Below are 134860 nucleotides of genomic sequence, written 5' to 3'. Positions count from 1 at the left end.
GCATTTTCGTTTTGCAAAGAAATTGAGAATGTTTATACATTTTTAATTCATTTACTCTTTTGAGTATTAAGGAATCTTTCTTGTTGGAGCTTTACCATGCTGAGTAGATGAGTTGTGAATTATTTAAAATTCTCTTATCTTAATTTTCTCGGCACCTGTATGACTTATAAATTGTAAAAGTCTCAGGAGGTGTAACCAAAGAAAGTATTCCACCTGTTGTCAATCTGGTGGTACGGAGGCGATATTTATTGTCGTTTTCTGCGCTGATTCGATTGATAACTTAGTTTGTTTTCCGGTAGATGGCCCTAGTTCATCCGTGACATTTCTTTCTTTGCAATTCGGGAAGGCCCTAAGCTATGGTAAATGGTTAAAGCGGAGAGAAGAGGATATGGGTTTACTGATGAGGGGAAAAAGATCTCCGAAACCGGTATAGACTCTTCCTGCACTCTCCGCTTTAACCAGAGTATTATGCAGCTGCTGCATTTTCGTTTTGCAAAGAAATTGAGAATGTTTATACATTTTTAATTAATTTACTCTTTTGAGTATTAAGGAATCTTTCTTGTTGGAGCTTCACCATGCTGAGTAGATGAGTTGTGAATTATTTAAAATTCTCTCATCTTAATTTTCTCGGCACCTGCATGACTTATAAATTGTAAAAGTCTCAGGAGGTGTAACCAAAGAAAGTATTCCACCTGTTGTCAATCTGGTGGTACGGAGGCGATATTTATTGTCGTTTTCTGCGCTGCTTCGATTGATAACTTAGTCTGTTATTTTTAATTATTAACAATTAGCGCTATAGTCCAGGATGTATCGTCGCCCCCGTTAGTGAAATTATTCCGACTCGATTTTTTACACAAACTTACTCAAAAAGAAGTCCTTATAACATATCCACAGGGTGCCGGGCTGTGTCTTGGTCAAAAAATTGTCTAAACAATTTTTTTAAACAAATTCACAAAAATAATTTTTTCACTTCGAACAAATTTTTTTTAGATAATTTGGGATATTCTAAGCAAAACAGGCCTCTTGTGTTTTTTAGTAGATAAACAATTTTATCTACTCTCTCATATTATGAATAAGTTTTTAGTTTGTGAAAACTGTCATTATAGATAGCAGTGCGTGAATGATTTAAAGTATGAAGTAACAATGTATTTTAAATGGGATTTACTTTTTCTCACTGTTTTTTGGCACACTTTCATATAATCAAATATCCTTAACTTTCGCGTTTGCATGGTGATGACATGTGAGCAATAAATTACAACAAAAGTTTTGACAGTTTTGTGGTTCAAAAGAAGTTAGAATTTTTAAATGTCAAAGTTCTAAAAATTGTAGAATAGAAATGAATTCCAGTGACGAAGAGTTACTTTTTTTTATTTGTTTATCGTAGATAAAATATTGTATGAAACTGTGCGTGAGGTACTTTTTGCGAACTTACGCGATGTATAAGGGTGCGTTCGTAAAAAGCATACTTCACGAACTGTTTCATAAATAACTATTTCGACCACGGCACCGCCCGGCACCCTGTGGATGTGTTATAAGGACCAAGGACCTCTTTTTGAGAAAGTTTGTGCAAAAAAATCTAATCGAAATAGTTTCTCTAACGGGGGAGACGATACAGTTGGACTATAGCGCTAATTGTTAATAATTAAAAATAGCAGCTTTGTAATAAAATAATGACAAAAATCTCTTTAGGACCTTGAAGAAGGGGTTTGAAACTTGATTTAGTCACTTCTTGAACTTTATAATAATAATTTTTAATCGAGTTATTAAACCTAGAAAATGGCGATTTTCGCATTTTTCAAATTTTTAATCGCATATAACTCGACAACAATCAATTTTAGAAAAAAATGACAAGTGACCTTTTTTGTTCAGAATGACCCAAATTATCTAAACAATTATTGGTCGAAATGAAAAAATTTTTATGAATTTGTTTAAAAAAAATTGTTTCAACAATTTTTCGACCACGGCACCGCCCGGCACCCTGTGGATATGTTATAAGGACCTCTTTTTAAGTAAGTTTGTGTAAAAAATCGAATCGGAATAATTTCGATAATTTCGACGATCCAGCGCGGTCTATATTAAAAACAATTATTCCACGTGTGGCCGCCTAACGAGAAGGTTGTCTTATCATTCTAGAGCTCATTAACGTTTTTTCTCTACAGTAAGTGAAAAGTTGTTTGTGTAAACAAGTAGGTATGCGCTTTTTCAATATATTTGATACTTGAAAGAAACACATCAATAGGCCAGCCCTTGCGCCCAGTTTTTATTAAATACTAGCTGACCCAGCGAACTCGTACCACCTTAGAAATATACAAAATTTACTAAAGTTCACATGCTCTGTAGTTCCAAAAATTGCGCTTTGTTTATCGGCATGGCAAAAGCCAAGAGCACGGGACATTGTAGATACCTGAAATCAAATGTCAAATCTGTTGGAATCATCGGAATACGCGGAATAAAGACATCCTCTCCTTTGTATTTCTCCTTGGTGATTGTGGCCCAGCAAATTAATAATAAATTTACTTGAGAGTTACATTGAAAAGGTAAAATAACAATTAATCGTCACTACTAATTTCGATACATAAAAAACTATATTGTTGTTTACTAAGTAAGAAGTGACACTGTTAGACGCCTGGTAGGATGACTGGTCTTCCAACTGATAATTATTACTGGTCAGTTATCGAACTCGGTTAGATATGGATCTGGCTATTAACAAATAAGAGTAGGTCATAAATGGGCAAAAATTCAGTGGTGAATGTATTTTTTAATTATTCTTGTTCTTTTAACATCATAACCCTGGATTGATCTCTGCCTGTATAGTTATGTCCTTCTCCATTGTCGTACATTCATAGTTTTCAGGTCGTCTTCAACGTCAAATATCCATGTGGTTCTAGGCCTTCACTTATTTTGTTTTCATGTCTACCTCTATTGTAATATTTTCGTTATTGTTTTTGTATCTTCTTGTCTCGAGACATATGCTAGCCATAACAGTCTTTCACTTCTCACAAATTTTACAATATCATACCCTCCATTGAATCCATTAATTTCGTCGACTCTCGATACTCGCGGAGGTGGCATCGGCGTTCATGCACAACAACTTTGACTAAGATCATCATACGATCAAATGCATAGTTTGCGAGTCTATAAGGTACATACATACATACATACATACAAACATTCATTTTTATTTATATAGAAGAGGTAATATTTAGATGGCTATAAAAAAAATAACGGTTGGTGATAGAAAAGTGAAAATTTAGGGATGAATGTATATTTTGGTTCTACATCATATGAAATTAAAAAAGAACAGTTTGTACAAAAAAATAAAAAATAATTATGGGGGGGCAAGCCCCCTTTTTAGTTATGTTGGTCGTACCAACTCAGAAACCATCCCGGGTCCATGTACAACAACTTTGATTAACATCATCATACGATCAAATGCATAGTTTGCGAGTCTATAAGGTACATACATACATACAAACATTCATTTTTATTTATATATATTTCGGCATCCAGAATAATTAAATATCTCTACAACCTACTGCTCCAAGCTTCGCAGCTGTTACCAAATCAAACACTAGAAAACCTACACCACCACCAACATCATATCCAAGCAGAACTCGAGCGATTGTATTAAATGCTCTTCCGGACACAGCTCTCTTCGATTACATTAAAGCGATCGGTGAAATAGTAACACCAAAGCGTATTACCTATGCTTCTCGTATATCTAACCAACGCGTTTGCATCTTTCTTGCATCTACTTCTGATGTCGATAACCTTCTCAATAACAATCCTACAGTTTCCATTAAAAATGAAATCGTTCACATCCGCGGACTTATTTCCCCATCTAAAAGGTTGTTAATATCTAACGTATGTCCATCGATTCCAAATCAACTTATCGAGCATACATTAAAAAACGAACTTGGTCTTTAACTAGCCTCACCTGTATCTCAGATTCGTTCTGGCTCACCCGACGTTAATAATTATTCTCACATATTAAGTTTTCGACGGTCCTTTTACGTAATACCAGATAAAGAAAACTTCGAAATACAAACCTCCGTATTAATACATTTTGAAAACACTTACTTCCGAATCTTTGTTACATCAGACAAACTCGAATGTTTTCTTTGCCAACAAGCTGGACACACGTTTGAAACCTACCAAAGCCCACCAGATACCACCACCCACCCCCAATTCGCCCAAGTACCTAATGAATCCACCAATAATAGCCCTACTGCACCTTCCAGAAACTGTTCAACTTCTGTCCCAAATTCTCCTTCCGACAATTTATCTAACATCAGATCATTACCTTTATACCAATCTCAACCTATGTCAGACCCACAAGTCCCAACCTAAAAAAACATCGAAAACAAAAGATACAAAACTATTAGCCGCTATCAGCCTATCTGCCCGTCTAATCATAGAAAATCTTACAGGAGCAAACCCATCATCTTTTTTACTTAACTCGCAACAACTAATAATTGCTTTTCTGGAAAATTATTTCGACAGTCCCGACCCCTTAGCGGAAGCATACCAATTTACCACGAATATTAACGCCCTCTTTGAAGACCTTAAACAAATCTACCGTAATATCTCAGATCGGTCACTTAAAAAGCGTATAACTCGCCTACAAAAGAAAATTAAGACTACAATGAATCCCAGCGATGTTATTGACACTGTTAGTCTTTCATCTGTTAGCTCTAACCACAGTGTTCCCACCTTAGACAAAACCGACCTGGCCTAATTTATAATTTTTACATTCACTATCTATAATTCAATGGAATTGCGACGGATTTTATCCGCGCTTAGAACGTCTGCAGCTACTTATGTCTCTCCACAACCCCACCTTCATTTGTTTACAGGAAATTAACTTCATGTCAACTAAACTCCATACAGTGGCGTAACAAACTCCGCCGGGGCCCCCCCGCACAATTGGAAATGGAGCCCTCTTTAAAAAGTTACTAAATATACGTATAACAAAAACGTATATGTAATAGAATAGTAAATTACCGTGAAATACGGAGATTCCGTGTAATTTTCAGTGTCACCACCGAAGTGATCAAGTCAATACTTTTTAAATTATTTGCGAGTTATAAATATCTCAAAAAGAATTTGATCTAAAAAATATTCTTAGCAAAATGTAGCTTATAAAAAAGTGGTGTCTATCGACCCAGTAACAACAAATTTGTGACTTATGAAAAATTCTTCTTATTCTTCAAATTTCAATTCGAATATTTCAACGTGAAATAACCAAAAAATGAAGCACTTTTCGGGAAAAATTCATTGAAACTTTTTTAGAAACACTTTATCTTTATTTTTTATAAAAGTTTCTAGCATCAAAACTAAGCGAGTTACACTCAAAATAAAGTTAACCCCTTTTTTTGGTAAAAAATCGTGAAAGTTTCTCACTATTTAGCACCCCAAATTAAACTAAACATTACCGCTTTACAAATTACTTAACTCTTTTTATATGATCTGTAAGTTTCACTGGTCCAAAGACCTTATTTTTGAACGAGTCACTAATCACGAGTGTATGCAAATTTTGAACAGCCATACCTTAAACAATTTTTGCGTTAATAACAAAGTAAAACCATAATATTTATAAAAGCAAAACCTACATTTCTTAACTATTTGAGATTTTTTGTATCACTAATACTTTCCTACTAAAAAACCATTTTTTTTCAAAAATAAAAACTTTGAACCGGTCAAACTTACAGATCATATAAACAATACATACAGTCGGAAAAATGAAAGAATACCCATGAACGATCACATCATTCACTTATTTTGTATTTGCTGTCTTTTTATATAAATAACAAACGTAAATGGTAAAGCGCTAACTATTAATTTTATTTGAAGTGCTAAACAGGGGGAAATTTACACGATTTTTTTTAACAAAAAAAGTGGGCCAACTTTATTTTGGGCTTAACTCGATTAGTTTTGATCCTAGATACTTTTATAAAAAATAAAGCTTTTTTAAACATTTAAAAAATTTTATTGAGTTTTCCCCGAAAAGTGCTTTGTTTTGGTTATTTTACGTTGAAATATTAGATTTGGAATTGGACGAATAAGAACAATTTTTCATGAGCTTTAATTTTTGCTTTAACTGTGTCGATTGACTTCATGAATATACCATTTTTTTTGGTTTTTATTAGCTACATTTTTGCTAAAAATATGTTTTTGATAATATTTTATTCGATACAAATTTTTGAGTTATTTGCGAATCACCGCCTAAAAACGTGTTTTTTTGATTGAAAAATAAACAATTTCGCTCGCAATAACTCAAAAAATATTCAACAAAAGTTGTAGTCCACAGTACACCGTCCTTTTTGGAATATGATTAGAAAAGTCTTAAAAATGGCTTCGTTTGAGCGAGTCTATAACTTTCTGAAAAATTTTAGAGTGCAGGTTGGACGCGTTTCGACATCCCGCTTCATTAACATATTTACGTTGTGGGACTAACGAAACGCGGCTGTAAATTTGTCGGACAAGAGATCGACAATCTTTAATAATTGACCCCCTCCGTGGCTCAGTGGTAAGAGCGCCTGCCTTTGGATCGAAAAAATCCGAAAGGTTGTGGGTTCGAATCTCACCAGTGTCAGATATTTTTTATTTATTATAAATTAATAAATGAATAGTTTCTGTCCTTGTGGGATCGGTACTCACCGGAGGGACCGCAGACGTTCGGATACAATTAGCGTCTCTTTGCAAAGACAATGACGTCGACTTTGCAAAGTAACAAGACACTTACTCAACACACACACTACACATGACACTATTAGGTACCTAACTGTTCAAAATTACCGTACCTACCATGCCAATGGCCATTAGTTGTCGAGGCATTAGCTAAATAAATAAATAAAAATCTTTAATAATTAAATATGTATAAGTAATACTTTAACTGAAAATTGAGAGTTTTGTAATAACAAAACTACCGCACTAGTGTGATATTTTGCGGATATCGGACTTTAAGATTTTGTGATTACAAAACCCTTAATTTTCAATTTAAAGTACTTATATTTAAATAATAAAGATTGTCGATATCTTGTCCGACAAATTTACAGCCGCGTTTCGTAGTCCGACAACGTAAATATGTTAATGTCACAGGACGCGGAAACGCGTCCCACATGCACTCTGAAATTATTCAGAAAGTGGTAAACTCACTCAAACGAAGCAGTTAAAACCATTTTTAAGACTTTTGTAATCATCTTCCGAAACGGACGATGTAGTGGACTATTGTTTATAATTAGTCAATTTAACCGTTTCCGAACTTATTTTAAACATATGTTTTTCACTCCCCCAAGTGGAGGGTAAGTAGAACCAAAATCCAAATTGTCAAGCAAATCCGTCGTAAAACGGTCATTTACTGGGCTATCAGTGTATATGACAACTTACATTTTCCATATTTATTGGTATAGAATAAAAAAGAACAAAAATTAATAAATGATTACAATATTTCATAGTATTATTGATGAGAGGAACAACTTTCTTCGTGTACTACTATCAGCGAATATATCTACAATTTTATTAATACATATCTATCTGATGGACAACTTAATTTTCAATACTATGTACACTGTTTAAAAAACATTTTTGCAATTCTCAAATCTTTCAATGATCACGTACAAAGCAGTATAGTTTATTGCCGTTACCATAAAAATTCGTGAGATCAAAAAAGATTAAGTTTATAGATATGAGATGATTCACTTGCCGAACATGCCTATTTAGAAATTTACGTTCTTAAATTTAAACACACAAAGTAAAATAATATACCAATAACAGATTTTTACATAATATATCAGACGACAAGATGGGGCCCCAGATAGATTGCCCCCCCCCCCCCGCAAGCGTCATGCTGCGGGGGCCTCTGTTACGCCCCTGACTCCATACACTAAAAGATTTTGAAGCGTATCATTACATCAGATCTGTCTGCTCCAGAGCTGGTGGAGGTGCATCCATATTTGCATCTAAAGACTATTACTCCTCCCTCTGACTACCGTCTCGAAGCTATCGCTATTACAACATACTGCCCTAACAAACTTACCATATGCTCTATATACATCCCTCCTGACTACACTCTAAAAGAAGAAGAACTCCCTGACTTAGTTTACCAACTCCCCCAACCCTTTATAATTGTAGGAGACTTCAACGCCCACAACACTATGTGGGGCTCCTCGCGTACATTTGGACGTGTTAAAGTTGTTGAAAATATTCTTGACTGCACTAGCTCATTTGCCCTCAATACGGGATCATACACCCAATTTAATATCGCTTCTGGTACTTTTTCTGCCATCGATCTAAGCATATGTGATCCTAAGTCGGCCCCTACTTATCCTGGCAAACAGCGGACGGCCTACACGATAGCAACCATTTCCCTATAATTATTTGCGATAACACTAAAGACCAAGTTTTAGAGAGAAGATATTGGTGCTTCAAGAAGTCTAATTAGCCAGAGTTCTCCAAAAAATCTGAATCCCTTATATGGGAATTGACTAACTCTAATAATATTGACGATTCCATAAAACTATTCTCAGATGCTATAATTACAGCAGCATTAACTCACATTAGCAAAACTACAATTAGCTCCCGATATAAAGTTGTACCTTGGTGGAACTCTCAATGTGAACTCGCAATCCGACAATCTAAGACTGCGCTTAATCAATACCATAAACATAAAAGTCCTGAAAATATCATTAAGTATAAAAACTTAAAGCCAAAGCCAAATACGTTGTCAAGCAGAGCAAAAACAATCCTTGAATAACTATGTGTCGTCTTTGAATGATAATGTAAATCGCTCTTAAATGTGGAAAAAAATTCGACAAGTCCAGGGACAAAAAACTAACACCAAAATTACCCATTTAATCTTTAACAGCACTTCTTCTAGCAACAGCCATATTATATGCAGCATCCTGGCTGATAAATTTGAGGAAAAATTTCAAAACAAACTCAAACCCATTATTTCATCCTCTACTCAAGAGCCGATCTCCTACAATCTCACCTCAGAGCACTTACAAGATATCGACAATATTATTTCTCCTTTCTTACTGATTGAACTTATATCTGCCTTATCCTTATGCAAAAATACTTCCGACGGCCCTGATGACATCCGTTATATTTTTCTTAAAAACCTACACAACCGCTGCATCACTATCCTGTTAGACTTATATAACTCTATCCGGTCTTCTCAAATATTTCCTACTCAATGGAACACATCCGTAATTATACCTGTTCTAAAACATGGTCGAACACCAACCCTGCCACAGTCCTACGGACCGATTTCTCTCACTTGCATCATTGGCAAATTAATGGAGAATATGATAAAAAGGCGTCTTTTATGGTATATTGAAAAACACCAAATTCTGCCTAAAGAACAATCTGGTTTCCGCCGACACCGTTCTACAAGCGATAACCTCGTCCTCTTTCATACTCACATTGCCGACGCTATTAATAACAATCAAGAGGTGATTGCCTGCATCTTTGACATTGACGCTGCGTTCAATAAAATACCTAGACAGATTGTTCTTGATAAACTATTATTCTACGGTCTTACTGGAAATATTTTTAAATTCATCAAGCACTTTCTTAGCTCTAGATCCTTCAGAGTCTCTGTAAATGGTTGTCTATCATCGCCCCATGTACAAAAAGACGGAGTTCCTCAGGGCTCTGTATTAAGCACCACATTGTTCATTTTGTAGATTAACCTTATATGCCACAGTCTTCCCCACCCTGTCAAATTTACTACATAATATGTAGTAAATTTGACAGCATATTATGCTGATGATCTTGTTATTTATTGCCACGGTGTTGCGACCGCTACTACTTGCAAACTTCTCCAAACATCCGTGGACTTATTACAAAATAGATTAACTGCCCTTGGCCTCTCTCTTTCATCCACAAAATCACAACTCATCAAATTCACCAGAAAAACACTCTCCACTGCCCCTAAAATCTTAGTAAATAATCACCCTCTCCCAGTCGTCGGCCACAGCAAAATTCTAGGACTAATATTCGACTCCCGACTATCTTGGAAACAACATATTCAGGAAACTAAAGCAAAGTGTCTAAAACGTATAAATATTGTCAAAACACTTTCCCACTTGCCCCACCAATGGGGCGCTAGTGAATGTACCCTATTAAAAGTATTTAAGTCTCTTATTCGCTCTAAACTTGATTATGGTAGCTTTATATATATGTCAGCATAAAAAACATCCTTACAAACCCTTAATTCAGTACACTATACTGCTATCCGACTTTGTTTAGCTGCTTTCCGTAGCAGTCCAGCTGATAGTCTCTACCGTGAAGCCAATGAGTCCCCTCTTTTGCTCAGGCGCCAATATCTACTTCTTTCTTATGCTGCCTCTACTTCATCTAACCTTTCTAATCCAGTTCACACACTGCTGACCTTACCCGACATTACAAGTACTCATCCTTAAACCCCACGCATACATACCATCACCCTTATACTTCCAACTTTAATACCACACATACAATTATCCCAAACTAACCCTCTCCCGATCCCACAGAATTCACCTTGGAGCAAAGCTCTTCCTAAATTTAACGTTTCCCTCACAAAGTTTAGTAGGCTGAAATCAGCCGACATTTCATCAGAAAATCCTTTCTAGAAATTCTTAATTTTAAACAATTCAATCGGGTCCTTTACACTGATGCCTCGAAGAGCGAAACGGAGATTGGTTGTGCCGTTACCACTATGAAAGCGCTTGTAATATCATGCCAAATTCCTGCCACTTGCAGCGTTCATACTGGTGAACTGTATGCTATCGACCAAGTCTTTACACTCTACACAGTACCTTAACAACATATTGCCATTTGTACAGACTCCCTCGCATCTGTCCAGTCCATCAATAATTTATTTACTAATCACCCTCTGGTACAAAAAATTCATGACACATACCGTGATCTTATAATCCTCGACATCCATATCACTACTACATGGATTCCCTCTTACATCGGGATAACGTAACGAAATCGCCGATCGCTTTGTCAAAGAAGCTGCTGTATCCAATAGCACACCATATAATATACAAATCGCCAGTGATCTAAAAACAAATATGAAGAAGCTAATACGTAATTACTGGCAGAATCATTGGAACTAATCCAAAACATTTTTATCTAAAATAGACCAGACGACTGAACACTTTGATATCCCTGGTTTACCCAGAAATGAGATGGCCGTTGCTAGACGATTACGTATCGGTCATACCAGACTTACACATGGTCACTTAATGGATTCATCAGCTCAGCCAACCTGCCACTATTGCCAATTCCCACACATCCTTGTGGACTGCCATCATTATGATAAACGACGTCAAGACCTCAGAATGAAGAATGACATCAAAGACATTTTATCTAACCAGAGCCAAGTCAACACAGCGATCCAGTTCCTGAAGCTTGAAAATTTATTAAATAAAATTTAACTATTGTATACCTATATTATAATGTAATGTTATCCATATAAATGTATTTACTGTAAACTGTGTGTGTGTGTGTGTTTGTGTTTTATTGGCAATGGTTTAAGCAACCAACTGGCCAGTCAATGTGTTTTGAATTGTCTCTTTTACAAAATATGCTTAGTGTCTAAATTTAAAACTCTTACTACTACTAAGTTTTTTACTCTGTTTTTTATTATTTTTTTTATTATATTTAACATTTTTTTTATTATTTTTTTAATATATTTTTTATTTATTTTTTTTTTTTTTGTTTTTATTTTTTTTTTTGTATATTTTTTTTACTACGCTAAGACCTAAACCCGATTCAACACCTAGGAGGTTTAGACCTTCTTAGTAACTTTTTATTTTATTATTATTTTTTTATAATTTTTTATCAGACCTTTAATTTTAAACAATTAACATGGTTGTATAAAATTTTATAAACATCTAGATTGTTTGATTGTAAAAGGTATATAAGATTAAAAGGAAATTGTACATTAACTTGAACTAGATTGGTATAGAAATTTGATATTTCAATAAAATGTAAAGGACATTCTAACAGCATATGTTGTAGATCAGCTAGCTCTCCACATAAACATTCATCATTATCTACAAGTCCTATTTATCTTTTGTAGACTGGAGTCAGACAGTGATTGCTTCTTATTCGACAATTAGTTTTGATAAAGCCTCTGTTGGAAACTTGATTAAACCATGTCTTGATGGAAGTGTAGGCTAGATTTTTTTATAATAATTTTCTTTGTCTGAATTATTGTATTGTTCCTGCCATTTCGTTCGTTTGATAGATCTGATAATAGAAATTATGTCTCCCATAGAAAATTGATAGGTTTGCAGCGGACTCTTTCATTGTTGCTTTTTTAGCCAGATCATCTACTATTTCGTTGTTGTTGTTTGTTATACCAATGTGTGCTTTTATCCACCACAGTATTATATTTTTGCCTGATTTCAAAGCTTCACTGTTTATTGCTATGATGTCACTGATGATATAATTTTCTGCAAAATTATGTACATTATATTTCAGTTTCTTTACAATGCTTTGGCAGTCTGTAAATATAACATAATTGCGTTATTTTTGATTACTACATATTTTATATGCTTCTTTGATTACAATGAGTTTAGCTGTGAAAATTATTATTTTATCATGGAAGGACCTTAGACAGACTTAAAACGAAACAGTTATCGTGTTCGGACATATGGCGAGAATGAGTGAAGGTAGAACTGTAAAGAGGGTATGGAAAGCGGTATCTGACAACAAACGACGAAGATGTAGGCCAGCAAGAACGTGGAACGCAAATATTGGAAAGGCTTGCGTAAAAAGAAATATTGGGTGGAGAAAAGCAGAAAGACTAGCTACTGACCGAAAGGCATGGAGACGTCTGATTTCTCCACTTACCTCGACAGCGTAAGGTACAAGAGGACGGCTTAAGTAAGTAAGTATTTCAGTTTCTTTACAATGCTTTGGCAGTCTGTAAATATAACATAATTGAGTTCTTTTTGATTACTACATATTTTATATGCTTCTTTGATTACAATGAGTTCAGCTGTGAAAATTATTATTTTATCAGGTAATCTGTTTATATTTTTTTGTGGGTAATATATAGCATATCCAACTTTTCCTTCCATTTTTGAACCATCCGTATATAATTATTTCTGATAACTCCCGCAGTTGTTTTGTACACACTGAAGGTGGTCTATTTTAGTAAGGAAATCTGTCGCACGAATATTACTTAAATGACAGTTTACTGGAGATAAATAATCTCCATAATTTAATTTTCGAGGCAAGCTTTGTTCTATTTGGTGTATGTCGCCAATGGAACTGGAAACGTTGAGAAAGTTTTCCACAACTAAAAGCAGTTTCTTTTTTTTCCCAGTAATGATAAGTTATATGAGTTGGTTAGATGAACAATTTTATTTAAGAGGAAGCAGTAGCGATCAACAAGTAGCGAAAACGCTTTCCAATATTGCGGCTGTAATTTTAAATATTTTTTCGAGATATTTGCCACACTTATTCGTAATATAATAAAGAATGGCGGTACAGAGCCCAATTTGAAAAATATATTATGTGGAAATTACTATATTAAAACAATACTATATTATTACAATATTAAAAAAACGAGCCTGTACCGCCATTAAGAAGAACAAAAAAATACACTTTCTTCAAATAAACTTTTTTATCCGATGCCTAGATTTTGTGTCATTTTGGAACTACTAAAATTTTTTATTTCATTAGTAGTTCCAAAATGACACAAAATCTAGGCATCCGATAAAAAGTTTATTTGAAAAAAGTATATTGTTTTGTTCTCCTTAATGGCGGTACAGGCTCGTTTTTTTAATATTGTATTTAATTACAGAGTAATTTCCACATAATAATATATTTTTCAAATTGGGCTCTGTACCGCCATTCTTTATTATATTACGAATACGTGTACCAAATATCTCGAAAAAATTACAGCCGCAATCTTGGAACGCGTTTTGGCTACCTGTTGGTCGCTACTGTATCACCTTAATAGCAGTTTATCGTTAACCGCTATTTTAATATAAATTTCTCACTTAGGCATTCCCTGCGCAATGAAAGTGGAGGTTCATTAAGCTCACATTCCATGACCAATATACATAATAGGTGTGCTACGAAGATAACCAGTGCATAACCTAAGTGCTTTATTTTTGATCCTCTCGATTTTTTGGAGTACAGAGTTTGATGCTGAGCCATAAAAAATAGATCCATAGTCTAAGATCGATCTTATCAAATTTCTGTACAGTAATATTGATATGTTTGGTTCAGCTCCCCAGTTACTGACACGTACAGTCTTCATGCTATTCATTGCCTTTTCCGTTCTTCGTAATATGTAATTTGTGTGTTCTTTCCAATTTAATTTGGAGTCTAAGAATAACGCCAAGAAATTTTATTGAAGTTTTATAAGGAATACTATTATTATCAAATTGCAGATGGCTTTGAGAAAAATATCGTTTTCTAGTAAAAGTAACAATGGTTGATTTACTCTCTGAGATTGTTAAGTTACTATCGGTCGCCCATTTTTTTATAATATTCAATGCCGATTTAATTATTTAATATTTACTTTATACTGTACCGTACCTCGTACTAATGGCCAGAGCTGTCACAAGCACGCTAAATTAAATAAATAAATAAAAAAAAAACAATTAAAAATTGAATTAACAAAGGTGCGTCGAAACAACATTTTGAATAATTAGTAGATATCTACAGATTTGTTATATTCCAGTCAAAATAGTGTTACTGTAAAAATAACACCGAGTGGAATTTTTTAACATAATAGTGGAATTTTTACCTCAGCCTTTGTAGACAGAAATGGTACCATAAAAGTTATTTCTGATCTTGTTACTGAACCATCACTACTAGGGCGGTCCGATAACTACTTAGCCTTCAAAAGAAAAACGAAAATTTTGGAAAAGTAGCGATTTATTTCTGAACGTAGTGTCTTTTTAGCTCAATTCACTTGATCTAGCGATGCACCACATTTTTAAACCCGACTGAGATATACTTTTTCTCGAGGTCCGCAAAGTAGGCTTCCGTGGCGGTGACTCTTTATTCGACTTAAATTTCTTCCCGGTGAGTAACTTTTTCAAGTTTGGAAACAAAAAGAAATCGTACAGGCCCAAATCTGGAGAATACGTTGGATGGAACAGCAGTTTGTAGCCCAATTCGACCAATTTGGTCATGGCGACGATTGAAATGTGAGGCGGAGCATTGTCATGGTGGAAGAGTATTTTTTCTTCCTCAATTGGGTCTGTTTTTTCTGATAATTCGGCGTCGAATCGGGCTGATAAAGTAGAGCCCTGTGATCGTTTTACCCTTTTCTAGGAAGTGGGTATAGGTCACACCTTGTGAATCCCAAAAAATGGTGGTCATCGCCTTTTACCGCCGTTACAGTGACGTCCACTGTAACGAGTGTTCCTTGGACTCTGGTGATTACCAGTAGAACCATGTTTTGTAGACGGTTATGAAACAATGAAGAAACTCATTTGGATTACGCTTAAACAGCTTCAGACATTGCTCTGAAGTGGTGTCAGGGTTGCGTTTATTATTCTAAGTTAGAAAATAAGGCATCATTTTATGCCCAAAATTTGATGCAAGATTGGCCAACGAGATTTTTTGAGATGCTTACTGTCTCAGCTATCTCACGCACCTTCAGTCGGCAGTTTACCAATACAAGATCGTGGATTTCTTTCACGTTATCCTCAGTGGTAGCCGTTTTCGGGAAATCGGGTTGTGACTTATCAAAAACTGACGTGACACCATTTTTTGGCGATTTCCATCGAAGGAGAATAGTTACCGTTTACAACATTCAAGAGTTTTTTGATTGCACTGCGGGATTTCCCTTCTAAAAAAATATATATAGTTACCTATCTTTGGCATTTTAGTTTGCTCCAACTTTGCTCCAAAATTAATCGTTTTAAAGTTATAAGCAAAAAAAGTAGAAAAAAATTGATATTTTTAGTAATTTTTAAATATTTTAATTTTTTTATCCATGTTCCGGACATATTTGAACAGTAGCATAAGTCAATTATTGTTATTGAAGTTATCACCTAACTTTTTCTGCAAAAATCCGAATGCCACCTTTCACATCCACCTCAAAACAGATGCGCTCTGGTCTATAAAAAAAATAGTAGGTAATATACAGTGCGTCCATAAAGTTACGCATAAATTTGTTATTTCGTAAACCGGCGACTTTAAGGAAAAATCCCGAAACAGGTCGATTTTTATTTTTAAATTACGATTTTTTGGCATATATATCATACTAGTGACGTCATGTATCTGGGCGTGATGACGTAATCAATGATTTTTTTAAATGGGAACAGGGGTCATTTGATAGCTCATTTGAAAGGGTATATAATTCTCTATCCAATAATATAAACATTAACATAATTATTTATACAGGGTGTTCAAAAAACATTTTTTTAATTAAAATAAGTGAGACAAAAAGAAGAATATATGTAATTTATTTTAATTCAAAATGCATTTTACTACTGTCAGTAAAGAGAAAAAAATTTTATTTGACAAATAAATATTGATTTTCGTTTAAACGAAATGTTCAAACTGTCAAGAGATAGGTGGGTGGCAGCTTTAACATTGAATTACGTTTAAACGAAATGTTCAAACTGTCAAGAGATAGGTGGGTGGCAGCTTTAACATTGAATTTAAGCGAAAAACAATATTTATTTGTCAAATAATCATTTTTTCCTGTTTTCTGACAACAATAAAACGTATTTGAATTAAATAAATTACATACATTCTTCTTTTTGTCTCAATTATTTTAATTAAAAAAATGGTTTTTTGAACACCTTGTATAAATAAATATGTTAATGTTTATATTAGTGAATAGAGAATTGAATACCCTTTCAAATGAGCTATCACATGACCCCTATTCTAATTTAAAAATATCATCGATTACGTCATCATGCCCAGATTGATGACGTCACTAGTATGATATATATATGCCAAAAAATCGTAATTTAAAAATAAAAATCGACCTGTTTCGGGATTTTTCCTTAATATCGCTGGTTTACGAAATAATGAATTTATGCGTTACTTTATGGACGCACTGTATAATAGTAGGTAGTATAATCAGACAGACTAAAAATAAATTTCGAGGTTGATACAGATTTAACTTTACTAATAATATACAAATCAATATTTTTTCTATTGCGAAAATGTTGATCAACTCTTAAATAATAAAATCTAACTTTAGTGACATTTACTATTTTATGGTTGAATTGATATTCGCAATTCAGAGATAAATTAACGAATCACATAATGCAGATTTATGCATTTTGCCAAAAACGAGTCTTAATTTGCGTAAAATATCATAGATAAAGAGAGATTTACATTTTTTAGTAGGTACTGATACAATTAATGGCAACTAAAATTTCCATGACACGCTATACAATAGTTTTTTTTTATTTTAAACAACACCGAGGTGGTGCCTTTGTTATTTACAACTAGTCACAAAATATTAGACTAAAACCAGCAAATTTTCTTTATTGACAATCTTAAAACTGTTTGTTGAGTTCTCCCCAATGGTACTCTTTCGATTTTTTTAGACAGCTTAAACCTAGCACTTAACACGCACATTACTCTACACTAATATTTACAATTTACACTAACTCAAAAGATTTTACACTAACTCGAAAGGTTTAGTTCTCTTGAGTCTTCTCACTGTTCCATGCTGATCCAGGAGCTGAATAGCCTCTATGTTTGCATGGTTATGAAGTCTTTTTTAATGCTTATTTGCGAATATTTTAATAGCATCTGCCACTATTTCCACACCCAGGTCTCTGAGTAGGTCACTACTTCTTATGTACCAGGGAGCATTTACAATATCTCTTAGTACTTTATTCTGAAAACTTTTGATCATTTTGATGTTACTCGAACTGGCACATCCCCAGAGCTGTATGCCATATATCCATACCGGTTTCAGTACTGTTTATATATCATGAGCTATATCACCTGAGTTTTGAAAAAAAATTTATTTTATAGATTTTGGTATGCTCTTTTCGAATTTCTACTTTGCCACCTCGTATTGAAAATCCGCCGCTCACGCCGCCATATTGAAAAAATGGCGCCTAATAACAGTTTTTTGGGAATATCTTCTTTCCGATGCATTTTACGAAAATAACATGTATGTACAAAATTAAACTAAATAAAAATTCCTACAACTTATAGTCCAAGTAATGAAGCTTAAAATAGACATAGACAATTGAAATAAGACAAAACCTCGCAATTTTTATAGAATGGATCGATTTGCTTGAAAATTTGAGAATAAGTAGTGGATAGTCCAAGCAAAGAATACATATCTCCCAAGAACCGACACAAACGGATTATCTATGAACTAAATTTTTATGCGCATGTGCCAGATCGGCCATTTCTCAATTTGTATGAATAGCAAATAATTTTGGTGACATTTGTCTTGTACAGGATCGGCGTTTGTTTTCACAATTGTTTGTTTGGCTTGGCTTGGCGTTAGTATTTTGTTTTTGTATCAGTTTGTAGCCCATAATATTTTGTATAGACTTATTTTCTATATATATTTTCTTATATAGCCTACAACTATTAATTGTTATTTTCCAACATTTATACAATTTAATTCTTTTTGAGATATCTTGATTATGTGAATTAATTATTTTAAGCTTTTTCATGAACTATAAACTATCGTATAAAAAATTAATTTTGTATTTATTGGGATTTCACAAAGAATTTGAATCTAAAATATCATACAAATTCTCTAACCTTTCTTTGACCTCTACTGTACCAAATGCATCTGCAGGAAGAGCACAAAGTCATAGTGTATATGTGTTCATTCCACAAGCCACGTGCTGTGTTTAAAAAGTTGAGAATCCAATACTCACAAAAACTTCCATAAAGTACTTTTATCAGCAAACCTAAATTAAATTTAATAAACTATGTTTCATTAAATTGTTTCTGTAGTTTGTATAAAACTGGGGTATTCCACTGAAAGTGTAATAGATAAAACAGCTGCAGATCATATTTTATTTTTGCATCCCTTCAGTGGTTAAGATTCCCGTGCACTTTTAACCAAGGAAAAATGAAATTCGTTAATGTATTCCGAAAAAATCCTGATTTGAACGAGGTTATTGAGGTATTTAAAAATCCAAACGTTGATACAGAGATCATAGCTAAAACAGAAGAGAACGTTTACTCCTTCTATTATGCGGTTACAGTGATGTGAAAAGTTAGAAAACTATGTCTTTAAACAAATATCGATATCAGTGGCATCTGATATCGATAGCATGGTTCCGCGGAACCAGGGGCCCATGTACAAGAATTCATCTGTACTCATTAGATATCTTTTAAAAACACCCTTTACTTATCTACGCTAATTTCTTTCGGTTATTTAAATGTCATCATAAACAATTCCAACCTTCTTTCGTTACATAAACATTATTGACCTAGATCGTGAGGTGTAAGTATACATACAGCCACTATAAACACTTTTCAGGGTCGACGCTGACTTTGCACTTTTCAATATATTTATACAATCAAAACATATAAGGGAATCCTCATTACACATTCCACATTCGTCATTCTATTATTAGATGTAAGATTATTCACATTAAAAGAGAGTGTCATCTACACTCCGCGGGGACGACGTTACGTAGGTTGTTACCAGCTTGTACTCATGCGAGTATAATAAAACAACTTGAACAGTGACACGACTAGTAATCATTCCACCCCCCGGATAAGGGTTAACCACCCTTACCGGGAGAAGATGGCCCTAGTAATCCTGGACCATCATACCCACTTTAATGCGCTTCTTGCTTCTTTTGTTTCTAATTTGATGGGGTCATTTTGAACTACACAAGTACACACATAGGAAATGTAACTGCTAATAGATTTTAATTTTTGTGTAAGTACTTATAAATAAAAACGAAGAATACCTATTCCTCAAAAAATTTGAAAACAAAAATTATTGAAATACAGGGAACCCTGTTGTAAGGTTCCTTACACGTTTTACCTGCTTTCCAAAGCCCACGTTTCAACATTTGTAAAGACTAACCGACAGGGCCTGCCTACATGTGATAACTCAAACACTTGCATATTAGCAAGATTCATGAATAAGATGTAGGTAAACTACAAAGTTGTAAATGTGTATTGCAAGTTTTATAAGGCCATAAAAATAATCCCAATGCAATAGGCTCGATACTCGTGTTTATTGAACCGTCATCATTCAGCCTGTACTTTTATAGAGGTAGATAATTCTTAAAAACTTAAATTAAATTCTAAATATAGACAATAGTGGTAAGGATAACACGACACTAATATGTAGACACTAATTTATTTTTAAGAAAATCTCGTCGTTTGGTAAAAGATATCAACCCCACCGTTATCCAGGGGTTTTTTTAATATATTTTTAAGCGTTTTATCTCCCTAGCTAGAGGTTTGTATGTAATTATTTAATTTATTTATGAATGTATCATATTATTATGCAATTTAAGAATCTATTTTGTTGATATAAATTTTATTTCATTGTTCATTTTTTTTTTTAAACTGTGTTAGTTTTCCGATATTAATGAGGTTTTTAATCATAAGGTTTTTAATTATGACTGGAATGATGGATGTTTAAAATTTTTTGAGTTTCGTTATTTATAAAAACGGCTGGCGTAAAGTGATTAATCATGTGAGTATGGAAAACGATAGGATAAATATTAATTTAATGTTTTAATAGTCTATTGTTTTTTTTTAAGTTTCTAACATCAAAAGTAAGTAAATTTCGATCAAAATAATATTGGTATCTTTTTTTTTGGTTGGTAAAAAAGTCGTGAAAATCACTTTCTAATTAGCATCCGAAATGATATTACCGCTTCACAAATTACTTTACTTATTGTTTATAAGATATGTAGGATTCGTTGGTTCAAAGTGCCTATTTTTGAAAAGGCTATAGTAAAATGGGCTTAAACGAGTCACTAATCACGAGTGTATGCAAAATTTGAACAGACATATCTTATAACCAATTTTTGTCTTCAGGAAAACAAAAAGTCCAAAATATTCACAATAGCACAATATTCACAAGTTATTTTGAAAAAACAAATTTTTTCACAATTATAATTTTCTTTATTTATTTAAAATTAAATTGTTTTCAAAAATGAGCACTTTGAAGCGGTAAAACTTACAGATCATATAAGCAATAAGTAAGTCAAGTAACTTGTGAAGCGGTAACGATTAATTTCATTTAGGATGCTAATTAGGGGGTGATTTTTACCATTTTTTTTACCAAAAAAAGTGTCCAACTTTATTTTGAGCGTTACATAGTTAATATTGATGCTAGTAACTAAAAAATGAAAAATTGTGATGACTTTTTCTCGAAAATTGATTCGTTTTTAGTTATTTCACGTTGAAATATTCGATTTGGAATTTGACGAATAAGAACCTACATTTCATGACCTAATGGGTTTAAAGACATACACCATAATTTTCACTTTTTTATAAGCTTTATTTTTACTAAGAATATATATTTTTTTCGATAACAAACTTACTTTTGGAGGGTATTTGCGAAAAATCGTATCAAAACGTGTTTTTTTTTTTGAAAAATAAACATATTCACTAACAAATAATTCGAAAAGAATTGACTTAGTAAAAAAACTCTATAGAACTTAAAGGATGCTTAGAATTAGTCAGTTTATACAGTTCCGTATGAACATATGTTTTTCAACCGAGAAGAGGTAAAACATACCTAGGGCAGAAGCGCACATCGGCACAATAGGTATCACTTTTTTTTGTTTGACATGTTAACTATGTGTATGCCAAATTTTACCTCAATCCGAGCAGTTCTTTAAAATGTACAGCAAAAACCGTGAGTAAATGGACTATAAATTAGCTTGAGTTTTTATGATATATTTTATGATATAATATGATGATTTATATTTAATGTTTTGGGCGGGGGCCCGCGTCCCAACTGGAACCAGGGCCCGCTGATCTATCAGTACGCTACTGATCGATATGTATGCTTCACAAAATCTGCATATAAAAGTAAATTTAATATTACGTCGCTACCACCAACAGAAGTAGCCCCACGATAACATTAATTCCGAACCTATCACCAGCTTCCAAGAGTGGTAATGAAAAAAATACAGGAAATACAGTCGAGGGATGGAAAAGAAACAAAAATGGGCTAATTCCTGTTACGATACTCCAACCCCTCGCTCCACAATCATTATTGAAAATTATTTCTTGTAAGTGTAAAAAAGGATGTCAGAAAGCCTGTGGATGCAGAAAAGCTGGATGAAGCTACTTTCCGGCGCTCGTACGCCAAAAACGATTGATTTTATGAACAAAAGTATAAACACATAAATTGTAGGAAATATTTTTTAGTTTAATTTTGTACCTACATGTTTTTTCGTAAAATGCGCCTGAAAGGAGTTATTCCCAAAAAACTGTTATTATACGCCATTTTTTCAATTGGCAGCGCGAGCAGCGGGGTTACGAGGTGCTAAAGTTGAAATTTGAAAAAAGCATACGGAAATCCATAAAATTAACCATTTTCAAAACTTCCGGAAAACTTTCCAGGTAAAATTGCCAAATAAGAGGACTATAAAATGCTAAAAATAAGATTGTACAATACACCATAACGACAGAAGTTAGCAGGAGGGTACAAGTTATTTATACCAAAAAGGAATAGCAGAAAAAAACAGAAACACGTCATATATAATCTAAAGTGATGAAGTCAAGGAAAGCTGGGTAAAAATTAAAGCTAATTTCTTTGACTAAGTTAAGGAAGATATGTACGAAAAAAGATAAATAATAGCAAGTCTCTCCCAAAGCGAAAAACTCCGTGGATCTGTACAAAAATGAGGGAAAATTGTAAGGAAAAGTAAAAATCTTACCTGAAATGCACTTCATATCAAATAAGACGCAACAGGCGTGCGAAGATTACAAGAGAATAAGAAATGAAACACATGCACTTGAGAAGAACTAACAAAGAGCACTGGGAACAAAGGAACTGGAGCAGAATTTTTATGGTTTCAAAAAGAAATATGACGCTTTATACGAGGACAAGAGCAGAGGTGAAGGAATTAATAGACCAGAAACACATCGAAAAGGATGCATGAATTGATCTAAAGAACTTATACAGAGATATAACTTGTCATGTCAGTTCTTTCTAAGGTCAATATTTTAGTAGGTATTTAAAAAACAAATAATTTCACAGTTCATTTGTTTAATGAAAAATTAAGTACCCAGTTTTGGAGTAGTACTTTTTGATACGTTGTTTATTATACATTTCTTAATAAAATTATAAAAAGTTCTATCTTGTTTGATTTTTTCCGTTAGTAAAAACTCCATTGACTGGTGTACTGTACCGGTTGGTGAATCGTCAAATGGGCCATAGGAGAGTCAATGGGAACTTCTAAATTGTTGAATTCCTTCTTCCCTAATTATTTTACATCAAAAGTCATGAGAAATTATTTGTAGAGAACTGAAATCTCTATTAAAAACAAATGTTACATTTGTTTTACGAATTAAACGGGTCTACCCCAAAATCCCGACAGCCAAAATCCCGACAGCCACAATCCCAACAGCCAAAATCCCGACATGCCAGAATCCCGACAGGCCAAAATCCCGACAGGCCAAAATCCCGACAGGCCAGAATCCCGACAGGTGTGATAAGTTTCTTTTAACATATAATTACATTTATTTCTTGTTTTTTATTTTCTGTTTTTTATTATCTGTTTTTTATTTTTTGTTACTAAACAAAAGTATTTACCATTTAATATGAACTAATTTTCTAAATAAAATTTCTAAAATGAGTATATGAATTAAATTATTTTTTTGCCAATATATAGTCCAATAATATATGTACATATAATCAAATCCTGAAATCAAGTTTACTTTCATATAATAGATATTATCATGTCATTTACAACCTTCCATTTCAGTAAGTATAGCTTTTATATTATAAAATGAAGTGTTTAAATAATTTTTTCTTTTAAAATACATAATAATTTACATGTCGGGATTTTGGTCTGTCGGGATTTTGGTCTGTCGGGATTTTGGTCTGTCGGGATTCTGGCGTGTCGGTGTTTTTTGGCCGTCGGGATTTTGGCTGCCGGGATTTTGGCTGTCGGGATTTTGGGCGCCACCTTAATTAAACATACCTATACATTTGCCAGAGTACCTAATATTAGTATTAGTCAAAATCGTGAGAGATTTGACCTCTAAAAATCATACGAACAAGTTGAATGTTACTGGGAATATCAATTTTGGAACCCCAAAAAGATGCAAAAAGTTTGCCAATCCTATCCCCGGGCTTTCCCTAAAATCCTCTCATAAAAATCATGAAAAAATTACAGAAGTCACGCAATTTTCATTTATTTAATAGCTGCATAGAAATTGGATTCATTTGCTTTAAAATACAAAAATTGGATACGAAAGCTGTCCTTTTCACCACTAAAACTCATTTTGATTTTTATCGATAGGACACTCCAATCAAAAGATATCGAATTTTTACCGTCGAGATAATACACATTTACGCACTCAAAATCAATTTTTTAAATAAAGTGTGTATTCTCGACGTTAAAAATTCGATATCTTTTGGTAAGAGTGTCTTATCGACAAAAATCAAACTTCGTTTTAAGAGTAAAGAGTAGCGATCAACAGGTAGCAACAAAATATAGCTTCGGGAGATAGTACCTATCATAAACTTTGGCAACAGTGGTAATCTTTGACATTATCTTAGATTAATATTTTGACAATATCATAGTCGCGCTAAATGAAAGTAATAGAAAACGATTTTATTATTAATAAATAGATATTTATCAAAATAAACCAAAATGGGTGAAAATTTTATGTTAAGATAGGTATTTAGAAAGGTATTTGCATGAAATATCTAATAATAAAACAATAATAAATAATCATTTTTTGTTGTGAAGCGAAACAAATTTCGATTTTCGCATAACTTTGGCACGGTTTTTAATGGACTTTTTCTTGGAAGGTTTCACTTTATTTTTCGTTTGATTTACTTTTTCCATTTTGTTAAACTATTGATAATATTTTTAGAATAAAAAATCCTCCTAAAACTTTATATACTCGTATTAGAATTCGAAATATTTTTACGTAAAATATACTTACCTACCTACATATAACTAAAACTCACAATTAACAACAATCTATTCGTTCAAAGAGGCCAACAACTTATACAACAACAACAAATATATAATAAATTAACTATCAATAAACACTACTTTCCTATGAAACAACAAAAACGAATTCTTAAAATAACACACTACTGCACTGAACAGATATCGATAAAGATGACAGAACAGATTAGAGAAAATCTGACGCAGGTTTGTCAAAATGACAGTGATAATTTCTCTATGTTGCCTAATTAGTTATTTAGTTATAATATGTTCGATTTCTTGTTAGAAATAAAAAATTTTAGTAGTTCCAAGATTACACAAAATCTAGGCATGGGATAAAAAAGTTTATTTGAAGAAAGTTAATTTTTTTTTCTTCTTAATGGCGGTACAGTCTCCTTTTTTCAATATATTATTTAGTTATAGAGTAATTTCCACGTACTAACATATTTCTGAAATAGGGCTCTGTATCGCCATTCTTTATTATATTACGAATATGTGTGCCAAATATCTCGACAAAATTTTCAAAATTAGAGCCGCAATCTTGGAACGCGTTTGTTGCTACCTGTTGATCGCTACTGTAGCCTCTTAAAGGTGAAAAGGACAGCTTTCGTATCCAATTTTTGTATTTTGTCATTTTTTATGATTCTTATGAGGGTTGTGCGGGGAATCCCGGGGGTAGGAGTGGCAAACTTTTTGCATCTTTTTGAAGCTACAAAATTGATATTCTCAGCAACATTTAGCTTGTTCGTATGATTTTTAGAGGTCAAATCTCTCATGATTGGACTAATAATACTCTGGCAAAGGTATTATATTTTTGTAAAATTTTGGAATGTGTTTAATTTGTAGAGCCTAGGTACCTATAATATATTTTTATTATGTTAGTTAAATATATTGCAAATGTTAGTTTTAGTTATACGTATAGACAAGAATAAAAAACCGCCAAACGCCGTAAAAATGAGTGGTGGTGGGGCATACAATAGGGGAAAGGAGGGTAAGATGGAAGGATAGGGCAAGATGGAAATTACCTATAAAATCTGAACTGCGCAATGAAGCGCCCGGATCCACACTCACACAGATGCAGGCGAACCTCTTCCATTTACAAACGACGGCTCAATCAGTTCAGGTCAGCTGATGAGTGTACACGCTTCCTTCTTATTTTCGCAGTTAAATATTACGCAATTATTGAATTTTTGTGATACGATTATTTAAACAAGGTGTATAATATTATTATTATGCATTTATACAAAGTATCTATTAGGTACAGGTTATCTGAATTGATATTTAAATAAGAGAAATAATAAAGCATTTTTAAAATATTGATATTATTATTGGAAAGGGGCATATGGGCAAGATGGAAAATTGCAACTTAGGGCAAGTTGGAAGATAATAATTAGGCAAAAATAAAAGCAAGGAAATAGGAACCTGCGAGAATAAAAGAAAAGGTAAAGGAAAAGGGACAAAAACAGAAAAAGTTAAAAATATTGTACAACATTTAGAACAGTCTTCACAAAATGATGTGTTCTGTGTATGTAGTGAACTTTATGTGGAACCGCCCACAGAGGACTGGGTACAATGTCCTGTATGTAATGGTTGGGCACATGAATTGTGTACCGACACAGAAGATGGCAGTTTTATGTGTGTAAACTGTAAAATGTAGTGCTTTCCTCTACATTCCATCTTGCCCGAACAAGCTTTCCATCCTGCCCTCAGGGTAAGGGCAAGATGGAATTTTTGACATTATTTTTTAACTACTCATAAAAAAAATTCTACTTATTATTAATAATATTTAATGACTGACTTTTGTAACTGTATAAGGTCTCTTTCAAGAATGATTAAAATGAAAGTTTTGTATTACGTTGTTTTATTTTTTTACACATCATAAAGTTAAGCCTTCCATCTTGCCCTCCCCTCCCCTATTTCAGCTAAAAAAGATCTGATATGAATATTACGTGGCGCGAAAATGTATTTTCATTTTGATGCAAAACAAAATTCTAGTTTTATTTTAAAATATTTTTCCATAATGTTTGCTAAATTTGAAGTTAACGCGCCACAAAAGAGTTTCAAAATTCAAACTGTATCAGTTACTCTTTTGTGGCGCGTTTTACTTCAAATTTAGCAAATATTATGGAAAAATCTTTTAAAATAAAACTAGAATTTTGTTTTGCATCAAAATGAAAATACATTTTCGCGCCAGGTTATATTCATATCAGATCTTTTGTAGCTGGAATCTTGTATGCGCCACTCATTTTTACGGCGTTTGGCGGTTTTTTATTCTTGTATCAGGAGTTTTTCAAAGTTATTTATAAATTAAATGTATGAAGGTTAATGCAATGTTTCTGGATTATACGTTAAGCTTTATAAATAGTCGCCTTTGTCGCACTATCTCCCAAATGATCTAGTGTCCATCGAATGTACACTAGATTTTTTTTCTATTCGAAATAGATTGAAAAAAAATATTGGGATGGCCGGTAAATGAACTCGAATTGCCCGTTGCCAGATCAAATTTAGCGTCGTAACCACTACAACTACATAAACCGTTTAGGGAATAATCGTTAATTGGATTATACTTTTGTAGCTTAATAACTTCTAAACGGCTTAACCGATTTTGATGACTAAACATGAGTTTGAAACGTATTGACAAGTAGTATCTGATAAATCTAAGGTCAAGTATTATAACGGAAGCTATTACAGGAATTATTGAGCTTGAAAAACCGTTTTTCCCATAAGAAATAGTTAAGTATTTTCTATGGGAAATAAGCCACAATTTTACTAAAAAATGAATTTATTAACGTTTCGAAGCCCAAATCGGGTTTCGTTGTCAAAATATAAAATACTATTAAAATTAACAAAATTATAAATTAAATGTATGAAGGTTAATGCAATGTTTCTGGATTATACGTTAAGCTTTATAAATAGTCGCCTTTGTCGCATTATCTCCCAAATGATCTAGTGTCCATCGAATGTACACTAGATTTTTTTTCTATTCGAAATAGATTGAAAAAAAAATATTGGGATGGCCGGTAAATGAACTCGAATTGCCCGTTGCCAGATCAAATTTTCCCATAGAAAATACTTAATTATAAAAATGCCACAAGGAAATAGCTTCAGAATTCAGAACAACATAAGAAATAGATTTGATCATACTGATGAAGCCTATAACTTAAAAATTCGAATTTTCCCGGATGTGAGGTATACACCGTTAGATTTGCCTAAAGTCCTTCTACAAACGCTCAGTTATTGGCGCAATTCGTAGATTGAAATTTTGAGTAATTGTCGAAAACCCAAAATTTTCAAAGTTTAGTTTTTCAGTTTTTCGGCTATACTGAGCCGTGTGTGTGTGTTTGATCCTTGCGGCTTAGACACCATTTGAAATCTTAACTCAATACTATTGATTTGGTGTATTTGCGGTTCTCCTTTCTCTTTTTGAACCGAAGATATATACCCCCAAAAAATATGCCGTTTTGTACCTACCAAGTCCTATAGCTGGTTTATGGGTGGTCAAAAGTCACAAACTACATCGGTTCTGAATCGGCCCTGACCCCCTCTTCAAACACAGAAAAAAAATCAGATCGGTTTAACTTTTCCACATACATACTGTTATGATCTGCTTTCTATTACTTTTATTTTAATTGATTATTTATTTAATTAATTATGAATTGACGCAAATCATACATAAACAAATTAATAAAAAATCTCAGGGTGGCTTTTTGTCATAAAAATTAACTAAAATTATCTTAGGTTATACTTATCCTTTCTCGTGGCTTCAGTATCTCTTAGTTGATCCTTATCGGGATAAAATAGGAAAAGGAAATAAATAGAAAAATCATAAATAAGCACATACAAATACCTTTATTATCAAAAGTAATGCTCTGAAAATCTATCAATTAAATCCTGTGAGCATAATTGTCCAAATGAAACTTTTACCATATAATTAATCTAAAGACGAGAACGAAAAACAGACCCTAAATAGGAAGGGCCGTAAAATCCACACCCGTGGACCAAAATGGATGGTTGACATATGAATGGGTGAGTATTTTCCTGAACATTAAGATGGGAGTTGGCCCAATTTTCAATTCAGTCAGATTTAGAAAATCGAAAATTTCGTGTATATATAGTGTCGCGTGTAGGGGAGTGTGGATGTGCGCCACTGGCGAGAACTGCCGTTCTCTGGTAATATAATATATCATATATTCTAGTTGTAATATTATATTTATATATGTAAAAATTGTCTGGCTGGTCCTTACCAAATCCATCAAATTAAATAAAAAAAAATTGTAGAATAAATTTAACATTCGTTTTTAGTAGTAATTTAAATTCTCTACACATAGTTTCTGATGACTTTTGATATAAAATACTTAGGGAAGCAGGAATTCAATAATTTAGAATTTTCCATTGAGTTTCCTGTGGCCCTTTTGACGATTCACCCTCCGGTATAATGAAATCTTGGTTTAAAGTGTTGGCCTATATATGTTCCGTACCAGTGGATAATCCGTCCGCAAGAATTTCCCCAACGGATCGATATTTTCCTTGACAACGGCGCTTTTGTCTAAAAATTCAATATAAACAACTCGAAGTGCCAGTTTAAAGTGCAATGTACAATCACACTTCTTCCGTCTACAACAATTCATGTGTTACAGTTCCACGAAGTCCAATAATTGGGTTGCCCCTGCCAAGTTACGAACAAAATTACAAGTATCTTATTGAAAATCAAGATAGAGCACTGAACATTAATTTGATGGAAACGAAGAAATACTTGGACAAAGAAACAACCAAATCTTTCGTGGAATTTTTTACCAATATTCCCGACTACGACGAAATTCATCATCTTTCAAACAAAGAGTTTTATGAGAAGCTTGAGAATTTGAGAGAAAAGAAAAAGTTGTTCGAAGAAAACCTACACAAAGAAATTAAATTCGACCCTAAAAATTCTGAAGCTATAGAAGAATATAAGAAGCAGAAACTTGGTGCAAACAAAATTAAAGAAAAGAAGAAACCCGCCATCAAACCATCAAACAGAGCTAACAGAATTAAGGAACCATTAAATCCTATATTGACACCAGATATCGATTCAGAATTCTCTGACAGAGAAGAACATAAAGAAAAGAAGAAATCATCACTGAAACCATACTTTAATCATCTAAGTAAGAATTTACGTCCAGCAATAACTCCTGATTTAGATTCTGAGTACTCAGACAAGGATATTCTAAATAAACCTCCTTCGAGAAGATCAGTAAGAATAGAAACTCCCAGTGATAGATTTTCTAATGACGAAACTCCAGAACCCTATTTCAGATCAAAGTCAAGAGCAAACATTTCCTCTAGTTCCCTTAAAAGAAGTGCAAGTCTTACCGGATGGGATGACTGGAGGTCAAAATCTAGAACACAGTTTTCATCACTAGATTTGAAAACCAGGAACAATGGATATTCGGATATTAAATTTAAACCTAGCAGCTCCTATTCTTCCCAAAATTTTAGAAGTGGAAATCTAACTGATTATGAAGACCTGAAATCAAGATCCGGTGGAAATTACTTAAAAAGTACTGGAAATCTTTCTGATTATGAAGATTACAAGCCATTCGATGATTTTAAAAATACTAAGGTAAATTGCTTCTTCTTCTTTTTGTGTAGACATGACTCTGTCTGTTTTTCAATGTAACTCCAGTAAGTTGTCGTTCTATCGTTTTCGTGGTCTTCCCACTGATCGTCTTCCTATTGGGAAACCATTTCTCGTCATCATTACTACTCTATTTGTTGTCATTCGGCTTATGTGGTCATTCCATTCTACTCTTCTGTTTTTTACCCAATTATTAATGTTGTCCACCTTGCATCTTCGACGTATATCTGTACTTCTAGCACTGTCCCATAGAGTCTTACCATCGGTTTTTCCAAAGATTTTCATCTCTGCTGTTTCTAGTATGCTTTTTGTCCTTTCTGTATCAGGTCGTGTTTCTGCCGCGTATGTCATTATTGGTCTGATGATTGTTTTGTAAATTCTGCCTTTCACTTTTCTTCCAATATTTTAACTTCTCCATATTGTTTTATTCAGGCAATCGACTGTTGTGTTTGCTTTATTCACTTGATCTTGCACTTCTGTTTCGAGCATTCCGTAGCTAAATAGTGTGATGCCTAGATATTTTTTAAACTCAACGACTTGTTCTATTATGTGACCCTCCAACTCTAATTTACATCTATTTGCTGTTATAACCATGGATTTGGTCTTTTTTTGGGAAATTAACATGTTAAATTTTCTATCGGTTATATTAAATTGGTCCAGCATACATTGTGAATCATCTTTACTTTGAGATATTACATAGTATTGTCACAGTATAAAGAGGGACAGTAAAAACACTTCCATGTCGGCACTTTTATTTCAAGAAGTAATACCGGCAGTACGCAATTGGTAATTCACCAGTGGTGGATGCGGGGTTTCCCTGTTAAAACCCGTACGTTTCTATGCGACTAGCAATGTGAGAGTGGGGTAAAAGCGACTAGGAACATTGCGCGGTCGCCATGCGCGACTAAAAATTTTACTTCCAAGTTTTCGGAGAGTGGTTCTACTGTCCCTCTTTATACTGTGGTATTGTGTAGTCTGCATAGCAGATTATTTTAAGTTGTTTTTTCCAATTGGCATCCTTTTTAGTTCTTCTTTTATTATTTTATCCATTATCAGGTTGAACAATATAGGACTCAGGGAGTCTCCATGTTTTATCCCATTGCCAGCTTCAATTGTGTCAGTTAGTTCTTCTCCTTCTTTTACTTTTATTGTGTCGTTCTGATAGATATTTTTGATCGTTTTATTAATTCTTATAGGTACCTCCTCTTGACCTTGCCTCCTTATAAATATAGCGTCATTGCATGATCTTCCCGACCTAAAACCTTTTTGTTCTTTTGCAAATGTTATAATTTTATTTAGTTTGTTTGTTATCACTTTGGTTGTTAATTTTAATGTGTTTAATAAATTAATTCCTCTGTATGCTTGATCAAGGATCAAGGATGCTTGATCTCCATTCTTGCAACGGCGTAACCAGGATGGCCCTAAGGGGGGATACAAGGCCCTAAGGGGGGTACAACCACTGGAAGATCTCTAGCGGGTATGGTGTTAAGCGTATAGAGCTCAAAGTACATCCCAATGGGGGTTTATAACCCCCAAAACCCCCCTCTGGTTACGCCTATGCATTTTGTGGTATTCTGTTTTGTTCTATTATTTTTTGGATTAGTTTTAATAGTTGTTTGGTCAGATCTGGTCCTCCATAGGTCTGTTCCAACCAACAGTCAAACTAGTCAGAAATCGTCAGCAAACAGTTGGCCAGTGCGAGAACATAATGCAGTCATAATTGCTATCCCCTCTACTCGTATTGGTCGACCATTCGCTGATAGTTTCTGACTGGTTTGACCGCTAGTTGGAACAAGCCTCATAATTTAGGAGTTCATTCGATATTCTGTCCTCTCCTGGTGACTTTCTATTTTTTTAATTTCCTTAATGCTTCCTTTACCACTTCTAGGTAAATAACGAAGATTTAAGTTCAAAATTAAAAACAAATTATGAAGGCATTAACAACAAATCGAGATATTCCGTTGTCAAAAGTATCGAGAACTGTGATGCGGATGGTTTAAGACCAAAATCGAGAGCAAATGATCTTAAAACTTCAGGTAATCTTACTGATTGGGAGGATTTAAGCATAGAAAACTTAAACTTAAATTCAGTGAGCAATAGTCCGGAACCTTTGCAAACGAGAAGTGCTCCAACTTCTCCAGTGAAATCAAATAATAAAAACGATTGGAGTAATGGAGGAATTACAATTCCAAAACCGTTTCAGATGACTGTCAGGTAATAAAATAATTTAATTTATTATTAAAATGTTTTGTATCACTCTTATCATATAGTAAAACCTGTCAATAACGACCACTACAAATAAAAGAACTATTGGCTGTTATATAAAGGAGGCCGCTATTGTCAGGTTTTTAATCCACAAATACATAAAAGAGATTTGGAACTGGGATAAAATGACTAATTCTAAGCAATTTTTGTTCCATAGAGTTTTTTCACCAAGTCAATACTTTTCGAGTTATTTGCGAGTAAATATGTTCATTTTTGACAAAAAAAAACATGTTTTTGAACAGTTCTTCGCAAATAACTCAAAAAGTAAGTATTTTATAAAAAAAATATTCTTAGCAAAAATATACCTTATAAAAAAGTGAAAAAAATGGTGTTTGTATGAAGTCTGGAGACTCAGTTACGTAGAAGCAGAGTTGTAGCTAATGAAATGTAGGTTCTTATTCGTGAAATTCCAAATAGAATATTTCAACGTGAAATAACCAAAAAATGGAGAACCTTTCGGGGAAAATTAATTTCAACTTTTTTAAAGTGTTTCAAAACAGGTTTATTTTTGTTTTTTAAAAAAATTTCTAACACTGAAAGTCAGTGAGTCACGCTTAAAATATTGTTGGTCTCTTTTATTTTTTGGTAAAGAGAATCGCGAAATCACCCCCTAATTAGCATCTCAAATAAAATTAATCGTTACCGCTTCACAAGTTATTGTTACCGCTTCACTATTGTTATAATCTATAAGTTTCATTGGTTCAATTTTTGTTTTAATTTTGAATAAAATTCCTATTTTTTCAAAATAACTTAAAAATTATTAGTAATACCAAAAATCTTAAAGATTAATTAAATGTACGTTTTGCTTCTCTGAATATTTTGGATTTTTTGTTTTCCTGTTAGATAAAAATTGGTTATGCTTTGGCTGTTCAAAATTTGCATACGCTCGTGGTTAGTGACTCGATTAAGTCATTTTAGATACAGCCTTTTTAAAAATAAGCACTTTAAACTAATGAAACTTACATATCGTATAACGAATACATAAACAAAGTAAGTTCAACATAAGTTCAGAACAACATAAACAAAGTAACTTGTAAAGCGAAAACGATTAATTTTATTTGGGATGCTAATTAGATTAGGGGGTGATTTTCGCGATTATTTCATTTAGGAGATTCTGACCAATAGAAAGCTACGGAAATAAAAATTACAGCGATTATTTTTTGATGATTTTAACTTCCAATCGTATAGTAAGATATTTGATCACGTGTTTAATTCTGTCCAATCAGATTAAAATTATACTGAGAATTATCTACTGTAGAAAATTACCGATAGAATTTTTTTAAATAGATTGTTTCTGTTTAATGGCAACCAGTTTCCTAGTTTTGACAACTGTCACCTTTAAGAAAATATCCATAATATAGGTACGTATTAAAAAATAATCTTACGAATATCACACGACAGTAAGAATAAATAAGAAAATAATGCTTCATTTTTACTCAAATTTGTTGTCATTGGGCAATAGCCACTCGAGCCCTGCGGGCTCTCGTGTCTATTGCCAGACAACAAATTTTCGAAAAACTGTCGCATTATTTTCAATTTATTCTCACTCTCTTGTGATATCATACCCGATAATTTTTGATAATATCCCGTCGTCAAGCATTACGTCAGATGCCCTTCATTACTATAGAAAAATGAACATTCAGTGACATTAATGACAATTAATGTTTTACAACTTGTCACAGAGAACACCAAAAAACAGGTTTAGCAAATATTCAGGTGAAGATATCAATAAAATATTAATTAAAATGATTTAAAAAACAGTTTTATTCATGAAATAATCTCATCGAATTACACTCGATCTCTAAAATTAAAAGTGGTCAAGTGTCACTCGGGAAATAAAAGAGCTCTCCTGAAATTACTACTGATTATTTTTACCAAAAAAATAAAAGGGACCAACAATATTTTGAGCGTAGCTCACTTACTTTTAATGTTAGAAGTTAAAAAAAAAACAAAAACAAACTTTTTTTTAACATTTTAATAAAGTTGTAATGAGTTTTTCCCGAAAAGTGCTTCGTTTTTTTTTGGTTATTTCACGTCGAAATGTTCGATTTGGAATTTGACGAATGAGAACCTACTTTTCATTAGCTACAACTCTGCTTCTGCAGATCATATGTACAGACTTCATATGTACACCATTTTTTTACTTTTTTGTAAACTATATATTTGCTAAGAATATTTTTACGAAAATACCTACTTTTTGAGTTATTTGCGGAAAACCGTCCAAAAACATGTTTTTTTTTGTCAAAAATGAACATATTTACTCGAAAACTATTGACTTACTGAAAAACTCTACAGAACAAAAGTTGCTTAGGATTTGTCATTTTATCCAATTCCTTAGTTATTTTGAATGTATTCCTTTTCACCCCCGAGAAGGGGGTATTTCCAAATTTTTGAAAAATGACGGGAATGTTGAATTCTAAACTTTTCTTATATATTAATAGCCAATTTGAACTACCTATTCCCAAATTTTCATCCTTCTTTTATTATATTTTGGGTCAGATTGTTCTTTGATCGAGCTATTTTGCCCATGCGTCATGATTCATTTTCAAACAAGTTATATCAAAGCATAAAGTGAAACGTAACTATTTATCACTGGAAGCAAATTAATCCAAATTTCGTTACGGACTGTAGGAAAGAGATGGGCAAGAGGTATATAGTCCTCTTAGAATTAGAAATATTCTTTATTGTCATGGAAAATTGTATAATTTTATCGACAAAGCTTATGAAAAGTCACGAAAACAAAACAATAACAATACAATTATTTACTAAAATTCCATATATCGTCATTAATTAAAAAAAAGAATGTGTGTGTACTTTGTACGCACGTAAGAAGTTATACTTCTATTATATAATTTCGACGAAATAAATAATATACTTAACAGTTTCAATACCAAAAATTAACAATATATACCAAAAATTAACCAAAACTTAACAATACCAAAAATATAAAAAAAATGAATATGAATCGTCCGGGATTTGAACCCGCGATCTCTCGATCTCTGGTCCAATGCTATACCAACCGAGCTATCAAGCCCCGTGCTATTGACGTGTCGGATATAATTACACATCACGGTGACAAATAGATCAAAGTGAAGTATAAAAATAGATATTTTATTATCTTACGCCCGAGGGAGACAAATCCAAAGACACAAAAATTATAATAAATAATACATTTACTAAGAACACTAATATATTCTTTTAATAACTTATTTGCGCTGATACATACATAATTTGAAAGACTAGCAACGAACTACATACGGTCTGTCTGCGCATGCGCCAGGGAATTATAAAATTTCACCCTCGATCGTAAAGAAGTATAACTTCAAAAATATATAATAATGAAGTAAACAGAAACAATCAATTGAAAAAGTTTAAACATTTAAATAAATTGCAAATTGCATAGTCTACCTTAAGGCGCATTCTCACGGTTCGATTCTAGTTGATCAACTTTAGTGGATCAACTAAAACCGAATGATAACAGCTGTGAGAACATAATTTTTCCATTTTAATCGGTCAACTTTTGTCGATTCAACAAAAGATTGATCGAGTCAAACTTTAACGTTCTGACATTTTTCAGACGAGTTTCATAGTGTTTGAAGCGTATGAACATTAATTTGTTGGTCGACTTGAATCAATTTTGTCTGCGTAAATTGTTATCGTTTAAATGAGTTTAAAGTGGTCAGAGAGTGTTATGTTCAGATGTTTATATCCTTCTGTATCCTCCATAGCAAGTTTTTTAGCAGAGTTTCTAAAACACAACATTCATTCCTTCTTTTAATCCAATTTCGTATCTAGAAACGACGTTTTTTATGCTCTTTATTCCGTCTTAACATAATTTTCGTGAGTTTCTGAATTAGTAAACTACTAATAGTATTTATACTTTTGCGTATAATTACACTTGGCGCCATTTTATTAAAACTAATTGCTTCAATTTTATTTGAAATTTGTGAAAAAAAACTTTACCGATTTTAGTTGATCCACTAAAGTTGATCAACTAAAATCAAACCGTGAGAATGCGCGTTTAGTATATAATAAGGTTAAAAGTTAGGCTGCTGCATATGACCCCCAAATAGAAATAAAAAAATACTTGTACAAAGGGTACTATAATTTCTTAGTTATTGATTAAGAAATTCTTCTACTGAATAATATTGTCTTTCAGATAGGTAGGCTTTTGTCATTTTACGGAATTTGGAGAAAGATGTTGCAGATTTAAGTTTTAGAGGGACATGGCTTTACAGTTTTTTTGCGGAATATAATATAGATTTCTTTACTAACTCAGAGGACGGGGTCGGTAAATAGACGTCAAAGATAGAATTTCTCGTGAAATAGTCATGATTAGGTCATGTTTCTAAAACAGTTTCTAAAATATATAAAGAAGGAAGAGTTAAAATCCTGTGCTCTTCGAAGTAGCTTCTGCAATGTGTTATTCTTCTGAGACTAAACAGATATCGTATTGCTCTTTTTTGTAATTTGAAATTAACATCGGATTGGGCAACTGTACCAGAACCCCAAAAAGGAAGACCATATCGGCCCTCGTCAAAATGAGGGCATTTTCGGATAATATCAGAGAAGCCGGTTTTAGAAAAACATTATTTCTTAATTGTGGCAGGAGATACTTTTTTAAAAACAGCAGTAATCCAGATGAGTGCATTAGGCATGACTAGATAATAAAGCCTTGTTTTACCTGAATTATACAGGGTGGTTCATCTTATCCGCCTCGGTCTCTGTACGTAAAACGACTTGATATTGAAACAAAATTTCTTCACAGAAATATACAGGGCCATTAACACTATAATCTAAAAATAATGAAAACTATACAGGGTGCTTTAGAAAGGTATATCAAATGCATATATCAAAAATAATAATATTTTTTTCTTATGGAACACCCTACACCTGATGGCATTTTTGAATTGTCCTTAAAAATAAGCTATAATTTTATAAGGGTTCCCTATACCTAAATACATGGTAATTTGACTTATTTCGATTTTTATAAAAATGTAAGGTTTTAGAAAAAAATTAATATCTACGAATCTAAGAATCGGTGACAAATTTTTTCTTAGATCTTAGATTAGATTAGATTGTTCTATTAACAAATTCAAGGTAAAATAATGTACTTATTTTCAATGAAACACCCTGTATTTTATTAGTTTATTGTGTGGAAAATTTACTTAGCTTTCAATCTATATTAGGGTTTCCTATACCTATCTTTGTACCGGGTGTCCCAATAAGAATGGCTCTCGGCCATATCTCAGGAACCGTTTGTAGTACAGCTTTGGGAAAAAAATTTTATAACAAAAGTTGCCTCGAGAAAAGCCTGGAAATTATTTTCGTAATTGTAAGTCCACCGCTAGAGGCCGTAATTGAATATCAAAAATTTAAAAATCAAAATTTTATAAAATTTACATAATGAAAGGGCATTGAAAATCCGATCATCGTATTCTTCGCAAAATTCTGCGAATATTTGATTTCACAAGTGTAACTCTACCTTTGCAAATAAGAGGTGGGGGTGAGTGGGAACCTTGTTATGAAAAATGGTTGTAAGTCCGGATCTGCTTAATCGATTTTTGCAAACTTGGTCTCGTTGAAAACAGATCTTTTTCGTTAATGTAAGAATAATAATTACGAAACAGCCTAGTAAGTAGTATGCCAGCTAGGGGGCGCTATTTTATGTTTTTCAGAAATCTAGTTTTCTTTGGAAAATATTAAATACAAGTACGCACTTTTAACCATGTATTACAAAATTAGACCAAATTATCAACAGAATATCGAAAACCGCATGTCGATACCTTTTTTCTACCTCGAGATATCTTAAGAAACGTATAAATTGTAAACAAACTGATAATGTAACCGGTAAACGAAGTTAAGGAAATCAAAGTGAAAACAGGTAGTGTGCTATGGAAACAAATTAGAGCGGGACACTTGCGGAGTGCCGACAGAAGTGAATATTTCTCATAGATTCAATTATATTCGGTCCGATTTAATTCGATTCCATTTAATTGGATTTAATTTTATTTATTATAATTATGCTTATAATTTAATGTATTTAAAATATACCCAATTTAATACATAATATATATATATATATATATATATATATATATATATATATCCGCATTCTCTATTTCATTTGTTTGTTTATATATATATATATATATATATATATATATATATATATATATATATATATATATATATATGCAGTGATTCTTTGTCTTGTGGGCCAAAATAGACTGCATCCTCAAGAATCACTGCTTGATATTTGAATATACAGTCAAGAATACCATAATCTTATATATATATATATATATATATATATATATATATATATATATATATATATATATATATATTATTTAAGGAGGAGTATATATTTATATTTTATAATATATTTATATATATATATATATATATATATATATATATATATATATATATATATATATATATATATATATATATATATATATATGGTTTGTCAAACGTAGGAAAGAGTTTGAAAATCTAACAATCGCCGAAATTTTTAAACTTTTTGCTACGTTTGACAAACTGTACTAGTGATTTTACCCATTAATTTTAGAATTAACAAACTTTCAAAAGAAGTTTTACTTCAAATTTGATAGTGAATTTAATTATTATTATATAAAATGAATCGGATGTTTAAAAATACAATTTGAGGATAAGTAGGTTGAAAGGAATAATGTAATCAACAAATTTAAAAAAATTCACTTTTGTATAACGGCCTCCCCTTTAATGAGAGTATCTAGAAATAAATGAACTCTTCCATACATTATTTACGATTAAAATTTACACGAAGTATTTACTATACTTCATCAGTAAGTACATTTTTAAATTAAAAAATATCGGTTACATTATTAAGAAAAATAATAATTTAAAGCTTTATGTATCTATATCTTATTAGTCCTAATTTTAACGGGTAAAATCACTAGTATATAATATTATGTATTAAATTAGGTATATATTATATATTTATATTAAATTATAGATATAATATATATTATAAAAATTAAATCTAATCGAATGGAATTTAATTGAATCAAACGAATATAATCGAATCTATAATAAGTATTCAATTCTGTTGGCATTCCGCAAGTGTCACGCTTTAACTTTTTTCCACAGCACACTACTTGTTTCCACTTTGATTTCCGTAACTTCGTTTACAGGAGACATCATCAATTATGTTTAAAAATTAACACGTTTCTTAAGATATCTCAAGATAGAAAAAAGGTATCGACATGCGGTTTTCGATATTCTGTTTTTAATTTGGTCTAATTTTGTAATACAGGGTTAAAAGTGCATACTTGTATTTAATATTTTACAAAGAAAACTAGATTTCTGAAAAACATAAAATAGCGCCCCCTAGCTGGCATATTACTTATTAGGCTGTTTCGTAATTATAACTCTTACATTAACGAAAAAGATCTGTTTTCAACGAGACCAAGTTTGCAAAAATCGATTAAGCAGAACCGGACTTACAGCCATTTTTCATAACAAGGTTCCCACTCACCCCCACCTCTTATTTACAAAGGTAGAGTTAAACTTGCGAAATCAAGTATTCGCAGAATTTTGCGAAGAATACGATGATTGGATCTTCAGTGCCCTTTCATTATGTAAATTTTGTAAAATTTTGATTTTTAAATTTTTGACATTCAATTACGCCCTCTAGCGGTGGACTTACAAATATGAAAATAATTTCCAGGCTTTTCTCGAGGTAACTTTTATTATAATTTTTTTTCCCAAAGCTGTACTATAAACGGTTCCGGAGATATGGCCGAGAGCCATTCTTATTGGGACACCCGGTACAAAATGTTTTATTGACAAATTCAAACTGTAATACCGTACTTATTTTAAATAGAACATTCTGTATTTTATTAGTCTATGTGGAAAATTTTCTTAGCTTTCAATCTCTATTAGTTTTTCTATACCTATCTCCATTCGTTTTTGAAATATTTAAAGATTTCCTAATTTTGTAATCTATAGCAATTATTGTTCGTCCATTCGATTGTAGAATTAAGTCAAAACATAAAGTGAAACGAACGTCGATGTGTATATACATTTTGTATACTGTATACTATATACTACACACATCGGCGTACGTTTCACTTTATGTTTTGATTTAATTTGTTTGAAAATGAATCGTGACGTATGGGAAAAGTTATAGCGGATGAACAATATTAGAATCCAGTATGTCGTGGTTATGTACAACACATCACCAAATTAATAGCAAATGAATATGCTTTTTTAAAAACGTGAAAATATGAGAGTTTACGAAGAGAATGAGGCCAAAAACCCCTTCTAAATACAGTGGAACCCCGATAAGTCGGCCCCCGATAACCCGGAAGTCCGGCTAACCCGGACCGATTTTCATCAGACAAAAATTTAACAAATAAACAATTTAACAATTTTATCAAATAAAAATGTATGTAGGTCAAATAATATTTGAGAGATAATGTGTATTTGTGTAATTTGAACACATATAAGTATGTACAACAGTAAAAATGATTCATGCACACGGCGGCAGGCAGAGCGACCGTCTCAGCTTATCGGAAAGAACAGGCACCTGTCTGTATTCCTTTTCCGTTATTTATGTCAAACTGTCTTAGCATTGTTTAAAATAGACGTGACTATTTAAAAATTCTTTTTTAAAACAATGGCCTTAGTCTGTTCTTAAATAACAACATTGTTTTAATCACTTCCGTTCTGTAATCGTGCTTCAGATTGTGTTTGCCTGATTTTTGTCTACGTAATGGTAACAAAACTGTAATGTTAACAAAACGTAAAAATGTTGTGACAATGGAAAAGAAACTAGAAACATTAGGTAGGATTGATAAAGGCGAATCTTTAAAATAAATTTATTGCAGCATCATAATATGATATTATGATACCATAGGTCTGGATCCCGCGTATGAAAAAAAAGTTGATTAATAGCAAGCTAAAAATTTGTTAATAGCTTAAGGGTGTCTAGTCGGATAAACTTTGATATATGAGAACACTGGAACAGGGGCAGTTTTAATTGTGGAACAGGTAAAAAATCTGGAACGGTCAGAACACGAAAATGGCACATTTGTTTTGTCCGACAGAACAGACATAAACTCTCCGAACAGAGATTAAACTCTCATGCAAAAATCAGACTGCTATTTATCACCTGTCATAATTCCTGTCATTTGACATATTCTACATGTTCCACTCATTAAAACGCCAATTTGGTGATAAATAGCAGCTGATTTTTGCATGAGAGTTTAATCTCTGTTCGGAGAGTTTAAGTCTGTTCTGTCGGACAAAATACATGTGCCGTTTTCGTGGTCTGACCGTTCCAAATTTTTAGCCTGTTCCACAGTTAAAACTTCCCCTGTTCCAGTGTTCCCATATATTAATGTTTGTCCGACTAGACACCCTTAAGCTAATAACAAATTTTCAGCTTGCTATTTATCAACTTTTTTTTCGTACGCGGGATCCAGACCTACCATATTATGGTGTCGGTACATCTCTACAGTATGACTGAGTTTTTTACCAAGAAATGAACAAAACTCTACACTCTATACAACTATACGTAATTTAGATGTGTACTGTGCATATGTGTTTCATGTTTTTGTAATTATAATGGAGGTTATTTATTAATTTTTACTATATTCTCCGGCTAACCCGGATTTTCGATAACCCGGATCGGCCGCGGTCCCGATTAATCCGGGTTATCGAGGTTCCACTGTATTGACAAAACAACTGTACAACCATACTCAAATGAGATAAACAAATAGAATTATTTAAAAACTACTCGACCGTTCAGGCCTATGTTTTGCACATTTAGTAATTATAAGAAAAGTCACATTATGAATTATATATTATATAATTAGTGTTTATTTAACAATTGACAAAAAGCTTACTTTTATGTTTAATTTACAATAACTTTTTTGTTTATAATCAATTTTTAATTTAGAATATCTCATATTAAAGTATTTTCAAGTTGGTAAGTTGTCTGTTGAACGTCATTATCTACAAGGCGTAGTTTTTGAGAATATTAAAATTAATGAAAAAGGTCGCTTGTTTTGCTTAAATGCTCATAAAAAACCATGACGCAATAAAAATTTCTGATACCCACGAGACGGTACACCTTTTCTATGGACTTCCCCTAGATATTCCAGTTAAAAAATAGCAGTCAGTAATTTTTGGATTTTTAAAGGCTTTTCTTTAGATCAATAGTTTGCGTCGAATCTTTAGACGTTAATTTCTACTGCCTTTTCTTCAATGCAAATGAATGAAAATTTGCAGACATATGCATTCGCGGGAACAATACACGAATAGTCGATAAAAAAAATATTTTTTATGTTTATTACTTGTTTAAATAAAAAAAAACGATTTTAATGGAAAATGCTTAAATTCTCTTGTTTTTTACAATGTAGAAACTTGAAAATTTTACGGATTGTAGCTAATGATATGAACTATACACAATTTCACTTTTTACGTTAATTGTTTACGTTATGCTTCATAATTAAACAATAAAGTTTCAAATTTTGAACGCTCATATATTTGCTTATATAAACATCGGTGCCGATTCATCGGTGTCAAATTTCGGGTGAAGTGGAGTTATATGAATATCGAGTATATTTTAGAAGGGTACGAATTGGCTCCCGCATGAATGCGGGTAGGCTCTCATATAATCGCAGAAACATTAGACATTGTTGCCAAATCGTGTAATATTTATACTGCTTAGGAAATTTACATAGTGATATAGACTTTTTATAGGACAATTATACTTTTAGACAAATACTTTTAGAGTTTGTTTTAGTTCAACATTGGCATATGTGTCAATTGTAACACAAATTATCGGTGTCGGCCGGTATGCGCTCGACCGTTTTGCGCTCTTACCTGAAATCGGCCGGTTTGCGCTCTACACTCTAATACCCGAAAGTTAAGTTAGGACCGAAGGGTTAGATCTTCCTCCATTCCCATAGATATTTCTAGGAAGGTACCTGTTTCTAACAAAAAGAGAAAATTTGAAAGAAGTGACAACGCTGGGTGATATTTTTGACATGTTTAGGTAAAATAAATTTTGTCTATGGGAGCCAATTCGGACTCTACCTTTTTTAGTTCAGGTAAAATTCTTACCATTGGGAGCGAACTCGACCCCGTCCCAAATTTCAATACGATACGAAACAAAACTTCAACCAAAACTAGAATTAAAAAAATTCGTGTTTTTATCGTAGTCTTAGAAAAACCACCGGTAGAGACGTTTCGTGCTACAATTAACATTAGAATTCGTTTTGGCGTATTATTTTAAAGTTTGTTACGAACCGTTAAACATATTCAACGGTCATTTATAAACAAGTGTGTTTCTGTGACCTATGTGCTGTGAATTCTATCATGTGGCATCGTGCAATCATTAAGGGTCCAGTGTGAAGGTATGTACTAAATAGGGCTTTTCATTCACAGTCATTTGTTTCGAGCTTCTGTCATGTGTCATCTAATACGAATATATCTACGTCATACGTTATTGGTATTGCCAATGATACAAACCAAAGACGTATGACGTAGATATATTAATATTATGTGACACCTGACAGAAGCTTGAAACAAATGACAATCGATGAAAAGCCCTATATTTGACGCATAAGTATTTCCTGCGACAATTTGCATTAACTTAATAACTGCTTTTCAGATTTATTAACAAATACTGAAAATTTTAAACTTTTACTAAAATAAAAGCAATACATATTTTATCGAAATTTTAAATCTTTTCACATTTTTTTTTAAGTCCAAGTTAACAAGTCTATGCGTATTACTATAAAGTCGCACTTTCCAGATATATAATATTTTTGATAACATAAAAATAATTTTATTGATTTGTAAACAAATAATACTGTGACTTTCGCTAACAATCAGACAAGTGCCAAAATTTTCAAATTCAAGTAATCTGACGGAACCGTTGCATTTTTTGTGTAGTTTCATAAAATTTTTCACTGAACTAACATCATGTCGATTTTTAAACGCTTTTCTTTAGTTCAATCGTTTGGGTCAATTCTTTAGACGTTAATTTGACTGCCTTTTCTTCAATTCAAATGAATGAAAATTTGCAGACATATGCATTCGCGGGAACAATACACGAATAGTCAATAAAATTTGTTTTTATCTTTATCAATTGTTCAAATAAAAAAAAAACGATTTTAATGGAAAATGCTTAATACTCTTCTTTTTTACCATGTAGAGACTTGAAACAACTTTTACAGATTGTAGCTAATTATATGAACTATACATAATTTCACTTTTTACGTTAATTGTTTACGTTATGCTCCATAAATTCATAAATAAACAATAAAGTTTCAAATTTTTTGCCGATTCCGACTACTTTTCATATTTGTAGTAAGTACATCATGTTTATAAAAATCCTAAGCGGCGACGATTTTGAATGCTCATGTCTTTGTTTATTATAAACATCGGCGCCTATTCGTGTCAAATTTCAATACGATACGAAACAAAACTTCAATTAACACTCAAAGTATTATTTCAAATATTTTTACGAACCTTTAATGGATGGAGTGGAAATTAACAGGGTCTACACCGTGCAATAATAAAGCATTAGAAGAGATTCAAAGACTGCGAAAACTGTAATAGGTGTAAATTATGATTTTGATTTAAGAAATGTATGAAGAAATTTCAGAAAATGTACAATGTATGTATCAAATGTTGAAATAAATTCAAAAAATGTGTCTATCATATACATCCTTTTTTTAAACATGACGATATATTTTATTGTTTGAAAACTGTAAGACTAAAAAGTAAAAAATAAAAAAATATGAAAAAAAAATTTTTGGAAACGCTTTTTCTTGTAAGACTAAAAAGTAAAAAATAAAAAAATATGAAAAAAAAATTTTTAGAAACGCTTTTTCTTTAGTAACTAGTGACTAAAATGAAAAATATTATAAAAAAATCAACCAAAAAGCAAAAAATAAAAAAAAAATCAAACTCGAGGGATTATTCGAAAAAAACTGTTAGATACATTAAATATACAAAAATCTCACACATTCGTTAAAAAATTGAAAAAATTAACACATTCGTTAAAGAAAAGCGTGGGGCGCGTCTTCATCGAATAAACGGTTTGAGGATAGATACTTTTTTACTTTTCGGGCCCCACGCTTTTCTTTAACGAATGTGTTATATTTTTTTCAATTTTTTAACGAATGTGTGAGATTTTTGTATTTTAATCTGTCTAACAGTTTTTTTCGAATAATCCCTAGAGTTTGAATTTTTTTATTTTTTGTTTTTTGGTTGATTTTTTTATAATATTTTTCATTTTAGTTACTAATGAAAAGCGTTTCTTAAAAATTTTTTTTCATATTTTTTTACTAAATGCTTCTTTTCCTGGAGTATAACGTCTATGTCTATTTTTTATTGTAGAGATGAGGAAAATAAAATAGTTGAAGAATTATTTTTTAAAATGAAAAAGCCTAAGGACGATAAACCAGAAATGTTTAAAGCAAATGATGTACCCGTAGAATCGCAGATTCCTTTATTTGATAAAATAATGGCTGATCAACAACGAAGGTCTAGATACAATTTTATTAACGACACCTAGTTTATTAAGATTTATATACAGAGTGTGTCAAAAGTAATGGGAAGGTCGAATATTTCTCGAAACGAACATCGGATCGAAAAACTGAAAACTACGTGTTCAGTATTTTTTAAAAATCTATCTAATAACACCAAACATAATCAAACACCACAAAAAGGAACCCCCATTTTTTACTATAGATTTCGATTCCTATACAAAAATAATTAACTTATATTCGAGACATTTTTTCAAATTATTAATAGATGGCGCTATAATTGGGAAAAAATGTATCCTTATACCCTAGGAAAATTATGGAAATACGTATTCAACATTTTTCAATCGAATGACACCCAACATGATCCCCCGTCCAACCCTCTTTGAAATATTTAATAGGAGCCCAATTTTTTATTGCTGATTAGAATTCAGCAGCGAAAAATATTCTACAGATTCTAATTAGTGAAAAAGTAAACAAGTTTTTTCTGAACTTTTTTCGAATAGTGATAGATGGCGCTGTGATCACAAAAAAACATATATGCTTCTTTTCATGAGCATTTTTCAGTGCGTCACAAATGATAGAAAAAAAGGTAAGTCCGTGATAATACACATTTATGACATTTATTCTAACATGACATTTTAGTTAAATCTGACAGTTGTCACATTTTATTTGCAATTTTGCATAAAAACAAATCAATTGTGTTTATTGCATTTATAAAATGGCATTTCCTTTGACTTGTATAGTCTTATAAATTGTACAGATTATACTCGTAGATATATTATATAATTAGTAATTTTTTTTTCGATTATAGCGCCATCTATTGACAACTAGAATAAATGTTATAAATATCACCGACGAAATGTAATCACCGACGTGCGTTTTTTTCTGTCACATACAATTTAATGCGTTAGAAAGAAATCGAAAAACTGTGACGCACTGAAAGATCCTCACGAGAAAAAGCATACAGACCAGAAGTCTGCAAACTAATTTTTAATGGGCATAATAACTTACAGGGCCGTCTCAACCCGGGGGTGCAAGGGGTGCGAGGCACCCGGGCGCTAAGTCCAAAGGGCGCAAACCGAACACTTGCTAGGCTCAAACTTGCGCTTCTTGTCCTTAAAAAACTACAAATATAGTCAGTTCGCTAAACTCAGACGCAACTGGCTAGATATTTTAGTCGATAATTTTTTTGTTTTTTGCCAATTTTGCAAAAATTGGCAAAATTACTAACTATTTAGTGGTTATTAACTATTGAGTAATTATTTTTTGCCAATTTTACTAAAATTGGCAAAATTACCGACTAAAATATCTAGAAAGTTGCGTCTGAGTTTAGCGAACAGACTATACCAAACATATACTAGTACAAGTGCACTTTCGGTATTTTTAACAAAGGCTATTAATGCTTACTACACCTACGATATGCAAATGAAATATGAAACCCATTTAGATTATTCCGACAATAATTTCGAGAAGGTGACGTTTACACTAGTGAATGTGTGCTTACACAATCGAATGACAATGATTTTTTTTGTTTTTCTGTAGGACAAAAATTGGTTAAGATATAGCTGTTCAAAATTTGCATACACTCGTGATTAGAGACTCGTTTAAGTCCTTTCAACTACAGCCTTTTCAAGAATAAGCACTTAGAACCGACAAAATTTACAGATCGTTTTAACGATATATAAGTAAGTAAAGTAACTTCTGAAGCGGTAATGATTAATTCCATTTAGGATGCTAATTAGGGGGTGATTTTTAGCAGGACAAAATTTACCATTAAGAGGAACCAGTAAAAGTTTGTATGAATCGGATAACGGTAACTTTTTAAAATTAATCGAATGAATTTCCTACTTTGATAATGCGCTATCAGAACACATTGCACGAATTCAAACTGTTCAGCATCACATGCCTCATTTTCGTGGACATAATCAAAATGAATTGATAAGTGTAATTGGTGAAAAAATTAAATGCACAATTGTTGATCTTTTAAAACAACTTACTATTGTTGTTAGGTTTGTTTATCTCAATTCGTCAACAAAGCTTGCCGAAGTTAGAAAGCGTTTTCTAGGTTTTTTACCGGTTACTAATACTACCGGACAAGGGTTAGCATATTATTATATGTTAGAATTTTTGAAATTAATGAACATTGATTCAGATAATTTACGAGGCCAAGGGTATGGTTGGTAATGGAGCAAATATGAGAGGAAAAATATTGGCCTTCAAAAAAAATTTAAACATGAATCCTCGTGCATTTTGTGTTCCTTGTGCGGTTTACAGCCTGAATTTAGGGCTAAATGATGCTGCTAAGTGCCCACTGGAAATATCAAAAAAATGTTCGATTGTTCAAGAAATTTATGTTTTTTTTGCGCTTCAATATTACGGTGTAATGTCATAATCATAATGAATGAGATACTCACTATTCTATTACATGAAAACCGCTTTCAAATACGCAATGGAAGAGTAGAATTGACTGATTAAAAATACTTCGTTTTAATATGGGGAATATTTATAGTGCATTATACTCAATTTTTGACAAATACAACAAATACGACAATGGCACAAGAAACATCGCAAGCTCATTAATAACTAAATAAAGAACTTTAAATTTATCTGCTCTGTAGTGACATGGTACAATATTTTAGCAAAGGTTAATATTGTCAGCAAAACTTTGCAAACGAGCGATATTATTGTTTCGGAAGCTGTTAAGGTACTGGATCAAGTTAGTAAAGATTTATCCAACAACCGTACTGACATTTTATGTACTGTTCGTCCATGTCCCCGAAAAAAACATTTCATTTACGAGGCTACAAACGAGCCTCTTTTAGACCCAAAAACAAATTTTAAAATTAACTTATCTTATTATTTATTTAACATTACCATTGGAAAATTAAGTAAAAGATTTGAAATGTTGAGGGAACATTATATTTTTTAGGATATTTTTTCTTTCTTAGAAAATATATTGAGTTGGAGAAACTCCTAAGAAAACTTTAAAAACACGCAATGTTTAAATTTACAAAAAAATTAGCGCATGGAAATAGATCTGATATAGATGGTGAAGATCTATTCCATGAGATAGAAGTGTTACCAATATTTTTTTATAAATAAAGACACAACTCCACTCGATATTTTGAGTTGTATTTCTAATAAATTACTCTTCGTTTTCCCAAATCCTTTTACATGTCTCAGGATATATTAAACACTTCCAGTAACAGTAGCCGAAGGAGCGAAAGTCTTTTTCTAAACTTAAATTGATCAAAAATTATCTGCGCTCAACAATGGGTCAAGACAAATTAACAAACCTGGCTTTAATAAGTATAGAAAAACAAGTAAAAATAGATATCAGCGTAGTAATAAAAACCTTTGCCAACTTAAAAAGCTATAAAAGTAGACTTTGATATAAGTATAGTGTTATGAGATTGATCTTTTTTGAATATTGAAACCATGTTTTTTAAAATATTATAAATAAAGAAAGCAAACACAATTAGTTTTATTTTTAGCGTACCTATAACCTATAATATAATCTTCTGACAAAAGGGGGCGCAAAGATGAGTCTTGCACCCCGGCGCCGTGTATACTTAAGACGGCCCTGGTAACTTAATACAGTGTTTTAAGAATGTTTTGTAGAATCGGAATCTGCAATAAAAAATGGGGGATCTTATTAAAGATTTATAACTTCCCCTTCCCCAGGTATAGGGTGGAGGTCATGTTTGGTGTCATTCGATATATTTTTAAAAAATATTTAACACATGTTTTTAATTTTTTCATTTGGAAGTGTATTTCTCGAAATATTAGACCGTTTCCATAATTTTCCTAGGGTATAACGATAAATCTTTTTTTTTACCCATTATAACGTCATCTATCAATAATTCGGAAAAATCTCTCGAATAAGAGTTAGGTACTTATTTTTGTGTAAGAAATCCAAATGATAATAAAAAAATGAGATATTTATAGATTTAAGATATTAAAGTTAACCCCCCAGCCCACATCCAGATGGTGGAGTGGGGAGTTGTGTTTGGTGTCATTCGATAGATTTTTGAAAAATATTGAACAATTGTTTTTCAATTTTTCGATCCGGTGTTCGTTTCACGAAATATTCGACTGTTCCACTACTTCCCTTTAACAACCCTTACCCAACAGGGTCTAGGAAAGTTGGTCGAGAACACTTCGTCGACGGAAAATTAGTCGACAACATTTGGTCGACAAACAGTTGGTCGAATGCACAATTCATCGAATGTACAATTCGTCGACGAACATTTGATCGAATGGATTTTTCGTCGACAAACTGTTATAGGTATTTATCTTTAGGATAAAAGGATTAACGGTGACAAACGACGGATTATTGTTTTTTATTTTGTTAACTGGAATATTATATTATACGTATGTATCTAAATATATTTTTTTGGGTTTTGTTAATTTTTTTTTTTTAATCTTAATTATTTTTTTCTACAACCGTGTTAAAAGTGCAATTTTTAGCACCCCATAGGAGCGTTAAAAATGCTACTTTAAAGCACTAGTGCTTTAAAAATTTTAAGGCACTACAGTTAAAAGTGAATTGTCAAATTGTGAAACGTCAAAATATTTATATTTCACTTATTAACATTAATATTAATAGTACAACTTGCGCAATTTGAAAAAGGTGGTTTAAAAGGAATTTTAAAATTAAATTTAAACTGTATTATTGCATTTTTAACACGTTTGTAGAAAAAACAAGTTTATGTAACGGCAAGGTGAGTCGGGGTAAGATCGCACCAAAAAATGTAAACATGAAATTTGTCTGACAATTGTAAAATGAAAATTAGGCATAGAATTATAATAATATGCATACTCTACTTTCAAGACATACTCTGTTCATCTACAAGGTTAGATTTATAGTTAACAAAACCGTATTACTGAAATATTAAAAATAATAATATATATTCAGTGTCCGATCTTATACCTACTTATGGGGCAAGACCGAACAAGAGGTCAAAATTGTACAGAACATTCATTTGTCCTAATAAGGTGGAAGTTCGAATTCCGGTCTTCCCCAATGAGAAAATAAATTGTCTGTGCAAACGATGGCAGTAATTTAGTATTTTATTTAAATCAGTATATAACAAGAAATAATGTAATGCTTATGAACAAAACTGGACATAAAGGAAAGTCCCATTATAACTAAATGTGTGCTTAAGTAACTACAAAATAAAAAGTAATTTCTGGTGAAACTTAAAAAATACAACTTTAATAATTTTAGCACAAGTTCATGCCAGAAAATTCAATATTGAAAGTCATATATGAGCCTCGACGATCTTTCTCAGGTTCTGGTAAAATCATTACAATTGTATCTTTCGTTACAGTATCTTCGTCGGGTTGCTGGGGCCAAAAAAACTGGGCACTGTTATGCTTATGTTTTAAGCATTTTACCAGGTATTTATCATTCAATGTGTTCACCTCGAATAAGGATTTATTTTCTGTGGGGCAAGACCGAATAGCTAAATTTAGTTAAAAAAACACACTAAATAAACACACTTAATAAATCTAAGAATATTCACTTCCTAAAATAAGTGTAAGTAAGCACGCTCCAACTTTGGTACCATCCAACTAATCCGTAAAGTGTAAAGCAAGCGAAAGCACTACCGGTGACGTGATTTTACGAAGTAATCCGAGTTACAGCGACTGTGGACGGTCTTCCCCCAGATTCGATCTTACCCCGACTCACCTTATAATATTTTCGCTAATAATTTTTAGACATTCCCATCGAGTGTAGACAACCAGTTCTACCTTTTGGGGGTCATAGGTTTGATGGTTTCAGCAATTAACAATAATATTGTATTTTATAAATTTATAACGTTTGTAGAAAAAATATTGTATGATATACGTGTTAAAAAGTACATTTTTAAGGCACTCACGTGAATTGCAGAATGAGCGAAGCGAAACTTTCACATGCGTGCCTTAAAATTGTACTTTTAAGACTTATATCATAATAGTTATTTATGATATAAGTGTTAAAAGTACACGTTTAAGGCACGCATGTGAAAGTTGAGCGATAGCCAGTTCTGCAATTCACATGCCTTAAAAATGTACTTTTTAACACGCATATCATACAATATTTTTTCTACAAACGTAATTACAGGACAATATCTACAAAAACTTTTACTTGAACTGACATTCCATTTTTATATTTTTTTGACATTACATCAAAATTGCCTATACGATCAATACGAATTGCAGTGCCATAAAAATTTTAAAGCACTAGTGCCTTAAAGTAGCATTTTTAACGCTCGTATGGAGTGCTAAAAATTGCATTTTTAACACGGTTGTAGAAAAATAACTATTAAATTTAATGAAAAAATTGGCTGCGGTGTGAGAGTAGACAGCAAATATAAATCTATATTTTAATTAGTAATGTTGTACCGTTCTCCTTTTTGATGTCGGCGCACTTGCGAACGGAGCATTTCCGGACAAGTCAAATTTGGGGGCACTTGCCGACAAGACGAAATATGCGAGATGCTGAGTTAAATAAATTGTTAGGGAATCGAGGCATTTCCTTACAATGTTTTCGACTGCAATAATCAGTCAATATCAATAAAAACGTAAAGAAATCGTGAGAACAACCTTCCCGTCACACTTTATCCAAGGCTTAGGACTGGCTTTTAAATTGATACTTATCAACATTTTAGACTACAGCAGAAAATTTAAACAAAATCTTGAAAAAAAATCAATAATCCTTCATTTGTCACCATTATTCCCTTTGGGTCTTTGTCGACGAAAAATCCATTCGATCAAATTTCCGTCGACGAATTGTACATTCGATGAATTGTGCATTCGACCAAATGAAAGAGCATGAGCTATATTTTCAACTTGGTTTAAAAAAAGTGAACAAAAAATGCATTTATTAGTAATAAATAATTATGCAAAAGTATCGTAAATCTTTCCTTATAAACTTCTTATTTTGTTATATAAGAAATTATATATATTTATTACAATTTTTTATCAATTATGATATAAATAACATTACTTGATAGTTGTACACTAAAAACAGGGTAAAACAGTTAATTTTTTTGGAAAAAGTTATTCAAAAAGTTTATAAAGAAAAATTGACGACACTTTTGCATAATTATTTATTAATAAAAAATGAATTTTTTATTCACTTTTTTAAACCATGTTGAAAATGTAGCTCATGCTCTTTCATTTGACACCTGTGGAATGTTTCTAACGTCATTTTTTTCTGACTTATGTTATTGCAAAAAAAATGCTCTCTGGGATAAACTATTTGAATAAAATTTAAACAATTGAATAAATCGCTTTGAAATTTTTATCACATATTAAGCACCAAAGAACCCTCATTTGACAAAAATTTCAAAGCTGTACACTAATTTTTACAACAGTTATTGCGAAAATAATTTTTTTTTTGCAATTCCGACCTTTTTTCGCAATTATATTAACAATAAATGAGTACATATATCAAACTTTGTAATACGCCATTTTAAAGCTTTTTACATAATCTCGAAGATATTTGTACTAAAAAAATCATAAGTCATTCCGTTGATTTGAAGAAAAAGGGGAAAATGCCATTTTTTGACAGTTAATTGTTTATAAATAAAGATGGCCGCCAGATCCTACGCAGGAAATAGTTACAATTTGTTCCTATAGGTATTACTTGTCGATACGACGCTTCAGTACTCTGGCTGCTGAAGTGTCACGAACAGGGTATATTTTTATCTTATTACCCTGGCCTAAACTGTTTGTCGACCAAATGTTGTCGACTAATTTTCCGTCGACGAAGTGTTCTCGGCCAACTTTCCGACACCGCTTTTAACATACCCTATATATACCTACTGCATTTTTATGATTTTATTTATTCTTGTTAGGAGTTTTGTCTCTAAACAGAAAAGAAAAGCGGCCTTAAGGGCATCAATGAGACCATTCTCATTTACAAAAAGAGATGAAGAAATCCAGGAGCTTACCAGAGAATTGTCGAAGTCTTCCCCTAACTTATACATCGATCCTCCTTTAAAAATTAAAAAATTTAAGGCAAAACCTATTCCAAAGAATTTATTTAGTAATTATATTTATCGAAAAATGCACGAAGATGAATATTACAGGTAATTTCTTATACAGACTGTTTAGTGTTGGATTAGATATACCCCACTAAAGGAAACACTAAAACCGGCAACATTGCTTATAAGAATCAGTTGAACTAACATTGTGGAATCACGATTGACTGAATGAATTCGGCGCGAATCAGGTGTGGTAAGCGAGGAAGCAGTGTTGCCATGTATAGGGTGTATCTGTCTATCTAATGTAAAACTAACAGTCTGTATTAATAGCTTTGTTTAGTATATTTATATGGCTAGTAGGATTATTTTAATTGTGTTATATAGTTAATATAAGGATTTATTGAAGACGAGTTAAAACGCTTAACCGCCCTTCCACTTGACCTAAGAGGTATATTGTGGATGATCACTAGGTTAAAGCTGTCCCTTCGACCCAGCCTTTTTAACAAAATCTATTATGGTCTAAGTGATACGACATCGTAGGGATCTAATTGATAATGCTCAAATGTATTGAGTCTAACCTGGAGCACCTTAGAAAGACAGCAAGAAAAGCTTTTAATACAACAAAATACACCAAACTCAAAGAGGATTGGGATATTTGTCAATCAAATCTCAGAGAGTTTAAGAAAATCTGCAGACAAAAACTGCCGAAAACTGGTTGGAGAGCCTGCTGTGAGGAAATCGAAGATTCTCCGCAAGCTTCCAGGCTACACAAAGCGCTCTGAAAAGATCCACATCGGCATATCGGCATATTAACAAAGGAATATGGAAGCAAAACTTTCAACCTTTGCGAAAGTGCTGAGATCTTGATGAAAACACACTTCCCCGGTTCTAGTTCTCCAAAAGCACCGAACTGGACAAAGAAATAATCATACCCATATCGAATGATTGGAATCATGCCAGAACATCAATTAGTGAGGAAACGGTAAGATGGGCCATATCGTGCTTCACCCCTTTTAAGTCACCAGGGCCTGACGGCATATATCGAGCACTACTACGATGGGAACTGGATATCTTTTTGCCAAACCTTGTGGGAATATTCAAAGCCTCCTTGGCTCTGAGATATATTCCTAGAAAGTGGAGAGAGGTACGTGTGGTCTTCATACCAAAACCAGATAGGATGGATTACACCCTGCTAAAGGCTTTCCGACCAATTAGCGTAACATATTTTCTCTTGAAAGCGATGGAAAGACTATGCAAGAGGTACATAAGGGATATAGTAGGAAGAGGAAGTTCTGGTTCATAACCCACTTCACCCAAATCAGCATGCATATACTTCAGGGATATCTACCGATTCTGCATTAAGTAGTAAAAAGAATTGAAATATCGCTGTATAATAAAGAATCCACCCTAGGTATATTCATTGACATTGAGGAAGCCTTTGATAAAACAACATTCTTAACAAGAAGTTAACATAGAACTCTAACTTAGATAGTAGAGCTGAAAGAGCATATATTGCCTATGAACAGTGTCGGCTAACGGTCGGATGCACTTTGCCCAGTGTGATCGTCTGGATCTACACTACTGTCATTAGGTCAATGCTAACTTACGGAGCTAGTGCTTGGGTACCAAAAGTGCTACAGGCAACAGCGATCAACAAACTAAACCCTATTTAGCGGATGGCTCGCCTAAATATAGTAGGTCGCCTTAAAAGTTGAAGACAAAAAAGTTATGCGATAAAATAGCCGTTGCCCTACCCAAAACGGACGCCTATGACCGGTACTAGAAATTCGCAATGGGTGGAATCGATTCATTTTTGGAAAGTAAATATGTATACCAAATTTCGTTGTTCTAAATAGAAGCGTTCTGGAGATATTTAAGAAAAACTAATTACATGGCGCCATCTTCAAAGAGCTCTAGCTCCCTTAGGAAGCATTTTCGGACTAGGTGAATTGGGTTAAATTGTTTTAAAAATCCTGAGGAATCTCCTGTCTTCGTTTGTCGGTAGAGTTTCTGGACACCCTATATATACGTTACTGTGAAAGTCCGAAATTGGTGTAAGACCGAATATTTATAAATTTTGTTATAGTTTCGGACTATCACCGGTGTATATCGACAACCGCAAAAGAGTTTGGGTGAATCTCGGAAATAAGCGGTTGTAACTAGTTTTAAATATTGTAATATTGTTTTAAATATTTGTAAATAAGTAAGTATTGAAACTGAGGAACAGCTAGAGGCCTATTTGAATACTTTTGAAGAAAATTCGATTAGAGCAGATCCGCAAACCAGCTCGCATATATCTAAAGCAGAGGTCGGCAACGCGGCGCCCGCGGGCGCCACTGCGCCCTTCAATAAATGTTAGTGCGCCCTTAAACTATTGTTAATTTAGACAAGAAATTCAAAACGTATATGTTTTATACGTTTATATTTATATATTTGTTAGGTCAAAAAATAGTTGGCGCCCGCAATGGATTTTTAATTTAATATTTCACTCTTTACATTAAAAACGTTGCCGACCTCTGATCTAAAGGATCGACTTATTTGAAGTGTAGCACTACATCTCAAGAAATAGCCGTTCCGCAGCCCAGCAAGTCTTCATCTCAAGTACTCACTAAACAGCACGAGCAAATTTCTTCAAAGCGAGCAGCTGCAAAATATAATCTTTTACTTCAAGCAAACAAAAAGTTGCGAACCTCTGAAAAAAAGTTCTCTCTGGCCCAAATAGCTGATAGTGTCAAAAAAATTAACGTGCCTGATGTTGGCCGTGATCGTACTGGCCAACGAAATGTGTTAGCGGTTGTTGTTGAAATAAGAGGATTCAGATTATTATAAATTAGCAAACAAAATTGGTACTTTAAACAGCTTTTCACACGTAGTCAGTTCGCACTTTGTAAAGAAAAATTACTCTTCATGGATGAAATTACAACTGATGAAATGTCGCCAAGAGAACTAAGAGAAGCAGCTTGTGCTAATTCGAAAAGTGGAGGACAAGGTTATACCAGAGAATAAGGACCAATTCATTTCCTTTTTTGTTTTTATTTTTTTTTTCACATTAGAGATCAAAATTGATGTCGACATTCACCGGTGAATGTTAGAAAATATGATATTTAACCAATATTTCGGACATACGTCAAGCGACTTGGTGAATGTCGACATTCACCGGATTTCGGACTTTCACAGTAACATATACAGTGCGTCCATAAAGTAACGCATAAATTCGTTATTTCGTAAACCGGCGACTTTAAGGAATTATCCCGAAACAGGTCGATTTTTATTTTTAAATTACGATTTTTTGGCATAAATACCATACTAGTGACGTCATCCATCTGGGCGTAATGACGTAATCGATGATTTTTTTAAATGGGAACAGGGGTCATGTGATAGCTCATTTGAAAGGCTATTCAATTATCTATCCAATAATATAAACATTAACATACTTATTTATACAGGGTGTTCAAAAAACATTTTTTTAATTAAAATAAGTGAGACAAAAAGAAGAATATATGTAATTTATTTAAATTCAAAATTCATTTTACTACTGTCAGTAAAGAGAAAAAAAATTATTTGACAAATAAACATTGATTTTCGTTTAAACGAAATGTTTAAACTGCCAAGAGACAGGTGGGTGGCAGCTTTACCATTGAATTTAAGCGAAAAACAATATTTATTTGCCAAACTTCATCTTTCATCTTTTATCATTTTTTTTTTTGTTTTCTGACAACAGTAAAACGTATTTTGAATTAAATAAATTACGTACATTCTTCTTTTTGTCTCAATGATTTTAATTAAAAAAATGTTTTTTTTGAACACCTTGTATAAATAAATATGTTAATGTTTATATTAGTTAATAGAGAATTGACTATGTGGCGTTCCGCCCCTTATAGAATCAAGTATTGTTGGGAAGATAATATTTAATCATTGAAAATATTATTTAAATATTTTCGGGATTAATTTCTTTCAATGTTTATTAAGATACAACGTAAAGCAAACACATAATTGTTAAATGCTTACTGATTTCACATTTAAACGTGGCAACCTTGGTTCCCTCGCGTTGACAGTTAATGATTAGGAGAGGGGTACGAAGAATTTCAGCTGGTAACTGAAGGCCGTGAAGGGGCATTGTTCTCCAGTGTACGGTCTAGGTAGCGTTGCGGGGCGTTTGAACGAAATTATTCACCTATAATTCAAAGTTCCAAATGTATTAAAGATTACCATAAATACTATAGTGAAGTTATCCAGCAGTGAACCGTGAAGTTGAAGAATTTTGGAGAATATTATATACAATGAGTTCCGCCCCGGTAAATACACATTTATTAATTATTTTATTCAGCCATTTTGGAAGTCCTTGACATTTGCTAATTAAGTTTCACATAGTCTGTTTTCATGGTTTTTATGGTTTATTTTCATGGATCAAACTCATCTAGAGATAATTGAATGTTCGTTGTTAATTTGTGCTTCCAGTTGAAAAATAGAGCTAATTTAAACTCAATTTTTTATATTCCTTTCAAGTCTACGGATCTCCTATAAGTATCCATTGCCTAGTCATACTATATTTCATCCTTGTATAATATGTCTATATACCTGTGTATATATTATAATAAAATATTGTTCCACAGTAATTATATTTTGTATTTAAATTGGAAATTACATGTGTTATTTGACCAAGGTCATCTGATAACAACTTGATAAAAGGTCAAGCTGTCTAGTCATTCAAGTTTTTGGACTTAATGACCTATTTCTTCTTATTCCCATAGGAATAAAAACACTTCCTCGTATCTCTTGCTTCTTTTTTTTTTTGACATTGGTAGATTGGTAGTAACACCACACTGTGTTTTTTTTAGCACCTACCATGAAATCTTAAGGTCACCTAACAACCACACCAAGGCCAGACCACACTGAGAGAAACAATCACTAGGCGACCAGCCTGGATTATTTCCACACATTTTCGTTTGAGTACCTCCAGCTGCTTTCCACCAGTCTTGAGTACCTTCAGCTGCTTTCTACCAGTCTTCCTCTCCTGTACCTCCAGCAGGACAGCTGCTAGCGAGAGTTAGCACCCTTGGGTGCTCATTACATCAACTCGAAGATTGTGTAAAAGGGGTTTGTTTGGGAACATTTACTGTGCTCTTAGTAAAGACAGACTGTTTTTGGTGATATTTAGTACATTTTTATAGTTCAATTGCACACACATTTTTCCTGTTTTATATTTTTATGGTATTTTTTCCTTAACAACCTAATATTTAATTAATAGCGTTCCCCAATACTCTGCAATATTTAAGGTAAAGATCTCTGAGCTCAGATATTTTTCCCTACAATAGTAGTCGGTACTCATATTTTGATTATTTTTATGCTGGTTTCCATTTTTATATAATTATTTAAACTCATTTCATTATTTTAGTATAGGTTGAATTAGATTTTTCAAAATTAACTTCAAATATTATTCAAAATGTCAATTATTAACTTTATTTTAACTTTAACTCATTAAATTCCTATAAACTTCTGGACTCTATTCCCTCAGAATTGTTTCTGGTTTCACTTGCTATTATTATTATAAACTACGAGTTAGAAAAGGATCTGTGGTATCCAATCGTAGGTTTATTTATTCGATAAAGGTTTGTGCCTGTCCAACTCACATTGAGTTATTTATATATTATTTATGATATCAGGTAGTATTTAATTAAGGTGTACGTATTATAAACGTGCAATTATTATTTGGTGAAGGTTCTACTAACCTAGGTGTAAGTTGTACTTTCTGTATTAGAGGTACCCTTCTTCAGATTTTCTAACCTTATTAAGATTATTCTTAGATCACATTTGTGTGATAATTTTGTAATTGACTTTCACTAGTATCATTTTTTTTGTCATTTTAGAGTCACAAACTAGTTACTTGTCTTAACTCGGAGATTGTGAACATCTAGTAGTTAAATTTAATAAATTTATATTTATTGTGCATATTTTTTTTTCTCATATTACTCCTTTATATTTGTACATTTAATATACTTTTATTACAAATTTAATATACTCTATAGCAGCGTAGAATACCTGGAAGAGGGTTAACCCAGTTATCCTTCTTCTGGCGCCCAAAAATCTATTCTAATTTCATTATATTATTATATTTACCCTATCTACTTTGTGAACATTGTCTTAATATCTTCTTTTCTAGCCATCATTGACATTTCCTTTAATTTATTGTCCAGCCAGAAATAGCCGTGCAAATTGGCCGAATCCTTCCTTGAGTGTCAAGTGGCCATTCTCTTGCATATTGAGCTAGCTATTCAAGTTACATCTATCGATTCATAATTTTCATCTTCAGTCCTATATCAATTCTATACTCTTCGTCTTAGCATCTTTCCATACAAGTACTACTGCAAAGTAGTATTTGAGACTTCAGCTTCTTCAACGCAGAAGCCACATTGTTGTTCCTTTGGCTACATTAAGTAGATCTTCTTTTTCCTACTTCTGTTGGAGTTTATCACTCTCTGTGCATTCACTCCAACAGAAAATCTTATTCTTTCTGGTTACATCGGCGCCCAACGTGGGGCCTTATTTTTGGTCTGAGACAGTATTCATTTAGGTCAATTCTTCTCTTTTTATCTCAAGTTTCTTTGTTATTTCCGTTTGGTATCTCTATACACATCTTGTTACTTATTTATTTTATTTTTAATTTCTGATACATATCAGGTATTCTTATACGCTGTTTTGATTTTTGTTTATATTTTGGGACCTCATTATAGTATAGGTTTGTGCAACTTACATTCTGGGTTAAATTTGAATTTTTATTGGGAACTTATATTTAATATTACTATTAATAATATAATTCATATAACGTAATTTTATTTCTTCAGTCAATAGTGGTATAGTTGGAGGTACAACTAAGTGTTGATTATTATTATTAGATATATATTTTTTTTTCTAGAGTGGTGGTAAGGTACATATAAATAAAAATTTACTTCCAGTATTTAGGTAGTAGGTTTACTTGAGTATACATTATTTATTGGATTATTTATCCATTTATTTGATCTTATATAGTTATTTGATCTTATTATTTGATTATATACTGCATTATATATATGTATATTATTTTTTTTTGCTGGCCATTTTGATTGTGTTGGTGTGTTGCTAATATTTTCTCGGTATATATTATATATATTTTGCGTGCAAACTTAGGTATCTTTCATACTTCTGTTCTTTGGACTACTTGTCAATAATTTTGCTCTCATCATGTGTGCTTTTAAAGCTGAACATCTTCTGGTGGATGAATTGGATTATGAATTAAAGATTAGGGACATAATGCCCGAGGAGTCGACAACTGTCGATAAAAAACGCAATCTTCTGAGGGGTGCTTTGAAACAAGAAGAAGGCAATAGGAGTTTTCTCCAAATTTCAGCTGTATCCATTCCTTTTGAGGAACAACAGAAAGGAATCACTGAAACATTGGACAGCTTGTCTAAAAAAATTGAAAAGTTTAGGGGAACTGTAAAGGATACAGAGTATGCGCGATTAACATCTCGTCTAGGCCATATTTCTGCCCGTGTACACTTGTTACGCTGTCCTACAGAAGAACAGGAACCTTTCAAGAAATCTGTTTCTCTTAGAATATTAACACTAGAGGGTGAACTTGATTCTAGAGTTAACCCCCTAGCTACCTCTACTCCTAATGCTCCAGTCAATGTATCTAGTTTCACTTACTCCAAACCTGTGCAAATACACAAATGGGGTATTTCCTTTTCAGGTGAAAAACAGCACACTGATGTGATGTCATTTTTGGAAAGGGTTGAATGTCTTCGAGTATCTAGAGGTGTTTCTGAAGAGGATTTGTTTGCTGCATCTGCTGAACTGTTCACCGGGACAGCTTTTACCTGGTTTAGGAATAATAGGGGTAATTTTTCTTGTTGGTCTGATCTGATTAAAAAGTTGAAGTCAGATTTTCTTCCGTACTCGTTCCAGGACGACCTACTAGATCAAATTAAGAATCATAAGCAGAAACCTGGGGAATCTGTTACTATGTTTATTAATACTATATTAGGTATGTGTAGTCGTTTAGACACTCCTTTGTCAGATTTAGCTAAAATTAAAATCATCCTTAAATGTCTATTACCCTTTTATCATCAACAATTAGCTCTTATGGACATTCAGAACATTGATGACCTTACTATAAAGTGCAAACGTTTGGAGGAAACTTTGTCCTGGTCTTCTCAACCTCCATCCACATCTCGATCCTCTTCTAACTCTTCTTCTCAGCCAACTTCCTTTAGGCAACGTTCTTGGCCAAATAAGGGCCATGATCATAATGTTTCGGTTGTTAGTTCTCTTGTCTGTTGGAATTGTGATCAGCCAGGTCACCCGTTTTACAATTGTGGGATTCCTCAAAATCATATTTTCTGCCATGGTTGTGGCCGAGAGAACACCCTTAAAAGAAACTGTTCGAAGTGTTCGGGAAACGAGACTTCGGAGGTCCGTCCCCTGAACGTTTCTCCGTCCAACACCCAATCAGGGAATCCAACCCCATCGTCAAACGAAACTGCTGGACCAAGCACATCCAGCAACCCAAACCCATCTTCACGAAAAGGGAAAGGGGTGTCGTTCAAGAAAACAGCACACACCACAAAACAAAATTAAACCAGAAATTAATTTCTATAGATGATACGTTAGATTCGCTTGATTCAAATGATCACAGATGTTCATTTACAAATTCTTCTTTGATTGGTAGTGTTCAACGTAACAATAATAATTGTGATAGTGATGTAGTTCCATTATCTGTATTAGATTCTAGTTTTGTTAATGATGATGATACGTCTAGGTTAGGTCCATATAACGGTTCTAGACAACCAAATACTTTAGATCTGGATATTAATTCATTATTAGTTAGGAAACAAAATGATAATAGGCCATATCTTCCTATTCAAATTTTAGGACAATCGTGTTTAGCTTTGTTAGATAGTGGCTCTAATATTTCACTGATAGGGGCACATTCATTAAATTTATTGAAAAGTTCTAGTATTCCCATTATGCCCATTTCATCCTTGCAAGTATCTACTGCAGATGGTACAGTTCAGTCCATTACGGGCAAACTCCAAATTGAAATCACTGTGGCAGATTTATGTAGAGAAATTACATTTTATGTTATTCCTTCCGTGCAGAATTCTATAATTCTAGGTATGGACTTTTTCAATGCTTTCAATAGCACCTTAAGTTGTTCTGATTTTTCTTTTTCCATATCTGAATTTAATTTATCTACCCTTAGTGCTATCCATGATTTTTCTAGTTTATCTAGCTCTGAACAAAGGCAATTAGAGAGCATGATCTCTAAATTTACTACTCTTTCTTCAAAAGACAAACTAGGTCGTACGTCTTTAATATCTCACACTATTGAGGTGGGAAATCCTACTCCGTTCAGATTATATCAGTATCCTATACCTCAAGCCTGGCAGGCAGATTTAGAAAAAGAAGTAGATTCGATGCTTGCTTTAAATATCATAGAACATTCAACGTCGTCCTATTGTTCCCCACTCTGGTTAACAAAGAAGAAGGATGGATCCTTCAGGATCTGCTTTGATGGTCGAAAACTAAACAGTATCACCACTAACAGGGATGCTTATCCAATTCCCCGAATCGACGTGATTTTGAGCAAACTTCAGAATGCCAAATACATCTCTTCGATTGATTTGTCTAAGGCCTTTTTACAGATCCCACTGAGTGAAGAGAGCAAGAAATATACTGCTTTTGCTGTCAGTGGTAAAGGATTATTCCAGTTTGTCACCATGCCTTTCGGTCTTGTTTCTGCTCCTCAGACAATGTGTCGTCTGATGGATTTAGTCATTGGTCCACAGTTAGAGCCCTATGTTTTCTATTATTTGGACGATATTTTGGTTGTCACTCCTGATTTTTCCCTTCATATGGAAATTTTAGATAAGTTATTTTTACGTCTTAAGGAAGCTAATCTAACGGTCAATCTGGATAAATGTCAGTTTTGTCGACCTAGTCTTAAGTTCTTGGGTTATGTTGTGGATAACCAGGGGCTAAGGACTGATCCTGAGAAAATAGTTGCTATCAAAAATTTTCCTATACCTAAGACCACCACCCAAGTCCGTAGGATATTGGGAATGTGTGGCTATTATCGCCGGTTTGTACCGTCCTACTCTACCTTGTTGTCACCTCTTACTGATCTTTTGAAGAACAGGAAAAAGGGACAGAGCATTACTTGGACTCCTGAGGCTGACGAAGCTTTTAGGCGCGTTAAAGATACTTTAACGAGCGCTCCGGTCATGATGTCACCTAATTTTGATGAGCACTTTTATCTGATGACAGATTGCTCTAATACCGCTTCTGGTGGCGTATTATTTCAGTTGAAAGATGGCTCTGAACACCCCATAGCGTATACTAGTAAGAAGTTGAATAAGGCCCAGAAAAACTATTCAACTACGGAGAAAGAACTTTTAGCTATCATCCATGGGTTAGAAGCATTCCGTTATTATCTGGAAGGTCGTAATTTCACTATAATTACTGACCATAGTTCCTTGGTATGGCTTCATAGTATGAAAAACCCTTCTCAGAGGCTTTCTCGATGGATATGCAAACTGGCTGCCTATTCATATAAGATTGTCCATAAAAAGGCAAACGGGGTAGTGGTCGCAGATGCTCTTTCACGTGTCCACGATATTAATGTCCTAGATCTGTCTTCTTTAACTCCTGATGCGTGGTATCAGAATATGATTGATAGGGTTACTCAAGACCCACAAAAATATCCTGATTTTAAGGTAGAGAATAATGTTCTGTATAAACACATCTTAAGTCCGATAGAGTCCTTATCCAATATGTCGGAGTGGAAAATAGTTGTACCTACGCCAAATAGGGAAAATATTCTGCATATGTTTCATGATGAAGTTACGGCTGGTCATTTTGGTTTCTATAAGACTTATCACCGTATTGCCGAATTATATTATTGGCCTGGCATGCGGAAGTCTATTAAAAGGTACATTTCTAAATGCATGGTTTGTGCTACTTGTAAACCAAGTAACCTACCACAAGCTGGACTTATGGGTTCCTTCAGGAACATCAATTTTCCTTGGCAGATGATCTCAATGGATCTCATTGGACCGTATCCTCGGAGCTACAAGGGTAATACCTATTGCCTGGTAGTTGTGGATTATTTCACTAAATTTCCTTTAGTTTGTCCTCTTCGTCAGGCCACAACTCCAGCAATTTTAAAATATTTGGAGGAACAAGTCTTTCTGGTGTATGGTGTTCCCCAAATTGTGTCGTGTGACAATGGTCCTCAGTTTGTATCAAAGGCCTTTAAAGATCTTTTAGCTAAATATAAGGTTCAAAAGACCTTTTACAATGCTGCCTACCATCCACAAGCAAATCATACTGAGAGAGTAAATCGCAGTATTGTCACAGCTCTAAGGTCCTATACCTACCCGGATCACCGAGCTTGGGATCAATATATCCATTCCATAGCTCAGGCCATAAGGACTTCTGTCCATGAAGTGACCCAGTGCTCCCCAGCATATCTGAATTTTGGTAGGAATGTTGCGTTATCAGGTGATTATTTTGGATTAATTTCAGACAATTCCGAAAACCTTCCTCAAATATCTGAGAAACTTCATCGCTTAGATGATCTCCAGACGTTACCTCATATTTTCTCAGACATTAGGAAGAAGTTAAAAACTTCTTACCTAAGGAACCAGCAGCACTATAATTTGAGGAAACGAGATCTGCGATTCTTTGTTGGTGATCGAGTCTTAAAGCGCAATTTTGTCAAATCCAGTAAGGGTGATGCCATTTCTGCAAAGTTTTGCCAGAAATATGTTCCATGTACTGTATTAAGGGTAGTATCTCCTTTGATTTATGAATTAAAGGACAATTCGACTAATAAGCGAATTGGTCAATTTCATGTAAAGGATTTATTGCCTGACAATACCATGGACGATGCTGATTCAACTTCATCGGAAGAAGATTAGCTTAACAGGGTTGTTGAGCTAATCCCTTCCTGTGGTTGCCCTTAGCTCGTTTCTATTATGGATTAGAATTAGTTTTAATTTTTTAATCACTCGATAGTGCACGTCCATAGTTCAAGTTTCATCCTTCAGCATGGTTTAATGACTTCTCACTTCTTAAGTACTAGGTACCGAATTATTACGTAATACTACTTATATGAGTTATCATTTTTTTGTATTATGAATTTCATTTTTAATCATTAGGGATCAATACTCTCAAGTATTAATCCAGCCAGTAGTATTACTAAGTTTGATAAACTTCACTTGTACTTTTAGTTTTGCTTACTGAACCTCTTACCAAAAAAAAAGGTTGTTGATTATTAGACATTTGGATATGTAGGCCCATACAGGTACTCTTGCTAATACAGATGGAACTATGTTACACTGCCATATCTTAGGTTGTCATATTTTGGTTAGTTGTTTATCTACTTATTATTATTTTTTATATATATCCTTTTATATCATGTTATTGGACTTGCCATATTGGAAAGATGTGGTCGTGAATTTGTTATTGGGTTACTCTATTGACATTTGTCACTGATATTATAATAATTCAGATCCTTTCTTTCTCCACAGTATAATTCTGGAATTTGTTGGAATTTAGAGGTATATATTATGAATTCTTGAGTCTTTCATATTTCTTCTTAGACACTAGTCTGTTGATGCTCAAAGTAGGTGAATACGTGGGTTCGAAGTTCAGCAAGGCGCCATTGCTATCCGATTTCGCAATCTATGTCTTTCATTGAAGAGTAGACAGATGTCTATCTATCATAATATTTCTGGTCAGGGAATGTCTGCAGCATGTCCTAACCACTCTTGTGTAATTAGTCCAAATATTCCAGGTATACTACCACATGAGTTTGTTTATTTTATGTCTCTTGGTTAATAGTATATTGATGCTTGGACTCTCCCGATACTTAGAGTCATGAATGTTAGTAATTAACCTGCTTGGACAAATGATTGATTTTTTTTTGTATATCACCACTTCTTACCTTTGGCATCAGTCGTTGCTTAGATTCAGGAGTATTTCCTGGATAATTCTATGTATGCGAGAATGCATCAATCTGCAGTTTTATTCAAAATTGGTAGCTCGTTCTCGTCATATTTTTTTTCTATCATGGAGTCATAGAACTTATATAAGTTCATCCTTTAGTGCTATTATTTAGTTCAGATAGGCTCACATTACCGGATGAGGGTAGATGTAGAGCTAATTTAGTTGATTTACTTAGTATTAGTGAGAATTGGTCCATAAACCTTCCTGATCGTTCTTCTTTGGATATGCTTTTGTGAATCTGGTGTCCATTGATAGTCCGATTTTGGATGAAGTGTCCGATTCTTCACTTATTTATTTATATGATTTAGTATTGATGTGAGTTGGTCCATAAATCTTCCTGGTCGTTCTTCATTGGATATGCTTTTGTGAATCTGGTGTCCATTGATAGTCCGACTTTGGATTGAGTGTCCGATTCCACATTTATTTTGGTTACTGTATTTGCATTCCTTTGGTATGTTTAGTATTTATATTATTTGGTATTGGTGAGAATTGCTCCATAAATATTCCTGATTGTTCTTCTCTGGATATGCTATTACGAATCTGGTGTCCATTGCTAGTTCAATTTAGGATTGAGTGTTCGATTCTTCACTTATTCTAGTTATTGATTTATTGGGTCTTACTTTAGTATATTTACTTGTGTTATGCTACGAATTGGCTCACACCTTTTGTAGCAGTTACGCTATTAACTAAATAAATCCCAATAAAATTTCATCAAATACCCCTAAATAAATCCCGTGTGCGACGCCGTCGATCGACTTAAAACGATATCTCTCTGCTCACGCGCGAAAACCTCGGCGGTCGATTTTGTCGATCCGGATCCGAATCGGAACTTCAGTTTTGGTCAAACTCAGGGTCTGAGCGAACGCGCTGTTTTTTTTTGTTCTAAGTGGCGGATTTGGACGAAATTTTGGATAAAATGGAGCAGATATATCACTAAAATCAAGGAACATTAAGACCATTTTTTTTGGAATAGCGATAATATCAAAACTCAATTTATCTTTGGTTTTTTTACATAAAAGAAGTTTAAGGCCAACGTGTTTCGTCTGTCCAAATTCCGCCACTTAGTCACTTAGTTACGTCGTAACTTAGTCACTTTGCATTCCTTTGCATAATTTATGTCATTTGAAGTATGTACCAGTAACTGTTAGCAACTTTGCCATGGTTTACCCATAGAGCTCGCTGTTTTGTTGGAGAAAACCAGTACCTGACTTCACAACATTTAGGATTTTTCAGTAGGACTTGCCCACCACAGCATCCAACCAGTTTATCGTGCCAAAAGGACTCTCCTATGGACTTCATCTTGCATTCTTAAATAGGAACTGTGGTGAAAGATAAGTTTGTTTACTTTTATTATTTATATATTTTGGGTACTCTATAGTTGCTTGCACTGTAAACTGTTTGTATGCATACAATCGAGTGGAACTAGGTACATATTTTCGTGACAGATAGGGTTTTCAGGTCTTTGTTTTGTTCCATATTATAAATAGTAGTTTTTTCTAATTAAGTAAGTCTTGTTTAATAATAATCATAAATAATTGTAGCTTAAAATTTGATAGGGAATCGGGGGGGTAAAATTTTGTCGAGCTTTTAAAATAGGGAATATGTCTAGTGGGTTTTTACATTGTATATTAAGAGTCTGACCAGCTCATTTATATAAAACAATTATATAATAATTAGTATTTTTGCTAGATGAGATACTTAATTTTTGGTAACCGTAGCGTTCTTGTCGTGTATGTATCTCACTAGACGAGTTCAATTTAGGAAATATTACTAACTTTTAGTTGTAAGAACTTTGTGCTATTCACACGGACTTTTTGCTTTGGATTTTCTACTAATACAGTTACTTAGCGCAGCGTGTAGTGGTTAATTGTAAGTTAGTGGCTTTTTGGTCCTGTTTGACCATTCCACCACCCACTACCACTGTTATTGTGTTTTGATTTATATATTACATTGTCAATATATGTATAATATAGTTATTATTATTAATATATTTGTATGTATTAAGGTTGATGTTTTATTTCAGTCTGTATTACCAGTATATAATATAGCAGGACAAGATTAGTATTTAGTATTTTGTATTTCAGGTGGTTGTAACCAGTGTCATAGAGTTCCTGTTGTTCATTACTTCAAAAATCTCGAACCTGTCCAACTTCTTGGTTCTGAGAGCCGAGTTGTTCGTTCGAGTTGGCGCCCTTTGTTCTTCTTCTTTCTTTGTTGTATCTCGATATTATTTTATCTCTAGCATTCTTATCTATTTTTCTTCCATTTCTGTATTAACAGGTCTCATTTTCATCCTAGTTACTATCATTTCATTATCAAATCTTTCCTTTTTATATCTCTAAAGCCAATATTCGGTGTATTGAAGCTAGCCCGAATACCCACTTGAAATTTAGTGTCTCTCTGCCCTTTTGATTATTTTTTTTTTCCTTCTGAGCTAAGTCCCTCTTCTTTTTGTCTTACATCTCTTCTCATTTATTTTTCCCCATATTTCGTCAGTTCTTCTTTTTCTTTAAAAATCTCTATACCCAGAGTATAGAGGTTTCACTTTGCCTGGTTGTCCGTCCTTGGATATACCCCTTATAAATCTGATGTCCATGGATAGTTCAACTTTGAATTTAGTGCCAATTCGACACTTATTTGTCATTATAAATTATGTCTCATCTTTAGGTTTTGGCTTTTAAGAAAAAAAAAACCAGTCACTTTTACTAGGACTTAGGGTCACATATTGCAATTTCTGTTATTTGCTGCAGTGACCATCCTACCTTCCCTTGATTATTAATTGTGATTATTTGTAATCTTGCGAATCAGCGGGGAATGATACACTACCACTACTTTAGTTTAATACTTTGGAAAAAAAAAAAAAAAAAAAAAATCGATTAAATTTTTTTTCGTAGTCGACGGGGAATGTGGCGTTCCGCCCCTTATAGAATCAAGTATTGTTGGGAAGATAATATTTAATCATTGAAAATATTATTTAAATATTTTCGGGATTAATTTCTTTCAATGTTTATTAAGATACAACGTAAAGCAAACACATAATTGTTAAATGCTTACTGATTTCACATTTAAACGTGGCAACCTTGGTTCCCTCGCGTTGACAGTTAATGATTAGGAGAGGGGTACGAAGAATTTCAGCTGGTAACTGAAGGCCGTGAAGGGGCATTGTTCTCCAGTGTACGGTCTAGGTAGCGTTGCGGGGCGTTTGAACGAAATTATTCACCTATAATTCAAAGTTCCAAATGTATTAAAGATTACCATAAATACTATAGTGAAGTTATCCAGCAGTGAACCGTGAAGTTGAAGAATTTTGGAGAATATTATATACAATGAGTTCCGCCCCGGTAAATACACATTTATTAATTATTTTATTCAGCCATTTTGGAAGTCCTTGACATTTGCTAATTAAGTTTCACATAGTCTGTTTTCATGGTTTTTATGGTTTATTTTCATGGATCAAACTCATCTAGAGATAATTGAATGTTCGTTGTTAATTTGTGCTTCCAGTTGAAAAATAGAGCTAATTTAAACTCAATTTTTTATATTCCTTTCAAGTCTACGGATCTCCTATAAGTATCCATTGCCTAGTCATACTATATTTCATCCTTGTATAATATGTCTATATACCTGTGTATATATTATAATAAAATATTGTTCCACAGTAATTATATTTTGTATTTAAATTGGAAATTACATGTGTTATTTGACCAAGGTCATCTGATAACAACTTGATAAAAGGTCAAGCTGTCTAGTCATTCAAGTTTTTGGACTTAATGACCTATTTCTTCTTATTCCCATAGGAATAAAAACACTTCCTCGTATCTCTTGCTTCTTTTTTTTTGACATTGGTAGATTGGTAGTAACACCACACTGTGTTTTTTTAGCACCTACCATGAAATCTTAAGGTCACCTAACAACCACACCAAGGCCAGACCACACTGAGAGAAACAATCACTAGGCGACCAGCCTGGATTATTTCCACACATTTTCGTTTGAGTACCTCCAGCTGCTTTCCACCAGTCTTGAGTACCTTCAGCTGCTTTCTACCAGTCTTCCTCTCCTGTACCTCCAGCAGGACAGCTGCTAGCGAGAGTTAGCACCCTTGGGTGCTCATTACATCAACTCGAAGATTGTGTAAAAGGGGTTTGTTTGGGAACATTTACTGTGCTCTTAGTAAAGACAGACTGTTTTTGGTGATATTTAGTACATTTTTATAGTTCAATTGCACACACATTTTTCCTGTTTTATATTTTTATGGTATTTTTTCCTTAACAACCTAATATTTAATTAATAGCGTTCCCCAATACTCTGCAATATTTAAGGTAAAGATCTCTGAGCTCAGATATTTTTCCCTACAATAGTAGTCGGTACTCATATTTTGATTATTTTTATGCTGGTTTCCATTTTTATATAATTATTTAAACTCATTTCATTATTTTAGTATAGGTTGAATTAGATTTTTCAAAATTAACTTCAAATATTATTCAAAATGTCAATTATTAACTTTATTTTAACTTTAACTCATTAAATTCCTATAAACTTCTGGACTCTATTCCCTCAGAATTGTTTCTGGTTTCACTTGCTATTATTATTATAAACTACGAGTTAGAAAAGGATCTGTGGTATCCAATCGTAGGTTTATTTATTCGATAAAGGTTTGTGCCTGTCCAACTCACATTGAGTTATTTATATATTATTTATGATATCAGGTAGTATTTAATTAAGGTGTACGTATTATAAACGTACAATTATTATTTGGTGAAGGTTCTACTAACCTAGGTGTAAGTTGTACTTTCTGTATTAGAGGTACCCTTCTTCAGATTTTCTAACCTTATTAAGATTATTCTTAGATCACATTTGTGTGATAATTTTGTAATTGACTTTCACTAGTATCATTTTTTTTGTCATTTTAGAGTCACAAACTAGTTACTTGTCTTAACTCGGAGATTGTGAACATCTAGTAGTTAAATTTAATAAATTTATATTTATTGTGCATATTTTTTTTTCTCATATTACTCCTTTATATTTGTACATTTAATATACTTTTATTACAAATTTAATATACTCTATAGCAGCGTAGAATACCTGGAAGAGGGTTAACCCAGTTATCCTTCTTCTGGCGCCCAAAAATCTATTCTAATTTCATTATATTATTATATTTACCCTATCTACTTTGTGAACATTGTCTTAATATCTTCTTTTCTAGCCATCATTGACATTTCCTTTAATTTATTGTCCAGCCAGAAATAGCCGTGCAAATTGGCCGAATCCTTCCTTGAGTGTCAAGTGGCCATTCTCTTGCATATTGAGCTAGCTATTCAAGTTACATCTATCTATTCATAATTTTCATCTTCAGTCCTATATCAATTCTATACTCTTCGTCTTAGCATCTTTCCATACAAGTACTACTGCAAAGTAGTATTTGAGACTTCAGCTTCTTCAACGCAGAAGCCACATTGTTGTTCCTTTGGCTACATTAAGTAGATCTTCTTTTTCCTACTTCTGTTGGAGTTTATCACTCTCTGTGCATTCACTCCAACAGAAAATCTTATTCTTTCTGGTTACAACTACCCTTTCAAATCAGCTATCACATAATCCCTATTCTCATTAAAAAACATCGATTACGTTATCATGCCCAGATGGATGACGTCACTAGTATGATATATAACAGAATTTAAAAATAAAAGTCGACCTGTTACGGGATTTTTCCTTAATATCGCCGGTTTACGAAATAATGAATTTATGCGTTACTTTATGGACGTACTGTATACAGGATAAAATCGGAGAAGATCAGCCAGAATTCACAGCAGGGAAACCATGCTTAGATCACATATACACGGTCGAACAGCTAATAGAAAAAAGAATGACCAAAAATTGATCCGTCCATCTGACTTTCGTAGATCTTAAGAAGGCGTATGACTTGATACCTAGAACCAAGCTATTGGAAGCAATGGAAGACATCGAAGTCCGACGAAGATTAATAACAGCAGTAAAACACTCTAAAATAATAACACAGTAGCTATCAAAATGAATATGCAGTCCATTTAAAAGGACAAAGGGACTACTACAGAGCTGCTCCACATCCCTCATCCTGTTCAAAATATTCCTTGAATAAACCCTAAAACCATGGAAAAGAAAGTGCAACGGAATGTGTATACCAATAAGGAACGAATACCTATGTATATACCCTAAGTTTTGCTGACGACTAAATATTGATCGCACAAGATGAAGATGACCTCAGTTTTATTATGAGGAAACTGGAACAGGAATATACAAGGAATGGGATGGAAATAAACCTAAAGAAAACTGATTACCTACCTAACTACGGAGAATACAGAAATAAAACAACTGGAAATTAGGGATGTGAAAAACCTACCGGTTATAACCTAAAACCGGTTTTTTACTCCGCAATAATCGGTTTTTCCGGTTGTTTTTTTATCCCGGTTATAACCGGTTATTTCTTTTTCAAGTAATAACTGGTGAAAAACCGGATAAGTGGAAAAAATAATGCATGCAGAGAAAAAATGGGAAAATTTTTCGACTCTCGCACACGAATGAGAAAGTTTAAGCTGACCTAAACCGATTTGACAACACTGATGACTGATATCGATTCGTATGGAGTATTGCAAACTAAAGAGCAATGTAATTGTAACCTACTGGGTATTGGCTATTGACTAAAAAAACCAAGCACCGGTTTTTGAAATAACCGGTTTTTTGACAAACCGTAAGTAAAAAAAACGATATAACCGAAAACCTGTGTTTTGTTATCAACCGCCATCCCTACTGGAAATAAAGGAAAGTAAACAAATCAGAGGAAGAGATAAGTACAAGTATTTAAGTTTTATAATATCAAACATAGGAACAACTGAGGAAGATATAAAAAATAGACTAGGACAAACAAGAGACTGCATACAAAATTTGAACTATACTCTGGGATAAGAACATCAGCATAAAAACAAAAAGAATAATATACATATAATACCATGGAAAGAAGTATTCTCACTTATGGGTGTGAAAATTCTACAATCAATAAGAAAACCAAAAATAAAATAAGAGCAACAAAGATGGAATTTCTAAGGGGAAGCTACAGAGTAACAAGAAGGGGAAAGAATAAATAACAGAGATAAAGAGAAGAATAGGAGTGAACTCAGACATAGTAGACTACATCGAACAGAATAGATTAACCTGGTACGGACATGTCAAAAGAGCAGACCAAATTCGTTGAATAAACCGAATAACAGAGTGGAGCCCGATAGGAAAAAGGAAGAGAGGCAGACCCCCAAGATCCTTCAGAAATGAAGTGGATGAAGCAATGGAAAGAAGAAATCTACAGGAAGGGGACTGGCAAGACAGAAAGAGCTGGAGAGCACGGTTAAGTAAAGGAATACAGGGAAAACTGTGGGAATCCTTCGTACAAATTATTATATATTTATTACCATTGTTATTTGAATCTGATTTTTTTGCTGTTTTGTTTTGTTGCTGTTATGTCTATAGATTATAATAATTATTATAATAAACACTGGGTCTTAAACAGAATGTTTATAATAAATTTGTTCTTATAAAATTGTTTGCCAGTATATCTACCGTTAGATTAATTAATATTTTTTATATTTTTATAAAACCGACATTTTCAGTTATCATGTATTAACTAAAAAATGTGTGATTTAAGGGCACTTCAGAAAAAAATTCGAGCAGAAGAATTGTTAAAAGCTGCTTCTTTGCCACCATCAATGGCTAAGAGGGAAAGATCAAAACCAAAACTAAATGTTTGTCCACGATCATTCAGTAATCTTTCTACAGAAGAGAAGGTTATCAAAAAATCTAAAATTGTTCCAAATTATAGAGCTTATCAAGACAAATTTGAAAAAGAACTCGAAGATATGAAAAATGAATTCATTTCTACAAGTCCTAGACCTTTTAAATTAAAAACTTCAAAAAGAGTAAGACATTGAATAATTTTTTTATTGGTTTTATATCAATATTTTTTACATTTATTTCCGTACTGGTGATTTTGCCCGGGGATCCAATGGATTGCCATATACAGTCGCTCTACTCAATGTTTTCAAATTTTTAAGATATACAAAATTTTGAAGATAAACGTCTTGCATGTAACCGTGTAAACATAAACTAACATAAAGCTTTAAATTATTTTCTTACTAAAGTAACCAATATTTTTGTCAATTTTGCAAAAAATTGAATTTGGCAAACTAGTTGGGCCTAGGCCAAACTAGTTTGTCCTGAAATCGGGTTTGCCCGGTACCTAACATATACAAATAAAATTAAAGTAAAAATTAAAATAGTTTACTTTTTAAATAGAGATTTGTGATGCAACTATTACAAGTTAGTAACAAATTTTGTAGAAATCTAGAAAACATGAGTATTATCCAGATTTAGCCATACGGCTCACACTCCCTCTAAGGGGAAAATTGACTCATCCCAGATACCTACGGTATCAAAAGGATTGAGCTCTGGTGGGACTCTTTCCGTGTTATCGAGCCCTAGGTGACTTGGAATGCAGGTGTATCTCCCAAAAATTTTCGTACACTTCTGGTCGACGCGAGTAGTACAGCTTTTTGCATGGTCTTATAAAGATGTTCATTCAGACCCAGCTTTTTTATGCTTTCGAGGAGGGTCTTCGGAATGACTCCAGTAGTAGACATGATAATCGGTATCGTCTGGGTACTTTGCATTCTCCATTGCCTTCGTATTTGAATTTCCAGATCTCTGTACTTTCCAGATCTCTGTACTCTGTACTCTGATCTTTTCAGTAAATTTACTACGTTGATTATTGTTGTTAGGTATCGCCACATCAATTAGTGTTGTTTGTTTTGTTAATTTATTAACTAGTACGAGATCTGATCTATTATGTGCCACTGTTTGGTCTGTGAGCACAGTGCGGTCCCAGTATAGCTTGTAGTTGCCATCCTCAAGGGACGTATTGATAATACGGGAGATGGTCCGTTTGGAGAAGTCCCAGCTTGATAGCTATCTCTTGATGAAGGATTTTTCCCACTGCGACATGCCGTTCCTTGTATTCAGTTGCAGCAAATGCCTGGCAGCCCCCTGTAATATGTTGGATGGTTTCTTGGCCTTGACATCCATATCGGCATCTGTCGTTTTGAACCTGAGGGTCTTTGATTGGTATAACCTGATCCTGAATGGCCAGTAATTAACCCTAGGTTTCAGGGAATATCTTTCCTGATGTCAACCAATAGTTCGACGCTGTATTGTCGACATAGTCTTGGCTGACCTCATTGGGATGTCGCCCGTGCAGACGTTTACCCATCCAGGTGCGCATTTTTTCGTCTTTAGTGAGGTGGTTTATGCGCATTTCTGGTTCCCTCAGTTTGATCGGTGTTGTGTCATCTACTGCGCAAATAGCGCGAGTATTATTATTATTAAACGCTTTTATTTAGTTCAATAGTTTGCGTCAAATCTTTAGACGTTAATTTGACTGCCTTTTCTTCAATGCAAATGAATGAAAATTTGCAGACATAATTCGCGGGAACAATACACGAATAGTCAATAAAAAAAAATTTTTCATGTTTATTAATTGTTTAAATAAAAAAACGATTTTATTGGAAAACGCTTAAATTCTCTTGCTTTTTACAATGTAAAAACTTGAAACTTTTACGGATTGTATAGCTAATGATATGAACAATACATAATTTCACCTTTTACGTTAATTGTTTACGTTATGCTTCATTAATAAACAATAAAGTTTCAAATTTTTTGCCGATTCCGACTACTTTTTATGTTAGTACTTCATATGTTTTATACATATTTTAATAAACATGACGATATATTTTAATGTTTGAAAAGTGTAAGACTAAAAAGTAAAAAAATAAAAAAATATGAAAAAAAAATTTTTAAGAAACGCTTTTGTTTAGTTACGAGTGACTAAAATTAAAAATATTATAAAAAAATCAACTAAAAACCAAAAAATAAAAAAAAATTGAAAAAACCTAACACATTCGTTAAAGAAAAGCGTGGGGCGAAAACCGTTTATTTGATGAACACGCGCCACGCTTTACTTTGACGGATGTGTTAGATTTTTTCAATTTTTTTTATTTTTTGCTTTTTAGTTGATTTTTTTATAATATTTTTAATTTTAGTCACTCGTAACTAAAGAAAAGCGTTTCTTAAAAATTTTTTTTTCATATTTTTTTTATAGAGTGGGCCAAATAAAAGTATCCACCCCGATATTTGTCAGTATTTATTAGATTTTAAGAAAATAAAAAAACAGGTCAATTTTTGATCTAAGGGGACACATTTTTACGGTACAAACATCTGTCATTGGTTAATTCCCTCCCTTCCACTTCCCCCACCCCTTATTTTTAAATAAGGAATAGGGGTCGTGTGCTAGCTCATTTGAAAGGGTATTCAATTCTCTATTCAGCCATGTCAACATCGACTTAAAAATGTATACAGGGTGTTCAAGAAAAATTATTTTGAATTAAATTAATTGACACAAAAAGAAGAATGTATGCAATTTATTTAACTCAGAACACATTCTACTGCTAATAGAAAACAGAAAAAAATGTTTTTTGATAAATAGACACTGCTTTTCGCTTAATTTCAATGTTCAAACTTCCACCCATCTGCGTCTTGGTAGATTGAATATTGAATTGAAGCAACAAACAGTATTTATTTATCAAATAAACATTTTTTTCTGTATTCTATCAGCAGTAGAATGTATTCTGAGTTAAATAAATTACATACATTCTTCTTTTTGTGTCAATTAATTTAATTTAAAATAATTTTTCTTGGACACCCTGTATAAATTTTTATGTCAATGTTGATATTACTAAATAGAGAATTGAATACCCTTTCAAATGAGCTAGCACACGACCCCTATTCCCTATTTAAAAATAAGGGGTGGGGGAAGTGGAAGGGAGGGAGTTGACAAATGACAGATGTTTGTACCGTAAAAATGTGTCCCCCTTTGATCAAAAATCGACCTGTTTCGTCATTTTCTTGCCAAATATCGGGGTGGATACTTTTATTTGGCCCACTCTGTATAAGTAAGTCTTATATATATTATAATAATGAATTTTAACAATTTTTAGACTCGAAGGCACTTACGGCAGTCTTCTGCCAGTAGCAAGACATCGTCTTCCAAAACTGTAACACCAAGCTCCTTTGATATGTCTTCAATAAATACTTCAAACTTGGCTGCTATTCTGAGAATCCAATCTGCGAGGTAATATTAGTAAAATGCAACAATTATATGTAGTTATTTTTTTTCTTTTTAAAAATAGTTATTTATTATTAATTAAATTTGCTTGCTTTGTTAATTTAGCAATAATAATATTTTAGACATCTTTGTATAAATTTTAATTTTGAAAAACTAATAAAATATGATAAAAATTAACAGAATGCAATTGTCATTACATTTTTCTATTTCTTAGTCTATTTCTTCCTGAATTTGTTTAGATTCCTAATCATTGCGTTTATTTCTTTCGTGGTTTGTTCACCTAATTGTCAATAATTCGTTCCTTTTCTGTACTCAAGGACGAGATTTTAAGAACTAAAAAATATCCGTTCTATTGATGCCAAGCACAGGAAATAAAGATACCACACAAAGTATTTTCCATGTTTCTAATTTAACCATAGGTACTACTGCGAAACCAAATAACGAAATATACACTTTGGAAAAAAAGAAGATAGGTAGGTACCCTAACAGTAATAAGAACTTCACAAAAAATATGATCAAATTTATTTTAAAAGTATTTACAGTGGAACCCCGATAAGTCGGCCCCCGATAACCCGGAAGTCCGGCTAACCCGGACCGATTTTCATCAGATAAACATTTTGATTTTCAATATTTTGTATTTTTCAATTTAATTGTGGCTTATTTCCAATCAAAATAGTTAATTATCAGACAAACCTTTCAACAATAAAAATGTATGTAATATAATATATGAGAGATAATGTGTATGTGTGTAATTTGAACTATACGATATTAAAAATGACTCATAGCACACGCCGCATAAACAACAGCCACCTGTCTGTAGTATCTATTCCTTTTTATTTCAAACTGTCAGCATTGTTTAGGAAAGACTATTTAAAAAATTCTTTTATAAACAATGGTCTTTAGTATTGTGTGTCTTGTATTGTTCGCTTCCATTTGCTTACGTTTGGGTTTGGTGTTTTTTTTAGTAATTTTAATGAGTAGGTATTACTGTGCATATTTATAAATATATTTCATGTTATTTCAATTCTAACGGAGTTTATCTGTAAGTATACCGTATTTTATTAATTTTTACCTTATTCTCCGGCTATCTCGGATTTTCGATAACCCGGATTGGTCGCGGTCCCGATTAATCCGAGTTATCGAGGTTCCACTGTACTGACCAATCAGAGAACGATAGAAAAATGACCCTAAAAGAAGGGATGTTAAAACGGAAAACAGAAATTAATTACAGAACAGAAAAAACAGGTCGAAATGTGGCGTATCTAGACATTTGCCTTAGGAGGGAAAATTTGCCTTAGGGGGAATTTCCAATGAAACACCAACTAAAAGACATATAAAAGATAAACCCAAACTACGTAACACATAAATAATAACTTACATTTTTTTGTATTTTTTGGGTCATTCTAAGCAAAAAATGATCTTACAAGTTTTTTCGTAGGATGCATAGTTTTCGAGATAAGCGAGGTTGAACTTTCAAGAAATTGAAAAATTGCAATTTTTGAACCCGAATAACTTTTGATTAAAAAATAAAATAGCAATTCTGCTTACCGCATTTGAAAGATTAAGTCAAATTATATCGGTTTTGATTATTTACATTGCTAAAACTTTATTTTTTTTATTGTTAAACAAAGCTATAAACACATAGTGTTTCTCGTGCCTAATACATGCGTTTTAACACTTGCTACGTAGAAATTGCCTCGCTTGCACTTGTTTGTACCTACTCTACCTACTCGTTCGATTTTAATGAGAGATCATTAAAAACATCACTCAAGCACTAGGTGTTTATAGCTTTGTTTTAACAATAAAAAAAATAAATTTTTAGCAATGCAAATACTCAAAACCGATATAATCTGACTTGAACTTTCAAATGCGGTAAGCAGAATTGCTCTTCTTTTCATGAGCATTTTTCAGTGCGTCACAAATGATAGAAAAGGTAAGTCCGTGATAATACACATTTATGACATTTATTCTAACATGACATTTTAGTTCAATCTGACAGTTGTCACATTTTATTTGCAATTTGGCATAAAAACAATTCAATTGTGTTTATTGCATTTATAAAATGGTATTTTCCATAAATTGTATTGTATTGTATTTTCTTATAAATTGTACAGATTATATTCGTAGATATATTATATAATGTCACCGACTAAATGTAATCACCGACGTGCGCTTTTTTCTGTCACATACAATTTAATGCGTTAGAAAGAAATCGAAAAACTGTGACGCACTGAAAGATCCTCATGAGAAAAAGATATTTTATTTTTTAATCAAAAGTTATTCGGGTTCCAAAATTGCAATTTTTCGTTTTTTTGAAACTTCAACCGCGTTTATCTCAAAAACTATGTATCCTACGAAAAATCTTGTAAGAACATTTTTTTCTTAGAATGACCCAAAAAATAAAAAAAATGTTTTGTTTTGCGAAAAATCGCTATTATGTAATTCCTCAAGTTCCTTGTTTACAACAATCTTATCGACATCTGTATCAACTGTTACCCAAAAATTCGTGTTCTACGGGTCAAAATACATAAAAAACTTGGGTAAGTCCATTTGAATATAGGAGGCCGTTGTACTCCCCCTGGCGACAGGACTCTGTATTAAGTTCCCTTAATTAATTTTCCTAACTAGCGTGTTTATTGGGTTGAATTTGTCTGTCTGTGGTTTAAGTTTCATGTCAGCTAATATATTTTTATTAGTCAACAATTTTTTTCTTTACTTTTGAACATTGTTAGGTAGGGGAAATTTCCCCTTTTTTTCCTCCCTGTAGATCCGCCACTGGTCAAAATATTGATGCAAAGCTCGCTACAAAAATTGCAAGACGATAATTGAATGGTGGGAAACATAACCAGGTATAACCCTCTCAATGCGTGTGCATATGTCTGTGTTTAAATCATTATAACATAGTTGTGTAATATACCTGTCGATGTCTGCAGTGGCGGCTCGTCAGAGGAGGCAAGGGAGGCTCAGCCTCCCCATAAATTTTTTACATACTCTACACGGTTTTGTTTATCACGAATGGCGAAAAAAACAAGCACTCTCACTATTTTACAACGTGTAAATTCCATACTATCACTAATTATCCATACGTACGGAGCATTAGCATTAGAACGCATGATCGCGTCTCAGTTTTATTACATATTATTGTAGGCAGGACCCTGGGTTATCCCGAGATGTATGAACGGAGCACGGAGCCGAGAAGCCCAGCAGTCTCTATTGCTAATGCCCCGTGCAGCGCAGCAGGCGTTTAAGGAGACCCGGTCTCCTAACAGTGGCATCTACACGGTGCCATCGCACGCTGCTCGGAGATATACCAAGGGAGGCAGAGTAGCTTCTCGGCTCCGTTGCATGGTTGCGTGCGTCTCGGGACAACGAATTTTAGGGTCCTGACTAAAAATAATGAAAAATCTAAAAGTGCGAATTTTGTTATGAAATTTGGTATGTGGGGTTATAATAATATTTGGAACAACTTGCTCAAATAACTTTTTCCGGTATCTCTAACTCAAAGCAAAATATCGGTAATTTATGGTGTTTCTGAATTCGCAGTAGGCCGCGTTTAGAATTAAAAAAATTCAGTTGAGTATCTTAAAAAATTTGAAGCTTCATTATGTATGGACTGCAAAACTTCAAATCTGTATTTATTTTGATATGCGAGGTATCTATTTACAAATAGATGGAATTGTTAACAAATAAACGACACAAACTTTGGTATTAAACTTTTACAATTAGACTAACTATTTTCAAAATGATATGATATCATGAAATTATGAATTAGGATGATATTATGAAATGTAAATAAAAAATGGTCAAAAATGGGGCCTTAAATTACATTTTTTTGCTAGTGCAAATTTGTCTACATATTTTACAGTTAGGTATAGCCTCCCCTATTGCAAAAATCACGAGCCGCCACTGAATATCTGTATTATTTCCTTTTCTTAAATTTTCTTTGTGTAATTACCACAATTTTGTTTTTAAATTTCATTATCATTGAAATTTTCCTGATTCACTTCAGTTGGAACCAATCATCATTATCATTCACAATGGCGGATCCAGCAACCTTGCAAGGAGGGGGCAATGAAATACAAATTTTCTCGTCACTCGCGTACGCAGGATTCTTTTTCGGAATGGGCTGTTAATTTATTTTTCTTCATGTACCATGTCCTTTCAGAACGTTGTGACGTGGTACTAGGTCTGGTGGCTGAGCTATTGTGCCCTAAGTGCGGGATGTATAATAATATACCATTTTCACTTTATAAATATATTTGAACTTCACAGCGTTCGTTTAAATAATTAAACAACAGTATATATGTAAACAATAACTAAGGTATTATTGCTTCATCGTGACTAATCGATTGATCTGAATGTCTCGTCAATTCTTTGGTTCGTTTATATACAATAAATCATAAGGTCAATACCGGTCAATGCCGAAACATATTTACATTACTATAAACTATACTTATAATATTTTATTCAATGCTAAGGGTTAACGTACTATGTTACATCATCCCCTTTTAGAGAGGAGGGCTTATATCGTCAGATATAAGTCCTCAACTATATTATCACCCTAACTTAACAGAAATCCTATTTTTATCCAAAATATAGCAATAAAATATTTATATTATTCCTTATTCTAATAAATTGGTACCTATTTTATAAGCAGATTAAATCTTATTTACAAATTAAATATATTTTAGTCTTTCTTTCACACTAATTCACTTCTTGTATGAATATAGCCTATTCTTATGAACTTCCTTTATTTTTCCCGGTTTTAACTCAATTTTGCAATTTACTTTACCTATCTCTGATATCCTATATGGACCTTTGTACAATGAATCGAATTTGGTGTTCTCTTCGTTTTTAATTAAGACTAAGTCACCTACTTTGAATTTCTGAGGTGATGCTACGATTTGGCTTTGCCCCTGCCTGTTTATTTTTTGTTGTATTAAAATTTTGCGGGCTCTGGTATGCGCAAACTGAAGTTTATACTTAAGCTCATTATAATATGCGTCTATATTGTAGCATGGTTGGATGTTAGAGGTGAGGTTCTCAGGTATATTTGCTGGCCTCCCATATACTAATTCAAAAGGTGTGTACCCATGGTATGAATTGGGGGTGGTGTTGTAACAGTATGTGAACATTCTACACCACTCATCCCAGTCATCCTTACCTTCGTTGATGAAACACCTGACGTACTCGTTAAGTGTGCGATGTAATTTTTCGCAGCTTCCTATCGATTGAGGGTGGAAAGCTACCGAGAAGTTATGTTGGATGTTGAGCATTTTCGTCAAACTCGACATTATTTCGTTTTTGTATTCCGTCCCTTGATCCGTCCTTATTTGTTTCATTAGCCCGTAAGTGTACCCCTAGCTATTGTATGCGCCTCCTTGTCCTGCACCGGGATACTTACTGCGTATTTCGTCAGTTCGCAGAGCATTGTTATGCAATACCGATTTCCTTCTCTGCTCCGTGGAAATGGGCCTACCGTGTCAATATACACTATATCCCATAGTTTCTCGGAAGTGTCCGTTACTACGAATTCCTCTGTATGGCCTTTCTTTGGTTTGTTTACTTGACATTTGTGGCAATTCTTGATATACAGTCTTAATTCGTTTTCCATATTTTTCCATTTAAAATTTGCTTTTAGTTTCTTTATTAGTCTATTATTCCCTACATGGCCTCCAAACATCGGGTGGTTATGATAGGTCTCTATTAATTGCTGTTTTTCTTTTTTCTCCGTTATTGTTCTAGGTACTTCGCAAATGCATATTTCTATATTTTTTTAATACTTTATTTCCTTTCTCTATAAATTCTGTGATTGTGCAGTTTGTGAAAATTACGTCATTCGTATATATTTTTATTCTTTTGATTCCTCTAGCCTCCGCAAGCTTATTAAGCTTTCCCAACGCTTGACCTAAATCAAAGTTGGTAAAATTGGTAGGCAGTCTTTCGCAAACCCGTATCCTGTTTCTGATCCGTAAGACAGGATTGGTAGCTTATGTGCTTCTAAATTATTTAGTACCTTCCTTACAGCTTTTCCCTGACTGTGAGTGTTAATCTTTGCTTGATTCGGGACGGGCTTTCCGCACTCTACCTTAGACCCTGCATTTCTTTTTGCTTGGGCCCTTGTTATTGCCAAGATATGAGTATTATCAATATATAAGTCTTTCAGCTGATCCACGGATATTCTTGAAATACTATCAGCGTAGTTATTATTTCCTGTGATGTAGTGTATGTCAAAGTTGTATTCCTCCAAATCTAGCCTAATTCTTGTGAGTTTAGATGTAGGTTCTGTCATGGAGAACAGATGGGTCAATGGTTTGTGATCTGTTTTAATAATAAATGTCGGTGCCCCATATAGATAGCATTTAAAATGATTTATGCCCCAATGTATAGCTAGCAGTTCTTTAATAATTATAGGCTTATTGATTTCACTTTTCTTGAAGGCACGTGATGCATATGCTATGGGTAGATCTATACCATCATAGTTTTGACTCAGAATTGCTGAACATGCTGTATTAGATGCATCCGTTGTCAAAATAAATTGTTTGTTGAAGTCCGGATATTGAAGTATAGGAGGGTTTGTTAATGCCAGTTTTAGCTTCTGAAAAGAATTTTCGCACTCTGTCGACCATTCAAATTTCACTTTTTTCTTTGCCAATCTATTTAGCGGTATACAAATTTCTGCAAATTTCCTAATAAATCGTCTGTAATAATTACAAAAAGCTACAAATCTTTTTGCTTCATCAGCTTTTGTAGGGGTAGGATAATTCTCAATTACCGAATATTTTGCTTTATCTGGTCGTACGCCGTCTTGAGATAAATCATGCCCTAAGTAACCTCTTTTCGGAAGAATTGGCATTTTTCAGGATTTAGCTTTAGGTTGAATTTCCGGCATGTTTCGAATACCTTTCTTAAGTTAGTTAAGTGATGATTTTCTGATATGCCTATTACAACTATATCGTCCATATATAGGAATGCTTTTTCGGGTGTCAATCCTGAGAATGCTATCGACATCATTCTTGAAAAGCTATTTGGGCTTATGTTTAACCCAAACGGTAATCTTGTGTACTGAAATGATCCTTTCTCTGTACTGAAGGAGGTGTATTTTCTTGAGGCTTTTTCTAGTGGGATTTGGTGGAAACCTGACATTAGGTCCAGGACTGAAAACCACCTAGATCTTCCTAATTGATCTAGAATTGCATCTATGCGCGGTAACGGGAATTTATCTGTTACTAACTTCTTATTAAGTTGTCTAAAATCAATGCACAATCTCCACGCCTTGCTTCCGTCTATTGATTTTTTAGGTACTAAAACTACTGGACTGTTGTATTCCGACGTTGAAGGTTCTACGATACCTTGCTTTAGCATTTTGTTTACCTGCGCGTTGACTTCCGATGTTTGAAAATGTGGGGTACGATAATTTTTAATATATACTGGGGTAGTATCCTTCACCCGTAGCTTCTGTTCGTAAAAATTATTATGTGTTAATATGTCGTCTTTTAATGCAAAGATGTCTGCAAAATCTTCACACAAGGCTACTAGTTTCTCTTTCGCATACTCAGGAACTTCTAGATTCAGTGATTCCTGCAATATTTTCTTCCTGTTTTCCATAACATTCTCTACCTTATATATGTTGAATAGGTTCAGCTCCAATGTTTTGATGTCATTTGTATTGATAATCGCACTCTCATAGTTTGTATTCAAAATTTTTATATATGGGTTTTTCCTTGAAATGATCGATCTTGCTATGAAAACTCCTTGTATAATTTCCTGTTGTTCTACGACTATATTCTCATTTATACCTTTAAATCCATTGATTAATCTATAAATTTCGCATCTCGGTGGAATTGCTATGTTGTTCTGATTTGTGTTATCAAGAATATTAAGACTAATGTAATAATCATCGTCAGTTTTTACGTGTAGTTTCAGGTTGGAATAGTCTAACATACATTGATATTTGGTTATGAAGTCTCTCCCGATTATTCCATCTGTGGGTATCGGAAAGTCTTTCCTAACTACCTGGAAGCTATGAAGAAAAGTGTTTCCATTTATGTTTAGTAAAGTGTCTACTCTCCCTAACGTTTGTAATTCTCCTTGCGTAACTCCCTTTATTTTGACTATTGAGTTTCTTTGTATTGCTTGGCGTGGGAAATCATCCTCAATTTTTAATAAGGAAATATCTGCTCCTGTATCCAGTATAAATGTGTGTATTTTATTCGATATTTTTGTGTAAATTTCTACAAAGTTAGAGAGTGTTAAGTCAAAGTTGTAAATATAATGGCTACTTTCTTTTGTGAGACGGTTGGGATTGACCCTAACCCTATTTCCATTCAAAACCCCAACTGCGTTTCCTCAGGCAAATTTTCGCTTGTACTCTCGCTTTCGCAAGTTCTAATATTGGCATTATTTGCTCTGTTAAAATTTGATCTACTGTTTCCCCTATTATAATATTCCTGATTTCTCCTATATCTTGGGTCTCCTCTATATCTAGTACCGTTGTTATTTCGCCATTCTCCTTGCTGTCTCTCATAATTGTTTCTATTCCAATTTCTGTCCTGACCTCTACTACTGTTTCCTCTAAAGTTGGTCTTATAGTTCAGCACTCTATTCTGCTGCTCATCTGACGTGTCTATTGACAAAAATTTTGTCAACGCCTCCTGTGGTGTGTCAAACTTCCCTGCTTCCATTATTATTCTTACCCTTTCCGAACTTGCATTTCGCGTCAATGTATTGACTGTTGCTTCTGCCGTGTATTTTCTAACCAGGTCTCCGGGCATCCCTTCCGCTATATACGCTGTTTTCAGTTGTTCTACCAATTCTTCTATTTCTGTAGCGTATGTTGTCGCGTCCCTATGGGCTTGTTTCTTCCTATTCAGCTTGGCTAGTACCAATTTAGGATTATCTCCTTTTATATTTTTCTTTAATGTGTCTATAATTTTCTCGATGGAATCCTCTGTCGTGATTAGACTTCTCGCTTTTCCCATAAGCCTTGATTTTACCAGTGTTATTGCTGTATTTTCGTGCCCTTCTTGTATCGATTTTACGAATTTTAATGCATCCACGAATGCTTGCAACTTCCCGATTTCTCCATCGAATTCTCTGGGCAACACCCTACTCGCTGTAGTTAGAAAGTCGTTCATATTTAAGGCCATATTTTCCTCAGTTTCGCTGTGGTCCTGTGCTTCCACTATATCTTTTCTTATAGGTTGTGTAATCGTCTCGGGAACTATTATCCTTGAGTCTAGAGCTTGGAAAGTTCTGATAACCTTATCCCTGATTTTGCAGAAATAATTGCTACAAATAGTACGCTGAGCGTCGTTAAGGATTCCTTCGTTTTTGCTTACCAGTGCAATGAACTCGTTATATGTAGTGATTAGGTTGCTGATTATGTCCAATCGTACTTCTATATTTTTGGGTATTGCTTTTTTCAATGCTCTTTTACTCTGTTTATCACTTTCTTTTAACAGGCTATCTAATTTATTTTCAAAAGTTTCCCAATTAGCCGACATTTAAAGTAAATCTAATCATTGCTCATTATATTAAAAAAATATATTATGTTATATTAAGTTAAATCATTAGTAAAATGTCATGTCAATTAATATTAAAGAATATTATATTTTAGAATCCCTATAAAATAATGTCAATACCTTAAACTCGGTCCATCATGATAATAAAAATTTGAAAATAATAATAAAAGTTCGATAAAGGAAGTATAAAAATAGGATAAATTCTTACCTTGTCTCTTTACACCTGGATTGCTTCTTTGGATTGTCCTCTTAAAGTTTCTCCCCTGTGTCGACTTTGGTTCGTTTCTCTATTGGATTGGTTTTACTTCCCATTTCTAGTTTATAACAACTATTTTCTGCGTACTTTCCTTCGGGTTCAAAAGGCTGGAGCTTAGCATGCTCTTCCAATTAGGCAGATCGCCATGAGGTGGTACTAGGTCTGGTGGCTGAGCTATTGTGCCCTAAGTGCGGGATGTATAATAATATACCATTTTCACTTTAATAATATATTTGAACTTCACAGCGTTCGTTTAAATAATTAAACAACAGTATATATGTAAACAATAACTAAGGTATTATTGCTTAATCGTGACTAATCGATTGATCTGAATGTCTCGTCAATTCTTTGGTTCGTTTATATACAATAAATCATAAGGTCAATACCGGTCAATGCCGAAACATATTTACATTACTATAAACTATACTTATAATATTTTATTCAATGCTAAGGGTTAACGTACTATGTTACAGTTGGTTCCTATCATAGCTATCTTAATTTTATTCACTGCCACCTTAAATCAACCACGAAGTGCTTCTTCGTCCTGGACTGTGTTTGTCTTCTATTTTCACTTGCATAATATTTTGTAGCAACCTATATTTGAAACTTCTCATTACATGTCCAAAATACTCCACTTTTCTCATCTTGATGCCTTCTATAATCTCAGTAGTCTTGCTGAGACGTTCTAGTATTGTGGAGTTTCGAATATTCTTCACCCAAGATACTTTTAAAATTCTTCTTTAGCACCACATTTCGAAAGCCTCAAGGCGATTTAGGTAAGTAGATAGATTTTATTCACAGTCCAAGACTCGACACCATACAGTAAGACCGAGAACACGTACTTCGGAGAAGGAATTCTGTTTTATGTTTCATTCCGTTTTATTCAGTTATCAACAGGACACAATACCCACTATTTATTTTCAATCGTAATTATCTCTTTCGTAAAAAAGGCGACACCAGGCGAAGCCTCAAGGAGGGGGCAATTGACTCCATTGACCCCCCTTGGATCCGCGCCTGATCATTCAGTCTCGAAAGTCAACTTCCGAGCATAAGCATCTTTCTTGTGTTTCCAACCTCATCTCTCCTGCTCCACTCTCAATTCTCAATCAGTTATTATATAGCCTTCTTAAGGCTATGGGTACATAATTCGCAAATATTTTACGTATATCCCTAATTTTTCTGTCTTTACACGGCAAATTACGTGTAGTAAAATTCGCACTGGTATGGATATGTAAACATTACTAGAATGTCATTCTACTTGAAAATGTCATCATTAATTTAAAGAGATGGGTTTTGAATGTTCTTGGATAACTGTTATTTTTATAATTGGAAATTATTAATTCAGTTAATAAATGTGATAATTTTTTCACTAACTATGTATTAAGTGATTGTAATAATTTATTTGTACAACAAAGACTAATACTCAATCGAGAAAAGAGGAAAAGTGTTAAAGTGATTTTTTAATTTGGAATGCTTACAATTTTGAACATCTTTAATAACAAAATACTTGGATCACAGAATATATTATCCTGATGTATTCTCTGCTTGGATCTTCCACAAATAATACACAATAAATAACTTTTTATTAAGTTCACGTCTTAAATCAATTATTTATCAAATACACTATATTTCAATAATATTTAATCAATAACTCAACATATTCCCGATGCAATGTCAAATATTTAAAATTGTCACTGATTGTCAGTGTCTGACTGACAATATGCTGACAATATTATATTCGGCTGAGTGCGTTGTAAGACAAAGATAGATTTGGAAAATATTACCACGGCATTGTGTTTATTTTTTTCAAATCCTGAAAAAACCAATAAATATTTTTGAAAAATTTAAAAGCAGAATGAAAGACTAAATTATTACCGAGGGCCGAAAGTCCCTTAAAATAAATAAAAAGTTTATTTTGAATGATATATTTGAAATTAAAAATCACACTAAATTTTCTCTTAGTTTTTCACCCCTGTAACTTATTAAAATAAACATTATAGAAGTTCTCAGGGACTTTCGGCCCTCGCTATTAACGTGATCTTTCATTCTGCGTTTAAATTTTTCAAAAATACTTATTAGTTTTCTCAGGATTCGAAAAAAATGAATCCCCATATGAATAGCATTGCAGCCGAAAATACGTACCGATCCTCTTAAATCGTCAGTCCATCGTATAAGGCAGGGGTCTCCAAACTTTCCAGCCTTAGGGCCATACTGATTACTCCTGTAAGTTCCGAGGGCCAAGATGGCAACACTGCATATTATTAATTTTCCTGTATTTAATTTTTTCCCGTAAAATAACGAATAATTTAATTTTTTGTAAGTGTGGTAAGCTGTCAACATTATTAAGTATGTCAAATATTCACCTATTTTTGATATATTTTAATTTAATACAAGGTAGACATAAACAAACAAAATATTTCCACCAGTGGAAATCTCCAATCTCTCCCGAGATTGTCCACTAATAACATAATTATTCTTTCTACTATTTTTCAACGCCATCGTTAGAAATTGTCACAAACACACTTAACTATCCGAAATAATAAGAAGTCTGAAAAATAATAGCCGCAAATCACTTAAGTGTTACGCCCCTGATAACTGGGAGGAGACTAAAGACCCCACCTAAGCCAGTAAGCAATTTTGGGTTTGTGCGCTCCGCCAAGTTAGCTGGCGATGACAATAGTGGCGTAACTACAAGTCAGTTCCTATGAAACTGTTGTGAAATAAAATAGGGCGTACCTCCTTAAAACAAGTTTGTGCGTGTAACAGTATTTTGATTTGATTTGAATTGTTGCTTTTGTGTGTGATTTAGTAGAATGGAAAAGAAGCGAAAAATTGACAGTGAATGCAGAAAATTCAAAGATCAGTGGAACATTCAGTATTTCGTAATTGAGTCCAGTAACAAGGCGCTATGTTTGATTTGCAATGAAAGCATAGCCGTTCTCAAAGAATATAACATGAAACGTCATTATGAAACAAAACATTCTCAAAATTACTCAAAATATACAGGAATTGTGCGGACAGAAAAATTCGAAGCTTTGAAGTGCGGATTGAAATCGCAGCAATCTTTATTTACAAAAGTCAAAGCTGAACAAGAGGCGGCAACTCGTGCCAGCTTTCGTGTGGCTCTTGAAATTGCAAAACGTGGAAAACCATTCACCGATGGAGAAATGATCAAGGAATGCATAATTGCAGTAGTCGAAGAAATGTGCCCTGAAAAGGTAAATTTATTAAAAACTGTCAGTATGTCAGCAAACACTGTGGCTCGAAGGGTACAAAACATCGCTGAAAATATATCCTCTCAACTGTTCGACAAAAATGGACATGTTGAGTGGTTTTCTTTGGCCTTGGATGAGTCAACGGATGTGTCAGATACTGCTCAGGTGTTGATTTATATTAGAGGAGTAGATAAAAGCTATGAAGTGCACGAAGAACTTCTTGATATGTATAGTATTCATGGCACAACTACTGGTATCGATATTTTTAAAGGAGTTGAAATGGCCATTAATAAAAAGAACCTTCGATGGAAAAACTTGAAATGTATTACAACTGATGGAGGCAAAAACATGAGTGGGAAAGATAAAGGAGTGGTCGCTCTTGTGTCAAAGGCTGTAGAAAATGACGGCGGCTCAAAACCATTAGTCTTACATTGTATCATTCATCAACAGTCTTTGTGCGGAAAATGTTTGGATATGTCTGACGTTCTGAAACCAGTCATATCAACTATTAATTTCATCAGATCTTTTGGGCTGAATCACCGACAATTCCGACAATTTATTGCAGAGATTGGAGAAACAGACTTACCTTATCATACTGCCGTACGCTGGCTTAGTTGTGGGAAAGTCCTTCAGCGCTTTTTTGAACTTCGAGCAGTGATCGAAATTTTTTTGAATGAAAAGCACCGCCCTCTTACTGAATTACAAAACAACGCATGGCTATGGAAGTTAGCATTCTATGTTGATTTGACAAAACATGTGAACGAACTGAATTTGAGATTGCAAGGAGAAAACCAGCATCTTCCTGATTTATACACTAATATCAAGTCATTCCGGATGAAATTGATACTGTTTCAATCACAACTACGAAGTAAATGTTTTTCACATTTTAAAACATGTGAAATATTCAGCCACACTACTGAGACTGAGTTTCCTATCGATTTTGCAATCGAAACTTTGAGTGCTTTGAAGATAAATTTTGATACTCGTTTCTCGGACTTTGATGCCATTGCGAATCAAATTAAGATTTTTCAGAATCCTTTTGATGCTGACATTGAAACCCTAGCCCCGGAACTTCAAATGGAAATGATTGATCTTCAGTGCAGTGATATAATTAAGAACAAATATGAAAACTCATCTTTGTTGGAATTTTATAAGAGTCTTCCACTGACACAATTTGATAATTTGCATAAATTTGCTCGTGGGCTGTTTTCCGTTTTTGGTACTACTTATTTGTGTGAGAAAACCTTCTCCAAAATGAAGTACACAAAAAATGTATACAGATCTAAATTAACTGACGAGCATCTTAAATCTCTTTTAATAATTGGTACAAGTAAAATTAGTCCACAACTACAAACTATTGTCGGTGGAAAATCTCAATTACATACATCTCATTAGCATTTCATATGTCATGTTTGTTATAAGGTATGTGTTGTTCATTACTTACAATGTATAAAATGTTAGTTGGATTCATTTCAATAATTTGTTAGTTATTATATGCTGAAGTTAAATTTACTGCATAAATTATACATGTCTTTACTCATTACCATTCTGTGTTTCTTTATCCAACTTATCACAAACATTTTATTTGCTATAAAAAATATTAAGGAGTTTTCAAGTATGTCTCCGCGGGCCGGACAAAATCTGTCTGCGGGCCGGATGTGGCCCTCGGGCCGTAGTTTGGAGACCCCTGGTATAAGGTATAGGTATAGGTGGTCGACCGATGCTTCTCTTGCCTTTTCATGATCTCAATTCCAATAATCTCTTTATCCATTACCCATCTATAATTCTACCTATGTGTCCTACATCATGGACGTTAAATTTAGAGACAATGAGACCACTTAACGCCTTTGAAATGTGGACCTATAGAAGAATTATGAGGGTTTCCTGGGTAGATAGAGTTACGAACAACGAATTACTGAGAAGAATAGCTAAAGAGAAGGAAGTTGAACTTACAATTAAAGAAAGAAAACTACAGTATCTCGGACATATGATGCGGAGCGAGAAGTATGGCATCCTGCGACTCATAATGCAAGTAAAAATAGATGACAAAAGAAGCATCGGAAAAAGACAAATTTAATGGGTGAAGAACCTGAGAGAATGGTTTGGATGCAGCTCAAAACAACTATTTGGAGCTACTGCCTAAAAAATTAAAATAGCTATGATGATTACCAACCTCCGTAGCGGAGATGGCACCTGAAGAAGAATATGTGTCCTACCCATCTCCATTTTAGTCTGGAGATCCTTTCATTGATACCAGTCACCTTGGTTCTTTTCCTGATCTCTTTAATTTTTACATTGTCTCGCAGAGTTATTTCTAAGATGGATCACTCAATTCTTCTCTGTGTAACTCTCATTCTGGTAGCTAAAGATTTTGCTATGGTGTTTCTGTTCATTATGTCAACACTGGTAGAACGCATTGATTAAATATTTTTATTTGTAGAACCAGCTCACTTTTAAAAGTTTATCTCAGTTTTTTACACGCTGCCAACCCAAGATTGATTGTTCTCTTGGTCCATGGGGGGTCTGCTTTTCGTCTTCCTTTGTATAAAAAAGTTTGCTTGTTAATTGGCGGGTTGTTGCCTCTGTGTAAGATTGTCACTCCATCTCTTGCGCCATGTAATTTTTCTTTTGCTATTTTAACGACTTGTATTTCCACAATTCTACTGATGTGAATGTTCCAATTTTCTTTTCTCTGTAGTGTCCACTCTTCTATACTTTGTACATTACTATTATATTCTGATCACGCCACTCCGTATTAGGTCGCTCAGCGTATTTCCTGTATTTTTTCTGAATTTCTCATTTCTCCTGTTTCTAGTAGGTACATTCTTTCACGGTTTTTGCTGCAAATTTTAAAGAACCGCTTGGATTGACATGAAATTTGGAATGCGCACAGTTAACATGTCAAAGATAAAAGTGATATGATGCCGATGTGTGCTTTTGCCCTAAGGGTGAGTTTCGCCCCATCTCGGGGGTAAAAAAATATTTGTCCAAGATAAATCCTGAAATGGATAAACTGACTAATTTTAAGCAACTTTTGTTCTATAGAGTTTTTTCACCAAATCAATATTTTCGAGTTATTTGCAAGTGAATATGTTCATTTTTCGACAAAATAACCACGTTTTTAGACGGTTTTTCGCAAAGACCTCAAAACGTAAGCATTGTGTCAAATAAAAAATATTTTTAGATAAAATATAGTCTATAAAAAAGTGAAAAACGGTGTATATATTAGGTCTCTATACCTATCAAAAGCAGAGTTATAGCTAATGAAAAATAGGTTCATATTCGAAAAATTCCAAATGCACTCGGGTGCAAAAAAATCGATCCACTGAAAATTTGGTCAATTTTGATGTCTCGAATTTCCTAAACCTGTTTTCCGATTTGAGTGATTTTTTTACCATTTTATAGCCATATTCATTAATAATATCGCTGTAATAATATTGTTACTAGACAGGTAAACTGTCATTGTATACTGGGTGTACGAATCAAACTGTGTATTTTTTCTCAAAGTTCGCATCACCCTGTGGACTATTCTAGCGTTTATAAAATACTGAAATTAAAAACCAACTATAGCCTTAGGTTTTCTTAACATTCTGTTTTTAGATTCATTCGCTTATGTTGGATAGTAAAAAAGTTAGGTACTTTAACAACTGACCATGTTCGTCATTAGTACAGGGTGTTTCGAAATAAGTGCGGCAAACTTTAAGGGGTAATTTTACACATAAAATAATGACAGTTTGCTTTATAATCATAAGTTCGTAAACGCTTCGTTTCCGAGATATGGGATGTTCAATTTTTTTACACTGACTATTTATTTATTGCTTTAAAACCAGTTGAGATATGCAAATCAAATTTGGTGGGTTTTAAGACGTAGTTATTGCAGATTTTTTGACATAAAATTAACAATTTAATATTCACCATTAGCGAGCAAACGGGTATTATGACCGCTCATATTACCCGTATACACGCCAATGGTGAATATAAAATTCTTAATTGTATGTCAAAAAATGTGCAATAACTACGTCTTAAAATTCACCAAATTCGATTTGCATATCTCAACTGGTTTTAAAGCAATAAATAAATCGTCAGTTTGTAAAAAAAAAATTGAACATCCCGTATCTCGGAAACGAAGCGTTTGCGGACATATGATTATAAAGCAAACTGTCATTATTTTTATGTGTAAAATTACCCCTTAAAGTTTGCCGCACTTATTTAGAAACACCCTGTACTGATGACGAACATGGCCAGTTGTTAAAGTACCTAACTAAATTTTGTATTATCCAACTAAACATAAGCGAATGAATCTAAAAACAGAATGTTAAGAAAACCTGAGACTATAGTTGGGTTTTAATTTCAGTATTATATAAATGCTAGAATAGTCCACAGGGTGATGCGAACTTTGAGAAAAAACACAGTTTGATTCGTACACTCGGTATACAATGACAGTTTACCTTTCTAGTAACAATATTATTACAGCGATATTTTTAATAAATAAGGCACACATGGTAAAAAAATCACTTAAATCGAACAACAAGTTTAGGAAATTCAAGACATTAAAAATGACCAAATTTTTAGTGTATCGATTTTTTGCATATGAGGTAGAATAATTCAATGTGAAATATCCAATTAACGAAGCATTCTTGGGGAAAACACATTCCAACTTTTTTAAAGTGTTTAAAAAAAGCTTTATTTCTGTTTTTATAAAAAAAATTCTAGCATCAAATGTAAATAAGTTACGCTCAAAATAAAGTTGGTCCCTTTTGTTTTGGCAAAAAAAAATCAGGAAGATCACCCCTTAATTAGCAACTTAAATGAAATTAATCGTTACCGCGTTATAAATTACTTTACTTATGTTGTGTTTATATGATCTGTAAGTTTCATCGATTCAAAGTGCTTATTTTTAAAAAAATTTAGTTTTAAAATAAAATTTTTAAAAATATAAATTTTGAAACAAATGCTTTTTTCAAAATAACTTAAAAATTGTTAGAGATACCAAAAATCTTAAACAATAAAAAAGTCGGCTTTACTTTTCTGAATATTTTGTATTTTTTTGTTTTTCTGTAAGACAAAAATTGGTTAAGATTCGGTGTTTCTAAATTTGCATACACTCGTGATAAGTGACTCGTTCAAGCCCTTTTAACTACAGCTCTTTCAAAAATAAGAATTTTGAACTGATGAAACTTACAGATCATATGACTAATACATAAAGGAGTAAAAAACTTGTAAAGTGGTAACAATTAAGCTCATTTGAAATGCTAATTAGGGGGTGATTTTCCCGATTTCGCACCAAAAAAAAAAGGGACCAACTTTATTTTGACCGTAACTTGTTTACTTTTGATGCTAATTTTTTTTAACAAAAATAAGCATTTTTTAAACACTTTTAAAAAATTAAAATGAGTTTTCCACAAAAAAGTGCTTCGTTTTTTTGTTTATGGCACGTTAAAATATTCGATTTGGAATTTGACGAATATGAACCTATTTTTCATTAGCTATAAATCTGCTTCTACTAGGTATAGTGACCTAATATATACACCGTGTTTTTCACTTTTTTACGTGCTATATTTTTGATAAAAACTTTTTTCGACCAAATACTTACTTTTTGAGTTATTTGCGAAAAACCGTCTGAAAATGTGGTTATTTTGTAAAAAAATTAACATATTCACTCGCAAATAACTCGAAAAGGATTAACTTAATGAAAAAACTTTATGGAACAAAAGTTGCTTAGAATTAGTCATTTTATCCATTTCCGGACTTATTTTAAACATATATTTTTCACCCCTAGGGCAAAAGTACACATCGGCACAATATCACTTTTTTTCTTTGACTTGTTAGGTATGTGTATGCCAAATTTCATGTCAATCCAAGCGGTTCTTTAAAATTTAGAGGTTTTGCAATATTTTATCTTTAAAGAACGTACTATTCCAGCATTCTCTGTGTTTTGGCTGTCGGCTCTTATGTGTACGTCATTACTGGCCTTATAGATTTTTGATTTCATCTAAAGTTATGTGTGGGTTACTCCAAACAGTGTTGTTAAGGCAAACTGCTAATTTATTTGCTTTTTGTAAGTACTTGATCTTTTAGTTCTTTTCTAACGTCTCCATAGCTGGACAATGTAATACCTAGATATTTTAATTTTATTACTTGTTCAATGTTTTTTTTTTGGCATGGGCTGTCGCCACTCAGCCAGTCACAACAAGTATATTTCAAAATCTACATACATTTCAAAAACATAAAACAAAACAAAAATAAGAAAGATAAGGAAACGTTACCGTAAAGGTGGTTGTTAATATTACAATTATTATATTCAGGAGTTAAGGTAGGAATAAGACAGGGTCACTTGCTTCTTCTCGTCTAGGGACCCTTCAAGACATTTCGTTTAGACATAACTAGACTAGGTCGCGGATAGGAGGTAAATACATATGGGATAAAACAAAGGTAAATAATCATTTGTGGATAATGCTTAAAGGTTGATTTTACTTTTACAAATAAATTCCATTAAACAGTCATATATTGTTTTCCTATTTAGAGAAAGTAGGTAACATAAATTATAAGGTGGAAATATATGATATTTTAATAAATTTTCAATTAGTTTATTAGTTTGTTGAGTATACTTTGAGCACTCAAAAAATATATGATTTAAGTCTCCCTCTTTTTGACAATCTAAACATAGATTTGAAGATAAAATGTTAATTTTCGCGAAATAAAAAGGATAACAGACGTGCCCAAATTTTATTCTAATAATGGAAGTAATATATCTGCGGGGAATGGAATAATTTTTAAACCAGTACTCAGTAGGCACTTTAGGTTGAATCATCGCGTATTGAGAGGAACTATGTTTGCTAGATTCGTTCCATGTACGTCTCCATTGTTGGTTAACTTCATTTTTAACAATTGCACATATATCTGGATTAGAAGGTTTATGTCCGGTTAACGATCCATGTGTGATGGCTTTTTTTGCTAATAAATCAACATGTTCATTACAGGTGATACCTATGTGTGCTTTAACCCATAGGAAATGCACTTCTCTTCGTTTTTTATAGATTTCATAAAGTATTTTTTTAATTTGGAAGATACAGTTGTTTAAATTATGACTTGGAAATATTATTGTCTGAATAGCTGTCAGTACGGAAAGTGAGTCAGAAACAATTACTGTAGACTTATTTTCTGTATTCATAAAATATAATAAAGCTTCATAAATTGCAATTGCTTCAGCGCTGAATATTGAGAAAGCATTATTTATTTTATACATTTTTTCTGTATTGTTTGATGGGACATAAAAGGCACATCCAGTGCCAAACGTTGACTTCGACGCATCTGTGTAGATAATTATAGACTCCGAAAAAACGTCCAAGATACTTCTTAAGATGTTATGACTGATAGCTGCATTTTCATGATAACTTGGCTTAATTACTTTTACCAAATGTAATAATGAAGGAAAATCTTCAAAGTCTAAGATTTCGTCTGGATTTGAAGTAACATCAAAGTTTGACATACTGCGAAAAGCTTCACAAAGTAGAGGTGAATTCTTGTGTTTCCAATATTTATTCGTCAGATCAGCTTCATTCAATTTGCTTATTTTTAAATGAAGGGAAGGATCTTTATGTTGTAATTTCATAATACATTTTTTACTTAGATATTCTCTTCTATATTTCAGTGGCATCTCTAAAGCTTCGACATGTAACGCATTAATTGGAGTTGATTTCATAGCACCTAAACAAATCCTCAGAACTGTATTTTGTGTTACGTCGATTCTGCTTAGGGCCCGATCAGATGCAGAGCCATAGAGTACACAACCATAATCTATGATTGATCGTATATAAGCTTTGTAGAAAAGTAATGATGTTTCAACATCTGCTCCCCACCACGTTTTTGAAATTGCTTTTAAAAAATTTATTCCTTGATTACATTTGTTTAGCATAAACTCAATATGTGATTTCCATGTTAGTTTTCGGTCAAGTATCATCCCCAAATATTTGATAGAAGTTTGGAAACTATACTCATGATTGCTTAATTGTAATTTATCAATATTTGGTAAGTTGTGTCGTGTGAAAATGCAAACACTAGATTTGTTTGTGGAAATTTCAAATCCATTTTGTTGGAACCAATTGTTTGACAAGTTGTGCATTTTATCTAATGTTTGTATACAATTATCATATTTTTTTGAAAACGAGTATACAAGAAAATCGTCAGCATATTGTATAATCTTCAAAGTGCAGTTTTCAATTTGGCTATTATGTAGATCAGCAGTGTACAAATTAAACAACAAAGGGCTCAATACTGATCCTTGGGGCAGCCCCAAGTTATTGTATCGTGGACCTATCAGACTACTGTTATGTGCTCTGAGATATATCTTTCTACATGAGTAAAAATTATATATTGTTCCTGCTAGTTGGGCTGGTATTTGGAAATTTTTGACTAATTTTTCAACTAAAATATCTAGACAGGCTCTATCATATGCACCCTCTATGTCCATACATATTGCAGGTAAATAATTGTTGTCTGTAAATGTGTTTTGTATATCTACCACTAATGTTGAAAGGGCGTCTAAAGTACTTCTTCCTTTTCTGTACCCAAATTGAAGGTTGGGAAGTAATTTCTTTTTTTCTAACCACCATTCCAATCTCTGTTTTATCATTCGTTCGACTGTTTTAAGACGGCATGACATAAGAGATATAGGTCTATATGATTGTGCCACGTTGAGATTTTTACCTGGTTTCAGTATTGGTATTATAATGACATCTTGAAATTGAGGAACTAAACTCCCATTTTTGACCATCTCATTGAATATTTCCAACAGCAAGAGTTTAGCTATTTTTGGAAGGTGTTGTATCATGGGATATTTAATATTATCCAAACCTGGACTTGTGTTATTCCGATTTTTAAGAGCATATTCTAATTCTGTAATGTTGAACGGTTCTAGCAAAAAATGGTTTTGTTCATTTGAAGCATAGCTGTAGCTTTTTAGTAATTGGACTGATGGAGGAGCAACTTGATCAAAAATTTCGTCGACTAATGTATCATTAAGACATGTTCGATTAGTAATTGGTTTTCTATTGATTTTTCTAGCTTGATTCCATAATGCTGAGGAAGGAGTGTTTTTGTTTAAGTTTGAGACAAAGTTTTTCCAACTTTCTTTAGCTATTTCCTTTAATTTTTTTTTACTTTTAGCCATGCTCTCTTGGCATTTTAAGTAATTTTCAAAGTTACGGTTTTGCTTATAATTTGAAAGTGCTTCTTTTCTTTCCTTGATAATGTTATCACAATTTGTATTCCACCACGGCGGAGAATTTCTGATTTTGTTTTTATAAGCTTTATATTGTGGAATTGATAGTTGAGCTGCATAATTTATACAATCAATTAAAAAATTATATTTGTCCGACGTATTTTCCATTTGGTAATAGTTATTGAAAAATTGCTCTGCTGAAATTTCGTACATGGACCAATTAGCCTTTCTTGTATTCCATTTACTTTTAGGAATAATTTCTTCAGGTAAATGAATGTCAGTAATTTCCATATAGATCATAAAATGATTCGATCCCAAGGTGTCTGTATGTATAGACCAATTAATTTTATTGACTAGATCAGCTGTAACGAAAGTAACATCAATAGCTGATTTATTTTGATCTGGTTTAGTTAAAATGGTAGGTTCTCCATTATTAATTACTGTAAAATTTAAGTCATCTGCAGTTTTAATAAGTTGTATTCCAGTTGCATCATTATAATTAGATCCCCAAATCGTATTATGCGCATTGAAATCTTCACCTATAACTACTGAACCAGTGACCTGTGAAAATATATTTGCCCAATCACATACTGTACTTTTACATTTAGGAGGTTTGTATATAGATAATATATTGAGTTCAATATTTTTAAATTTTGTTTTGATGCCACAAACTTCAATATCAGAATTAAAGTTATAATTTAGTTTTAGTTCACTGAAGGTTACTGTGTTACGGATAAGAATCGCAACGCCACCAAACCGGTCTTCCTTCCTATCTCTTCTTATTAGGTTATAACCATTAAAACTGCAATGAGAATCTTTTTTAAACCATGTTTCGCTAATTAGTAAAATATCAATTTGTTTATTGTTTACGTATTGCATTAAACTGTTTTTGTTTGACATAATAGATCTAGCATTCCATTGACCAATTTTTAAAATATCTTGTACAGCCATTAGAAGCTATTATTGTTTACAGTATTTAAAACCTGTTCTAATTCATTAATTATAGTCTTATCGTCTAACGTTTTTATATCTTCAATTGAACGAATATGTTCCAAGAGGTTCATTGTAAAATTTGTTATAGTTTTTGTCAACTGATTTTTATTTTCAACTTTGTTATAATTGGGTTTATGTGGATTAGCCGGTAAAGGCTGGGCAGGTCCAAATGTAAAGGGAAAGATAGGTTTATGAATAGGAGATTGTATGATAGGAGAGTTTGGTTTCCTTTTCTTTCCTACAGATGCATGTGAATTATTGTTCAATTGAGAAGATATTAGAGGGCGCGCTTTATTGGTCTGTGGGCCTAGCTGAGTGGAGACAGAATTTTTATTAATTTTTGGAAGCGAAGGAAATTCTTGTTCATTATTTTTAAGCAAAGAAAAGTAATTTTGACTCATAACACCAGAAAATGATTGTTCACACAAATGTTTTGCCTCTAAAAAAGTAGTCTTTTGTTCGATCATTATACTTTTAATCTTTTTTTGTTTTTCATAAAAGGGACACTTTTTTGATATTGTGACATGCTCATTACTTTTACAATGTATACAATACATAGCTTTATCGCAAGTATGATCAGTAGTCTTAGTTTGCCCACATTGAATACAACATTCCTGGGAACTTTTACATTGCTTTGACACATGACCAAATTTCAAACATCGATAGCATTGAACGACCCTACCAATAAATTGTTCTACCGGAAAATAAACTCTATTAAAACCTATAGAGTTGGGTAGAATATTACCCTCAAAGGTGACAACTATAGTTTTTTTATCTACGTATTCAATTGTTTCCTCTTTTTGGATTCTACGCTTTGTTCTATAAATATTTAAAACTTTGGAAGTAGATTCAATATTTTCCATGAGATAATTAATGTCAAATTGGGTGTCTACATCCCTTATAAGCCCTTTAACTTCCAACAAGTGATTTGGAATGTAAGCTCTTAAATTTTGAGCGTCTAATAATTTATTTTTGACAAGATTATTAGCTTCTAAACGTGATGACAGCAAAACTTTTATACGATTACGGCCAATGCTTTTTATCTCTTTAATATGTGTAAGTTTCAGGGTCTTAAATAGTAGGTGACCTATCGCCATAGGGTGCAATCTAGAAAGACCAGTTTCATTCCCAATTTTTTCAATATAAACCCAAATATTATCTAAATTGTACTTATCTGAGATCAAGTTGAAATATTTAATATCCTTTTGTTTTTCTATCGGCAAAGTAGCACTAGGTTCAAAACTATTATTTTCCATTAAACTATCTTCACTATTCACTATGTCTTTCGTCTGAGAGGACGTCCCTAATGAACTTTGTTCCCCCATAATGGGGGAACCAATTTAATTTGTTTATTTAAAAATTCACTGGACTATAAAATTATATCTTTATCGAGTATTAAATTTTTAACGAGTTTTTAATAATTTAACAAAAATTGATGAATCCTGTTCTCTTTGTAAACGATAGCCTGCGATCGATTCGAAGGTACGAATAAGACTGTTGTTCAATGTTAACTCCATCGATTTAAGATTACAATATTTTTGGTTCTTTGCTGATTACTACTGTTCTAGTATTCTGAATTTAAATCGTCATGTTAAATTCTTTTGTCTTTGTATTCAATCTTTTAACTAGTCTTTGAAGACTATTTCCATTTGGGGCTATTAATATTGCTTCATCTGCGTAACAGAGAATTTTAATTTCGTTGTTCCCCATACTTTATCCTGTTTCTGTATTAACGCTCTTTATGACTTCATCCATTATTAGATTGAATAACATAGGGCTTAGTGAATCCTCCTGTCTTATTTCATTGCCTGAGACTATAATATGGTAATCAACAAGTCTCAGCGTTTTTTATAATTTTTTTAAACAAGGACATAAACAATCTTATTCCATAAGTGCTTTCCACACTGTATAATAAGCACAAAATATATTTTTTTCTGTTCTTTCATAATTAAATATTGCTCCTAAATCTTCCGATCTCATATATTCGTTGTAGGCAAAAAATTGAAATGGAAATGATACGAGCGTTAGATGAAGCTCAAAGAAGAGACGAAGCAAGATGGAGAGAAAAATTATTTCGAAAAAAGCCTATTTGGCATAATTTGGCGTATAACCACGAGGATGACTTAGCAATACGATTACAATTACGAAGAGATGAAGAAAAATTGAGAAAAGAAGAACACAAAATGAGAATGTCGCTAATGTATGGAAGAGTACAGAAACAACCTACTCTTTTCGAAAGACAGTCACAGGTATGGGTTTCTTTTAATTTAACGTATCCCATTAGTCGTATTTCTTTTTCTGTTAGGTTTCTCTATTCATTTTTATTATAGTTATTCCATTATATCTTTACAAAAAAACGTCATGATTCATTTACAAACAAGTTAAATCAAAAAATTAAGTGAAACTTACATCGATATGAAAAATATCATTGATACGTATTGTCAATGTAATCATTAGAAAATGGCTATTATCGGTAAACATATTTTATCAAGTAGTTATATTTTATACTGTACTTTTATAATATTGTACGGTTATAAGTTATATTGTACGGTTAACGGTTATAATATAAACATAGTTTCAAAAGATATACATAAGCTAAAATTATCATGCTTATTTTCAGTTGATTTTTTCATGAACAGATTAATGGATTCCGTTAATTTTTTTTTGTAAATTTAGATTTTTCTTTTTTGTACTTATACGGGGTGAAAGAAAAGAAATGTTCTTCTTATGTGAAGTTTGAGATACCTACTCTGTAGCGAGAACAAGGTACAACTGTGAGTATGCATCGAAATCGTATCGCAGTCTATGAACATCACGTTTTTTGAATGTATCTGATATCTTTAGAGGCAAAGAAAATAGGGGTCGCCCATGTTTCTCAACTGCCATCAATACGACTAACTTCACGCGTAACTTTGATACGAGAATTACTTATAAAAAAATATGCATTGAAAACCAGATCCTGTAATTTTTTGAGCGTTATAAAGTGAGTACAAAGACATACATATTTCTTTTTTTGTAATTACAGCTTCAATTTACCGTAGAATTCTCGTAGACTGTGCCGATAAGGTAGAGTCGTGTTGGGGAAACCAGGCGTGTCCAGAAAATAGATGGTCTTATTCTTTAAAGCGGGTTGACACGATCCAAGTTGCATCCAAGTGTACTTAGTCCAAGTCAACTTGGACGCTGCGCGCGCTACTTGGAAGCTACTTTGATCGTGTAAATTACTTGGATGTCAAATAAAATAACAAATAACCATTGCAAACATGGCGAAAGTGATTATGGAGGGTAACCAAGTGGTTAAGTACTGCTGATATGTTAATACATGAGCTTGAGATCCATAAAAAAGAAATTAAAAAGAAAAAAAGGAAAATTTGGATTCTTAATTGGATACGTGAAGCGTTTGGAGCTTCGTCTAATTTTCCTAAGTGAAGTAGTAAAAATAAAGATTAAGATACATTTAAAAACTATTTAAAAATAACTACCGAATAATTTGAACAACTATTGAAAATGGTCAATCCAAAAATTTAAGAAGTTGATACAAATATGAGAGAAAAAAAAATTGTATTAAAATGTGCATAAATCATTAAATTATCATGTAGTGTAACTCATGTAATGTAACGTCAAGCAACGGATATTTGTACATACATAACAATACCCAAAGTATAAATAGACCAGGCCATTTAGCACTAAAAACACCCGAATAAATAGATTTTTAAATACAGCACCTAGAGACTTGCAGTTTTTTGCATTAGGTTCAGAATGACGCCAGAAAAAAAGTCTTCTATCCAAAAATGGGTGGAAATGCATAATTGCACTGTAAAGTGCATAAAATGCATCCAAAATTGCATAAATATAAAAATAAAGTCAAAATCAGTATACTAAGGAACACAATTTATTATTTGGGGGTTTTTGGGGTCACTGAATACGATTACGCCATCAAAATTGACCACTGGAGTACCTGGTGCCCAGGGTCGCGACAAAGGCACGTCATCGTCTGGAGTTTCGATGGATTTCGGCACTAAATTGATGTAACTGGACTATTCGGGGGGTTTTTGACGTGGTTAAACACGAATATGCCATCAGAACACACATCTGGATCACCTGGTGCTTTAGGTTACTGCAAGGGACGTCATATTCTGGAGTTTCGAAGGCTTTCGATATCAAATTGATGCAAACGGATTACTTACGAATTTTTGAGGTCGCTAAACACGAATATGCCATCAGAATTGGCCTCAGGGTACCTGGTGCCCAGGGTCGCTACAAAGGCACTTCATCGTTAGGAGTTTTGATGCATTTTGGCACTAAATTGATGTAACTGGATATGATCTTAGGCACTAGGTGCTCTGGAGGTCGATTCTGATTGCATATTCAGGTTTAGCGACTTCAAACCCCTTGAGTAATCCATTTGCATCAGTTAATGCCGAAGACACTCAAAAATCCAGAAAACGACGGGCCTAAGTAGCGATCTTGGGCACCAGGTACCCCGTAATTTAATGCTGATGGCATATTTGTGTTTAGCAATCCCAAAAACCCGTAAGAAATCCGTCTGCATCAATTTGTCGAATGCCCTAGAAGCTCCAAAAGTGATGTCCCTTGCAGTGACCTTGGGCTCAAGGTGCAGAGGGGGTCGGTTCTGATGACATGTTCGTATTTAGAGACCTCAAAAACCCTCCAGTAATCTATTTGCATCAATTAAATACCGAAAACTCTCGAAACCCCAGAAGACGACGTGCCTTAGTAGCGACCCTGGGCACCAGGTACTCCGGAGATCAATTCTGATCGCATATTCGTGTCTAGCGACCTCAAAAACCCAAGAGTAATCCGTTCACATCAAGTTAGTGCCAAAAATCCTCAAAATTTCAGAAGACGACGCCCTTTCAGTGATGTTGAGCACCAGATGATCCGTGGATCGGTTTTGAGGCGTACCCGTGTTCAGTGGCCCCAAAAAACCCCCGAATAACAAAAGTTGGTCCTTAGTATACTGATTTTGACTTTTTGATGCACTTTTTGATGCATTTTATACACTTTAAAGTACAATTATGCATTTCCATCAATTCTTGATTAGTAGACTTCTTTTCTGACGTCGCGTCATCCTGAACATAAAGCAAAAAACTGCAAGTCTTTAGGTGCTGTATTTAAAAATTGATTTATTTTGTGCTAAATGCCCTCGTGTATTATACATATATCAAATTTATATAAACTTTATTTATTTCTGACAATGTATTTAGCGACCCCTAAAGCCCGTTAGTAATCCGTTTGCATCGATTTAATGTCGAAAACCATCGAAACTCCAGAAGATGACGTCTCCTGCCGTGACCTTGGGCACCAGGTTATCCGGGGTTCAGTTCTGATGGCGTAATCGTATTCAGTGACCCCAAAAACCCCCCAAATAATAAATTTTGTTCCTTAGTATACTGATTTTGACTTTATTTTTATATTTATGCAATTTTGGATGCATTTTATGCACTTTACAGTGCAATTATGCATTTCCATTTATTTTTGAATAGTAGACTTTTTTTCTAACGTGATCCTGAACATAATGCAACAAACTGCAAGTCTCTAGGTGCTGTATTTAACTATATATATTCTTCTATTTGTACTTATATCCCGTTTTATATTTTCCGATGCCACGCCATTGTAACTATACTTTGATGCTACTTGGAAGAAAATTGGCCACCGTCCTACTAGACTTGGATGCGACTTGGATAGAACCTGTTCATGGAAATTTACTTGAACGAGGGTGGTGACACAATCAAAGGAGCTTCCAAGCGTTGCGAGCGCAGCGTCCAAGTAGACTAGGAGGGTGGACTTGGATGAAGATGAAACACACTTGGAACGTGTCAACCCGCTCATACGATAAAAGTAGCATCCAAGTATTGCGCGCGCTGCATCCAAGTGGACTTGGACGAAGTACACTTGGATGCAACTTGGATCGTGTCAACCCGCCTTTAACAACGTGTTTTAACTTAAACAAAAGTTTGAGACACCCTGTAGGAACTAAAAGGTAAAAAGCTGGGTATACGCCGAAATTCTGTTGTAGTCTCATATTTTGTGAACATTTTAATTTTTTTAGTTTTTTTATATCTTCCATAATAAAGAAACTAGACGGTTTTACTCTTTAATATGTGTTTTACCTGACGACGACTATACATGAGGAGAGTATGTCTTATCATACACTAAGATGAAATTATTTCCTATATATAGGACACTACTAAAGGAACTTTCGTAGTGTCCTATATATTCCACGTTTTAATTCCACTAATTTAAAGAGCCTCCACGTAACCAAGTCCCTACCTACTTACTTTTAAGGAATTTCCACCCCAAAACATCACAGAGCCTCCATTAAACAATCTCATTTCTCTTATGCTGCGCTGTGCATACTGCTCACTTGGTCGATAAATAACTGTGAAAGTGTCGACCATATCACGGACATTCAAAAAACAAAATATTCACAAAACATACCCTGTCCTCCCTACAGGATGTCTCAAACTTAACATCAAAAAAACATGTAAGTTAAAAAACTTTGCCCAACTGTACCAATACCACAGAAAAATCTAAAATAATAAAAAAAATTAGCGGAATCCGTTAATCTATTCAGGAAAAAATCAACTACGAAAATGAGCATAATTTTAGGTGATGCATAACTTTTAAAACTATGTATATTTAACACAATATAACTTTATAAAATAAACAATATAAGTTATAAATAAAATGCAAGCCGCGGAAATGAAATATTTAAGAAAAGTCGTGGAAGCTGAGAGAACTGATAAAAGACGTAGCGATGATGTTAGAAGATAATTAAAAGTAAAAACATTAAAAGAAAAAATTCATGAAGAGAAATTAAAATGGACTAGACCCATACTTATAATTAAAGCTCGGATTTATAGGCAACAAAAATTGAAGAAAAAGGCGCCTATATAGGCAAAGATTTTTATTAAAAAAGGCAGGAATATTAACATTTAGGCAAAATATAGGCAATAAAGGAATATAACTTATTATTTATTGTACAAAGTGAATTAACGTAATATTAACCTAAGGCAGGTATATTTACACATCATAATCATAACATTAGTATAAATAAACTAGTAACTAAATAACTGTTAATTAATAATTAAACATTGTAACCACTTAAAATTTTATCATTAATAGAAACAACTAAATGTTTTTCAATATTTTCGGACTTAAAACTATGTCTTCGATCACTTAAAATTAATTTGTACATTGAAAACGAACGTTCGACATCGACAGATGTAATTGGAGCATGGGTCTATTGAATAAAAAGAAGTATTTGCTTTTACTTACAAGTATTTAAGTATTTACTTAATAGTAATTAAATAAAGTCATTTCTTTAATGCTTTATTTAATTATTATTAAGTAAATACTTAAATACGAGGAAGTATAAGCAAATACTTTTTTTTATTCAATAGACCCCATATTTCAGAGCGAATAATAAATCTGGCATAATTTGTAATTCCTCGGAAAATGTCCCATTCAAAACTTTAGCAACATTAGATAAAAACGAAAAACCTTCATTCTTGTCGAAAACCTATTTCATTTTTTTTTAATTAATTGACCGTTACTTCCAGGTGCCGATTTAATTTTCGTCTTTAAATTATCTATTAATTTTACTGACTCACATAAATTTATCTCTTGTTTTTCTAATAAGGTAATTGTGGTAATTATTAATTTATAATTGTCATTGATATAAGCGAGTTCCTGTTTCAATTTGGGATTTTTTAATATTTTTTTTTGCTTCTCGAATGGCTTCGGAAATATCATCATCAAATTCTGACATAACTAATTCTATTTCATTGCAGTGTTCAAAGTAAAAAAAACTGCTTCGAGCCAGGTTCCCCACCTTGTAATTACTGGTTTAGGTGGCAAAGGGACACCGGGAAGTCTTTCTTTATATATTTGCACCCTCAACGGAGCCTTTACAAAAACTTTTTTCATAAAATTTATAAAATTATTTACCAACGGAAACAGATTTCTTATTTTTTCAGCAATTCTATTTACCTCGTGGGCTACACAAGTACAATGAATTAAATTAGGATAAAAAATCTTTAAATTAACAGCAGCTTTTAACGTATATGCCGCAGCATCTGAAAGCATTAAAACTATTTTATTCATTGGTATAGGGTTGGGTAAAAAGAGGTTTGTTAAACTATCTTGTATAAATCGACTTATTGTTAAATTGTTTGTTTTTTCCAATTCTGTCACGGCAACTAAATAAGGTTTTCTGGCAAAGTTTTCGTTCAAAATTCCAATAATTAAATTAGCTATATACCTGCCGCATACATCTGTCGTTTCATCCACGATAATATACAAAAAATTGCCCTCTAACTCCGGCTTAATTTTTGAAATACATTCCACATAACATTTTTCCACAGTATGTTTTCTCAATGTACTCTCGTCCGGTAAGGATTTATTAAGATATTTTTCGAAAAAGCATTTAAAACTAGGGTTATTAACTTTATATAGAGGAATGTTGGATGCGATCATCATCTGGCATAAATCAAATTTAAATGCGTCTTCCTCCTTTTTTTTTGAACTGCTTAAACTATCCCGCAGAGATATTTGGGCTAACTTAGAGGAATTTAATTTTTCCAAATTACGTTTATGAAGTGGTGTTCCACAATGCTGGTCAATAAAGTACTTTTTTGTAGTTGAAATCTGAGAATTTAAAAAAAAATTAGAATTCTAAAACCGTTTTAGAATTTAGTTATGTTGTGGGACGAGAAAAAAAGAGAAAAAATAAAACTTACCGATTTGCCGCATGGTTTACAAAATGCTCCATCTCCTTCTAGAGAAAGTTCCGAATAAGGTGCGATCCATAGCCTTAATTTAGATGTCATCTTTTCACACAAATGTCTAAAACGTTTTAAAACGTGTTCTTTGCTTTTCGGTATACGCAACAAAACTAAACTAGGATATAGCAATTTGTGACTAAACTCTGATACAGTAACCGACTGTACAACTGATAATAAACTAATAAAGCTTAGGGATTTCCAAATAGTTAACCCTCAAGTCTCGATCAGGTACATTTTCCTAGAAATCTGTTATATAAACAAACCATTGATATTTTATTATTGACCCAAAATTTTATTATAGAATGGTTTGGTAATAGAATAATATCATGGGTAGTACCATGAAATTTTAAAAAAGGCACAAATAGGCGACATTTACGAAAAAAGGCAAAAAGTGCAAAAAACATTTATAATAGACAAAATAGGCAAAAAAAGGCATTTTGCCTATAATCCGAGCTTTACTTATAATTAAAGACAACAGACAAGTTAAAATGACATGGGAAGCGAGGCCGATAGGGAAAACAGGAAAGGCCGACCAAGGAAAACCTGGAATACAAGTTCGATGGAAATATTGAAAAATAGAGGAAAATCGTGGCAGGAAGCCAAAGAATTAGCTAAAGACAGAAAAAATTGGTGTAAGTTCGCTGAGAGCACCGAGTAAAGAAGACACCTCGAGACCTTCCGGTATAAGAGGAACATCGATTATGTATATATGTAAGTTATAAATTCAAATAAACACTAGAAATGCGTTAATGTAACTGTCACTGAAAATGATAAACGTCAAAATTCATAGTGAACAAGGTATCAAAGACATGCCGTATTGTAGGCCTATTGTATATCCTTATTTAACTTATTGTGGTTTTTATGGGCAAGCGGTTTAATATTGCGATACTAGTTTCGGTAAGTAAAAAAAGAGATCTAGCATAAAAAGTTATTCGTGAATAATTTTATGCATTACTCTGGGCTAATTAGCAAAATACAAGGAAAAGTTATTTACCAGCAATTTTATTGCTGGAATCGAAGCTTATGATTCTATATACAGTGGAACCTCGATAAGTCGGCCCCCGATAACCCGGAAGTCCGGCTAACCCGGACCGATTTTCATCAGAAAAACATTTCAACAATAAAAATGTATGTATTATGTTAAAAACATTTTATCTGTAGCCGCTTCTGGAATGTCTTAAAAATATCGAGTTTCATTGATAAAACTTGGCTTTGACCATAATATAATATTTGAGAGATAATGGGTATTTGTGTATTGTAATTTGAACTATACGGTAAAGATGACTCATGGCACACGGCGGCAGCAGATTATCCATTATCGGGCTATCGCAAACAACACGCACCTTTTATTCCTTTATTTATTTTCAACTGTCTTTTAAAAAATTATTTTTAGAACAATGGTCTTTTAAAGTTTAAACAATGAAAGAGCCACTGTTCTTAAATAACATAACATCCTTCCGATGGCAGACGAAATTGACACAGCCGAAACTGACTGAGTTTTTTTTTACCTAGAAATGAACAATACTCTTTCTATACTGTCTATAATATACTGTATATATACAACTATAATAGGTAAGTTAGATATGTGTACTGTGCATATATATTTCATGTTATTTTAATTATAACGGACTTTATCTATAAGGATACCGTAATTTATTAATTTTTACAATGCTCTCCGGCTAACCCGGATTTTCGATAACCCGGATCGGCCGCGGTCCCGATTAATCCGAGTTATCGAGGTTCCACTGTATTAATAATATAGGTATGCAAAGTCCGCAGACAGTGTGCTACTTTTTTTGTAAATAAAATGGGGCCCGAAAATCGTATTTTTTCAATTTTTGCTCTATAACTCCAAAGATTTTAACTTTAAAATTAATTTATTATAACAAAACAAAAGCAAGTTTGACATTTAATAATAGGTTAGTTAGATGGCTCTACTCGAGTTACTTGGGAACAAAAAAAGAATGAAGAAAATTGCTCCATGGGAAGCCGAGAAAATGCATTTTTTTAACGTATACCGATTTTGAACTTTGAGATTACATTTTCTCCAACCTGATTTTTGATTGGAATTTTGCAATTTTTGGTAATTTTCACTCGTAATATCGATAGTTTTTATTATAATAATATTTGTTATGATTATTTTAAAGATATGAAAATTGGTGTGAAGAAAAAGGATAAAAATAAAAAGGTGATGGTTTGAAAATTATGATACTATTGTTTATGTCTTTGCCGTAAATGCTGGTCAAATTTAACCGGTTGTATCTCAGGAACCACTCATCAGAATTAAACGTTTTTCTTTTAAAAGAAGCGTCCTGCCGTTTTTTTTCCAATACCGTTTTCATGATTTAACTTAATTCAATATTTCCCGAGATATTCTATTTGTTTATAAGCCAAAAAATTGTTTATAATTTTAAAATATTCCTGAGGCCGCTTAAATAGTCTAATTTCAATTCTGTAAAGTACAATAGATAGGTACAGTGTCTTTTTATACAAAAATCATAGTTATTCTAATATATCATAATTATTGTGGTTATCATAGCGACCGTAAATTTTTAATTAACAATTCAATTGTTGCTAAACTATTCATTCAATTTACATCGGCTTTTGGAATTATAATCTATATAAAAAGAGCTTTTAGACTACCAAGTTATTTAGTTATTGATAAACAATTACTTATCTAAAATTTTAGTTGAAACTTAAAGATTTTGTTGGTAAACCCGCATTTTCCGGGGAAAATTTTTGTCGAAGTAAATCGGGAAAAACACGTCTCTATGCAGAATTTAATTATGGTGAATTTTTATTTGGGTGTTTTTGGTGTAAAGTTAAAATCCTTGGAGTTATAGAGCAAAAATTGAAAAAAAAAATACGATTTTCGGGCGCCATTTTGTTTATAAAAAAAGTAGCACACTGTCTGCGGACTTTGCATACCTATATTATTAATATATACACTTATAAGATTCGATTTCAGCAATAAAATTGCTGGTAAATAACTTTTCCCAAAAATGGCCTGTTCTCCGATAATCTGCCCAGACTACATGTGCAAATAGTCCATGTGGTAAGATCGCACCCATCTGGAAAAATTTCTGATTCGGTTTCTTTGTGGATTTCTATTTAAAAATGTCCCTTTTAAACAAATCTGAAGGGTGCCGGGCGGAATTTTTGGGCAGAAATTGTTTAAACAATGTTTTTAAACAAATACAAAAGATTACGTTTTCTTGCTCTGAAATATATATTTTTAGGTTTTATGGGTCATTCTAAACGAGAAAGGTATCTTGTAATTTTTCTCAAAAATTGATATTTTTCGAGTTATACGCGATTTAAAATCTGAAAAATGCGAAAATACGCATTTTCGAGGCTTAAAAACTCATATTTAAATTAGTATTTTTGAGATTACCAGATACTTAATTGGAAGGTTAAACGTTAGGGTGGTTCGAAAAAAACTTTTTTTTTATTTCAGATCGCTATAGTGCACAAAAGTTGCCATTGGTATAGACGTGAAAAAACCACTAATTATTATTTTTTTATTAATTTGTCTTCCGGTCGCGCAATGCCATCGAAGTTAGCAAAACATTGTGAAAAACCTTAATTTTTCATATTTTTCTTAAACAGGCCAGATGGTTTTAATTGCGTTCCTATACCATGAATTAACTACTAAAAGTATGTAAAATCAATATACATGCACTTATTATACATTTGTTTCATATCTTCCGGTCGCGCAAAATAATTCAAAATGAGTAAAATTAGTAGAGGAAAGTCGCCAATTATGGAATACCATTTTGTTTTGGGGATGTAAAATATTACCTTTATAGAAATGAAAACAATTTAATTTTATGACACATCGGTCATACATTTTTATGTAGTAATTAAAAGCCTTCTATTAAATATCTTAATTAACAAAAAAAAATCGAACAAAAAAAACAAAATCCCAAATGAGTAACCAAATATGGAATAGGTACCCATATATGGAATATAGGCATAAACCAACATATCAATAACAAAAATAGACATAAACATCTGAGATCAAATAAATTTAAATAAGAAAATTGTGAAAAATGAAAGAAGTAGCTTAATTTACTTGCAGACATCACAGATCCATGTATGAAACTCTGGACCAGCACAATCATAATGAGCCCACTTACACTTAATCCACTATTCCATAATTAGGCACCAACGACTGTCCATATTTGGATTTGTACATTAGTTCAAACTAGTATCAACATTTTTTTAAGTCATAATGTTTTAATTGCAGAAGGTCATAAAATATCAAAATAAAGGTACTATATACGCAATAACATAATAAGTCTGTATTCATGCGTAATAACCAATAATACTCGTTGAATATATTTACCTTTGAAATTTTCTGCAAGACGATAAAACAAAACGCGCCTGGCAGACACGTATCGTTCGCGCATCTGACACAGAGGTGTGAATACGATAATAAAGAGAGCGACTGAAATAGAGGATTGTCTTGTAGTGCGGTTTCAACTTTTATTTTCGGAGAAATCAAGGAATTCCATATTAGGGCACTATTCCATATTTGGTTACTTTCCTCTAGTTTTTGAAAAATGTCAAAGTTTGACTGTTTAGTACATTTTAATTGTACAACTTTTAGAGATGCTATAGTTTAATTCTGTTACAATAATATATTTAATATCCAAGCATATAAGATAAATTTTGATATTCAAGTGAAATTCGGTCGCGCAGCTTCGTCAAACATACATAGCAGACTACCGTGACGCGAGGCGAAAGTGACGAATGCCAGGGAAGCGCGCACAGTCACAAATAGAGATACATGTGGGAAGACCTCTACAATGAAGTATTTCTCTTCTCCATTACAACGAACTGCCATTCCGCCATCTTTTCCAACACTTAGATGAAAATACAACAGGCCCAATAGGATATCCGGAACGATTGGAAAGGCCCTACCTGATTGCGAAAGACTACCCGTTGTTGATTTTTATCCTATCGATTGTAATATTTAAATAGTTTACAAGCTTATTCTTAGCAAGGACCAATGGTACTTGCTTGAGATATCAGAAGTCGTCAAGTTAGGACATGGTTCAGAAGACTTTGTAGTACGTGAACCTGGCTCAATGTCAAAGTTGGCATCGCTGAGCGGTGCAATACTGTGGTTCTAATATGGAACTGTGTGCACATACTTTACTTGAAGCTTCGGTCACTAGCTTAATGCATCTTTCAACTGCCCGTGTATGGCATGGGAAAGCATCTATATTCATAAGAGGCTTGAAGTCATTGCACACATACTGTTTTATCTCTTCATTAGTCAATGGTCTTAACAGTGAAGGAGGAGTCAGTGTACAGTGTCCATTTGATAATTTCGTAATACTCTTTAGCTTCAAAGTTTAAGTTTGGTGGTTTAAAGATTCTGATAGTCACTTTCAGATATTGCTTGCTTTGCCTTCACGATACGCCTGAAGCCCAGCTTTCGGATATTGCTTCTTTCATCAGTTACCATAGCCAAAAGTAAATTTTCGGGATGGGTAAAGTAAGAATTACTTTGTAAAACGGTAATAACAACTTGAAGAAGCTCTTTTGGTAAGTACCTTATAGATTTAATGATTTTGTAAACATGTCTAGGCCCATCTGTGAATTTGTAGTTTATTTTTATGGTACAAACCACATAGGCATATAACATTTGAGAATGAATGTGAAAATCTCTCTCAGATTTTCAGAACGGCTGGACACACTGATGTAGAAACACAGAACTCGGTTTGCAGTAGTAAGTCATATTGAACGTGACATTGGGCCAGGATCACGTACTACAAAGTCTTCTGAACAATGTCTTGACTTGATGACTTCTGATATCTCAAGCAAGTACAATTGGTCCTTGCTAAGAATACGCTTGTCAACTTTTGGAATCTCACAATCAATAGGATTAAAATCAATAACTGGTAGTCTTTCACAATCAGGTATCAGGGCCTTTCCAATTGGTCCGGAATATCATATTGGGCCTGTTGTATTTCCATCTATGTGTTGGAAAAGGTGGCGGAATGACAGTTCGTTGTAATGGAGAAGAAAAATACTCCAATGTAGAGGTGTTCCCACATGTATCTCTATTTGTGGCTGCGCGCGCTTCGCTGGCATTCGTCACTTTAGCCTCGCGTCACGGTAGTCTGCTGTTTGACGAAGCTGCGCGATCGAATTCCACTTGAATATCAAAATTTATCTTATATGCTTGGATATTAAATATATTATTGTAACAGAATTAAACTATAGCATCCCTAAAAGTCGTATGATTAAATTGTACTAAACAGTCAAACTTTGAAATTTTGCAAAAACTACTAATTTTACTCATTTTATATTATGTGGCGCGACCGGAAGATATGAAGCAAATGTATAATAAGTGCATTTATATTGATTTTACATACTTTTATTAGTTAATTCATGGTATAGGAACGCAATTAAAACCATCTGACCTGCTTAAAAAAAAACATGAAAAATTAAGGTTTTTCACAATTTTTGCTAATTTCGATGGCATTGCGCGACCGGAAGACAAATTAATAAAAAAATAATAATTAGTGGTTTTTTCACGTCTATACCAATGGCAACTTTTGTGCACTATAGCGATCTGAAATAAAAAAAAAAAGTTTTTTTCGAACCACCCTTTTAAACGTTCAGCTTCAAGATTCTGAAGAGTGATCGCGTCTACCTTTAATTTATACCGTTGTTTTTTAATTGTTAAATGTTTTTCCGTTTATTTTGTCGGTGCTGCGCGCTTTATTTCAAAAATCTTGTATTTTCCTCCGAAAAATATTTTTTCTAAATTCTTTGGGATATTCTAAATAAAATAAGTTTCTTGACATTTTTCTCAAAAAATACTAGTTTTAAAGTTATAAGCGATTTAAAATCCGAAAAATGACAAAAGAAACTTTTTTTATTTAGAATGTCCCAAATAATTTTAAAAAAAAATATTTTTCGGAAGAAAATAGGAGATTTTTGGAATAGAGCGCGCCGTACCAGCAAAAAAATCGTTCACTCGTCAGAATCTTGAAGCTGAATGTTTAAACTTTAATTGAAGTATATGGCAACCTCAAAAACACATTTTTTAGGTTTTAAATCGCTTATAACTCGAAAACTATCAATTTTTGAGAAAATTTACACGATACCTTTCTTGTCCAGAATGACCCACGAAACTTAAAAATATATGTTATGGAGCAAAAAAACGTGATCTTTTTTATTTGTTTAAAAAAATTGTTTAAACAATTTCTGTCCAAAATTCCGCCCGGCACCCTTCATATTTGTTTAAAGGGGACATTTTTGAATGGGAATCCACAAAGAAACCGAATCAGAGTGTATAGCAACCTCAAAAATACTAATTTAAATATGAGTTTTTAAGCTCGAAAATGCGTATTTTCGCATTTTTTAGATTTTAAATCGCTTATAACTCGAAAACTATAAATTTTTGAGAAAATTTACAAGATACCTTTCTTGTTTAGAATGACCCATGAAACTTAAAAATATATGTTATGTAGCAAAAAACATGATATTTTGTATTTGTTTAAAAAAATTGTTTAAACAATTTCTGCCAAGAAATTCCGCCCGGCACCATTCATATTTGTTTACAGGGGACATTTTTGAATAGGAATCCACAAAGAAACCGAATCAGAAATTTTTCCAGACGGGAGCGGTCTCACCACATCGACTAAAAGATATAATGAAAGAACTGTATGTATACAGCGTGTCTACTTGAGTTGGAAACATATGGGAAACTTTTTTATTATTAATTTTACGAAAAAAAGTTATTCTTTATAAAAAGTTCTGCATGCCCCAAAACCTAAGATTCAATTATCAGATATCAAATTTTCTCAATATTATACGAGGTATGTCAAAAAATATGAATTTCGGCTAAGGGTAAAGTACCTTTATTTCTCTCAATATCGAAAATTCTTATGATAAAAAGTTGTTTGGAATTAAAAACTAAGATGAAATATGCAATTACATGCTTCTTATTGAAAAAAAATATATTTTTCTCAAATTTATGGATACCCAACATCGTTTTTAATTATTACAAATATCATAACTCGTTTATTATTCATTTTACGAAAAAAAGTTATTCTTCATAAAAAACTTTGCATGGTTTAAAATCTAAGACACAACCATGATATATCAACTTTTATTAATTTTATACGAGGTGTGTCAAAAAATATGAAATTCGCTCAATATTATAGCACCTTTATATTTCACAGTATTTCAATTAGAAGGATGTAATTGCATATTGACACATAGTTTTAATTCTAAACAACTTTTTTAATAACCGTTTTCAATATTGTGAGAAATAAAGGTACTTTACTCTTGAGTGAAATTCATATTTTTTGACATAACTCGTATAAAATTAATAAAATGTCATATCTGTTGGTTGAATCTTCGGTCTTAAGACATACAGAGATTTTTATAAAGAATACCTTTTTTTCGTAAAAGTAATAATAAAAGAGTTATTGTATGTGTAATGAATAAAAACGAAGTTGATATCAATAAATTTGAGAAAAATTTGGAAAATATTTTTTTCCAATTAGAAGCATGTAATTACATATTTGAGCTTGGTTTTTATTTCCAAACAACTTTTCATAATAAGAATTTTCGATATTGAGAGAAATAAAGGTACTTTACCCTTAGCCGAAATTCATATTTTTTGACATACCTCGTATAATATTGAGAAAATTTGATATCTGATAATTGAATCTTAGGTTTTGGGGCATGCAAAACTTTTTATAAAGAATAACTTTTTTTCGTAAAATTAATAATAAAAAAGTTTCCCATATGTTTCCAACTCAAGTAGACACGCTGTATATGCACACATACAGTATCATGAATTTTTTTCCTGGTTTTTCCTCATGATTACAATGGGATCACTAACAGCAGAATTTTACTGTCATCATTGCATGTGGTTGTATAGCATGCTGTTTTTCCTGATGGATATAATATTTGTATTTTCATAACGATTTTTGAAGTAGAAACCTAAATGTCAAAATAAACATATTTTAAACTAATATTGTGGGTAATTACCTTTAACCCTGCCTAAAAAATAATCCAGATCTGCATATCATATTTAGTCACACCGCACCGGTTCTAGGGTTTTGAGCGCCCCGGACAAAACAAAATTTGGCGCCCTTTCATACGAAATATTATATACTGCAAATATAAAAAAATAGTAAAAAAGGCAAAAAATCAAAATTTCATTATAAAGAACTATGTAACAATATATTCAATCAGAAAATAGTACAATAGTCAGTTATTATTTAGCTGATGCAACATATGGCGTAGCATAATGAGCGTATTTGAAATCCAAGCAACGAAGGAGCGAGACAGAGACAAAAGAAAAAGATAAATGCACATTGCCAACAAACAGAAAAAATGTATAACGTTTTACTTTTACAATACCAAAAAACGGTATTGTGCCCACTGCAAGCGCACAATCTGCATCCCCAATGACTAAATTGAGGGAGTGGGATCCACATAGCATAAAAAATAAAGAGAATATTCTTTGCAAACACGAGCTTGTACACCTTTATTTCTTCCCTTTATGTTAGAGCCGTTGTCATTGTCATATTCTTGGCCTCTACAGTCATATAAATTCAATTGAAAATCATTCATTGTTTTATTATATTAATGAGTAGGCCTGTCTCGATACCTAGAACTAAGGCTATGGGAAATAATGAAAGACCTCAAAGTTCAATGAATATTAATAAAAGCAGTATAAGCACTATACAAGAAGAACAAAGTAGCTATCAAAACTGGCAATAGAATAGGCAGTCCATTTAAGACGAAAAATGGACTGCTACAGGGCTGTTCCATATCCCCTATCCTATTTAAATATTCCTGGAAAAAAACCCTGAAAACATGGAGAAGAAAGTGCGAACAAATGGGTATACCAGTAACAAAAGAATAGGTATTTAGGTTTCTAATATCAAACAAAGGAACAACTGAAGAAGATAATATAAAACATAGACTAGGACAAACTGAAAGAGACTGCATATGAAAATTTTGAAAATTAATCCGGTATTGTTGGACAAGAACATCAGTATAAAAACAAACAGAAGATTATATCACACCATGACAAGGAGTATCCTGACTTATGGGTGTGAAAATTGTATAATAAATAAGAAACCCAAAAACAAAATAACAAAAATAAACAGCTAAAGCTAAGAGCAACAAAAAGAGATAGAATAAATAACAAAGAGATTAAAAAAAAGGATGGAAATTATTAAAATAGAAGAAAGAAATAGAAAGAATGTTAAAATAGAAAGAATGCAAATTATTATCAGATAATAATAGACTACATAGAACAAAAGGAATTAACCTGGTACGGACAAGAAGAAAAGCAGACAAAAACCGTTGAATCAACAGAATAACAGAGTGGAGCCCGATAGGAAGAAGAAAGAAAGGCAGACCCGAAAATCTTTCAGAGGTGAAGTGGACGAAGCAATGGAAAGAAGTAATCTGCAGGAAGGGGACTGGCATTACAGAAAGAACTGAAGAGAACGGTTGAGTGAAGGAATACACTGAAAATTGTGGAAATTAGAAAGGATACAGGGTGTTTCTAAATAATTGCGACAAACTTTGAGGGATAATTCTACATGAAAAAATGATGGCAGTTTGCTCTATAAACGTATGTCCGCAAATGTTTTGTTTTCGAGAAACGACGTGTAATTTTTCTAACAAACTGATGATTTAATGATGTTTCAAATAAAAAATCATTTTGGAACTCCTCGTTCAATTTGTGACAACAAATTTACCCTTTTTTCATACGACGCGCCGGTTTTTATGAAAAAAATAAAATATCTTAACGCTTACAAAATATTCAAAATAGGTTTCTATACATTCATATGAAGAAGAACTTGTCATTCCTAATTCATACATACCTACCCAGATTGGTAGAAAAAAAATTTCAAAAGAAGAAATAAATCACTTTACAATGAAAGAATAGGCAACTTTAATTACTAAGACCGATGAGAAAAATAAATTTAAAAAATCACTTCAGGGGCCCTGATTCTAATTCATTTCGACAGTCGCAATTTCATTTCGACACCGCCATGACAGCCGGAGAGTATAGCGATTCTTGGGGATATTAACCTTATCATGTTGAGACTGCTCAGAATTTGGGTCGGCGCTTCGGTTTCTTGGATTTTGTTGATAGTCTGGGAAAATTATCGAAAAAATACCATTTTTGGGAAAAATTATTTACCAGCTATTTTATTGCTAAAATCGAATCTTAAGATTGCATATATTAGTAATATGGGGTATGACAAGTCCGCAGAAAGTGTGTTATTTTATTTATAAACAAATTAGCACTCCTAAATCTTCTTTTTTTTTTTTCAATTAGTGGTCTGTAACTCTTATAATTTTTCCTTTGAGCCAAAAACACTCAAATAAAAATTCACCGTAATTTAGTTCTGCACAAAGTTATTTTTTTTCCGATTTCCTTCAACAAAAATTTTACTCAGAAAATCCGAGTTTTCCCAAAAAATCTGCCATTTTCAATTAAAATTTTAGGGAAGTACCTAATTATTTATCAATAATTAAATAATTGAAGACATGAAAGATTTATTATAGTAGATTATACAGAGGGGCTAAATTATGGAATAAATTCATTTCTTTAAAACGGACGATTTTGGAGCAAAATCCCGAAAGAGGTCGATTTTTATTTTTAAATTACAATTTTTTGGCATATATTTCATACTAGTGACGTCATCCATCTGAGCGTGATGACGTAATCGATAATTTTGTTAATGGGAATAGGGGTCGTGTGGTAGGTCATTTGAAAGGGCGTTTAATTCTCTATTCAGTAATATAAACATTAATATCATTAGGTATTTATACAGGGTTGCCAAAAAAAATTTTGAATTAAATTAATTGGCGCAAAAAGAAGAATGTATGTAATTTATTTAACTCAAAATACATTGTACTGCTGTCAGAAAATAGAAAAAAAGGTTTATTTCACAAATAAACATTTCTTTTCGCTTAAATTAAATCACAAACAGCCTCCCTCCTACCTATTGGCAGTTTGAACTTTTAATTTAAGCTAAAAGCAATGTTTATTTGCAAAATAAACATTTTTTTCTATTTTCTGACAGCAATAGAATGTATTTTGAGTTAAATAAATTACATGCATTCTTCTTCTTGCGTCAATTAATTTAATTCAAAATTTTTTTTGGCCTCCCTGTATAAATAATGATATTAATGTTTATAATACTGAATAGAGCATTGAACGCCTTTGTAAATGAGCTACAACACGAACCCATATTCGTATTTAAAAAAATAATTACGTCATCACGCTCGGATGGATGACGTCACTAGTTTGAAATATATGCCAAGAAATTTAATTTAAAAATAAAAATCGACCTGTTTCGGGATTTTTCTCTAAAATCGTCCATTTTAGAGAAAATGAATTTATTCCATAATTTAGCCCCTCTCTGTATATCAGGAGACCGGCGACAATCTAACCAATAGTTTAACAATAATTAAAATGTTAATTAAAAAATTTCGGTCGAAATAATAACCAGAAAGATTATGATACACCAGAATAACTATGATTTTCATATAAAAAAGCACTATACCTATTCAACGTACCTTACAGGATTGAAATTGGACCATTTGAGCGGTCTCAGGAATGTTATAAAGAAACAATTTTTTGGCTTATAAACAAATAGAACCCCTCAGAAAATATTAGATTAAATTAAATTAAGTTAACGCTGTTGAAAAGAGCACGGCTTCTGTGTCCTTTTCGAAGAAAAACAAATTGAATTGCGAGGAGTGATTCCAGGTATAACCGGTCAAATTTGACCGGCATTTGCGACAGAGTTATAAACAACAGGATTTTAATCTTTGAACCATTAGATACCTTTTAATTCCGGTCCTCTTTGTACATACAAATTTTCATATCTTCAAGACACTCATAACAAAAAAGATTTATGTCACTGTCACCAAATTATTTAATTATTGATAAATAATTACTTCCCTCAAATTTTAGTTGAAAATTAAAGATTTTGTTTGGAAAACCCGAATTTTCCGAAGAAAATTTCCGTCGAAGGAAATTGAAATAAATTATCAATGTGCAGAATTAAATTACTGTCAATTTTTATGTGAGTGTTTTGGTTTAAAGTTAAAATTTTCGGAGTTATAGAGCAATAATAAAAAAAAAGATTTCGGAGTCCTAATTTGTTTATAAACAAAATAGCACACTTTCTGTGGACTTTGCACAGCTATATTACTAATATAGGAAATCTTAAGATTTGATTTCAGCATGTCCAGCAATAAAATAGCTGGTAATTAATTTTCCTTGTTTTTTACTAATTTTCCCAGATTATTACCTCACATCTTTCATTGAGTTGATGATTCATGTTGTGGACATTCTCAATTATATATTTCTAATTTAATACTATTCTATCTAATTCCTCAAAACAAGCAAATTTCAATTAAACCCAGCTATATTATAATACCTTTTGATTTAGTTTTCCTTGCAAGAAATAAACAAAACACATCTAAACTAAACCTAACCTCGCTTTTGGCCATTCATTCATCTCCGTGTCAAATAATTTCGACAGTCGCCATATTGAAAGCGACTTGTTTTTGGTCGAAATTTGATTTAGAATCAGGGCCAAAATTCTCGTCGTTTACCTCATGACCTCATGTGCAATAAGTTAATATTAGGATTTCTTACCATAAATTTAATTATTCATTTATTTTCATTATTACGTGGATCGCTACTTACCGAAATTTATGTAACGGAAAGATAATAAAAAATTTTTAATTCCACAACTAATATTTTTTACAAAACTTTTTTTTATTCCACTTTAAAGCACACGTGCCAGTGTTATTAATACAAATTTACAGAAAGACAAAATTATTTAACCAAAGAGTTTTACGACATAAGCGCCAGTAGGTATATGATCTACTTAGGGCCGATTGTTCAATTGGAGATTATCTTCAGATTAAAAATAATCTTCAATTAAACTTAATATTGCGTTGTTCAATGCAAGTTTAACCATCTGTTAACAAGAGATTATCTTAATCGCTGAAAAACGAAGGATGAACGGTGTTAACTAAAGATTTGTAACCTTACTTTCTGGTGTTAAATTAAATATTTTCAAGAAAATTCCAAATTGGAACAACATTAGTTATTGCACTAGCTAGATATGTATGTATTTTGAATTGTTCTTTCTATAAATTTTCAGTCGTAGATAAAATTTGCAGTAATAATGCAGTAATAATCTATTACAATTTCGTGTCTCTAATAATAATGGATATTTCTCTTTTATTTTGATGACAGAGATATGACAGAGGACGAATATTTCTTAGCTGTTTCTAATATAATTTTTTTGACTTCAAAAAAATGTGTTTCTTAAAAAATTTATATTATTATAACCCAGTGATATGCACATACAGTCGGAAAAATGAAAGAATACCCATGAACGAACATATAAAACACTCTGTATTTTCGTGTCACCGTGTCACAAAGAAAATTGCCCAGCGCAAGTACATATAATAATAATTATTACATGTACTTGCGCTGGCCAATTTTTTGTGTGACAAGGTGACAGAAAAATACAGCGTGTTTTATAATGTAATACCTATAGTATAACATATTATGTTCTGTTATGGGTATTCTTTCATTTTTCCTACTGTATAGCCAGTACAAAAATAAATTAGATCTCTCAGTGTATAGGTACTTATGCTTTCTACAAATTTATGCATAATTATTAATTATTTATAAATACATATTTCCAGAAATTCCGCTTTTTTTTCATTATGTGTAAAAATCAGGTAAAAACAAATTGGAAAAACTTTTTATGAAATTTTTGTGAAGGAATAGGAATTATTTTTATAAGCTAAAAAATTAACATTACTATTTAAACATGTTTTTTACGCAAAGTTAGCAGTTGTACTTTTAATACTTTCTTCCATTTTAAATATGTTTAATAATGTAAATTAAAATCTCTGTCAGTAGTAGTTGACATGTACTAAACACTACATGTCAAAAATCATTAACTTTATATTTATAACACAGAACACATTTTTATGTACAATTTTCATGATAAAGTTTGTTCCAAGTCGTTAATTAATAACTGGCAACGTTGTCGCCGCTTCAGTACTCGGGTTTAATAAATCCGAAAGTTAACGAACATTGAACAACTTCTTAAAAAATAATCTTTAGATTAAATTTAATTATAGTTTACTTAATCCATGAGTTAACTACTGATTGAACAACTGGCCCTTAGTATCACTGACTGTTCATAATTTTGTTGATAATTTAAAATTTGATCTTCGTCCATTTTTAAAGTAGATTGTTGACATACGTAATACCTACGTGACAAATGACACAAAAAATGAACAATCTTTTAGATCGTAAAAAGAATTTGTCTGCATTAATTTTGTATGAGTGATAAAAACCATAACAATGCTTAAGTTGCATTATATTTATTAGTGAGCCTTGGTTTTAGTCTATTAATCTTTTTTTTTGAGTTGCAAATTCTGAGTATAGATAGAAATATTTTTCTTATAAATAATATTAGAATTATTCAAACAATGTCACACGAAAAATGATCAAACTTAGTATGTAAAATAAAAAAAAAATAATTAATGAAAAAAAATATTTTTATATCTGCGTCTTTCAAAATTTGGCGCCCCTCAAAAATTTTGCGCCCCGGGCGGCCGCCCGGCTCATCCGCCCTTTTATCCGGCGCTGTTAGTATTATGATTATATTTCATAACAAACTATAGTAACGGCTTACCCCTTTAATTGGTACTGGCTCAGTACTGTTATTTCAGTTCATCATCATCCAGCTTCAAAATTCCACTGCTGAACATAGGCCTCTTCGATTTAGCCTTCTTAAATCGTCAGTCCATCTTGTAGGCGGTCGACCGACGCTTCTCTTGTCTTCTCTTGGTCTCCACTCTTTGACCATCGCCCACCTGTCATTCTGGCTATATGTCCTGCCCATCTCCATTTTAATCTGGCTATCCTTTCGATAACGTCAGTCACCTTTGCTATTCTCCTGATCTCTTCGTGTTTGATTTTGTCTCGCAGAGTTATTCCTAACATGAACCGCTTCATTCCCCTCTGTGTGACTCTCAGTAACCTTAACTAAAACCTCTAGCCGAGGCTTTAGTTAAGGTTACTTTATTAATATTGGATATTCAGTATATTCTTACTGACAACTTATTCTTTTAGTATCGGTAACCATAGATATCATATCTTTGCTTTACACAGGCCTGGCCCAAGAGTCTACTAAGTAAGGAAGGGCGGTCACCGATCTTGCCCAGGGCGGCAAAATCCCTAGGACCGCTCCTGGCATTACATTTTGCTTTATTTAGTAACAGTAACATAAGGACGGCTTCTTTAATTGTTGTGACTTTACCATCTGTTTCTTTAAAATCTGTTGATGAACTATTGTTTGTTGCATATAGGGCTTTTCATCGATTGTCATTTGTTTCGAGCTTCTGTCATGTGTCACATATTAATAATATCTAGGTACGTCTTACGTCTTTGGTTTATATCATTGTTATATACCAATAAAATAACGTATGACGTAGACGTAGATAATATCTAATTATGTGACACATGACAGAAGCTCGAAACAAATGACTGTGAATGAAACGCCCTATTCGAGAACTATTGTTTTCTGCCCAGATACGCAGATATGTAACCTGAAGCGATGTGTAACTTATGTATGGTATGATGTATGTACAGCTGGTTCCTAAAAAAACTGATACGACTCAGTAAGATTTGATCATTTTGAGCAGTGTATGATTGGTATGACATTATATTATATTTATTATGACAGACAAATAATGAAATAAACAAATAAAGAGCCATTTTTTGAGGTTGAAGTTATGTGACAAATTTTATGATTTGGCAGTGACAGTGACAGTATGTAAATAATAAGTATTTATCCTTCAAAATATAATAAATTAAATATAATTAAACTCATATTCATTATATCACACCTCATCAAAAGCTTTTACAAGAACATAGTCAGCGATTTTGACATGGCTTAGAGCCAGACTACATCAAGATCCCCTATAAATCGTGCTGGTAATTGCCTTGCAGCGAGACCAAAAACAAAAAGAAAAAGAAGAAGTAAGTACACTGCTCAATTTTCTTCAAAATACGCTTTAAGAGTCGTATCAGTTTTTTTGGAACCAGCTGTACATATACAGTCATATTACCAACTTAACAAATATATTTCTATTGTTTTATTTATTAGTTACCTCATTGTTCTAATTTAGTTTATATTTTATTTGGTTTAGATGAAATATCCTGTAACACGGGAAGAATTAGAGGATCAACTCCGTGAAATGTATGGAAAGAAAAATGAGTCTATCAGAAGTATCAGTAATCTATCTGGAAAAAAATCAATGGTAGGAATAAACTTCAGTAAATCAAATCCAGCAGATTGCAATTTTAATATTGACATGGACGACATTGAAAGTAAAGAAAAAGAAAGTTTGGAGGAAAAGGAAAAATGTGATTGTCTCAGTGATGATATTGATAATGATCCTGATTTGAAATTGGTTTAACTTTTTAAATCTTATTGTTGTCTATAAAAAAAATACCTTCTTGTTTCAAAAACTGCCTATTTTTATTTTTATTATTTTTAATCTCACCGCCAAAACGTAGGGGAGATGGGGGTAATGAGAGCCAGTCGGTAATGTAATGGGAGCCACCTGATTATGGAATGCCTTAATATAACTGCTGAACGCACTCTACGTGCTGTGATATTGAGCTGTGATGGCTCATAGGTACTTACTGCGATTATTTTAATCAGTTCGTATTGAACTGTTCGCCGGAGTTAAATTGTGCAATATTATTCTAGCGATAGGTACGTGATAGCTATTGGCGCCATTAGTATTACTGGTTTTTGTCAGATCCAAATTATTTTATCAGCGATAAATTTCATCAACGTTATTTTACAGTAAACAGCGACGCACAAGCCCTTTTAGGAGTCCGTGTATGGAGAAGAGCAGCCACAGACAGGCAAGGGTGGAGGCAAAAAATAAAGGAGGCCAAGGCTCAATTTGGGCTGTAGTGCCGTAGAAGAAGAAGAAGAAATTATTTTATCACTATAGATTCGTAAATGTAGTTTCATTGCATCAGATCTGATTTTCTGTTAAATTATGCTGTTTTTTATTTTCAACATTTTAAATAAAACATGCACCTTGGGGTAATGAGAGGCACTGTTGCCTCTATTACTCCAATGTGGTAGATACATATCATACAATGGTTTTACCAAGATGATAGTAATAATATAGTGGTGTAGTACGATCCCACATAACAATGATGTTCGCATCATGTTCTAAGCATATCCTACCAACATTCGTCGAAGTATATCCTTTTTAGTATATGCGTAGTACAAGCATAGCATGTACCATAAAAAACATACTAAATTTCATGTTCTTTGCATGTGCTTCAAAGAATATTCTTGCACCGAATATACTGAGCACATTCGTGTACGTAGTATCTCGGAATGTTCGTAAAAGTTTATTCTTAGAATATACCTTAATCGAAAATTCTTAGGATATGCGTAAGTATATGCAAAAGTATATGCTTAACACATACTTGTATATAGTGCAGTCACTGAAGGTTTTCACCTCTGATTTCGTTTAACCTCCATCGATTTTCATGAAAATTGGTAAGTAATTAGAGGATACCTCAAGGAACAAAGGTGATATGATGCCAAATTGCGCTTTTACCCTGGGGGTGGATGCCACCCCTTCTCGGGGGTGAAAATTATTTTATCAAAAATAATACCATAAGTCGATAGAGGGACAAGTTATAGGCAAAATTTGTTATATAAAGTTATTAAAATAAATCAACACTTTTTGAGTTATTAAAGACAAAAGATTTTATTTTTTCGTAAAAAAATGCATGTTTTAAATCGGTTTTTCACCTATAAATCAAAAACTATAAGCTTTTACAAAAAAGTTATTATTACTGAAATTGAAGATAATAAAAAATTTAATACATTCCTCACATAAATAACTAACTGATAATAGTTCAAAGTGAGTTATTGGCAATTGAATGTGTATTTTTTTCGACGAGTACTCAAATCTAAGTATTCGAGCTTAAATAACGGGAAAACGATGCAATGTATAAAATATTCTTGCTAAACATTTGCCAAAGTACTTCGGAATACCTATCAAATGAGCTTCAGAACAAGGTAATAGTGTCAAAATTAAGCAAGTTATAATGAAAATAAAAGAACCGTTTCGAATTTTTTAGGAAAAATTGAAAAATAAAACATACGCCATTTCCACAAAAATTAAAATTTATAGTAATCCTTACAAGAACTTCTTTATATTAGCATAAGTAATATTTTCGATAATTTTAACCGGTTTAGAATGCATAATTTTGAAAAAAATATATAATTTAAAAAAATCATAATTTTTAAAATTATTGTAATTCTCAGATTCTTTTGATAATAACTCCAAGAATACTCAATATACGTAAGAAATTATATTTAACTAAATTTTAGTTTTTTCTGTGTCAAATATTTCACCTGTTTTTCTATTTCCATAGGGTAAAAGATAACCGAGATAGAAATGTTTAAATCTTAAATTTTGCTGTGGGGAGCATGCAACCGGGGTCATTTAACCTTTTATTTTTAAAAAAGTAAGGGGTTTAAAAGATTAGGTTCAACGTGCTTAAATAGCACTTTGAATTAACTTTTAAACAGTTTTTAGATGAACTTGATATCGTAAACACGACCGGAGTTATTAAAAAAAAACAATAACATTTTTTGGAAAAATTTTTAAAAGATAAGTTTTGAAAAAAATTTGGAGCATAAATTTTAACGCTATCAACATGTTCGGGGGCTCATTTGATAGATATTTTTAAGTACTTTGACAAATGTTTTATAAGTTTATGTTATAAAATGCATCAATTTCCCGTTATTTCAGCTTGAATACTAGAGTTTTTTACTCGCCGAAAAAAATATACATTCAATTACCTATAACTCACTTTTAGTTAACACTAAAAGGTTTTTGTAGTAAGGGATTTATTTCATTTTTTATTAGCTTCAATTTTGAAAATAATAACTTTTTTGTAAAAACTTACAGTTTTTGAGTTATTGATGAAAAGTTGATTGAAAACATGTATTTTTCTCAAGAAAAATTAAAATGTTCGATCTTTAATAACTCAAAAAGTTTTGATTTATTTTAATAACTTTATATAACAAATTTTGCTTGAAATTTGTGCCTCTATCGAATTATGGGGTTATTTTTAATAAAATAATTTTCACCCCCAAGAAGGGGTGGCATCCACCCCCAGGGTAAAAGCGCAAGTTGGCACCATGTCACCTTTGTTCCTTGAGATATCTTCTAACCACTCACCAATTTTCATGCAAATCGAAGGAGGTTCAACGAAATCGGAGGTAATAGCTCCTATCCACCTTCATTGATAAGAAGAAGAATAATGTTAGCCTATAGACTATCAACTTCGCATTAAGAATAATTAATAAAATTTAGGTATTTTGGTAGGTACTACTGAACTATCTAATTCATTTTTTAAACCGTTTTAATTGTATGGTAAAAAAGTTTAAAACTTAATTCTATTGAAGAAAAATGAGAAATTCTCGTTTCATTTTCAATTGAAATGAATATACCATTTTGATTTGAATTTATACCATAAGTATTTTTACCTATAATTTTCGGGAATCCGGAAACGGCCATTCATTGTCATTCTGACCCTTGCATTGCATATTTTATACCTGCACAAGGGAAGGGGGTAGGTAACAAAAGAGCAAAATATGAAAATAGTTTCCAGTGTACAGTTAGGCATTTATGTCTACGCTGTTAGGACGAAGCGAAGACGTCTAGCTACAATGACTAAAACATTTTAAGAACATAAAAAGCAGCTTGAAAACAATAAATTCATATTGGTACTTCAATATTTCTTAAATACCTAGTAAGTAAAAGTATGTATAATGTATAGATACCTATAAATTTTAGTAATTTACATACATATTATATATATTTGGCTATTATATAATTATATAAGCAGCATTTTTATTTTGATGTGCACATATAATAACTAAATATATTACTTATATTTTATATATAGGCTACTTACCCATATAATATTTATTATACATAGGTACCTATATAACTAACTAAAGTGTATATATTTTATACTTACTTTTTACGTAATATTGTAGAATGTAATAACTACATTCCCATATGCAATTAGAATATGTAAATATATTAGTAGAACCTAGGATGAGATTGGGTGCTGTTGAAAACATACTTCTGAGAAATATAGCACATCCTTGGAATATTCTTCCCATATACTAAAAATATGTGCGATAGTACATTCTAAGTATATACATAGAAGGTATATAGCACTTCCTTGAAATATTCTTCCCATATACTAAAAATATGTGCGATAGTACATTCTAAGTATATAACTAGAAGGTATATAGCACTTCCTTGGAATATTCTTCACATATACTAAAAATATGTGCGATAGTACATTCTAAGTATATAAATAGAAGGTTTATAGCACCTCCTTAGAATCTTCTACAAAGTATGTTCTTGGTATATACTGAAAAGAAGTGCGGTAGTACATTCTAAGTATATACATAGAATGTTTAAGTACTGTAATGTAGTATATACTCAGTATATGCTCTGCACATTCGCAATGGTAATTACGCATATTCTAAGTATATACTTTTTCTGAAAAGTATGTTCTATGAATCTACTAAGAACATGAAATTGTTATGTGGGATGGTGGTAGTGCAATGGCATTGTGCTATCACCACTGACTACATTGTAGTAATACCAAACAATTAGTAAAAAGAGCAAACAAAGAACCATAAAGGATATGTTTGTGACTTTTGTTTGAACAAGCAGAATTAGAGTTTTATATCATATTTGTTCTTGTTTTTGTCATTTTTCTTAGATTTAGTTTATTATATGGTCTTTGTTAGAAATTATCTTTATCTACTTTTACTATTAAAGTAACTGGTGGCTCCCATTACCCACATGATGGGGCAATGGGAACCAAATCGGTCCCCACGACTAAAGAATTCCAACCGTCCGAATAACAGTAGACGTGACGTCACAGAAGATCTCCAGAATGTTCATTAGGCCGAGAGATGGGTAGACTTTTCGAGAACAGGACCTATTTCCTATTTAAGCGGAGCGCGCTTTTATTTGAGTTAGTGTAAAATAGAAATTCGATCTGTAGCTAGTATAAATAAATTCGTATAAACGAACCGAAACTATTATTTTAACCGTAAGCACGCTAAAATAAATTATATTATAATTGCATGTTAACCTTCCTATATAAATTTTTAAATTTGGTTAAAGGCTAATAGTATAGTTTATTAGTCCTCGACACCTAATGGTAAAAGAGGCAATCGATTATGTATGTATGTAGTATAGTTTAAAAAAAATATTTCCTAGGTGGCTCCCATGCCCTCCCCCATCTTCACTATCATATGAACAGCAGAAAAACAAGCCATTAAAGTTAATCAAATTGCGGTCTTTTTATACTGTATTTCACGAATTTGTTTCTGTTTTGGATTATCGCTAGGCACGCGACAGCCAATGGTCCATTCTACTTTAAGACATAATAGTCGAGGAAATGAAACTGAAAAAAATGGCAAAACCTCGCAATTTTTTCGTCCAGCATCGATTTGTACAAAAATTTGGGATTAGGCTCATTTCACCCTCTAGTTCATTTTCTATATTGAGCCGTTGTACGCTTTTGGTTTTTGAGGGTGAAAACTACCCCTAGAAAAACTACTTTTAAAAAATTATAAAATAACATTTTAAGCTTTAATGTTGTCAACATTTGGGTCTTATTAGTTATATAATGACTGTTTTATGCTTTAAGATATACTATCATAATATTTTAACCCTTAAAACCACCCTTGTTGAAGCTATATATAAAAATTACTTATCCTAAAAGAATAATTGCGGCTTGCATCGATTTACATAGAAAGGGATTAGGATCATCTCACCCTGTACTTCATATTCTATAACATTCTCAAGGGCGTCGATTATTTTTAGGGGTGTACACTACCCCTTATTGTCAAAAATTATATAAAAACATTGTAAACTTTAATATGGGTAAAAAATGGTTTTGTTTGGCTAAAAATAATTATTGTTTTATGCTTTAGGATATAATATCATAATATTTCAACCCTTAAAACCACTCTTAAGAAAATTACAATTTTTATAAGTGGATAATTTAATAGATCTATACAGAAAAAAAGTAGAATTAAAAAATTACAAAAACATTTATTTACACAAAAATATTAATTTACAAATATGTAGAGGTACAAATACAAATAGTATTTAAGTCATCTTCCAGTATACAAACCAGTATTATGGTATTATACATGCATTGAAAATGTTTCATAAGCGGACTATTCGAATTTTTCGAAAAAAAAAATTCGATTTATAAACATAGCTCCTTCATTTTTGGCAATAAAAAGTTTTTTCAAAAATGGTTTTGTAGAATTTTTGAAGAGCTATAAGACTGTAAATTAAATTTCATTAGATCTCTCAGTTTTTAAATGGGGGTGGGTTTAAAGGACTCGAATAAGGGGGTGTTTGCTCGTAAATAGAGGTTTTAAACAGCTATATCTCGCTAACTATTCACTATAATGAAAATCTATGCACAATATAATTTTAGTTATTAAAAAATCTACAATTTAGTAGTCTACTATTTTTTCGTATCTCCAGTATTTTCGGAGATATTTTGAAGTAAAAGGTGAAAAATACGAAAACTCCAATTTTTCTAAAATTAGGCCTTTTAAATAGGTCAATCTTCTTGGGTGTATTGGCAATACAAATATACAAGGAATTACAGAAAGGTGAAGACCAATTCTTAATTAGTAGGGTAGTTAAGGGGTTATTTTCACTGATTTTTTTGTAGAGAAAAGCATGTACCGACTTTTTTTGATCATAAGTCGCTCTATTTTCATGCCAGAATTTTTTATTATTATTCTTTGAAAGGTTTAATTGTATACTTGAAAAAAGATGATTTAAGTTTTCCTCGAAAAATGCAAAGTTTTCCCGTTATTTGGCTTTGAATATTTCAAATTATGCATTTGACGAGAAAGCTAACCTTTAACA

At 32.7% G+C, this 134860-nt stretch overlaps 1 protein-coding gene and 2 long non-coding RNA genes across 3 annotated transcripts; all 3 read left to right on the top strand.

The window, feature by feature from the left end:
• The first annotated feature begins 29666 nt into the window (after positions 1–29666).
• Positions 29667–128348, top strand: LOC114339161 (protein FAM161B). The gene is made up of 8 exons (XM_050652580.1): positions 29667–30684; positions 32588–32913; positions 46372–46518; positions 54368–54601; positions 75213–75483; positions 78613–78746; positions 103942–104197; positions 128027–128348. The coding sequence occupies exons 1-8, from the start codon at positions 29677–29679 to the stop codon at positions 128294–128296; spliced, it is 2646 nt and encodes an 881-aa protein (XP_050508537.1). The 5' UTR covers positions 29667–29676; the 3' UTR covers positions 128297–128348.
• On the top strand, positions 58366–60443 carry LOC126885829 (uncharacterized). Its single transcript, XR_007698460.1, has 2 exons — positions 58366–58791; positions 59335–60443. It is a non-coding gene; the product is annotated as an uncharacterized LOC126885829 (long non-coding RNA).
• On the top strand, positions 70451–72536 carry LOC126885830 (uncharacterized). The gene is made up of 2 exons (XR_007698461.1): positions 70451–70887; positions 71428–72536. It is a non-coding gene; the product is annotated as an uncharacterized LOC126885830 (long non-coding RNA).
• Positions 128349–134860: the final 6512 nt, after the last annotated feature.

This window comes from Diabrotica virgifera, chromosome 6 (assembly GCF_917563875.1).
Source record: "Diabrotica virgifera virgifera chromosome 6, PGI_DIABVI_V3a".
NCBI lineage: Eukaryota > Metazoa > Arthropoda > Insecta > Coleoptera > Chrysomelidae > Diabrotica > Diabrotica virgifera.
Note: the sequence above shows the minus strand (reverse complement) of the source record. Positions and strands in the feature narration are given on the sequence as shown.

Bases quoted from the DNA above. Each gene is read 5' to 3' on its own strand.
- LOC114339161 (XM_050652580.1), top strand. From the start codon at position 29,677: ATGTACAATCACACTTCTTCCGTCTACAACAATTCATGTGTTACAGTT. The intron at 46,519-54,367 runs GTCTAGATACAA...TATTCTTGTTAG, and splicing joins ATGGCTGATCAACAACGAAG to GAGTTTTGTCTCTAAACAGA. The intron at 104,198-128,026 runs GTATGGGTTTCT...TATTTGGTTTAG, and splicing joins TTTTCGAAAGACAGTCACAG to ATGAAATATCCTGTAACACG.